Source organism: Carcharhinus amblyrhynchos, chromosome 7, assembly GCF_965287045.1.
Source record: "Carcharhinus amblyrhynchos chromosome 7, sCarAmb.v2.hapA, whole genome shotgun sequence".
NCBI classification, from domain to species: domain Eukaryota; kingdom Metazoa; phylum Chordata; class Chondrichthyes; order Carcharhiniformes; family Carcharhinidae; genus Carcharhinus; species Carcharhinus amblyrhynchos.
In genome coordinates, this window is record NC_137330.1 from 21999328 (window position 1) to 22143506 (window position 144179).

At 43.6% G+C, this 144179-nt stretch overlaps 1 protein-coding gene across 3 annotated transcripts; it reads left to right on the forward strand.

Annotated features, from left to right (window-relative positions):
- The first annotated feature begins 13710 nt into the window (after nucleotides 1-13710).
- Nucleotides 13711-115396, forward strand: elovl5 (ELOVL fatty acid elongase 5). 3 transcript variants are annotated; one of them, XM_080192027.1, is made up of 8 exons: nucleotides 13711-13793; nucleotides 63553-63627; nucleotides 84095-84282; nucleotides 91965-92042; nucleotides 99551-99722; nucleotides 101617-101741; nucleotides 108703-108837; nucleotides 111833-115396. In XM_080192027.1, the coding sequence occupies exons 2-8, from the start codon at nucleotides 63570-63572 to the stop codon at nucleotides 111956-111958; spliced, it is 882 nt and encodes a 293-aa protein (XP_080048153.1). In that variant the 5' UTR covers nucleotides 13711-13793; nucleotides 63553-63569; the 3' UTR covers nucleotides 111959-115396. The 3 variants fall into 3 exon arrangements, with proteins under 3 accessions (XP_080048153.1, XP_080048152.1, XP_080048154.1); XM_080192026.1 differs by having other exon boundaries at nucleotides 13772-13827; XM_080192028.1 differs by lacking the exon at nucleotides 13711-13793 and adding an exon at nucleotides 53605-53685.
- The last annotated feature ends 28783 nt before the right edge of the window (nucleotides 115397-144179 follow it).

A 144179-nucleotide genomic window follows, 5' to 3' on the forward strand; every position in this document is an offset into this window, starting at 1 on the left:
ATCTCATGGTTTTAAACGAGGCAATTCCTGAGGTAATGGATGCACACATTGGTTTTGATCTTCCAGCATTCCTTCGTGTCCAGAACTGTCCGTATAGATTGGAAGGGAGCAAATATAAAACCCCCCTATTCAACAAAGAAAGGGGAGGGAAAACATTTAACTTGATAAGCTAGTTAACCTGACATCAATGGTAGGGGAGCTTAGGCACTTAGACAATCACAATATGATTAGGCAGAGTCAACATAGTTTTTTGAAAGGAAAGTTATACGGTGGCACAGTGGTTAGAACTGCTGCCTCACAGCACCGGGGACCCGGGTTCAATCCCGACCTTGGGTTACTGTCTGTGTGGAGTTTGCACGTTCTTCCTGTGTCTGCGTGGGTTTCCTCAGGGTTCTGTGGTTTCCCCTCCACAGTCCAAAGATGTGTGGATTAGGTTGATTGGCTATGCTAAATTAACCCTAGTGTCAGGGGGATTAGCAGAGTAAATACATGGGGTTGCAGGGATGGAGTCCAATGAAGGTTCACTTGATTGATATACGGAATGATTGATCTGACCTCGGGGGAAAAACTGAGCAGAATGAGACACTATTCTTTGAAGTTTCGAAGAATGAGAGGTGATCTCACTGAAACTTGGGAAGTTACTGAAGACCTTGACAGGGTAGATGCTGGGAGATTGCTTTCGGTCTATAACTAGGGGCCATAGACCAGGACTGCCGGTGGGATTTTGCAGTCCTGCTGAAGTCTATAGGCTTTTGCATGGCGCACCCACCCCACCACGGGGATCCCAGCACAAGGCATCGACTTTAACGGGACCAGAAGATACTGCTGATGGGAGGGGCTGGAAAATCTCACCCATAGGCCGGAATTTTACCATCCTGCTGCCATGGGAATCAGAGTGGGTGAGATGTGGAACGTGGGAACATCTATTGACCTTGGGTGGGATTTCACAATTTTGGGATGAGCGAGGCCATAGTGTCTGGATAGGAGAAGAGTCATTTAGGACTGGGAAGTGGAGAAATGTCATTGTTTGTACCCCACTGAGCCATGAGTTCATTCAAGGCTGGGATTTTTAAGAGTTTTAGGCAGTAAGAGGACAAAAAGACCTGGGGGTAGGATGGGAAGATAGTTGGATGTGGAAGTTTGGTCATGATCTTACTGAATTGAAATGCAAGCATGCCGAGCTGTCCAGCTTATTCCTGTTCCTTTCTCACATGTTTATTATGTAAGCCCAAGTGTAACAGTTCACCATCACCTTCCCATTGGCAATTAGGGCTGTTGTTGCCCCAGGAATAATCAGACACCATGAACAAATAAAAACAACTAATACAGTTGAAAAAAGTGACATGTTGCTAAAGCTTTTCATCTTGCACTCATTTGGACAAATACAAGAATGTCAAATTTCAAAGACTCACAACAATTTATACTATAAGAGAAAAAGGGTGTTGATTGGTTGACAAGTCAACTCTGACTAATCGAGGTGTTGCCATGTAGAAAGCAATGGGGAATTATTGGCTTTACATTCTTCTGGGTAATTCAAAATTGGTGCAAAGTTTGAACATATTCCTTTTGTTGGCAGAGCGCTGTGTATGAACATATGTTGCTTCTGGCAAACATAAATGAGTCATGTCATGAGCTTGACTAATTATCTGAAATGGCTTGTTAGTGTAGCTATTAGCACACTCCAACTGTTCAGAAAGTGCTGCCCAATTATGGAATCACATCTAACAGTCAATGTTTTGCTTTGCATTTTGCAAGTGCTGACTGGTTGAGTACAATCTTTAATTTGCATTTTAATCTTCATTATGACCTGCAGGAGAAACATGCTATTATAGAATCATAAAATCCCTACAGTACTGAAGGAGGCCATTCGGCTCATCGAGTCTGTACTGACCACAATCCCACCCAGGCCCTATTACTGCAACCTCATGCATTTACCCTGCTAATCCCATGACACTAGAGTCAATTTAGCATGGCCAATCAACCTAACCCACACATTTTTGGACTGTGGGAGGAAACTGGAGCATACAGAGGAAACCCATGCAGACATGGAGAGAACATGCACACTCCACACAGACAGTGACCTGAGGCTGGTATTGAACTTGGGAGCTTGGCATTGTGGGGCAGCAGTGCTAACCACTGTGCCACCATGCTTCGATCAGCTAATCATTGGACATACAGCCTACACACTTAGCATTGCACTGGCAATGAAATTCATACAAGACTTTGATCAATTGTGTCGTAGGCAGAACTGTACTGATGGCAGTTCAGTTCATGAAAAATACCTCTTAGTGGAGATCCCACTATTCATTGCCGCTGCATTGTTGTAGCATGATGAAAAGGCTAGCTTATAATTTGCTGTTCAAATTGTTGAGATATTTTGCCTTTCCTGGTTAACTTGAGATAGACCAGGCAATTTTCAGTTCCAAAAGTGGTGGCCTTTAGCCCAGTTGAGTTTTTGTTGCACATGATGAGTAATGAGCTGATTAGGATAGCCATTATCCCATAGGATAACTTTGATGTGCACTATTTTTATATCAAATCTGTAAGGAAGTAAGCGGTGAAAAAGAAATTTAACTGTTGTCCGATATAGGCATTAAGCACTTTACAAACCAGCATGGTAGAATTTTCGCTTTGAGCACAATCAGATAGCTAGGTGCAAACTGCACCGACATTTTGCTAGTTTTGATTAAGTGTTTTTCTCTCTCGAGTTTTCATTGATTTACTTATCACCAAACACAATGGAACTGAATAGCAGGCAGGATGGAGAACAGGCCTGTGCTTTGATGCTGTCTGCTTTTCCCCATCACTCAAGGTGAATTTCTACCCTGCTGCTTGTGTCTAACAGCCTCCAGAATTAACCTCAATTGTTGTTTAATGGACTTTGTTGTAAAATCAGGCAAAGTGCCTGTATGGAACAGCGCTATCTGATTCTCCCCAGCAGCAGCTTGTATCATTTACTGGTCCAACAAAAATCAACAATGCTTGCACAGCGAAGGGATGGCAGTGTGACTTCCAGTTAAATCTGTGCTTAAAACTGCAGCATTTCAAATATTTTCTGTTGTTCAAATCTTAAGACATGAAGCTATAAATGACTGCTGGCAATAATAGCTGATACCTGCTGGACACCTTAATGAGATGTTCCTCTGTGATTTAATAAATAACTGATCAGTTTGGCTCTGAAAGCCTCCAGACCTGCACATTAATTGATCTAATCGTTTGACAACCTGAGTCCAGTGCTAAAAAATAATGGTCAGCTAAAGATTTAATGGATGGCATATATGTGACTATCATTCTGTACGAACTCCAACTTATCTGAAAATATTAGCTGCCCACAGCTTATCCAGCATGAAATCCATTTTGCCTATTGCTGCCGCTCTCCACGGATTTCCCTGCCTCCACACCCTCTAAATATACTGAACTAGAACTGTTATCCTTGTTTTGTGAATCTCTTTGTGTCCTTGGCCCACTTCGCTAGTGCAATCTCCTCCAGTATATCCCAGATGTGTCCTTCATTCCTCTGCTTCTATCCTCCAGTGCATTCCCATTTCAAGGCTGTGTGCAAGTTGCTGCTGTGTTTGTCTGTGAATCAACACTGACAAAGTAATTAATTGGTCGCGAAGTGCTTTGGGATGCTCTGAGGGTATGAGAATGCTACATAAATACAAAGCATTTTATCTTAACAAATGCAAATTCCAGAATGGTTGAGAGACATATCCCTCCTCTCTGTTCCCTTCTCTCTCTCTCTTCATCTGGATGAAAAACTCATTTGCTACGTTAAATCATAGATATTTTACATTCTTCCACCTCAATCTCCAGTAACAAGCAGCCGGGAAATGTTATCTCAAGGTAAAGCAGTCTCTGCTCAACGTTGAACAGAGAGTGATAGCCAAGCTCTGCACACATGAGGACGGCCTCAACTGGGATCTTAGATTCATGTCACACTATCTGTAGCCCCCATGACTTGCCTGAGCTTGCAAAATCTCACTAACTGTCCTGTCTGGAGATAATACACATCTCTTTAACCTGTGCTTAAAGCTCTCTCCACTCACATTGTCTGTACCTTTAAGACTTGATTACTTGTAAAAACTTGCATTTCAACCATTATTTTGTAAATTGAGTTTGTGTCTTTATATGCCCTGTTTGTGAACAGAACTCCCACTTACCTAACAAAGGGGAAAGCTAGTGGCTTTTGCTACCAAATAAACCTATTGGACTTTAACCCGGTGTTGTGAGATTTCTTACTGTGTTTACCCCAGTCCAAAGCCGGCATCTCCAGTGTTTAATTGGCCCAGAGGACAAGATGGTTCTTATTTTCAGTTGCATTCTCTTGCTTTCCTTCACAGGAGGACAAATAGAATAATATTGAACTCTATGTCCCCAGTTAAGTTGCTCCCACCTGGTGGAAACCAGGCAAGGAGGAGGGGAGGGGGGATACATTAAGGCCAATCGTTTATGTTCTGAATGTCCACCACTGCCTTTCTATCATGTCTCTGTCATAATCAGCTGTTTTGAGAAGGTAAGTGGAAAGGAAGAAGGAATCAGTGTTTCAGTGTTCTTTAAACATAGCCTTGTAGACTCCTCTGGATATTTCACCCTTTTGGACATTTTCTGGTGGCTTTCCATTCCCTCATGAACATCTTAAAGTCTTCACCCACCCCACTCCTATCACACTGATGTCCACTGCCAGGGACTGCTCCTACAGTGGGCTCCTGATGCCAAATACCCACTTTTGCCTGCCAGTCAATATGGTCAGGTGGGACCACAACACAAGCAGGGTATTAAAAGCAAAAGCGGGTTGTGCCTATTTTGGGAAGTTTCTACAATCGAAAGATGAGCCAACTTGCATCTCCTTGAACATGGCTCTAGAATGGCATAGCCAGAACTTGAAACTGCTGGATTGGCCAACCCCTCGGTCATGAACTAACTTAAGCATTCCAACGTGGGATAAAACAACTTACTAGGTATTGTGGGGAGGTGAAAAATCAATATTGAAAAATTCTGACCAAAATAATTGAAGGTGGCTCCAGAAAGGACCAGATATTGCTATTACAGGATGTAAAATGGCAGCTTCATTTGGGTTGGAATTGACCTTATAGCCTTCGACTCAAAATACTTCTCTCACCAAGAACATGTGAACTGAAAGTATTCCACTGAGGGGACACTGGGACATGCCAACTCAGTATTGTATTGACTAATGAGATTTAAAGGTTGAGAGTGCAAGGACTGAGGAGGAGACTGAGTTAGAGAGGTGAATCCAATATCAGATCAGGCCTAGGAAAAGAAATAATGAGAGGGAAATAACAATTAGATTAAGAGAAAGAGAAAAAAAGTGACAGAAAGAACATGTAAGAATTTTTTTTAAATTAGCAATTTAAAAATCTCTGTAAACAATTCACATCTTGAAGGAATGTGACTCCACAGTTGTAATAGTTAATTTTCAATTTTGGAGATTTGCAGTCACTAACACATTGCATTGTTAAAATGGTTCTTCCACTTGTAATTACTAGCCTGAAATATCTGTAGTGATTTAGTTTATATCTACAGTAACTTTTTAAAAAATCATTCATGGGGTGCGGGCATTGCTGGCTAGGCCAGCGTTTATTGTCCATCCCTAACAGCCCCTGAGAAGGTGGTAATGATCTGCCTTTATTGCAGTCCATGTGGTGTAGGTACACCCACAGTCCTGTAAGGGAGGGAGGTCTAGGATTTTGACCCAGTGACAGTGAAGTATATTTCCAAGTCAGGTGGCAAGTGTCTTGGAAGGGAACTTCCAGTTGTGGTGATCCCAGGTATTTACTGTTCTCGTCTTTCTAAGTGGCAGCTGTTCATAGGATCCCTACAGAGCAGAAGGAGCTGTTGTGGATTTGGAAGATACTGTCTAAGGAACCTTGGTGAGTTCCTGCAGTGCATTTTGTAGATGGTACACACTGCTGCCAATATGTGTTAATTGTGGAAGGATTATATGTTTGTGGATGGGTGCCATCAAGTGGGCTGCTTTGACCTGTATGGCCCAAAGCTTTTTAAGTGTTGTTGGAACTGCACTCATCCAGGCAAGTGGGAAGTATTCCATCACCTTCCTGACTTATGCCTTGTAGATGGTGGGTAAGATTTGGGGAGTCAAAAGATGAGTTAGTCACTGCAGGATTCCTGCTGTTGTAGCCACAGTATTTATATAGCTAATCCAATTCAGTTTCTGCTCAATGGTAATCCCCAGGATGTTGATATTTGGGGATTCAGTGATGGTAATGTCATTAAATGTCAAAGGGAGATAGCTACATTTTTTCTTGCTGGAGATGGTCATTGCCTGGTTTTCAAAGCACGTCAATGTCAAAAGCAGCAAGATGGGCACTTTCTGTAATTTTTCAGTTTGGGATGTTTTGCCCTCAGGCTGTGCGCCTGACATGAAATGCATATTGTAAATATCAAGAAAATTACAATTGTACTGAGGTATCTAGGAGTGGAACATAATATATGGATCCACGCTAAAATTTACTGCACTTTCTGTAATTTTCAAGGTGAAATATTTCATAAAGTACTTTTACAAATGAAGTACATTTTTGGGGAAAGGTGTTTTCTGAAAGTTAGTAGCAGAGGTCAGAGAGCGATTTTTGAATACTTGTTTTGGACCCCACTTCTTAACCTCATCTAGAGTTATTCATGGAATCATAGAACCCTACAGTGCAGATAGAGGCCCTACAGCCCATCAAGTCTGTGCCAGCCACAATCCCACCCAGGATCTACCCCCATATCCCTACAGGATTAAGGGTTATGGGGAGAGGGCGGGAAAGTGGAACTGAGCCACAACAGATCAGCCATGATCTTATTGAATGGCGGGGCAGGCTCGAAGGGCTAGATGGCCTACTCCTGCTCCTATTTCTTATGTTCTTATATTTTACCCACTAATCCCTCCAACCTATGCATCTCAGAGGCAATTTAGCATGGCCAATCAACCTAACTCACACATCTTTGCACAGTAGGAGGAAACTGGAGCACTCGGAGGAAACCCATGCAAACGTGAGGAGAATGTGCAAACTCCACAGAGACAGTAGCCCAAGCCAGGAATTGAACCCAGGACCCTAGAGCTATGAAGCAACAGTGCTAACCACTGTGCTACCCTTATTGGTGTACTGCTCTCACTGCATAAGTAACGGTGCGTGCTAATAGTCTCATTTTTATTTTGTCAGCAAAACCAGGCCCAATATGCTTATAAATTGGCTCTGATAGGGGATATCAAGGTAAGTTCCATTGCATCCTTGCTGCCATATGGTGGCAGAAGAAAAAAATCCTAAAGCATTTTTCTTACACATGTAGTGCACTCCATACCTGTTTTCACAACAGCATCAGTATGGCCCCAATAATATCTTACAGAGGCCAGTGCGATCTTTCAATTAGGGACATGATGTTTTTGTACTGGAGAGAATTTTAAATGGAGAATGGCAAATAAACACATAATTAAAAAACGCACAGGGTTTGATATAAATGATAGTTTATTTTTCTCTCTTTTTGTTCCTGCAAGTGCCTTGGGACCAAGCTGAAGAGGGGCACAGTGCAGTATTTGCAGTTGCTCTTTCCCAGCTGGTCCCTGTGTCCTAGCACTGCTCCTGCTGCTCATTCAACACTCCTCCCTCTTGGTGCCGCTTTACCGAGTCCTGATTGGAGCCAGGAGCCGCCAGATGAGTGGCGTGAGCAGGGCTGAGCTCCGGAGACGGGAGTGGGGGAGGAGAGAGGAGTTTAGCATCACACTGACAGTAAGTGTCCGCCAGAGCTCAAGTGTGCAACAAGCTTGTGCGTGAATACACATGTACACTAAAAATACAAGCATTAAACACCAGAAGCAGAATAAAAAACCCTGCACTTTGAAATCGGTCTGTACATTGACGGGGCTTATTACTCAATTATTTTACAACAAGCTCCCGCACTGCCAAAACGTGTTACAATTGCAATGGGGGAAATGGGCAGATCTGTGCATTGTGCTGCTTAAGCAGTTTGCAAGTAACATTTGTTACACTAGAAATATTAAATGATACCAGGTTTCTCTAACTATCTGATGTTAATATTCCGGGGAGGGTCCCCATTTCTCCATCTTTGCTCTTTCTCCTTCAGTTCAGCTAGACAGACACAGACAGAGGTTCAACAGGTTTAAGCAAAGGGAGAGAGTGAGAAGGAAAGCAGATAAAAGAACGAGAGAGAGAGTAAAATTCAGACAAAGGGATAGGAAGGGGGGGGGGACTGATAAAGGTAGAGAGGATAGCTAGAGGAAAGGGAGGAATGAAAAGGAGGAGGAGAGGGAGGAGAGGACAGGGCAGAGGACAAAGGGAGGGAGGGGTGAGAGGGAGGGAGGGGTGAGAGGGAGGGAGAGAGGGGGAGGAGGATGGCTGAGGGGGAGAGGGAGGACTGGAGAGAGGAAGGGCTGGAGAGAGGGAGTGGAAGAGAGATAGAGAAGAGGATGGGAGAGAGTGAGGAGGGGAGTTGGGACAGAGGGAGGAGAGGAGTGGGGAGAAAGGAGGGGAGAATCATAGAATCCCTACAGTGCAGAAGGGGGCCATTCGGCCCATCGAGTCTGCACCGACAACGATCCCACCCAGGCCCTATCCCTGCAACCTTCTAATCCCCTGATGCTGAGGGTCAATTTAGCATGGAATTTCAACCTAACCTGCACATCTTTGGAGTGTGGGAGGAAACCCACACAGACACAGGAAAAAATGTTCACACCCCACAGTGACCCAAACCTGGAATCAAACCCGGAACCCTGGCAGCAGCGTTAATAACTATACCACCACGGAGTGAGGAGGGAGGAGGGGGTTGTGGAGGGAGGGAGGAGGGGGTTGTGGAGGGAGGGAGGAGGGGGTTGTGGAGGGAGGGAGGAGGGGAGAGGGAGAAGGGGAGTGTGCGGGAGAGGCGGGTGTAGTGTGGGGGTAAGGGGAGGAGGGGAGTGGGGAGAGGCAGGAGATGAGTGTGGGGGGAGAGGGAGAGGGAGGAGGGAGGAGGGGAGTGTGGAGGGAGGGAGGAGGGGAGAGGGAGGAGGGGAGTGTGCGGGAGAGGCGGGTGTAGTGTGGGGGTAAGGGGAGGAGGGGAGTGGGGAGAGGCAGGAGGTGAGTGGGGGGAGGAGGGAGGAGGGGAGTGTGGAGGGGAGAGGGAGGATGGGAGTGTGAGGGGTGGGAGGAGGGGAGTATGGGGGGAAGCAAGAGGGGAGTGTGGGGGAAGGGAGGAGGGAGCATGGGGGGAGAGGGGGTAGGAGAGGAGCAAGGGGGGGAGAGCAGGGAGAGGGGGGAAGAGGGGATTGGAGGGAAAGAGGGGATTGGAGGGATAGAGGGGGAGGAGGGGAGTGTGGGGAGAAGAGGGAGAATGGGAGTGTGGGGGGCAGAGGGGGCAGGAAGGGAGTGTGGAGGAGGGAAGTGTGGGAGGAGAGGGCAGAGAGGGGAGTGTGTTGGGGGGAGGAGTGAAGTATGGGGGGAGGGAGGGGGAGAGTGGGGAGGGAGGGGGAGAGTGGGGAGGGAGGGAGGGGGAGAGTGGGGAGGGAGGGAGGGGGAGAGTGGGAAGGGAGGGAGGGAGGAGGGGAGTGGGGAGGGATAAGGGGAGAAGGGAATGGTGAGGAAAGCAGGGGAATGAGAAAGGAAGTGAGGGAGGGAACTGGGAGAGAGGAATAAGGGAAGGAAGGAGGAGTGAGGGAGGGAATGGAGAGAAGGGAGTGAGGGAGGGAATGAGGAGAGGGGAGTGAAGGAGTGAATAAGGAATGGAGTGAGGGAAGGAATAAGGAGAGAGGAGTGAGGGAGGGAATGGCGAGAGGGGAGGTGGGGCAATGAGAAGGGGATGGGGTTTGGAGTCTGGGAAAGGGTGTGTAGATAGTTTGAGTCATGTTGAGATCAAAAAGGAGGAGGTATTGGGGTTCTTGGGAAACATTAAGTTAGACAAGTTCCCGGGCCTGATGGGATATACCCCAGAATACTGAAAGAGGCAAGGGAGGAAATCGCTGGGGCCTTGAGAGAAATCTTTGTATCCTCACTGGCTACAGGGGAGGTCCCAGAGGATTGGAGAGTAGCCAATGTTGTTTGTTTGTTTAAGAAGGGTAGCAAGAATAATCCAGGCAATTACAGGCTGGAGAGTCTTACATCAGTGGTAGGGAAATTGTTGGAGAGGATTCTTCAAGACAGGATTTATTCCGCTTGGAAATCAGTGGACGTATTAGTGAGAGGCAACATGGTTTTGTGAAGGGGGGGTCATGTCTCATTAACTTGATTGAGTTTTTCGAGGAAGTGCCAAAGATGATTGATGAACATTGGGCAGTGGATGTTTTCTACATGGACTTTGACAAGGTCCCTCATGGCAGACTGGTGCAGAAGATGAAGTCACATGGGATCAGAGGTGAGCTGGCAAGGTGGATACAAAACTGGCTCGGTCAACGATGACACAGAGTAGCAGTGGAAGGGTTCATTTCCGCATGGAGGACTGTGACAAGTGACGGTCCTCAAGGATCAGCGCTGGGACCTTTGCTGTTTGTAATATATATAAATGATTTGGAGGAAAATGTAACTGGATTGATTACTAAGTTTGCGGATGACATAAAGGTTGGTGGATTTGCAAATAGCAATGAGGACCATCAGAGAATACATCAGGATATAGATCAGCTGGAGACTTGGGCGGAGAGATGGAATGTAGTTTAATCCAGACAAATGTGAGGCATTTTGAAAGATCTAATACAGATTGGAAATATACAGTAAATGGCAGAACTCTTAAGAGTATTGATAGGCAAAGGGATCTGGGTGTACAGGTACACAGGTCACTGAAAGTGGCAATGCAGGTGGAGAAGATAGTCAAGAAAGCATACAGCATGCTTGCCTTCATCAGCTGGGGCATTGAGTTTAAAAATTGGCAAGTCATGTTGCAGCTTTATAGAAACACTTGGAATATAGTGTTTAATTCTGGTCGCCACACTACCAGAAGGATGTGGAGCCTTTGGAGAGGGTACAGAAAAGATTTACCAGGATGTTGTCTGGTATGGAGGGCATTAGCTATGAGGAGATGTTGGAGAAAATTGGTTTGTTCTCACTGGAACAAGGGAGGTGAGGGGTGACCTGATAGAAGTCTACAAAATTATGAGAGGCATGGACAGAGTGGATAGTCAGAAGCTTTTCCCTATGGTGGAAGAGTCAATTACTAAGGGGCACAGGTTTAACGTGCGAGGGATTAGGTTTAAAGGAGATGTACGAAGCAAATGTTTTACACAGAAGGTGGTGGGTGCCTGGAACTTATCAGGGGAGGAAGTGGAAGCAGATATGATAATGACTTTTAAGGGCATCTTGACAAATACACAAATTAGTATGGGAATAGAGGGTTATGGTCTCCGGAAGGGTAGGGAGTTTTAGTTAAGTCGGGCAGCATGATTGGTACAGGCTTGGAGGGCTGAAGGGCCTGTTCTTGTGCTGTAATTTTCTTTATTCTTTGGTCTTTGTTCTACAGCCTCTCGGTCTGTGTGTCCTTTCTGCGGTGGACTGTCAGACTGAGAGAGGGAGCTGAACTCCGGTCTCTGTCTGCAGGGGGCTATCAGGCTGAGAGAGGGAGCTGAACTCCAGTCTCTGTCTGCAGTGGGCTATCAGGCTGAGAGAGGGAGCTGAACTCCAGTCTCTGTCTGTAGTGGGCTATCAGGCTGAGAGAGGGAGCTGAACTCCAGTCTCTGTCTGCAGTGGGCTATCAGGCTGAGAGAGGGAGCTGAACTCCAGTCTTTGTCTGTCTGTGCTGTGTCCATTCTGCAGTGGGCTATCAGACTGAGAGGGGGAGCTGAACTCCAGTCTTTGTCTGTCTGTGCTGTGTCCATTCTGCAGTGGGCTATCAGGCTGAGAGAGGGAGCTGAACTCCAGTCTCTGTCTGTCTATGCTGTGTCCATTCTGCAGTGGGCTATCAGACTGAGAGAGGGAGCTGAACTCCAGTCTCTGTCTGTGTCCTTTCTGCAGTGGGCTACCAGGCTGAGAGAGGGAGCTGAACTCCAGTCTCTGTCTGTCTGTGCTGTGTCCTTTCTGTAGTGGGCTACCAGGCTGAGAGAGGGAGCTGAACTCCAGTCTCTGCCTGTGTCCTTTCTGCAGTGGGCTACCAGGCTGAGAGAGGGAGCTGAACTCCAGTCTCTGCCTGTGTCCTTTCTGCAGTGGGCTATCAGGCTGAGAGAGGGAGCTGAACTCCAGTCTCTGTCTGTCTGTGCTGTGTCCTTTCTGTAGTGGGCTACCAGGCTGAGAGAGGGAGCTGAACTCCAGTCTCTGCCTGTGTCCTTTCTGCAGTGGGCTACCAGGCTGAGAGAGGGAGCTGAACTCCAGTCTCTGTCTGTCTGTGCTGTGTCCTTTCTGTAGTGGGCTACCAGGCTGAGAGAGGGAGCTGAACTCCAGTCTCTGCCTGTGTCCTTTCTGTAGTGGGCTACCAGGCTGAGAGAGGGAGCTGAACTCCAGTCTCTGTCTGTCTGTGCTGTGTCCTTTCTGTAGTGGGCTACCAGGCTGAGAGAGGGAGCTGAACTCCAGTCTCTGCCTGTGTCCATTCTGCAGTGGGCTATCAGGCTGAGAGAGGGAGCTGAACTCCAGTCTCTGCCTGTGTCCTTTCTGCAGTGGGCTACCAGGCTGAGAGAGGGAGCTGAACTCCAGTCTCTGTCTGTGTCCATTCTGCAGTGGGCTACCAGGCTGAGAGAGGGAGCTGAACTCCAGTCTCTGTCTGTCTGTGCTGTGTCTTGTCTGCAGTGGGCTATCAGACTGAGAGAGGGAGCTGAACTCCGTCTCTGTCTGTGTCCTTTCTGCAGTGGGTTATCAGACTGAGAGAGGGAGCTGAACTCCAGTCTCTGTCTGTCTATGCTGTGTCTTGTCTGCAGTGGGCTATCAGACTGAGAGAGGGAGCTGAACTCCAGTCTCTGTCTGTCTATGCTGTGTCCTTTCTGCAGTGGGCTATCAGACTGAGAGAGGGAGCTGAACTCCAGTCTCTGTCTGTGTCCTTTCTGCAGTGGGCTATCAGACTGAGAGAGGGAGCTGAACTCCAGTCTCTGTCTGTGCCCTTTCTGCCGTGGGCTATCAGGCTGAGAGAGGGAGCTGAACTCCAGTCTCTGTCTGTCTGTGCTGTGTCCTTTCTGCAGTGGGCTATCAGGCTGAGAGAGGGAGCTGAACTCCAGTCTCTGTCTGTCTATGCTGTGTCCTTTCTGCAGTGGGTTATCAGACTGAGAGAGGGAGCTGAACTCCAGTCTCTGTCTGTCTATGCTGTGTCCTTTCTGCAGTGGGCTATCAGACTGAGAGAGGGAGCTGAACTCCAGTCTCTGTCTGTGTCCTTTCTGCAGTGGGCTATCAGACTGAGAGAGGGAGCTGAACTCCAGTCTCTGTCTGTGCCCTTTCTGCAGTGGGCTATCAGACTGAGAGAGGGAGCTGAACTCCAGTCTCTGTCTGTGTCCATTCTGTAGTGGGCTATCAGGCTGAGAGAGGGAGCTGAACTCCAGTCTCTGTCTGTCTATGCTGTGTCCTTTCTGCAGTGGGCTACCAGGCTGAGAGAGGGAGCTGAACTCCAGTCTCTGTCTGTGTCCATTCTGTAGTGGGCTATCAGGCTGAGAGAGGGAGCTGAACTCCAGTCTCTGTCCTTTCTGCAGTGGGCTATCAGACTGAGAGAGGGAGCTGAACTCCAGTCTCTGTCTGTCTATGCTGTGTCCTTTCTGCAGTGGGTTACCAGGCTGAGAGAGGGAGCTGAACTCCAGTCTGTGGGAGCTGCTTCTCTCTGGGAGGAGGAGGAGCCTTTGCATTTTTTTTTCCACTTCTGCTGTCAGGATTTTTATTTTTCACGAGGTGAGTGAGGAGGCATTGCTGCAATAACGTTCTTGTGAGTTAAGCCACTTAACATTTACTTCTAATATGTGTATATATATATATATACACAAAATATTATCTGTTCTTGTTCCACAAGAAGGGGACTGAATGGGGACGATGTAAAATGCAGTTTAGCAATGACTGGCTGTGGGCTTGGAGCGTGAACCGAGTATGTGTGTAATGATTCGGGCCAGCCTGCAATCTCCGGTTGTGCACAAATGCTTCATATATGTTGCATTTCAGTCGCAGAAAGAAGTATATGTGGGTTTGGATTTGCACTTTATTTCGCGCTTAGTGTCAAGGGTGGGGAGAGCTTTCTAAAGAACCTTCTCGCTCGCACTGTGTGCACACAAAGCAGTGTTCCTGTAATATATATTCTTTCTTTGTTGCTCTGGCGGAGAAGAGCACTTTGCACCTTTTCACTCCCAGGGGGTGCTCGCCTCCCGCCCCCTTTACTCCGCTAATTTGCAGTCCTGTTTGGTGACTACTCATTGAGGTTGCGATTTCATGTTGAAGTGACACCCAAAACCTCAAATGGGCAACCTTTATTGTTGCTTACATGTGACGACAACTGCACGTACTTTAGGCTGCTGCAGAATCATTAAATTCAAGCAAGAAAATGGCATTTGACTTTTGAAAAATTGCAACTGTGCCGTGTGCCCATTTTTTAAAACATTGTACGAATGCACGGTAGTGGAAAACTTTCAACCGTTCTCAAGGACACTGCGAGAACTGGCACTCCTCCCCCAGCATCCAGACAACTGTCCCATCCAAATACATGGATCAAGATAACTCTCTGGATGTAGGTGCCAAGGCTGGCCTCCAACAGGGATAAAGTCTTGTTTTGGCGCAAGCACAAGTGTATTTTTAAAATCACGCACTGTCGGCATCAATTAAGGTGGCAAAACTGATGCAGGCCAGGGTGCGAGGTTGTTAAGAAAATTCTGGGATGGTCAGGGAACATCAGAGACAGTTAAGACCTGTGGTTGTGTTCTACAGGAGAACCCAAATGTCCATAAGTTGTAGTTTTCTGGCAATTGGTTGAAAGTGACCAGTTCTGAGCTCAGTTGCAAGTTAGGAATAGTTCCTCTTTTGGTAGTTTTCTGAATCTTTATGTACTCCCACCCAAAACAAATCTCTTTTTGTTAAAATTCCAAAGTATTTATTTCAATGTTAATTTACTTCTCCTGTTCTGGTTCAATTTTCACTCTGTTTCTTTGCATAAATATTCTGGCACAGAGTTGGATTTGGAAATATTTCTAATAAGTGTCCAAAGATGTGTAGGTTAAATGGATTAGTCATGGGAATTTGAGTTGATTTGATTTGTTATTGTCACATGCATTGAGATACAATGAAAAGTATTGTTTTTTGCAAGCTGTTACAGACAAAGCATAGAGTACATAGGGAGAAGGAAAGGACAGGACGCACAATATAGTGTTGCAGTTACATAGATAGGGAAAGGTCAGCTTAATATATGGCAAAGGTAATAATATATGGTAGTTCCATTCAAAAGTCTGCTGGCAGTAGGGAAGAGTCGACTAGTATGGTTTTGGTATCTTTGGGAAATGTGTGGGATTACGGGGAAAGGACTTGGTTAAGTTAGTGTTTCGGAGAGTATGTGCAGACTCAATGGGCTGGATTGCCTCTTCTGCGCTGTATGGATTCTATGATTCTATGAATAATTTTTAATGTAGTCAGAATCTGCATGTTTCTCCCCATTTCTTAGTGAAATAATATCTTCTGTTGGTCCTCATCAAAAAAATTATAGGTTGCTAGAAAAAGTGAAAATATTGATTTTTCAATTTGCTACTCTATTTCTAATCCAAGAAGTAATTACAAATCTAGCAAAGACTTCTGAACTTTACAGCTTGCTTTTAGTATAGGATTTTATCATGTGGCCACTGGACCTTAGCAAAGATACGTTAGCCAGGGAAGTGATACAGTGCAGATCCATTAGGCCTTATCACTTTAACAACAGTTGTGTGGAAATTTCTGGAGCCTCTCTCTTCATGAATAGGATGAGCGAGCACATAGATAACAATGAGCTGACCAAAAGGGGACAGCATGAATATATGAAGGGCAGATTGTGTTGCATAAATCTAGTTGCATCTTTTGAGGCGGTCACTGTCATGGTGAAAGTACCTGTGCATATTGTCTGTACTTTGGACTTTCAAAGGCATGTTATGTGCATCGGTAAAACATGAAGCACAAGGAATTGGAGGTAATGTTATGACAGGAGATAGTAGTTGGCTGGAAGATGGCAGACAGAGGAGGGATAAAGAGAAATGTACTCTGACTGGATGTAACAAGTGGTCTCCCTCAGTAATCCATATTGGAGCATAAATTTTTCACTATAGGTAGTGATGACTTGGATGAAGGAACAGAGAGTTGCATATCCAAGTTTGCTGAGTTAGGTACAGTACGTTATATGAACAAGGGCAGAAAGTTTTACAAAGGGACATAAAGTAAGTTAGGAGGAAAAACTATGGAAGATGAAATTCAATGTGGGGGAAATACAAATTCACCCACTTTGGATCCAGAGAAGGCAAATCAGAACACTTTTGTAATGGTAAGAGCTAATGTGGAGGAGGAAAGGGATTTGGGTACATAAATCACCACAGGAACAGGTACACAAAGTAAGCAATAAAGTTACTGAAATATTGATCTTTATCTTAAGCGGTTTGGAATACAATGGTTTGGAAGTTATGCTTCGGTTTATAGACTTTGGTTAGATTCCACCTGCAGTATTGCATTCAGTTTGGTTTCCACACCTTATGAAAGATTTATGGGCCTTAGAGTGGGTATATTGTCAATGCACCAGAATTAGACTGGGATAAGGGATTAAAATATGAAGACGGGTTCCATAAACGTGGCTTGTATTCTCTTGCATTTATGAGATCGAGGGATGATCTGATTGGCGTGCTTAACATAACCAAAGGATTCGATGCGGTGAACACAGGCAATCCAAAACAAGGGAGCACAAATTAATATTAGAATTAGTTCATAGAGGAGTGAAGTCAGGGAACATCTTTTCACACATAGCATAGTAGAAACCAGGAACTCTCACCATGAAAAAAACCTGGATTTTGGATTAATTAAAATTTTCAAGGCGGTTGTACAGGTTTATGTTAGGTAGAAATATGAAGATAATGAACAGTGATGTATAACTGAAGTTGAGGTTCAAATTAAGCATGCTCTTAATCAAATTTGGAATAGGCTCACAGGGCTGAATGACTTACCGTTGCTACCTTTCTACATCAGTACCATATAAATCAGGTTGTGAATCCTATCTTGCCAGCATAAAATTGACTTATAGTGATATGTAAAACTATGCTAACTTGATCACTGTTGACCATCGTTTAGTATGGACTTATTTGGTAACCATGGATTGGCTAGCACAACATTACAATAGGCCACAGCAGTGAGAAAGTTTGAACCAGATCATTTTTCCTATTTTGATTCACCTTATAATGTCCAGATTTTAAATGTATGTAGTGTACCACATTTCTCAGCGCACTAGTTTAAATAAAGCGCTCGATCGTTCCTTGGTACCAGTTAAAATTGCTGTTGCCTTGGTGGTTGTTTTGACTATACAGTATGTTTATTTGGCATCAGGCCTTTGAACAATACAGAACGTATCAGATCACTTATTTTACCAAATATTTAATGAATATGTAGACATGAGATCTGACGACTTTTGCACCAAATTTATTCATCATTTGCGCCTAGCGTGTAGCTGAGAAAACAAAATTCTAGTAACAATTTCACTGGTGTCTTAGCTTGTTGCCTATTACACTGTAAATTCTCCCTCATTAGGTCAATCAACAGATAGTGTGACTGCTTGCCTTAACATAAAAATAGAGCTAGCGTTAATGGATTCTTCCACTCATCCATGTCTTTTATGTTATGTAGCTATTGTAATTCTATTTCATTGACATTTGATGTTCAGTCACTTGTCTGTAGAAGCCTTTAAACATGCAACAATATAGAGGAAACCTTTGTAGTATTGGGAAGCAGTGCTTAGGAAATCATTGTGATTTGCTTCCAATTGTAAGATTAATTCTGGTTTTGTGGTGCAGCTGTCCACTTGCTAAGTAGCGTTCAATTGTGCTGAGATCAAGGTTTGCTTCATTTAATTCTTCAGGAGGGAAGGCTGCTTGTTTCTGCTTACTCTTACACTTTGTTGTGTGAAACGGTTTTGTTATTCTGGAACGTGAAATCGTCGGTGCCCGTTGGGCTGAAAGGTTAAGTTCTCTGTGGTATTTGATACAGTTTACCATGCCATCCCACTCCAGTGTCTTTGCTTCGTGACCCAGCTTAGTGGCCCTTACTTGGTTCGGTTCCCACCTATCCCAACGTGTACAGCATATCTCTTGTAATGGCTTAACCTTCCACTCAACATGGTCACCTTAAGAGGGCATCAAAGGCTACATTTACTCCCTTTTATTATTTATCTATATGTTTCACTCATTGATGTGGATTCACTATCCATGTCCAAAGATGGGTTGTTTATTGGGTTATGGGGATAGAGTGGGGGAGGGGCCTGGGTCAGACACTCTTGTCAGAGAGTTCTGTGTAGACTTGATGGGCCGAATGGTCTTCTTCTGCATTGTTGGGATTTTATGATATGTGTGCTGACCTAGCTGTACATTTCCATGGGCACTCACAATCCATACCATCAATATGCAGTCAGACTCTTTATCCAACATCAAGTGGCAGCAAATTTGTTTAACTTCATATTGTTCATACACAAGCTATTTACTTGATCCCTGTCCTTAGCTTCCAATCCCACTTCTTCCTCAGGCTGCTCGTTCAGACTGAATCTTGGTTGAGTTAAGTTTGAACGTTCATTTCTTACCTAACCTATCTGTGCCCAGCTTTATTGTAACACCCACCACAGCCCCTCCACTGGTGAAACTCTCATATGTCCATTACACGTTTTGTCTTCCCAAGTTCACTTTACCGAAACCTCAAAACTCTCTTGATCGCAATGTGTCATGAACCTAGCTCCCTATAACTCTTGACCTCTTGTCGTTCCCCATTTATCAGTGTATTGAATTCATCACCCTTGTCTTCCACACTCCCCTGTGAACTTGCTGCTCCCCTCCTCCAGACTGAGGGCCTCTATCTTGTCCATTTTCTGAGCATTTATTCCTAGCTTTATTCCATTTTTGGTGCCAACTGACATGATCCAAGATTTTGGACCTGTCTAAAAACTTTTTTGCTTTGCTGCCACTTTTAAACACCTGTTTAAAACCCGTTTTTCTGAATGTGCTTTTGGACCACCACTCATTACAGCTTAATGCCTCCTTCTCCTCTGTTCTCTTTTCCTGTTTACTGCCTTAGAAGTGTTGTACAAATTTGCGTCGCCAACAAGGAACAAACAACTATTCAATGAGGTCTATGTCCTAACTCCATTCACCGCTCTATCCTTTAATGCCTTTGGCTAACAAAAATCACTCAACCACTGATTTAAAATTAACAATTGATCTAGCACTAATTTGTGGAAAGGAGTTCTAAACTTCTCCCACAAAAGTGTTTCTATATTTTGCTCCTGAAAGGTTAGGCTCCAATTTTTAGACTAGACTCCCAGATCTGAGACTTGCCGATCAGTCTTTTTGCTAGCTATCCCATCTATCCCTCTTAACATCTTGAAAATTTTAATCAGTTACCCTGTAACCTCCTAAATTCCAGGAACTATAATTGTGTATCCTTTCCTGTAATGTAACTGTTGGCGTCCAGCTGTCATTTAGGTAAATCTGCACTGCACTCCCTCCCTACATGTTTCCTAAGGCCAGTGCTCAGAACTGCTGATAATTCTCCAGGTGTGCTCAAATCAGGGCTTTGTAATAGCTGAAATTTAACTTTTCTCCCTTTATATTCGAGTTCTTCAGATACAAAGGCCAGTATTTCATTTGTCTTTTAAATGATTTCTTGTACCTATGCATTTTTATGATCGAAGTATATGGAAACCCAAGTCATTATGGACCTTCTCGGTTCTAGCTTTCCACCATTTAGCAAGTATTCTGTTCCGTCCTTTTTAAATAACCCGAAGATACAGTTGAGATTTGGAGCTCCAAAATATCCCCTCAACAATGGGTGAAGCCCCAGATGGGTGAGGAATTGTTGCTGTCTGTAGAAGACTGTGGGCAGGATTTTCCAGCCCTTCCTGCCATTGGGACCTTCCTGTCCAGCTGAAAGTGAGCCTCTCCTCCTGTTGTAGATTCCCTGGTTATATGGTGGGAGAGCAATACAAAATGCCATAGACCTCGGCAGGATTGGGAGACCCTGCCATTAGTCAATAGCGAGCTGCCTCTCTACGTGAAACAGACCTTGGTTGACCCACCTCCGCACATTCAATGACTCCTGCATTGCAAGAAGAAAGAAGCTGAGGAGGGAAGAATAATCAGGGAAAAGAGAGAGAAAAAAAGAAGCAGAGCGAGAGACAGAGGGGCAGTATGAACCTCAGGGGTTTCATACAGAGTAAGCAGATTTCTGTTAAACTGAGTTTGCCCCTTCCCTGTTCTACATGCACAGTGTCTCAGGAATAAAGTATTCTCCCTTGTATTTTCTTCTCTTTTTTTATTGCTCATTACTGCTGTGTTACTTACAGACTAACAATAATATCCAACAATAAAAGTACTCTTTCCTTTTGGGTACACCCTGTCAGGAGTTGGAACTGAGGGGCCTGGTTTGCACTCAGACTCAGCTGCTAACCCAGCAGCGACAAAACCAGATCCCAACTGCACAGGAGAACCGCGTCAAATTGGGTCTATCCTGACAACGGTGGGCTGGTAGGGCCTGTGGCATCCCATAAGTCGGTGGCACAGAGGTGGAAAGAGGAGGGAGGGAACTGGGGTTGGGGGAGTTGGAAGGATGGAGATTGGGAATGGATATGTGATAAGTTGTGCAGACCTGCTGTTTTTGTGTTGATCCAGGAGCACTCCAGCTTTACCTGGTTCTATATTCAGGCAAGTAAAGGCAGTTCCCCATGATCCCATGAAGGATCTCTGCTTTGTTTGCTTTAGATCTAAGAATCATTGAATCCCCACAGAGCAGGACACCATTCGGCCCATCGAGCCTGCACCAACACAGCATCCCATCCAGGCTCTATCCCTGTAATCCACGTATTTACCCTGCAAATGTCCCTACCCTACACATCTTGGGACACTAAGGGACCATTGAGCAGGCCAATCCACCTAACCTGCACATCTTTGGACTGTAAGAGGAAACTGGAACACCTGAATCAGATCAGCCATGATCTTATTGAATGGCGGGGCAGGCTCGAAGGGCTAGATGGCCTACTGCTGCTCCTATTTCTTATGTTCTTATGAACACCTGGAGGAAACCCATGCAGACACGAGGAGAACGTACACACTCAACACAGACAGTCAGGCGCGTCTGGAATTGAACCTATTCCCTGTCGATGTGAGGCAGCAGTGCTAATCTCTGTGCCATCGAGTCGCCCAGTGCATAGCGTATCATCTGGTCGGCCCTGACCTACATTTGCTGATGGATCTGAAATTAACATGAGGCTCTCTACGGCAGAGGCAATGTGCCTAATACTTGTTTCAACATGTTGCCCTTGACAATTCCAGTTGGGCCTCACTGATTTGTATTGTGCTGGATTCCCACTATAGATCGAGCATGTGGTCAGTTTAGGGAGACATCAATCTATGGAACAGTGCATCTGACCTTGTTTGATATCCAGTGGCAGTAATAATAATTTGTATTATAATAATGCCATTATTATACCATCCCAAGATGCTTCACAGATGCATTATAAACAAAATAATGGCACTGAGCCACAAAACGTGATAATCAGACAGGTGACCAAAGGGTGACTGAAGAGATGCATATGACTATTCAAAGTAGGAGTGGCTGTACGCCATTCAGCCCCTTAAGACTGTTCTGCCATTTAATAAAATCATCTTTGATCTGACTGTGGCCTCAACTCCACATTCCCATTTACCCTCAATATCCTTTTATTCTCTTGTTCGTCAGTAATCTACCTATCTCTGCCTTGAAAATATTCAGTGACCCCCGCTCAGAGTTTTAAGGAGTATCTTGAAGGAGGAAAGAGAAGCAGTGAGGTTTGGGGAAGGTGGTTCCAGAGCTTAGGGTCCAGAACTGCAGCAGGCAACGGTGCAGAGGGACCTCGGGGTCCTTGAGCATGAGTCGCAAAAACCCAGCTTGCAGGTGCAGCAGGTGGTCAGGAAGGCGAATGGGATGCTGGCCTTCATAGCAAGGGGGATTGAATATAAAAGTAGGGAGGTCTTGCTGCGGCTATATAGGGCATTGGTGAGGCCGCAGCTGGAGTACTGTGTGCAGTTTTGGTCGCCGTACTTACGCAAGGATATTTTGGCCTTGGAGGGAGCGCAGAGGAGGTTTACTAGGCTGATGCTGGAGTTGAGGGGGTTGAGCTATGAGGAGACGCTGAATAAACTAGGCTTGTACTCGTTAGAGTTTAGAAGAATGAGGGGAGATCTCATTGAGACGTATAAGATGATGAATGGGATGGATAGGATAGAGGTGGAGAGGTTCTTCCCGCTCAGAAAGGACAGTAGGACTAGGGGGCACAGCCTCAAGATAAAGGGGGGGTGGTTTAGAATGGAGTTGAGGAAGAACTTCTTCACTCAAAGGGTGGTGAATCTCTGGAATTCTCTGCCCGTTGAAGTGGTGGAGGCTACCTCGCTAAACATTTTTAAGACGTAGGTTGATGGGTTTTTGATAAGAGAGGGGATTAAGGGTTATGGGGAGAGGGCGGGAAGGTGGAACTGAGCCATGACAGATCAGCCATGATCTTATTGAATGGCGGGGCAGGCTCGAGGGGCCAGATGGCCTACTCCTGCTCCTATTTCTTATGTTCTTATGAGAGCTGAAAGTATGTTGCCACTTGTGGAGCGATTAAGAACGGGAATGTTGAAGAGGCCGGAATTAGATGAATGCGGATATTTTGCAGGGGTGTGTGTGTGTGTGTGTGGGGCGGAAGGGGGATGCGGTGTGGGGAGGGGGGGGGTGGTGAAAATTAAAGAGATGGAGAGGGGTGAGACCACGGAGGAATTTTAAAACAAAAAGGAATGATTTGTTTCAGTTTGACAATAAGACAAATTATTGGACTGAACTGAATATTTTCTTGGATATGTTGCAGTCATCATGATGTCATTGGTCCATTTATGGAAAGTTCAGTCCATTAACGATCTTTTGACCCTGGCATTTGCTGTGGGGCTGAAGGCTGCTATATAAATCCAGGCAAATATGAGGTAATGAATTTTGGAAGACCTAAAACAAATAGGAAATATACAGTAAATGGCAGAACCCTTAAGAGTATTGATAGGCAGAGGGATCTGGGTGTACAGATACACAAGTCACTGAAAGTGGCAATGCAGGTGGAGAAGCTAATCAAGAAGGCATACGGCATGCTTGCTTTCATCGGCTGGGGTATTGAGTTTAAAAATTGGCAAGTCATGTCGCACTTAGAATATAGTGTTCAATTCTGATCACCACACTACCAGAAGGATGTGGAGACTTTGGAGAGGGAACAGAAAAGATTTATCAGGATGTTGCCTGGTATGGACGGTATTAACTATGAGGAGAGATGGGAGAAACTTGGTTTGTTTTGACTGGGGTGACAAGGTTGAGGGGAGACCTGATAGAAGTCTACAAGTTTATGAGAGGCATGGACAGAGTGGATAGTCAGAAGCTATTCCCCAGGGTGGAAGAGACAATTACTAGGGGGCATAGGTTTAAAGTGCGATGGACAAGATTTAAAGGAGATGTATGAGGCAGATTTTTTACACAGAGAGTAGTGGGTGCCTGGAACTTGTTGCCGGGAGAGGTAGTGGAAGCAGATACAGTAGTGACTTTTAAGGAGCGTCGTGACAAATACATGAATAGGATGGGAATGGAGGGATATGGTCCCTGGAAGGGTAGGGGGTTTTAGTTAAGTCGGAGCAGCATGGTCGGTGCAGGCTTGGAGGGCCAAATGGCCTGTTCTTGTGCTGTAATTTTCTTTGTTCTTTGTTTAAATACAAATGATGGGTGAGATTTTCTGGTAGCCTTGAGACAGTAAATTCTTGTTCAAGATCAACAGATTCTCCGGCCCGCCTGCAACAAATCCGGGCGGGACTGGAGAATGTAGGCTATTGTCACTCCTCTCTCTAGACTCCAAATTCAAATAAACACCTATAAGACTGAGCTATGAACTTTGCTCAATTTAAAACTGAGTTTCTGCCTTGTCTCAGTTTACCACTTTAAACATTAGTTTTAGATGCATTTCTGTGCAAGTTTTTTCTTCTCCTTGCAGGGTGTGATACATAATCTAGTGTCTGGTTTAAGTATGTAATGTTGTAAAACACCTAGACTGCAGGGCGTGCGTCCAAAATTCTTCAAAGAACTCTGAGTTTGTGATTAATATTTTCCAACATTTCCATAGATACGGGCGTGGAGGATAAATGCATCGAAAATATTATCCCAAAATTTTAAAACAAAAGGATGAGTCTTGAATCCATAAATCTTTGAAAATACTTGTTGAAGGGATGTGGGCAGCAGCAGTTTTTCCCAATCCCTAAATCCCCCTGTGAATGCCATAATGAGCTGCCTTCTTGAACCGCGCAGTTCATGAGGTTTAGGTATATCCTAGGTGCTGTTAAAAAGGGAGTTCTGGGATTTTGACCCAGTGACAGTGAAGGATCAGCAAAATATCTCCAAGCCAGGATGGTAAATGACTTGGAGGGGTACCTGTGAGTGTTGGTGTTCCCATGCTTCTGCTGTTTGTGTCTTGCTAGGGACACAAGCTGTGGGGTTGGAAGAAGCTATTGAAGGACCCATGGAAAGCTTTTGTTGTGTATCTTGTAGATGGCACAATTTGCTACCACTGTGTGCCTGTGGTAAAGGGAGTGAATGTTTAAGGTGGTGGTGGACGGGGTGCTAATCAAATAGGCTGCTTTGTTCTGAGCCTCTTGAGTGTTTTTGGAGTTGTACTCTCCCAGATGAGTGGAGAATGTTCCATTACACCCCCGACTTGTGCCTTGTAGATGGTGGACAGGCTTTGGGGAGTCAGGGGATGAGTTACGCTCTGCTGGATTCCTAGCCTCTGACCTGTTCTGGTCGCCACAGTATTTATATGGCAGCTATAGTATTTGTGTGGTTGGTCCAATTCAATTTCTGGTCAACAGGAACCTCTAGAGTGCTGATGGTGGGGCATTTAATGATAGTAAAACTACTAAGGAGATTATAGGTTGATTTGACAAGTGTTCAAACTTATGAAGGCATGAGGCAAAATAGAAGATGCATAGATGTAAGATTTTGGACATAAGAAAAATGTTTTGAAGTAGAGTGCTATATGATTGTAGAACGTGCTCTTGGAGTTAGGAATTAAAGCAGAGACATGTATATGAACATGTAAGTAAGGAGCAGGAGTAGGCCCATTTGGCCCCTTGAGCCTGCTCAGCCATTTGGTAAGGTCTTGGCTGATCTGATTATGGCCTCAATGCTACTTTCCTATCTGTAACCCCTAACTCACTTGTCAGTCAAAAATCTATCTAACTGAGCCTTAAAAATATCCAATGACTCTGCCTCCACTGCTCTCTGGAGAAGAAAATTCTACATTAAATGACTCTGGGAGAGAAAAACATTCTCCTCGTCTCTGTCTTAAATGGGAGACCCCTTATTTCTAAACTGCATCCTCTAGTTCTACTCCCTCCATAAAATCATCCCAGCATCCACCCTGTTGCATCTCCTCAGGGTTCTTTATGTTTTAATAAGTCGTTCTTCTAAACTCCAGTGGATACAGGCCCAACATGTCCAATCTTTCCTCATACGATAAGCCGTTCATCGCAGGCATCAGTCAAGTGAACTTTCTGTGAAAGGCATTCGAATGCAATTATATCCTTTCTTAAGTATGGAGGCCAAAATGCTACACATTACTCCAAATATGGGCTGGAGTTTTATCACCCTGCCCGCCATGGGAATCGGGTGAGAAGCGGACAATGGGAAGATCCGTTAACCTCGGGTGGGATTTTATGGTTTCGGTTCCTGCTGTGGTCTCACCAATGCCTAGTCCAATTGCAGTAAAACTTATCTACATCCATAACCACTCCCCTTGCAATATATCATCCACCATTCCATTTCCCATCCTAATCATTGTTGTATCTGCTTACTAACCTTTGTGATTTATGTACCAGGGCACCCAGATCCTTCTGTATCGACAGAGTTCTGCAATCTTACTCCAATTAAATAACATACTGATTTTCTATTCTTCCTGCCAAAGTCAACAAGTTCACATTTTCCCACATTATACTCCATCTGTCAGATTTTTGCCCACCCATTAATCTATTTATACCCCTTTGTGGACTATATGAGAGAGATAATGGCTGTGATTTTCTGGCTGTGTTGTGCCTGGCTCAGGTCATGTTGGAGTGGAATGGAGTTAGACAATCGCAGGTGAGGGGTCTAGCTGGTACTAAACCTCCGGGCAGATTTTATGGTCCCGCCTGCCATAGGAATTGGGTTTTGGGGCGAGTGATGCTGGAAAATCCCACCGCTCGTTTTGATCCTCCCAGCCACTGTGCCTGGTCTACTGGGCAGGAACCCGATTAGCATATTTAAAAATGTATGTAATCAAGTACTCTTGAGTCCAAACTCTCCCTGCTCCTGGGAAACTCTGACCCCAGCGGGAAAGAGAATCGTTGCTGGTTTCCACAATCAGAGACCAGGCGCGCTGGCCATGCTTGGGGGCAGTGGTGTTGGGAGGAGTGGTGGTTCAAAGGCATTGAGGCCCCGGGGACATGGCTGGACAGCGCCAGCCTAGCAGTACTAACTAGCAGTCTGCCAGATGGGCACTGCCAAGATGTCCGGTGGGGAGTGCAAAGGGAGTGGGGCCTGAGGGGGGCTGGAACCTTTGAGGATGGGGCTTGAGTTGGGTAGGACCTGAGGTGGGGGGGGGGCATGTTGGGAGTCATGAAGTGGGGGAGTCGGGGACCCATTGGGAGGTGCCCCATTGATGGCAATTTTTGTTGGGTAGAGGGATGGGGAAACATGCCTTCAGTAAGTGGCGGTCCCTGAAGTCTGTGGGGGGAGGTTCCCAATCTCCGTGAAGCAGGGCTTGCTGGCCTGTTTAGGGCCTGACCCTCTCAGAACCTGTGCAAAACTCACCCCCTCCCAAAAATACTAAGTGTGGAAAACTGTGACCTGATTTCACACCGGCACTGCTTTTTTCACCCACCCAAGATGATGCTTAATAATTTTTGGGAAAATTCCACCTAATGTCAGCCTTTTAAGAGTTTGTTCGCGAGGCAGTTGAAGGGGATAAAGTGTTATAGCAAAAAGGTAAACACATGGGATTTGGACTTCTGCTCACCGGGAGAGTAGACACCAATAGTTAAATCATATTTTGAGTATGATTTATTTAAGCACATGGCTCCTTCAAAACCTTTTGCACGGTCATGCCCGGAATGGCAACTTAAGGAGTTAAAGTTTAGGCTTACATTAACACTGCAATGAAGTTACTGTGAAATTCCCCTAGTTGCCACAGTCCGGCAGCCGTTCGGATCAGCGCATCTAACCGGCACGTCTTTCAGAATGTGGAAGGAAATCGGAGCAAACCCATGCAGACACAGGGAAATCATGCAAACTCCACACAGTGACCCAAGGCAGGAATCGAACCCGGGTCCCTGGCTCTGTGAGACAGCAGTGCTGACCACTGTGCTACCCTGCTGACTTGCACATGGCTTACAGGAAATTTTAGATACCATCATAGATTAATTGGACCATGAGTGCATCCGTGTTTCAAATTTTGTTTATTTCTATAATATCTCACCAGACAATGCTGCACTCCCTCTGTACCTGCGTTGAAATGTACATTAGATCATGTGCTCAAGCTCTGGAGTGATACTTTGACCTTCTACCAGTTTGCTTAGGCTGGCATTTATAGGTAAATTGATCTATCCTGTGCTCTGAAGGGAGAGTGTAATTGTGAAGGGCAGGTTGGAGAATCAGTGCTGTGGTGTTGCAGTCTTATCACTAACATGCGCACTAGCAAGTAGAATTCTGGAAACGATCAACTTGAGTTTTTGGAATTATTTCACCGTTCACTTCTGAATAATGTCGAGTAGGATATCCTGAGTGAGGTTACAATATAACATTTGGTATGAGGTTAGATGTGCATAAGGCATTCATAGCATTTAAGGAGATCTAGGTCAATGAGATGGATGGGTTAAAGAATGATAGATTTTGATGCAGTGAAATATATGCATTGCAATATGAAATGTGAAACATGGCCCTTAGAAGGATGTGCATCGGTGAAGATAGGAAATTAAAGGAATTGGGATGTTAGGTGGCTACTCATCTGAAACATTTAGTCAGTGTCAAATTGTTATTAGGGAGATTAATCATGTACCAGAATGGACTTAAAGAACACTTGTTTAAAGGTGAAACAAGTCATTTTAATCTAATGGCCCCAGCATTCATTTATTCTTCTGTAATGATGTGCATTCCATGATGCACATCACCTTCAGAGGACTCGCACATTCTAGAGAGGTCAGAAGAGATTTAGGTTCCAATGTGTGAATTCTTTTAATGAGACAAAGGATTCAGGATGACAAAATCCAAGTTTTTAAAAGGCTGAAAGGTGATTGCTTAGTTTGCAGTGAGTGTAAAACCAGAGGATGTAAGAATAACTCATCATCCCTTAAGCAGCGCTTAAAGTGTGCCTGAATGTATGAACATATGGAAAGAAAGTTGGGGGAAAGAAACTATGGTTGTGTAATTCCTGGGAGCACTTTGCTGTCTTAGCTCCTTTGGAGATGTGGTGGAAAGGCCATTTATATGAAAGGAAGATTGCCAGTTACATAATTGTATCGCTTATGAAGTCAGGATGTCCCAAAGTGCTTTATAGCCAATTATGTCCTTTTGACATGCAGCCCTGTTGTAATGTAGGAAACGTTACAGCCAATTTGCACAAGGCAAACTCCCATAAACAGCATTGAGATATGATCAAAACACTCGCTTTTAATTATATTGGTCGTGGAGCTATTGACCAGGGTCTCTACTCCTTCTGAAAAAGTACTATGGGATAATTCACAGCCACCAGACAAAGCAGATGGGGCCTCAGTTTCACATTTTAAAGGAAGATGGCACCTCCGACTGTTCAGCACTCCCTCAATACTGCTGGGTCAGTCAGATTTGGTACTCAAGTTTCTGGAGTGGGGCTTCACCTACAATCTCTTGCTTCTGTGGAGTGCTATGCCCATACTGAGCTATGGTTTACTTGCACATAAACAAGCTGAGGTTAGGATGAAGGAGTGGAAATCACTCCAGAGGTTTTCCCAACCTGGATGTCATTCCTTGTCAGTTTTAGAGTAGCCTCCCAGGTTGGTATGTCAGATCCAGTATAAAAGGAAGGATAATGCTATCATTAATGAGGAGGAAGGTTCTACTCCTTACAGGGCCAAGTGGGTAACCCAATTCAGATCCTGGCCTTGCACTTCTGTGTCTTGGCTTTTCGCTTTCTGCTTGTCTGCTGCTGGACTAGAAGTCAGAGCCCGAAAGATGAGGAAATTCAGTTGTCTTTCATTGTGCAGCAAAAGTTCAGAAACCAACAAAAAAGCAAATCATTAAAATTTCTAGAAACAAGAAGAGGACATTGGGTTTTGGCTAGCCTTTTGCTGTTCATTGCCTTTAATACCAATGACATGCCAACTTCCCTTTCCATCTACTCCCAGATCTCTGGCATCGTTGGAGCTTTGGTCATAACATTCTGGATTCAAACTCAGGACTTGAATGTATAATCTTGGCTATTAGTTCAGAAAAGGAACACTGATTGTTTGAGGTTCTCTTAAATGATCACATGATACTATTTGACTTGATGATTGATGATCTGGCTGACATTCCTCCCACAACCAAAAACAGATTAACTGGCCATTCAGTGCTTTCATATTTTTGAATGTTGATGTGTGCAACTTAACTGCCATCTTTCATTACCTAACAATAAATATTTGGGATATCGGAACAGGGGTAAGATGTTCATTCCCCTCCTTGCTTTGCCATTCTCTTTGCTAGTGCCTGCCCTGTATTGCAGCTTCACTTACCCGCCTTTATTCCATGCCCCTCAATATCCCTGCCCAATAACAATCTATTGATTGCAGTCCTGAATATTTCAGTTGATCCTCAGCCTTTTGTTTGAACAGGCTTCAGATTTGGTCCACACTTTACGTGAAAAAGTGCTTCTTGTTTTCACGCTTAAATGGCCAAACTCCCTAACTTTACAATTTTGCTCGCTTGTTTTGGATTCCTCTCCAGCTGGTAATGGTTCCTCTGTATCTAGCCTATTGAATCCAATTGTCATTTTAAAGACTCCCAATCTGAGAATGGGATTAGCACTAAATATATGTATTTTCTTCTTTCTAGTTGCGGTTGCAATTCAGTTACAATTTCTGATATTTGATTTATTTTGTTCTTTCTCTTACTCCTACATAATTGGTCTTCCTTGGTAACCGGGTATCTGAGGATCGATTGTGACGTGCTGTCTTAGTTTGAGGATTGCAACCTTGCGATTTATAACTTTCCTGGATTTTCGATGGATGCTCTGCAGGGCATGGTGCCATCGATCACTCCTATAACCCGACCTTGTGCCTCCTGAGATGCAATCTCACTCCAGTTGCCAAGTGCAAAGTTACTCCCCAATGTCTCAAAAGTTGTGCCGCCTGTAAAAGTACAGTTTGATAATGGATCGTACTTTGAATCATACTGATCTCAGGGAGTTAACCCTTTGTAAGCTAATTAGACTTCATATCAACAGCCACTGCTGTTTGTAATTTTTATAAATGATCTGGATGAGGGTATAGCTGGGTGGATTAGTAAATTTGCTGATGACACCAAAGTCGGAGGTGTGGTAGATAGTGAGGAAGGGTGTCTTAGTCTACAGGGAGACTTGGTCAAGTTGCAGAGCTGGGCCGAGAGGTGGAGGATGGAGTTTAATGCGGAAAAGTGTGAGGTAATTCACTTTGGCAGGAATAATGGATGTGTAGAGTATAGGGCTAACGGTAGGACTCTGAATAGTGTTGATGAACAGAGGGATCTAGGTGTATGTGTACATAGATCCCTGAAAGTTGGGAATCAAGTAGATAGGGTTGTTAGGAAGGCATACGGTGTCTTGGCGTTTATTGGTAGGGGGATTGAATTTAGGAGTCGCAGCGTCATGTTGCAACTGTACAAAACTCTGGTGCGGCCGCACTTGGAGTATTGTGTGCAGTTCTGGTCCCCACATTATAGGAAGGATGTGGAGGCTTTGGAGAGGGTGCAGAGGAGGTTTACCAGGATGTTGCCTGGTATGGAGGGGAGGTCCTATGAGGAGAGACTGAGGGATTTGAGGTTGTTTTCATTAGAAAGAAGGCGGCTAAGGGGGGACCTTATTGAAACATATAAGATGATCAGAGGTTTGGATAGGGTGGACAGTGATAGCCTTTTTCCTCAGATGGAGAAAGCTAGCACGAGGGGGCATAGCTTTAAATTAAGGGGTGGTAGATATAGGACGGATGTCAGGGGTAGGTTCTTTACCCAGAGGGTGGTGAGGGATTGGAATGCCCTGCCTGCTGCAGTTGTAGATGCGCCTAGTTTGGGGGCGTTTAAGAGATCTGTGGATAGGTTTATGGATGGAAAGGGTTTGGTTTAGGTTAGAGGGTCATTGTTTTTTAACTGGTCGGCGCAACATCGTGGGCCGAAGGGCCTGTTCTGCGCTGTAATGTTCTATGTTCTATGACATAATTTAATTTGGGCAAAACCCCCAACAGACCATTTAGGTAAAAGGCCCAAAATGTTACATAAGGATGCACTGTGTCAATTATACACTGCGATTTCTGTGCGACAGGACTATTACAGCATTCATATTATTAGTGAGAGCTATTTAATAGAACCAAAGATCTTGTGGTTGCAAATCGCAGTGCGTCGTGGGGTAACTGTGATAGGGCATGGGTGAGATTGTTATTGGTGCAAGCCCAGTAGGCTGAATGGCCACCTTTTGAACTGTAGGTATTCTATGATCTTAGGGGCGGGTTTTATGGCCTCACTTGACCCAAGACTGGAAGATCCCACCCGAGGCCAGTGGACATTTCCATTGTCTACCCCTCATCCGTCCTGATTCCTCTGGGGGTGGGGCGGTAGAAGAATTCCTGTATAAATGTCTGCAAAGGCAAGTGCTGAGAAAGATGATGGTAGAGAATGATGAGAGGAGGAGAATCCATTATATACACTGGGGAATCCTGTGAGTTTCTTGCAGCTTATAGAATCGTAGAATCCATATTCCGCCTATCAAGTCTGCACCCATTGAGGCTCTAGCCCTGTAACCCCACACATTTATCCTGCTAATCCCTCTAACCGACACAGCTAAGGAGCAATTTAACATGGCCAATGCACCTAACTCGCACATCTTTGGACTATGGGAGAAAACTGGAGCACCTGGAGGTAACCCATGCAGACATGGGGAGAATGTGCAAACTCCATGCAGACAGTGACCCAAACCAATAGTCGATCCTGGTCCCTGGAGCTGTGAGGCAGTAGTTCTCACCACTGTGCCACCATGCCACCCATAGATTGTTATTTAGTAGGTTTGTTTAATTTAAGATTGTTTATTCAGGTAAATGATTTATTTAGAGGAATGAAGGAGGTCATATGACCCACTCTAAATCCTGTCTTTTCAATATTTTTGATGCATTTGGCACACTTAGCCAGCTCAGGTATGAAATTCCCAAATCCGGGTTTAACGCGTTATTGAATTTTTAATTTAGTTTTTCACGGGATGTGAGTGTTGCTGACTAGGCCAACATTTATTGCCCATCCCTATTTGCCACCTTCTTGAAACTGAGATGTTTTTGGTCAGCTGATTTTGGTCCAGTGACATGAAGGAAGTGTGATATATTTCTAAGTCAGGGTGGTGTGTGGTTTGGCGGGAACTTACAGGGGATAGTATTCCCATTCGCTTGCTGCCCTTGTCCTTCTATATAGTGCGGACTTGGAAGCTGCTGTTGGAGGGAGCCTTGGTGAGTTGCTGCAGTGCGTCTTGTAGATGGTACACATTGCTGTGAGTGTGTGTCGGCAGAGGTGGGGGAAGAAGTTCAGACCGTCGACAATGGAGAAAGCAGCTGTTGTAACTTTATCAGATTGACGCTCCATGTAGATACGCCTGGTGCTGCTCTTGGTATGCCCTCCTGCACTCTCCATTGTACCAGTGCTATTAGCTAAGAGATAGCCGTGAATTTGTTCATCGGAGAAAGCTTTTACTTTGCAGAGGCATTATTTAACAAATCTGTTTTAGCTTCATCACTGCTGTTGTCGATGTGGCTCATGTGAGTCAGAAGGTTGACGGTTTATATCCCACTCCTGGACCATCCTGAGCGAGTGCTGCATTGTACCAGAGACGTGTTAGAAGGAGATCCAGTCTGCCATTCCAGGTGGATGAAAAAGATCCCATGGCATTTTCCTGGCTGATACTTATCCTCAACCAGTGTCACAATGTCATTATCACATTACTCTTTGTGGGGTCATGCTGTGTGCAATTTAGATGCATGTTTCCCACATTGCAGCAGTGATAACACCTCGGAATTGCTTAATTGGCTGTAAAGCACTTAGGGACACATAGTGGTAATGCAAGTCTTTCTTTGTTGTTTTTATGAATACAAAGTTTATAAAATTGTTTACTTACATAAAATAGAGGAATGAGGAGACAGTGTGACTGGCTGTAAATTCTGCTCAACACAGGCCTGGGTGCTTTGCTTGTTAAAGGTTTGGTGGAGGGGGAAGGCTAGGTTAACCTGCTAAGAGAGGGTACACAATGTTTACACTTGTAGGTAATGGAGAGAGCTGCTGTGCTAACTGTGGGTAGACTGTTAGCCTTGAGATCTGACTGGGAGATCTAACTGTCGGGCTTTATAATCAGCTATACTTTAAACTGTCTTCTTAACTTCAAGATCAAATGCAATTGGAAGGCCTGGAGATAACTAATTAGCATGTCTACTGGGATAGGATATGGACCATGTGAATCATATTGCTAAAGAGGTGAGCTTTGGGAAGGTAAAATTCCAGAGAAAGCCCTTATAGCACCAGGTTACAAGGTTTCTAAGATATCCCTGAACCTCAGTTCAGTCCGCAGTCATCTGAGTGACTGAGAAGGCAGGAGAGTGGCATGGTGGCATAGTGGTTAGCATTGCTGCCTCACAGCTCTAGGGACCTGGGTTCGATTCCTGGCTTGGGCCACAGTCTGTGTGCAGTTTGCACGTTCTCCCTGTGTCTGTGCTGGTTTCCTCCGGGGAATGTGGGGATTAGGTGGATTGGTCATGCTAAATTGCCCCTTTGTGTCACAGGATGTGTAGGTTAGAGGGATCAAATATGTGGGGAGAGGGCCTAGGTGGGATTGTTGTGGTGCAAACTCAGTAGGCCAAATGGCCTCCTTCTGCACCAAAGGGTTTCAGTCGACGGAGGCAGCCAGTCCTGCACCTAAAGCTGAGAAAATGCTGACCTTAGGCAGAACATGGATGGGAGCTTGTGCTCAGATTGAGGAGATCGAGTTGTGAGGAGGCTGGAAGATTCAGCTAGCTTAGGTTAGACTGAGGGAATCTCCCCTGAAGATCAGTTCTGGGATAGAAGTTATCCATCTTGGAAAAGTTAATGGAAGCAGGTCACCTAGAGTGACCACTTGCGGGACAGCGTAAAATATAAACATGATTTGGGATTATTGGTCATGTTGGTCAGGGGATCTTTCCTGTAGTTTAAAGTATAAATTGCCTACTAATGAGTGGTTGCTCTTAATGTGTTTTTTTAAAGTAAAAGGCTGCAGTTTTACCTTCTCATTGCACCGGCTGGTGGGTGGGACGACCCAGTAAATTCGCAAGAGAGACGAAAAATCGGCTCCCGTGATCTTACTGGCACTGGATATCCCGCACGTTGTGCCTCACACTCGAAAATGACACGCGGCTGAATGTATGAGTCATTTATGTATAAATGCTTATTTAAATAGAATTAGCAAACCAGGGACAGAATCGTCTGGGCTCACTTGCTTTTGTGGCCTCGCGGGAGAGAACCTTGCCTGGCGAGCGTCACCTATGGTTCCCCAATCAGTGGGGACCAGATGTGAAGGCCTCACCAGAAGTCATTAAGGCTCCCATGGGAGCCCAGGGGCAAGGGGCACCACTCTTCTGCCCTTGGTTTTTTTTTTAAGAAGTTATCGGTCTCCATGGGGACTGTAACCGTGTTGAGTGAATGTTAAAAACAGTGGCAAACTAAGTGCTGTTAAATGTGCATTTCTGCCAAGATGGCTCCGAGCATCAGTTTCCCAATAATTCCAGAGCACATCTGAAGCCTGATTCACAGTCACCTGCATTGGGCGCTGTGTTTGTCATTCATTCAAACCAGAATTGTAAAACTGCTTGCTTCCTGTTCACAAGTCACTTTGAATAAGGTAATGCAGCCAAGGCCTTATCCGTTCGTGCAGAGGTGTCATCTTGTGATACTTCACATTGCAGCTGAAGAATATTTAAGGAGCAGAGTCGAAGGGATTTCGCCCAACAAGTTGGTCCTTTTATGGCTGATTTGAATCCTCACCTGCCGTTTCCATGGTAACTGAGGATGGTTGCAACCTTCTTGCCACTTCAAGCTCCTGAAATGATGCGAGGTTTTGAAATGTGTGGCTTAGGTTTGCTTTGCAGCTTTCATTATTCTGTTGCGTCTGCTGGGGGAAAAATAGAATTCTTTCTTTCTCCCGACTCAAAGTTTTTTTTTTGTTTTTTAAAAACATTTTAGGGATGATTTTGAATTGACTCGCAACTGAGGGGAGGTAGCGCAGTGTAATGTTCCTGCCTCTGAGCCAGAAACTCTGGGTTTGAGTCCCATCCCAGGGCTTGATGGCCAAGCTTGTAGCGTGGCCAAAACAGATAGAAAATCAACCTGCAAGTTTTTTCTAATCGCGCCAGTGAAAGGCGGCAAGAGTAGCAGAAATTCCCGCGCGGCCGTTTAATTTAATAAAGTTGGAGCCGCTACCATCACTATAACCACACCTCCGGGCTGCAACATTCGTGTAAAAGTAAATGTTGCCACAGCAACTTGAACTCTGAGTGAACTGTGAGGCACTACCTCACAACTCAGATGACAACATGCCGTGTATGTTCAGGTCTGGCTCTGAGTAGGGACTGTGCTGGGACATTATCTTCTACTCCACTCCATTGCCTAGCTACTAACTCCAATCCTCCCCCCGGCAAATGCCTGAGGTTCAGCCAGTCTGTTCATTAGCTTGATGAACTTGATTTGACTTTGAGATGACCTTCCGACTACAAAACCACATCGTCACTGAGACCTCCTATTTCCACTTCTGTGACAAGGACTGACCCAGCTGTTGCCTCAGCTAATCTGCTGCTGAAACCTTCATTCATAAGAACATAAGAAATAGGAGCAGGAGTAGGCCATCCAGCCCTTCGAGCCTGCCCCGCCATTCATTAAGATCATGGCTGATCTGTCGTGGCTCAGTTCCACATTCCCGCCCTCTCCCCATAACCCTTAATCCCCTCGCTTATCAAAAACCCGTCAACCCGCGTCTTAAAAATATTTAGCGAGGCAGCCTCCACCACCTCAACGGGCAGAGAATTCCAGAGATTCACCACCCTTTGAGTGAAGAAGTTCCTCCTCAACTCCGTTCTAAACCGCCCCCCCCTTTATCTTGAGGCTGTGCCCCCTAGTCCTACTGTCCTTTCTGAGCGGGAAGAGTCTCTCCACCTCTATCCTATCCATCCCATTCATCATCTTATATGTCTCAATGAGATCTCCCCTCATTCTTCTAAACTCTAACGAGTACAAGCCTAATTTATTCAGCCTCTCCTCATAGCTCAACCCCCTCAACTCCGGCATCAGCCTAGTAAACCTCCTCTGCACTCCCTCCAAGGCTAAAATATCCTTGCGTAAGTACGGCACCCAAAACTGCACACAGTACTCCAGCTGCGGCCTCACCAATGCCCTATACAGCCGCAGCAAGACCTCCCTACTTTTATATTCAATCCCCCTCGCTATGAAGGCCAGCATCCCATTTGCCTTCCTGACCACCTGCTGCACCTGCAAGCTGGGTTTTTGCGACTCATGCACAAGGACCCCAAGGTCCCTCTGCACCGTCGCTTGCTGCAGTTTTTCGCCACGTAAGTAATAATCCTTCCTACCATTATTCCTACCAAAGTGGACCACCTCGCACTTGCCAACATTAAATTCCATTTGCCATTTCCTGGCCCATTCGCCCAGTGTATCTAGATCCTTCTGTAGACTCTCCCCACCCTCCGCACAATTTGCCGTTCCACCAATCTTGGTGTCATCAGCAAATTTCGACACCCTACACTCGGTTCCCTCCTCCAGATCATCTATATAAATGGTAAATAGCCAAGGCCCCAGCACTGACCCCTGGGGCACTCCACTAGTCACCATCTGCCAATCCGAATAGCACCCATTGATCCCCACTCTCTGCCTCCTATTTGACAACCGATCCTCTATCCACGCTAACACCCTACCCCCAACTCCATGTCCCCTGACCTTCTGCAATAACCTCTTGTGAGGTACCTTGTCAAACGCCTTCTGAAAATCCAGAAAGACCACATCCACCGGCTCTCCTCTATCCACCGCCCTAGACACATCCTCATAGAACTCCAGTAAATTTGTCAGACACGACTTCCCTTTAACGAAACCGTGCTGCGTCTGCTCTATCAAGCAATTCCTCTCAAGGTGCCTCGCTATTTCCTCCTTGATGACGGATTCTAACATTTTACCTACAACAGACGTTAAACTAACCAGCCTATAATTCCCCACCTTTTGCCTGGCACCCTTCTTAAACAACGGCGTAACATTAGCCGCTTTCCAATCTTCCGGCACTTCCCCGGAATCCAGCGACGCCTGGAAAATAACCACCAAGGCATCCACTATAACCGCCGCCATTTCTTTCAGAACCCTCGGATGCATTCCATCCGGTCCTGGGGACTTGTCCACAATCAGTCCCTCCAGTCTGTCGAGCACCGCCTCTCTAGTAACAGTAATGTCATTAAGACCCTCCAGTCCTACCACCTTTCCATCTCTAACACCCGGCAAATTATTCACGTCCTCCTCCGTGAAGACAGAAACAAAAAAGTTATTCAGGACCTCAGCCATATCCCCATCCCCTACCACTAAGTCCCCCTTCTCATCCTCTAAGGGACCAACGTTCACCCTAGCCAGCCTCTTCCTTTTTATATACTTATAAAAACTCTTGCTATCCTTTTTTATATTAAGCGCTAGCCCAGCTTCATAGTTTCCCCTGCCCTTCTTTATCAACTTCTTTGTCAATCTTTGTTGACATTTAAACCTCTCCCAATCCTCTTCTCGCCCACTACTCTTAGCTACTCTAAACGCCTCCGCTTTTAATTTAACACTTTCCTTCACCTCCTTCGATATCCACGGCTTATTACCTCTCCTCCTACTGTCCTTCCCCCCCCCCCCCCTTATAAGTTGGGTCTCCTATCTACTTCTGGTGTTGGGTGTGTCGCATGTTCATTGCTGTTGTACTCAGACCAGAAGTTAGCAGCATCTATGCCACTGCTTACCCCATCACTACTGCAATGGACGTTGCAACCTGTTTTGCCAGCTTGATTGCAGTGTGGTGGAGATAATGTGTCAGAAAATACAGTTCATGCTGTGCTCAAAATGATAATTATGCAGATGTTATCTTGTGTTGTGCACACAGTGTCTTTCAATTAAGTAACTTGCTGTGCATGTTTTTGTTGCATTGTACAAGACAGCAAACTCATTACGAGCAGTTTTTTTTATTCTGTTCACGAGCAGGGCCGTACAATCTCTCAGATACGTTCAACATGTAATTTTTTTTAACTCCTCAGAATTACTGTGTCCTCCAAAATGCATTTGGCAACATCAAAGCAGGGGACTGGTGATGCAAACTGCTTTGAGAATCGTGTTGAAGCTGAAAGTATCGTGGTGCTGAGATTAGGGTTTGGATCCCAGTTTTCCTGTAAACTGGCTGAAACGTCACATCAACCAGCCACCCCTGCCCCTGCAGAGAAATTAAGCAAAATCTGAGACCACTGATTTGGCATCACTTCTGTGTTCCTTGCCCAGTATCTTTCTGACAAAACATAATGAGGGAGAAAAGTCACTGTTATGAAAACGGGAGCAAAACGCAGCAGGCTAGGGCACTGATTACCTGAGCCAAACAGGAGGGGAAGATTGCAGGTTCCATCCTTGCCCTTACTGATGGTGAGTGATGAGACAAATTGACATTGGATTAGGGTATGGTAAATCCGCAAGAAATGCTGCTCTGGACTTCTGTTTATCCTCTCATGGGATGTGAGTGCCACTGGCGAGGCTGGCACTTGTCACGAATTGTCCTTGAGAAGGTGATGCTAAGCTAGCTGCCTGTTGAACCGCTGTGTTCCATCTGATGTAGGTACACCCATAAGTGCTGCTAGGGAGAATGTTCCTGGCAAAGCTACACAGTTGAACTCAGAAACGGACATCGTGTTTGACCGTGATGCTGTCTGCGGTAGAATTGATCTCTGATGCTCACCGTTTAGGATTACACGTGACTATTGGTGGAAAGGAAACTCTGTGTGACCTCGCAATGGCAGGGGGTCGGGACAGGGGAGGGTGGAGATGGTGGTCAGTAAGTTTATGAGAGTGAGTGAGAAAGTTGGTGCAAAATAGATGAAGGAATAAATGACCAGAAAAACATAGGTCCTAAATTCTCTGGGACTTCTAGCTCCTGTACAGATATAACTTTTGCTGGGTTGTGACGCACAGGTTATTAAAATGAAGAAAATAGCTGATGAAATGTTGACCTTTGAACCTAGAGGGTGACAGTACTGGGGGTCAGAAGTCATGATTCAACCTGGAGCACTGTGATCTGTCTGTACCTTAGGAAGGATATGTTCCCTTAGGACAGATTGCCAGATTAATAAAGGTTATGCTATAACGAGATACTAAACATAACGTATCTCCTGGAATTCGGTCGGGCTAAAGGATAATTTGATGGAAATATTCAAGATATGGAAGGAGACAGATAGGGTAGATTGGGAAAAATTATTTCTGCTTGATGGGGAAATCTAGTACTGGGGGCATCCTTGAATAATTAGAATCTGACCTTTCAGGAATGAGTACTAACACTGGTGAGACCACATCTAGAATACCGTGTACAGTTCTGGTCTCCTGACTTAAGGGTGCGTATATTTGCATTGGAGGCATGTCAGAGAAGGTTCACTGGGTTGATTCCTCGGATTAAGCCGTTATCTTTATGAGAGAAGCAGTTTGGGCCTATGCTTCTTGGAGTTTAGACAAATGAGAGGTAACCTTATTGAAACATAAGATTCAACAGGGTCTTGACAGGATGTTTCCCTGAGTGGGAAAGCGCTTAATACACATTGTAGTAGAGGTTTGGAACTAACGCTGTCCCACAAACGACAACTGATGCTAGTGCTGTTGTTAATTTTAAGACTGCGATTGAAAGATTTTTGTTAACCAAATATATTAAGCGACATGGGCAAAGGACCCTGGGGATAATTTGAAGATCAACCATGATCTTATTGAATGACAGAATGGTCTCGAGGGGCTAAATGGCCTACTCCTGCTTCTATGTTCTTATGTCTCTGGGCATGAATTGCATTCTTATTCAACTCTTTGATGTGTATTTTCTATTTAAACAAAGCGATGAAAGACAGTTCTGAGGAAACAGCGAGCTTCTTTTGTACTGGTAAATAATCAGCTTTCCAAAGGATGAAAGGGAAAAGAAAACACCTTACACCTATATTTCATTCTCAGTGCTGTAACAAAGAGGCAAACTAGCACTTAAGAGCCTTGGTTTTGTGCAAAGTGTTACCAGGGCTACGCAAGAACATAAGAAATTGGAGCAGGAGTAGGCCATTTGGCCCCTCAAGGCTGATCCACCATCATTCTGTAAAATTATGGCTGATCTGATTGTGGTCTTAACTGCACTTTCCTTCCCATTGTCTTTGATTCTCTTGTAGATCAAAAATCTGTCTGCCTCTGCCTTGAATATATTCAATGACCCAGCCTCCACTGCTCCCTGGGGCAGTGTATTACAAAGATTAACAACCCTTTGAGCAAATAGATTCCTCTTCATTGCTATCCTAAATGGTAGACCCCTTATTTTAAAACCATGCCTCTTTGTTCTAGTTTCCCCACTAGGGGAAGCATCCTGTCGAGACCCTGTTGAATCTTATGTTTCAATAAGGTTACCTCTCACTTGTCTAAACTCCAAGGAGCATAGGCCCAAACTGCTTGACCTTTCTTCATAAGACAACGCCTTCATCCGAGGAATCAACCCAGTGAACCTGGAAAGCTTTAGATTGGCTAGGAGGGAGTTAAAGAGTGAGTTAAGAAGAGCTAAAAGAGGACACGAGAAGACTTTGGCTGATAGGATTAAGGAGAATCCTAAGGCGTTCTATAGGTATGTTAAGAACAGAAGATTGGTTAGGGCAAGATTAGGGCCAGTTAGAGACAGCAGTGGGAAGTTACGTGTGGAACCGGAAGAGATTGGAGAGGCATTGAACCAATATTTCTCTTCAGTATTCACGCAGGGAGACATAAATGTAGCTGTGGAGAACACTGGGTTACAGGGTTGTAAACTGGATAGTATTGCAGTTGATAAGGAGGATGTGCTAGATATTCTTGAGGGTTTGAAAATAGATAAGTCCCCTGGGCCAGACGGGATTTACCCTAGGATTCTCTGGGAGGCAAGAGAGGCGATTGCAGAGCCTCTGGCTCTGATCTTCAGGTCGTCGTTGGTCACAGGTATAGTGCCAGAGGATTGGAGGATAGCGAATGTTGTCCCATTGTTTAAGAAGGGGAACAGAGACTTCCCCGGGAGTTATAGACCGGTGAGTCTTACTTCTGTTGTGGGCAAGGTTTTAGAAAAAATTATTAGGGATAGGATTTATAGTTATTTGGAGAGTAATGAATTGATTGGAGATAGTCAGCACGGTTTTGTGAAGGGTAGGTCGTGCCTTACTAACCTTATTGAGTTTTTTGAGAAAGTGACCAAAGAGGTGGATGGGGGTAAGGCAGTTGACGTGGTATATATGGACTTTAGTAAGGTGTTTGATAAGGTTCACCATGGAAGGCTTCTGCAGAAAATGCAGATGTATGGGATTGGGGGTGATTTAGTTAATTGGATCAAGAATTGGCTAGCAGATAGGAGACAGAGGGAGGTGGTTGATGGAAAGTATTCGTCATGGAGTTCGGTTACAAGTGGTGTGCCTCAGGGATCTGTTTTGGGGCCACTGCTGTTTGTAATTTTTATTAATGATCTGGATGAGGGTATAGTTGGGCGGATTAGTAAATTTGCTGATGACACCAAAGTCGGAGGAGTGGTAGATAGTGAAGAGGGGCATCATAGTTTACAGAGAGACTTGGACAAGTTGCAGAGCTGGGCCGAGAGGTGGCAGATGGAGTTTAATGCGGAAAAGTGTGAGGTAATTCACTTTGGCAGGAATAACAGATGTGTAGAGTATAGGGCTAACGGTAGGACTCTGAATAGTGTTGATGAACAGAGGGATCTAGGTGTATGTGTACATAGATCCCTGAAAGTTGGGAATCAAGTAGGTAAGGTAGTTAGGAAGGCATACGGTGTCTTGGCGTTTATTGGTAGGGGGATTGAATTTAGGAGCCGCAACGTCATGTTGCATCTGTACAAAACTCTGGTGCGTCCGCACTTGGAGTATTGTGTGCAGTTCTGGTCCCCACATTATAGGAAGGATGTGGACGCATTGGAGAGGGTGCAGAGGAGGTTTACCAGGATATTGCCTGGTATGGAGGGAAGGTCCTATGAGGAGAGACTGAGGGATTTGGGGTTGTTTTCGTTAGAAAGAAGGTGGCTAAGAGGGGACCTTATTGAAACATATAAGATGATTAGAGGTTTAGATAGGGTGGACAGTTTAGATAGGGTGGCCTTTTTCCTCGGATGGAGAAAGCTAGCATGAGGGGGCATAGCTTTAAATTAAGGGGTGGTAGATATAGGACGGATGTCAGAGGTAGGTTCTTTACCCAGAGGGTGGTGAGGGATTGGAATGCCCTGCCTGCTGCAGTTGTAGATGCGCCTAGTTTGGGGGCGTTTAAGAGATCCGTGGATAGGTTTATGGATGGAAAGGGATTGGTTTAGGTTAGAGGGTCATTGCCTTTTTAACTGGTCGGCGCAACATCGTGGGCCGAAGGGCCTGTTCTGCGCTGTAATGTTCTATGTTCTATGTTCTGTGTTCTCTGACATGCCTCCAATGCAAATATATGCACCCTTAAGTCAGGAGACCAGAACCGTACACAGTATTCTAGGTGTGGTCTCACCAGTGTTAGTAGGATTCAAACTAGTTGGGCCCAATCCTTTTCTTTATTGAGAGAGTCTATTGACTTAGTCTCGCAGCAGTCCTCCCGCTCAACCCAGGGCCCGAGCTGTCTCTTTCCATTCTCTTTTAATAAAAAAAGGTAAAAAAAAACTAATTGAAGAAGGTAACAGCCCATAGTGGAGCATTGTAACAAGAATCAAATTTCAGAGGAAAACTTAACAAATCAAAGTAAAGTTTCATTTCTGGGGCGCCTCTTGTTTATATATGCTCAAAGGCAATGAATACCTATCACCTGTTTCATTCTCTTAAACTTAATGCTATTGACAAGACATTAACAACCATTGTCCTCTGCAGTTGTCCTCTACTTTTTTAAACTCTGCCACATTGCATTAAAGGCTGAAAAGGACCTGACTGCTAAAAGATGAGCTTGATTGCTTTTTTTACTTATTCTGAAAAGTTTAGAAATAGCTGATGTTTGACTCACCTTTCTAGTTTCTCATTGTATGTTTCACTCAAACCCAAAACCATAATTATATTGGCTTTCTCTGAAAGCCATTTCATAATCAATCTCTTCCCTCCGTGACCTCGATTCTCCCTTTAATGGATTTTGTGCTATCCATTCTTCCTCTCTCATTTCATAAAAGACTCCAACAAGTCCAGTGTGAATAGCATTATACAAGTGCAAGATATTGTTGCTAAACTGTAAAGAAAACTTAGAATATTAGCTGAGTGTAGCTGGCTGGTGCAATGTTGCCCTATTAGCCTGATGAGAAACTTGTAATGCACAGGATCCCATGTTCTTGGGGAAGCTAAGCATGTGCTTTCTACTGGCGAAAAAGCCCGGCTTGCATCCAAGTGCAAAAAGCTGACGTTCTGCCGAAGTACGGGAGATGGACAAGCGTTTATTCATAAGGGATGCGCAACTACTGTTAAACATCGAAATACATTTTGCAGTAAAATGCCGCGAAGGACAGAAATGTGAAAATTTTCTTTTGCATTACTTAATTGCAATTTAGCTTATTGGATTTCAAAATTCACTCCAGCGCCTGCGCTACAGTGTATGTGGTCAGACATCTGAGGTTAGCTTTAGACATTAGTAACTGTTAAACAAAATCATATAATCATGTAATAGTATGGCCATTTGGAGACCATTTGGTCCATTAAATCTGGACCAAATCTGGCCATTTGGAGACCATTTGGTCCATTAAATCTGTGCTAGCCCTTTCAAAGAGTAGTCCACTGCCCTGCATTTTCCACATATGCTTGCATTCTTGTCTTAAGCGTTGGCCTATTTCCCAATATCAGACTGCTGGATGAATTGATATCCACTACCCTATCTGAATCTATATCCACCAATCTGAATCTATATGCACCACCCTATCTGAAACTATATCCATCACCCTATCCGAATCTATATCCATCACCCTATCCGAATCTATATCCACCACCCTATCTGAATGTATATCCACCACTCTATCTTAATCTATATCCATCATCCTATTTGAATCTATATCCATCATCCTATCCGAATCTATATCCATCACTCTATCTGTATCTATATCCACATCCTATTGAATCTATATCCACCACCCTATCTGTATATCCACCACCCTATCACTCAATACATTTCAACTCTAGCTACTTGAATGGAGCATGGGCTAATGGGTCCATTTCTGTGCGATCCTTCATGACTAATCCTATGTAACATTGTGTAAAAATATTTTTTCTCGTGTTACCTCTGATTTATTTTTGCTAATCACCTGTGCCCTTTGGTTATTGACCCTTCAGCCTTTTCAAATAGTTTCTCCTTTACTTACTCCTTATCTCAACTCCTCATGATTTTAAATACCTCTCTCAAATCTCGTCTTCGTCTTTTCTTGAAGGAGAACAGCCCCAACATTTCCTGTCTATCTATATAACAGCAATCCCTGATCCCTGGATCCTCTCCAGAACCTTAACATTCTATGGGACGGCATAGTGGCACAATGGTTGGCACTGCTACTTCACAGCATCAGGGACCTGGTTTCAATTCCCGGCTTGGATCACTGTCTGTGTGGAGTTTGCACATTCTCCTTGTGTCTGTGTGGGTTTCCTTTGGGTGCTCCAGTTTCCTCCCACGTTCTAAAAGACGTGCTGGTTAGGTGCATTGACCCGAACAGGTGCTGGACTGTGGTGACTAGGGACATTTCACAGTAACTTCATTGCAGAGATAATGTAAGTCTTACTTGCGACTAATAAATAAACTTTAAAAAAAAACTTTACCTGAGCTGTGATGCCCAGAATTGGACACAATGCTGCAGCAGGTTTAATTTAAGTGAGCATAACCTTTTGGCTGTAATAGCCTAAACTCTCCATAACCTACTCCTGCTCCTATTTTTTATGTTCTTCTAAACGAGGGGATTAAGGGTTATGGGGAGAGGGCGGGAAAGTGGAACTGAGCCACGACAGATCAGCCATGATCTTATTGAATGGCGGGGCAGGCTCGAAGGGCTAGATGGCCTACTCCTGCTCCTATTTCTTATGTTCTTATAACTCTGTTTATAAAGCCCAGGATTCCATTTTTTTAATCTGCTTTGTTAACCTGTCCCACTATCTTCAAAGACCTGTGTTCTAACAGCCCCAGGTCTGTGCTCTGGCACTCCTTTTTAAACTTGTTATCACTGCAGATGCTTTGTCTCTCCTTATGCTTCCTCCCAAAATCATAGAATCCAGTCTATTTGGTATAGAAGGTGAAGTTGCTTGGGATCAAAGGTGAGCTGGCAAGATGGATATAGAACTGGATCGATCATAGAAGACAGAAGGTAGCAGTGGAAAGGTGCATTTCCGAATAGAGGGCTGTGACAAGTGGTATTCCTCAGGGATCAGTGCTAGGACCTTTGCTGTTTGTAATATATATAAATGATCTGGAACAAAATGTAATTAGTTTGATTAATAAGTTTGCGGATGACACAAAGGTTGGTGGAATTGTGGAAAGCGATGAGGACCGTCAGAGGATACAGCAGGCTATAGATCGGTTGGAGACTTGGGCGGAGAGATGACAGATGGAGTCTAATCCGGACAAATTGAAGTAATGTATTTTGCAAGGTCTAATACTGATGGAAAATAAACAATAAATGGCCAAACTCTTAAGAGTATTGATAGGCAGAGGGATCTGGGTGTACAGGTACACAGGTCACTGAAAGTGGCAACACAGCTGGAGAAGCTAGTTAAGAAGGCATACAGCATGCTTGCCTTCATCGGCCGAGGCATTGAGTTTAAAAACTGGCAAGTCATGTTGCAGCTTTATAGAACATGAATTAGGCCGCACTTGGAATATAGTGTTCAATTCTGATCACCACACTACCAGAAGGAGTGGAGGCTTTGGAGAGGGTACAGAAGAGATTTACCAGGATGTTGCCTGATATGACCATAAGATCGAATCTGCCCCGCCATTCAATCATGGCTGATTTTTTTCTGATCCCCATTCTTCTGTCTTTTCCCCGTAACCCCAGATCCCCTTATTAATCAAGAACCTATCTATCTCTGTTCTAAAGACACTCAATGGCCTGGCTTCCACAGCGGCAAAGAGTTTCACATATTCACCACTCTCTGGTTGAAGAAATTCCTCCTCATCGCCCCTTCAACCTGAGGATGTGCCTTCTGGTTCTAATTTTTCCTAGTAGTGGAAACATCCTCTCCATGTCCACTCTATCCAGGTCTTGCAGTTTCCTGTAAGTTTCAATTGGAGTGGAGGGCATTAGCTATGAAGAGAGGTTGAAGAAATTTGATTTGTTCTCATTGGAACAACATAAGTTGAGGGGCAACTTGATAGAAGTCTACAAGATTATGAGGGGCATGGATAGAGTGGATAGTTAGAGCTTTTTCCCAGGGTGGAAGAGTCAATGACTAGGGCGTATAGGTTTAAGGTGCGAGGGGAAAGGTTTAAAGGAGATGTACGAGGCAAGTTTTTTACACAGAGGATAGTAGGTGCCTAGAACTTGCTGCCTGGGAAGGTAATGAAAGCAGATATGATAGTGACTCGTAAGGGGCGTCTTGACAAATGCATGACCCTTGTCAGGCCTCATTTAGAGTATTGTGCGCAGTTCTGGTCGCCTCACTATAGGAAAGATGTAGAAGCTATTGAGAGGGTACAGAGGAGATTTACAAGGATGTTGCCTGGACTGGGAGGCATGCCTTATGAAGTTAGGTTGAGGGAGCTGGGACTCTTTTCCCTGGAGAGATGAAGGTTGAGAGGCGACCTGATAGAAGCTTACAAAATGTTGAGAGGAATAGATAGGGTGGACTCTCAGAGGCTATTTCCCCGGGTTGAAATGGTTGCTACGAGAGGACACAGATTTAAGGTGCAAGGAGGGAAGTACAGAAGTGATGTTAGGGGTAAGTTTTTCACTCAGAGGGTGGTGAGTGAATGGAATCGGCTGCCGTCAGTGGTGGTGGAGGCGAACTCGCTGGGGTCTTTTAAAAGACTTCTGGATGAGTATATGGGGTTTAATGAGATTGAGGGTTATAGATAGGTCTGTAGGTTGGTAGGTGTTGATGTGATCAACATGATCAACGCGAGGTGGCGGATGGAGTTTAATGCGGAGAAGTGTGAGGTAATCCATTTCGGTAGGAATAACAGATGTGTTGAGTATAGGGCTAACGGGAGGACTTTGAATAGAGTGGAGGAGCAGAGGGATCTAGGTGTATGTGTACATAGATCCCTGAAAGTTGGGAATCAAGTAGATAAGGTTGTTAGGAAGGCATACGGTGTCTTGGCGTTTATTGGTAGGGGGATTGAATTTAGGAGTCGCAGCGTCATGTTGCAACTGTACACAACTCTGGTGCGGCCGCACTTGGAGTACTGTGTGCAGTTCTGGTCCCCACATTACAGGAAGGATGTGGAGGCTTTGGAGAGGGTGCAGAGGAGGTTTACCAGGATGTTGCCTGGTATGCAGGGGAGGTCCTATGAGGATAGACTGAGGGATTTGGGGTTGTTTTCACTGGAAAGAAGGCGGCTAAGAGGGGATCTTACAGAAACATATAAGATGATTAGAGGTTTAGATAGGGTGGATGGTGATAGCCTGTTTCCTCGGATGGAGAAATCTAGCACGAGGGGGCATGGCTTTAAATTAAGGGGGGGTAGTTATAGGACGGATGTCAGGGGTAGGTTCTTTACCCAGAGGGTGGTGAGGGACTGGAATGCCCTGCCTGCTGCAGTTGTAAATGCGCCTAGTTTGGGGGCGTTTAAGAGATTGGTGGATAGGTTTATGGACGAAAAAGGAGTGGTTTAGATTAGTGGGTCAATGTTTTTTTTTTAAAAATAAGACTGGTCGGCGCAACATTGTGGGCCGAAGGGCCTGTTCCGCGCTGTAATGTTCTATGTTCTATGTTCTATGATCGGCGCAACTCGTGGGCCGAAGGGCCTGTTTGTGCTGTAGTGTTCTATGTTCTATGAATTGGACGGGAATAGTGGGGTATGATCCCTGGAAGAGTAGCGAGTTTTGGTTTAGCCGGGCAGCATGGTTGGTGCAGGCTTGGAGGGCCGAAGGGCCTGTTCCTGTCTGTAATTGTCTTTGTTCTTTGTAATCCCTACAATACAGAAGCCTGCCATTCAGCCCATCAAGTCTGCACCGACCCTCCAAGAGAGCATCTTACCCAGGCCTTATCCTTGTAACTCCACATATTTATCCCACTAATCCCGCTAACTTACACATCTTAGGACGCAAAGGGGCAATTTAGCATAGCCAATCAACCTAACCTGCACGTCTTTGGAACGTGGGTAGAAACCTGAGCACCCGGAGAAAACCCACGCAGACACAGAGAGAATGTGCAAACTCAACACATACAGTGACCCGAGGCCGGGAATTGAATGCGGCACTGAGGCTGCAGTGCTAACCACTGTGCTACCATGCCACCCTTAAAATGTATCAGCCTATATTGATTTTCATCTGCCGTGGTATCCATCTGCTCTGCCAACCTGCTTATGCCCACTTGAAGTATTTCGAAATCACACGGAACAGTTCAACCAGGGTCTGTTTAAGAACAGCTTGACGCCGGATGCAAGTTAAAAGTTATGTGCGTGAATAACTGCATTCCGAATGTCCGTACATCCGTGGGACAAAAAGGTGTGAAGATGTTGTGGGGAAAATTGCACGCACGAGGCAGATCCATATTATAGTCATCTTTATTCAGGTCATTTTGTTTTGTCTGGAGAAAATAACCAAGTGGATAGATTAATGCTCTGTTGATATGAAAGATTGAAATTGAAGTAAAAAGTTTCATGGGGAAACCTCATTGAAAATATTCCAAATTGCATGCTGTTAGACAGTCTTGGCTACAGCACAAATTTAAGATTCACGTACCCTGCTTTATTCAAAATAAGTTTTCAAGCACAGATTCAATCGGTGACAATACTGTAATTGTATGTCTGGCTGATAAGAATCATGAAGAGAATGCTGCCTCTTTGATCTGTGTCCCCGCACAATGATCGAGTCTTAAGCTGCTGTTTATACCATCAATGCCGGTCTCAGCCTGGTATCTGCTATTGTGGATCAGGCTGAGATAAGTGATAAAGAACATGTACACCGCGATGGGTGAACAGAGATCTCTCCTGTGAATGCACTCATAACAAAGCATTATAGAATGTTATAGAGCAGAACTTTAATTGCCTGTCATGACCATTCCTCCTGTCTGAAAAGTCAGCTACTTATCACGTGTCACAAATTTTAGGTCTGCCCTCGAAATTCGCTTGGATTTAATGCAAATGCTGGCCCCTAGAAACACATCCCTGCAATGGGAGAGTCCCTTTGTTACCCGGTGTCTGGGCATCGAGATATATGATAGTGGAATCCAGAGCCACAATTGAACCCTTTGAAGTGTGTGGTGGACATGTCTTCTTTTTGTTTTTTTACTGGCTACAGTATGAAGAGGTCAGGTCTTAACAATGTGCTGATTGGTTTTTAACTTCCCAATTGAATGCAGGAAGGCTTAAGGACGGCCTAAGTTTAAGTTAACATTTATTTATTAGTGGGCTTACATTAACACTGCAGTGAAGTTACTGTGAAAACCCCTGTAGCCGCCACACTTTGGTGCCTGTTCAGGTACACTGAAGCAAAATTTAGCACACCTACCAGACTGTGGGAGGAAACTTGAGCACCGGAGGAGACCCGTGCAGACATGGGGAGAACATGCAGACTCTGCACAGACAATGACCCAAGCCGGGAATCGAACCCGGGTCCCTGGCGCCGTGAGGCAGCAGCGCTAACCACTGTGTCACAGTGCCTACCAGCTCAGAGGCTAATTGGGGCTATTCCCACCACTGCTGGTATTTTGGCAGTTGGCGACAGGGGCTATACGAAGTGTGACAAAGGCTGCCCACATTCTGGCTTTAAAACTGACTGCCCTCCCCCTCCCCCCCACCCCCCCACCCATCAATCCCACTGGGACCTCTCTGGCCCTGCAATCCTGGCTCCAATGACCATTTTAATACTTGGGCCTGCTGCTGTGGTCACCGTAGTGGGAAATTATTCTGGAGGACAGCAAGGGTCCCTACTGTGACCAGGGAACTGTCCGATTGGTATTACATTGGGTTGTTGGGTGCGAGGGGGTGCTCGGAATGCCATGGTGGGGTTTCCAGCAGCTCTCGAACTTACGGAGGGGCCCACTGAGCGACCGTTAGATTCTGCTCGGTGAGTAATTTTTAAAAATGCATTTTACAGGACATGAGCGTCGCTGGCTGGGTCAGCATTTATTGCCCGTCCCTAACCGCCCTCCATTTCAGAGGGCGTTTGAGAGTCAACCACATTGCTGTGGATGTGGAGTCACATGTAGGCCAGACAAGGTAAGGACAGTAGATTTCCTCCCTTAAAGGACATTAGTGAACTTGAATGAGGAAGGCTGAGTGCAATGATTTCCCTGATTCAGACTGGTAGGTTACCCCTCTGTGGAATGCCCACAGCAACAAGTTACATTTAATACCATAGGAATATAAAGGGGATCATGCAAAAACACTGAAAAAAAAACAGGCAGCATTTGTGGAGATAGAAATGGTTAACGTTTCAAGTTAATCACCTCTTATCAAAGCTGGAAAAAGTTAAGGCATCTAAAATGTTTTCAGCAAGTATAGGGACAGGAGAAGGTCGGGGTGAGGAGAAAGATAGGAAAAATAAATGATAAAGAGGATGGATGATAGTGAAAGTGAATGAGACGGTAAGAAGGCATGTGAAGTGACAAAAGATCTGTTGAGAGGAGGGGTACATGGTGACAGAATTGTTCCCTTCAGATCAATTACTTTTCTTCAGTACTTTGGGTCCAAAAAATCATCAAAATGAAACTTCAACCCTTCAATCCTCTGTTCAAAAATGCAGGCTGACCTGTTCTGGCATTTTCTCTCTTTTTTTGTAACTGTCAGGTTTCCAGTGTCCGCAGTATTTTGCTTTGATGCAATAGGTGTAGTTTCTGATGTGTAGACGACTGGTGCAGTTTGGACTGAATGATGTAGCAGAACGCTCGTGGTATCCTCCGCCGTTGGAAGGGCAAAGCTAGCAGAAGAGCTAGATTGCCAGAAGAAGATGGGGGGGGGGGTGCGGGGGGTGGGGGGGGGATTAGGGGAGGTGCAACTTTGAACCCCTGCAGTTTACCAGCCAGTGCTCCTAGGAAGACAGATGTAAGTGAGATTTTTGTTGTCCTTTGAGGCCTGTCTGGTTCATTCGTCGAATGCTGATTTTAGTGGGTAGACCCAACTAAAAATTTCCTGTTGAATTTTGATTCGGACACAAAACCAGAAACTGACTCAGTATTCTCACTGACTGAAATTGTACAAAATGGACAAAATAAAAATGATACAGTTTGAACCCTCTGATGTTATTTGGGCTGGTGGCATATTGGTTTTGCAGAACCTCCTACCCTGGCTCCATCATGAGTGAAAATCACCCCCAGTGTGTTCTGTCCTTTATTGTGTGGTATTCCTAAAATGACGGAGCGGGGGAGGAAGAACCTGGAGAGGTCCCTGAAGATCCATAGACTGCCTACCTCGAATTATTGTGGGACTAGATTGTCATATCTGTTACGGTGCAGAGCATGTCCAAGAAGTGGTGCTTATTGAGCCATTTTGCCGTAGATAGTTAGTGACCATCCACCGGCCATGACTTGAGAGCAACCCATCTCCTGCTGGGTTTTTGTGTGCTTGCTAATGATGGAGTCAAGGTTCAGACGGCAGGTACACTCTTCTCTCCTCTGGTTGACGTATACGTAGAGCAACAACAATAATTTTACTTTCAGGTGATTAAACCAGATAATTGCATCCAGAGTCAAAGCACCATAGAATGGTTGCAGCCCAGACAGTTCAGCCCATTGTGTCCCTTCTGGTTTTTTCAAGAACAGCTCAGCTAGTCCTACTCTGCTGCCTTTTCGCCATCATCCTCTTGCCAGTTTAGGTCTCTGTTACTCTGTAAAGAATTGTACAGATTGTTTGAGATGTAACTTCGTCATGGGAAACAAAAGTCTGAGCAGCAACTATTACCTTGTAATATGGAGCCGGCTAAACCTGGAAACAGTTCTCCTGCATAGTCTTCTATCTCTTCATAAGACTAGTTTTGTGAGTAATCGGTCGAATTGGAATCATAGAATCCCATACAGCGGAGAATTTGGCCCATCTAGCCTGCACCGACCACAATCCCACCCAGGCCCTATCCCTTAACCCCAAGTATTTATCCTGCTAGGCCCCCTGACATTAAGGGGCAATTTAGTATGGCAGTCAACCTAACCTGCACATCTTTGGAGTGTGGGAGGAAACCAGACACCTGGAGAAAACCCACACAGACACAGGGAGAACATGCAAACTCCACGCAGACGGTGACCCGAGGCCCGAATTGAACCTGGGTCCCTGGTGCTGTGTGATGGCAGTGCTAACAACTGTACCACCATGCTATCCCGGTTAGTTTGAGAAAATTAGCCTGCTGTTGAGGTTAAGGGAATAGCTTCATTTTCACTCTCATATGTTTCCATTTCAGAAACATATTGGCTAAATTTCAGGTTAACAATATTCTATGTATGTAAGTATTCAGTTAACTGACTCTTGTTATCTCCTATGGTAGTGACCTCAGCTAATGTGAAACAGCTGACACAAGCATGCATGTGTGTGTCTATATATATAAGGTCATAAGGTCTTTTATAGCTTGACCCATTTAGTACAGCATCAGAGAATTGATAGTGTTGTTTTTGGTTCACTTGGTCCATTTTTTGAAATTGGACACCTTCTTCCTCATATCTTTCCAAATAAGGCAGCTTGTGGAGGTTGTGTTGATCTCCCATGTGACTTTCTCCCACGCCTGTTGGACTTTCTTTCTCTCTGTGCAGTGGCGGATCGCCTCTCCTCTCTGGGGAGGGCATTTCTCCATTTTCTCATGCAGTTCATAATAAGCTGAAGGACCTCGACAGGCAAACACACACTTTCAGTGCTCCAGATGGCACGCTCGGCAGCTGGACTGATGCACGGGGCTTTATTTCTACTCTTGCGTGTTAATTAAAGGACTCAACAGGTGATTTCAACACTAGAACTGCAGATTTTTTTTTCTAATTAGTTGCTTAGCGACGCATTACTTGTAAACACACCCACGCCGCAAGAAAATGTGCCCTCTTGTTGAAGGCCCTAAAACCATATTTAAACCCTTTCTTTGTTCTGTCAATGACTAATTACATCACCCTGACCTTAACTGATATCGGACTTCGCTTTTTCTTATTCTGCATCCTTATTGAATGTCCCAACACATTCATTGTTGTCTTGCTTTATTCTGTTGACTTAATCTTGTCTCAGGTGGTTTGACTGTTTTAATCTTGTATTTAAATTTGTTATTGTCGGAACATTGCCTTCCAGTCTTATGATTATTTTGACTTTTGCTGAGATTTTTCTCGTGCTCCTTGTAGCTATTGTGCCTTACATAGCTATTGCTATGTAAGGCACAATTCCAAAAGCATTTTTTTAACATACCAATTTATAAATGAGATGGAAAAACACATGACCATCTCTAACCCAAAGGATCATAGAGCTGTGAAATAAATTGCCTGGGAAATGTCTTAGTGTAGATAGCATATAAAATGATTCAAACCACTTGTGTAGAACTTTGTTTAAATTGCATTCATTGAGTATAGTCCTGACCTCCATGTCATGTAAAGGACATCAAGACACTGGAGAAGGTACAGAATAAGGATTTGTAAGGATAGTATCAGAATTGTAAGACCTATCAAGACAAGCTGGGGCTCTTACCTCTAGAGAAAAGAAAGGTGAGAGTGGTGACCTATTACATAAGAACATAAGAAATAGGAGCAGGAGTAGGCCATCTAGCCCTTCGAGCCTGCCCCGCCATTCAATAAGATCATGGCTGATCTGAAGTGGATCAGTTCCACTTTCCCACTTTCTCCCCATAAGCCTTAATTCCCTGTCTATCAGAAACCTATCTACCCGTGACTTAAATATATTTAGCGAGGTAGCCTCCACCACTTCAATGGGCAGAGAATTCCAGAGATTCACCACCCTTTGAGTGAAAAAGTTCCTCCTCAACTCTGATCTAAACTGCCCCCCCCTTTATCTTGAGGCTGTGCCCTCTAGTCCTGCTGTCCTTTCTGAGCGGGAAGAATCTGTCTACCTCCACCCTATCCATCCCCTTCATTATCTTATACGTCTCTATAAGATCCCCCCTCATCCTTCTAAACTTCAACGAGTACAGACCCAGTCTATTTAGTCTGTCTTTAAAATTACGGGGGGTTTATAGTGTATATGTACAGAAAATGTTTCCAAGCTATATTGTTCATAAATCTGAGATAGGGCTGGATTTTATATACTGAGGTAGGTAGCTTGAGACTGGAAATTTCTCAACTTGCCGGACCCACCTCGGTGAAAAGTGCCTCAAATCATGAGACTCTTGTTTTGAAGGGGAATGCTGTGGGAAGCCGGGATCTTGAAAGCAGATGCTAGGAGGACAGAGAGATGGCCAAATGCTCAGGCAGGCTGGTTGGAAGGCTCACCTCAGTTCCCTAGCAAGTGGTCCCAGTTATGGGGTATAATATCTTAGGTATCGTAGTCCTCAGCACTCACACACACCCCTTCATACCCTCTATGCGTACTCATACCCACAAACTCTGTCACTCCCTTCCCTCTCCCCCAGGCCAATGCCAACTCATCCAGTATCCACAATGTGGGGACCTAAGGAGCCATATGGTGACGAAAAGAATGAACTACTAAAATTCTAATGCAGCTCTCACTATACAGGCTTAAAGTGAAGGAACCTCGCAATCATGAAAACATCAAAGCTTTTAAATCTCAAGTGTTTACTCTTGTAAATATAAGCAAACTCCTGTTCATACCCCTAAACCTTCAATAGCCTCTTTAAGCTGTCAATCAAATGTGAACTCAGACCTTTTTTTAGCTAATTATTTAGTAATTAAGTTATAGGGAATATCAGTTTATTTTGGGTGATGATACACTAGAGAACACGGTAGTCCCACCCTTGTATCGCTCAGCTCATAAGGTTGAAGCCATTCCCTAGAGTAGATTGAGCACATAGAACAGGAACTTGGTTTGGTTCCCACATACTCCATCTGTGAGTTCAGAATCATATTAGGAACATACCATTCATTCAGTGTCATATGTTCCCCTCACCATTGGAGCTCAGAGGTTGAATGGAATACAAATGTAGGTGAAAAGACCACATTTCCCTGTTGGTGCCCCAGCTACTACTGAAAGAGTTTTTATTTACCTGTAAAATATATAATCAGTAGCAATAATCAGTATTTATAATCCCAGTTGAGATTTTGAAAGGGGAGCTGCAAATGAATAAAAGCAAAACACTGCGGATGCTGGAAATCTGAAATAAAAACAGCATCTGTGGAGTGCGAAAGAGAGTTAATATTTCGTGCACAGTATGACTTTTCTTTAGGAATGAAGAAAGGGAGAATGCGATGGATTTTATGCTGTTATAAAAGGGGAGAGGGTCAGTAAAACAAAAGTGAAGGTCAGAGATAGGTTAGAGGTCGGGGCAATTAAATGAGAAAGGGGGGATTTTCCCCATTCCGTCTGCTACAGGAATCGTAGCGTGTAAGGGGCGGACCATGCAAAGGTCCATTGACCTTGGGTGAGATTTTCCGGTTATAGGGCAAGCACGGCTGGAAAACCCTGCCCAAAGAATGTGGTAATGGCAGGAGTAAAGGAACAAAGCATTGTTCCAGAGTAGGTATTAATGTCAGAATCAAAGCCCAGTGCTATCTGAAAGCAAAACATGAGAACAAGATAAAAATCTGGCACTAGGGGGAAAATTAAAATGCAGGACATAGTTCATGGTCTAAGGTTTTTGAACTCAAGAGTCCAGATGGCATAAAGTGCTCATTTGGAAGATGAGGTGCTGTTCCTCAAGCTTGTGTTGGGCTTCACTGGAACATTGCAGCAGGCTGAAGACAGAAACGTGAGCCAGAGCAAGGTGGCGAATTGAAATGGCAAGCTAACAGAAGGTCAGAGTCATGCTTGGGGATGGAATTGAGGTGTTCCACAAAGCAGCCACGTTTGGTCTTCCCAACATAGAGCAGACCACATTGTGAATCAGCGAATACAATAGACCAAGTTGAAAGAAAAAATTTGCTGCATCATACAATCCCTACAGTGCAGAAGGAGGCCACCTGGCCCATCGAGCTTGCACCAACCACAATCCCACCCAGCCCCTATCCCTGTAACCCCATGCATTCACTCTGCCAATCCCCTTGACACTAAGAGTCAATCGAACTAACCTGCACATCTTTGGACTGTGAAAGGAAACCAGAGCACCCGGAGGAAACCCATGCAGACACGGGGAGAACTTGAAAAGCACAAAGCAACCCGAGGCCAGAATTGAACCCAGGTCCCTGACGCTGTGAGGCAGCAGTGCTAACCACCCTGGAAAAAATGTTTGGGGTCTTGGACAGTGAGGAGGGAGGAGGTAAAAGGGGACAGGCGTTACTGCTTACAGTTGTAACCTACAGTTGTACCTGCAGTTGTAAGCTAGTTGGAAGAGAGTCCATTTCCCCAGGTGTGGACACCGAAAGGAAGGGTTATGTTTGTAAAGGAAGTGATCTGAGAAGGCCTTATCTGTGATTGAAATGCGTCTGTAACATGGTGTTCTATCATTTGGCAGATTGCAGCATTTCATTGTTTGGATACTAAGCAAGAAATACTTGGAAATCAACGAACAAAAGGCTTTTTTAGTCATAAGTGTTCATTTGATTGATCAAACAATCAATAAATACAGAGGTACTGGATAAAAAGGATCAAAAATGATAATCCTCAGATTGATTTCCTTTCCTGCATATTCTTTCTGATTTATTCCTTCATTTGGAAAGTGTGATGTGGAGATTGGCTGCAAATGGATCATAGAAACCCTACAGTGGAGAGGGAGGCCATTCGGCCCACTGAGCCTGCACCGACAACAGTTCCACCCAGACCCTCCCCCTATAACCCCGCCCCCCGAGAGCAGAGCACATTGTGAATCAGCAAATACAATAGACAAAGTTGAAAGAAAAACATTGCTGCATCATAGAACCCCTACAGTGCAGAAGGAGGCCACCTAGCCCATCGAGCTTGCACCAACCACAGTCCCACCCAGGCCCTATCCCCGTAACCCCATGCATTCACTCTGTCAATCCCCTTGACACTAAGGGTCAGACAAACTAACCTGCACATCTTTGGACTGTGAAAGGAAACCAGAGCACCCGGAGGAAACCCATGCAGATGTGGGGAGAACGTGAAAAACACACAGTCACCCGAGGCCAGAATTTAACCTATTAGCCCCCCCGACATGAAGGGTCAATTTAGTGTGACCAATCAAACCAACCCGCACGTCTTTGGACTGTGTGGGGGAACCGGAACACCCGGAGGAAAGCCACGCAGACATGGGGAGAACATGCAAACTCCACACAGACAGTTACCAAATCCAGAATGGAACCAAATCCCTGGCGCTGTGAGACAGCAGTGCTAACCACTGTGCATGTGTGGTGAACAGTGACTGCTGGTGAACAACATTCCTCACTTAGGAAATATAAAGGTTAATTTATAAAACAAAAAGGTTAATGCCAACATCGACACAGTAGACTGTGCAATATTATATGGATTTGCCTTCAGCAGAAATCTCTAGGTTCGTGCGTCTTGTGAATTAAACAGAATCTGAACTGTTGATTTTGTTATTGTTTCACTAGAGTCTGGCAAAGAGTTCATTTCAAATAGTGGGCCTGGGCTGTTCAATATTATCGACTATTGAACAGCAAGGGTTAATCTCTTCCCGAGACAGATTCCCTTGGTTCCGTAATGATCCAACTCAGAACTAAAGGAGTGCGAGCAGCAAGTAGGGACATTGAGTCACAAGTTGATCCTGTGGCTTGAATTCCTTTAACGTCTTGTTGATACCAAGTACTGAGCTGTTTCTACTACAGGACTGCAACCACTGCAGTCAGTTTGATATTCCTTTCCTTTATATCGGAATAGTTTAACAGTGTCCCTGCTATCTGTTGTAACAACAGGAAGGTGCATTATTTCATTCAGTCAGTGGCCCGAACTCTGGCTGTGTGGACCGTCCTTCTGTTATAGAAACCACACAACTTTCTTTCCATTGAAAATAGTGGGTGAAAATTGGACAGTTTGGCTGATTCACTCTGCCAAATTGCCCCAGAAGTTGCAAAGAACTGGCGATTAGCATAAGAAAGCGAAAGGCTAAAGCCCGCCAAATAAAGAACCTTTCTTTCGAATGCTAATATAGTTGTATTTTTCATTTTGATTTGATGTTCCCACATTCACAGTTTTTTTGACATCCGTATGTGATTTGCTTTTCATTTCAGTGGGAGAAAATTACAGTTACAGTTAGGAGGTCTTTTATTCACAAATTATTGTGGTTCTTTCTACTTTTACCATGTGATTCCATTGTGCAAGTAAACAAAGGGCTGGATTTCATGGGGGACCATATTAACAACTTCCTACACCCCCCTCCCCACCAGCACCCCCCCTTATTTTATCTTCGCCGGGGGTGTTAATTGGCTCAGGGTGAGCTCTCTACCTCTGAGATTCAGGTAATAGACACCGTGGAACTACAGCCCCGAACCAAAAGTAGAGGACGTCGCGGAAACCAGACTGAAAGTCATTCCAAGATTTTGGCCGGGTTTGGCTGCCAGACACCAGCGAAAGTGGTGGGGGTGGGGGGTGGGGGCTGCGTTTTGAGGGGCCAGGTAGTGTAGGCTTAAAGGAGAGAAGGGAGTGGGTAGGACCTGCAGAGGGTGCTTCCAAAGGGTAGAGTGGACCCTCAAGGTTGGTCTACCCTCCCACCGGACATCAAACCACACGGTAAATCCTGCCAGGCTACACAGCTGACATGGTACTCCCACTGCCACAGTTAAAATGGCAGAAGAAGTGGAATGAGGCCCAGAGTGGTTATTGATTAGCTACTCAAGAGCCTCAATAGGCCCAAATAGGCTCAATAGGCTATCTGATCCCTTTCTTGCCTTATTAAATGGGAGACAGATCAGGGGCAGGTGGGGAAGTCACAAGCTATGAAATCCAATCCCATATCTTTACGAGTGAGTATTCTGTGATTAAATACCAGGAACCCTTGACTTAGACGGTAAAGGCTGTTCTGATTGGTTTGTAAACATGTCTGACAGGCAGTATGTTAACCATCTTGGAGATTTAAAAAATGGATTTTGGTGCACTTATTCATTAGTCATTGAAAGGGTGCAATGGTTAGTAATTGTGGTAATCAAATACTGTGGTCTAGAGCTTTGCCTGTGTATTGGGTGCGCACTGTCAGGAGAATCTCTAGCTCCGTGAATCCGATTTCTAACCAATGTCGGATCTTAGGTTGAGGAGTTCTCTTGAAGTTGGGAAAAGTGATCCCAGAGTGAGTGTGGAGGACACAGAGTGTGGAGGCAGAGTGAGTGGAAGGCCTTCCTCAATGCATCAACACTTTGCTGAAGTTCAATAATAAAAAAAGAAAAGCATAAAACAGCCCTCACATCTCACACCCACTGACAAATTCACATCCATGCCAGCCTATTCCTTCTGCCCATTCCCATCATCCTGCCTACCCTCCATGTCAACCTATGCCCCTCTTCCCCCTCCCCCCATGGTCCTTTATAACCCCATGCCAACTTATACTCCATCCATCTTTTCATAACCCTAAGCTAACTCAGTGCCAGCCCAGGTCAACCCCATCCCTACCCTTTTGCCCTTACCCCTACCTTGTCAACTCCACCAGAATCCACCATAGACAGACCTCAGGACGCATACTGAGATTAAATAAAATGAAATGCCAAATGCCCATTGGACGCTTTAATTTAAAACAAACACTAATTCATTAAACCTATTCATTACTTTACATTCCTTCAGCTACATTATCACTTAAAACAACAAAAGAATCATTCAATTGCATAATCCCTTACAAAAACAATCGGAGTTCCACTTCAAAGAGCCCATAACCACTTGGAGATGTCAATCAAACTATGAAATGGCAGGCACCACCAATAGTGTGTTGTGAAATCACTCACGCCCCACCAATCATGTAATGGAAGCCCTCAGACTTATGTTTAAAGACAGAGAGAAATAGCAAGAAATCATTTTTAATACTCCAGTTTTTTTTTCAAAAAGTTAAGTAACTTTGCAGCTTGATAGCTCCCTTTGACAGTTCATCTTGACACTTTTGCCAGCTCCAATAAGGTTCACAGTTCCAATGAGGTCACACTTTTTACACACATTCATGCCTACTCCTGAAAATCCAAAACAATGCCTGTCCTCCCGCAATGAGCACCTGTCCTTTCCTAAAAGTGGTCCTGGGACTGTATTCACATGGGTACTCTAGCTATCCACACACTCACAAAGTTCAGACATGCTCCTACCAGATTTAATCTGTGCACATTGGGTTTCAGTGACCTCTTACACCAAGACCCAAGATCTAATCAGCTGCTGATTTCTATGGGCAGCTTCCTCCATGAAGTGCGCATGCGCAAATTAAGTTGTTTTTCTTGACACCCTAGCTATGACTGTAACACTATATTCTGCACCCTGTCCTTTCCTTCTCCCTTATGTACTCTATATTATATTATTAAACGGGATGCTTTGTCTGTACAGCGCACAAGAAAAACACCTTTCACCGTATACCAATACATGTGACAACAATAAATCAATCAAATCAAATCCTGTCCTAAGCTTATTGGAAAAATGGTTGGTGCTATGTTTAGGGGCAGGACTTCCAGATTCTGAACTTTACCACCACTTTCATCATGTTAGAGAGTTTCTCTGTTGTGGCGAAAATCCAGGTCTGGATCTCAAAGACGTTTCAGCAACAGCTGACTGATGCCATTGTGCCGTTGCACAGATGATAAGGCCATGTTTGCAATAAAAAGGGTACATCTATGATAGAGCAGGCCCTGGTTCCCCACACAGTGCCCAGAAAGCAAAACTTGCAGATCACTGATCAGTAACATGATACCTTCCAACCGTTAATTTTGATGAAAAATCATACGTTGAGTAACCACAAGTTCCTGGGTGCACTCCCTCAAAGAGCTGCTCCCTATTGGATGCACTGGATAATGGCGTCATCCCTAAATTGGATAGTCTCCAAAAAACATGAGTGTGGGTCATAATGTTCGATTGTCCAGCACCCGTTCAACATTGTCCAGTCAACACACCAACTTGGTACTGCCGTTAGTGAATAATTTTAATTATTGCTGTGTGTAGTCAGTGCTAATTGTGTTGTTCGTTGGCTGCACGCATCCACAGGGGGTTGAGATCCATGGCCTGCTAGTGCCGCTTAAAACTTGGTACTGATCTGTACTTCTGAAAGGGGAGGAGCATCATCGTGAATTTGACCTAGGAATCAGTGAGGATTGGCATAGCAGGGGAGGTAATGGGCTCCAAGGTTTTCAGTTCCTCTGGATGTCTTGGTGATGAAGAGAAGACGATATGTCTTGAATGTGCAGGTGACCAAAGACAGTGGGAGCAGATAGCGGAGTGGTGGTGGGGAGGAGGGGGGGGGGGGGGGGGGGAGGCCTCACACGTAAGTCTCAGAGCCCCCACAAACTCAGTCATCTGTTCAACCATGAAAGCTGCATCAACCAAACGTTTTGCACGGCTTTCACTAACACAGCTGTCTTCCTCCTGCAGAACAGGGTGGCAAACAACTGGATTCAGCTAATTAGAAACATCCCTGCCTGTACTAACTCCCACATGGAGGAGACGGTGCTGGCTGACGTTGGGGCAGTCACTGCTGAGGCCGTGGTCAGGAAGAAGGCTGAAAGCATCAAAGATGACTGTAACGTCATAACTTAATCCTCCTTCTCACATTCCTCACCCCCGTCATTGCGTAGCCCCTACTCATTTACAAGCTGCAGCTGCAGTTTTATGCTAGTTGGCATAGGCGTGTTCCCAGGTTTGCCAAAGAAAAATTTTGAAGGGAGGCAGTGTCTATGGATTTGGAATTTCAGTTGTGATCAGCCAATTTGTAAGTTTGGTGACGTTGATTGAACAATTGGCTGGAGAATCAGTAGCCGCTTATACCAGAGGGAAATGGAAAATGCTAGTGTTAGAAAGACCAACATCAAGCTCACCATTTGAGTGTAAATTTAACCCATCTTGAGAAATCTAACCTGCTCTCTTCATGCTTAGGGAGAGACAATAGCCATGTATCACTGCATAACAAATCACATAATTGTGTCTGGAGTTAGCAAAGACCTTCTGCAATGCAATGAGAGAGTAGCACTGGGTCTTCACTGCATCAGAACTGTTGCCAGGATTTCCTGTTGGGCAGAGGTGGGCAGCTGCAAGTGGCTGCCTTCACACAGCCTGGTGCGATGAATGGAGGAGCTGCTGGGATTCTGTCCACCTGCTGAATTCTCATTTGTGAATTGTACATTGGTTAAGTTTAACTATAGGCAGATGAAGGGCATTAATTGGGATTTCACTTGAGCGCATATACAGAGGTACTCACTGAAACCGCATTTGTTTGAGGTTGGAGTTACGTGCTTGTTATAAATAGATATAAGGCTGAGTAAAGATTGGCTCCAGTATCATCCTTCACCAACTAGCTTTCTGGCTTAGAACATCATCAGTCTCACCTTCAGTGAACAAACAAGTGTGAAGCAGCTGCCTTGGGCATGAGTGGGTCCTCACTGTGTTCCAGTCTACATAAAACTGAAAAGCTGGAAATGCTCAGGAGGTCTGGCAGCATCTATGGAAAGAGTTAATGTTTCAGGTTGTGACTTTTCATCATGAATATAATTTCTTGCAACTTGCATGTGCTGGGTATGGTGTAGAAAATGAGGGATTATATTGATAGTGCTGATAGTCATTGACATATCACCAAATTGTAATTTGTTGCATTCTACTTAACTATATTTCTTTTGTTTAGTACCATAGATTTTAAAAATGGAAGCTGTGGACCAGACGCTAAATTACTATTTTGTTTCATGGTTCGGACCAAGAGGTAAGCAGGCATTTTGATAAGCTGCATATATTCAGTATTTTGTCATGTAAGCATTTCAGCAGGAGTATGATGAATATTTTACCGTACACTACAAGATGTAAAACATCATTGTGTGAGCATTAATCCAGCTGGTGGCACATTTGGTGACAGTAATGTGCATCTTATTATGAGTACAGTCATTTTAATGGGTCCAGACATTTAACTGTACTAAATTTGTAACTCATAATTAGCAAACAGTAGCTAAGAAGAACTATGCTGGGCATACTAATCAGCACGATCCTAGGATATTTTAAATAAGGCCAGAAATTCCAGGCGCATTTTCTTTTTAAAACGGATAACATTTCTATATTGTAATTCACCAATTTATCTAAAATGTTTTTGCACATGCTTCTTGTTTGCAGATAACAGTGTTAGTTGTCCATGGAATTTTGGGCAGCATTGTCAATGAAGGTGACCTCTCATTAACCCCAGAATGAAGTGGCTTACAATCCATAGTGACAGTGGACAATGTTATGCCTTTTACCTCAGGGTGACCTGCAGATAGTTTTATGGTCACCTGAATGACAAACCATGAGGATGCAGCGCAGGGTTAGGGAGAGGAGATGGTGGCAGAGTGGTAAAGTCTGGACTAGTAATCCAGAGATCCATATTGTACATTATCTACTAGTTGATATAATTGCTGATGTATACGACTAAATACTCCTCTTGGGAATTATGAGATTGTGACAAGAGTAACTAATGGGGTGGCACCATTGGGTTCTTGTGCACTTGCTTTCTATATGAGGAATGTCTCGAGGAGAAACTCCAGTGGAGCTTCTTGACAATAAACTGCCATCTCCTTCTCTAGCACTATAGCATCGTGAGACAAGGAAATAGTTTTGCTTACCTTGGGTGCATGCAGAAAGTTACTACCATGACATGTTAAGCCAGTTCTGAATATTAAGCAAGACTGTGCTGTGTTTATGTATAAAACAAAAATGATTTTGGAATAAGGACACGTGCTTAATGAGGCAGGATCATCTAGACTTGAAATGTTGGCTCTATTCTCTCCCCACAGATGCTGTCACAGTTGCTGAGATTGTTCTGCTTTTGCTTGATGAGGCAAATGTGTGATATTTTACTGCCCTATGTATTGAATAATGACAGCTAAGACTGTAATGGAAAAAACTGATAGAATATTTTTTGATAAATGATGGTAAACGATGTCACCAACATCAGTAGAGATATTGGGCGGAATTTTCCCATCTTGCCCGCCGTGGGAATCATGGGAAAGAAAATTTGGCGGATCATGCAAAGGTCATTGACCTTGGGTGAGAATTTCTGGTCTTGGAGTGAGACAGCTGAAAAATCTTGCCCACTGGGGCTCAGTTCCACAAGGTTGATTATAAAAGCCACTGTTTCCTCAGCTCATATTACTTTTCTTTTTTGGCATCTCATGTCTTCCAGTTGGTTTTGCTGTTACATGCACCCTTTTTTCCCTGTGCCTGATTGTTCAGTAAGAAGTCCCACAACACCAGGTTAAGGTTCAATAGGTAGCACAGCTTTCGGAGTGTCACTCCTTCTTCAGGTGAGTCACCTGAAGAAGTGGTGACACTCTGAAAGTTTGTGCTGCCAAATAAACTTGTTGGACTTTAACCTGGCGTTGTGAGACTTCTTACTGTGTTTACCCCAGTCCATCGCCAAGATCTCCATTGTTCAAATAGCTTCAGAAATCCTCAGCTGACCTCTGAAACCACTATTTTATTCTTTGCTTTAGTAATGACTTACTGACCATTAAAATTGCCTCCATGTGGTAGGAATTTCAATTGTGGTGTCTTAAAAATTAATGTTTCAGTTTGAAGATTTGTTCGACAAGAAGTTGTGGAGCTGTTGCAGAGTGTTTACCTCTTAGTCATGTGTTTTGTATTTTATTTTCTGCTGTTTACCACCTTTGTCGAGTGGAAAAAAAACATGTGCACTGATCAGGTGCTGTCTTATGGATCTCTTATTTTCCCACTAACAGAAATAAATTTCCATCAAGAGGATCTTTAGTCTCCTTATTGTGAATAATTCAGTGAAGAATGCTCTTTAAAGCCTAAGTTGTCTAAACTCTGCCAAAATTGCCCTTTTGTCTGTCCGGATTAAATTTTCCAACTTCTCATCAAAGTCTTGTCTGCGGCTTGGCTTTTATTAATTTTGTAGGCTTTCTGTGTATATGTGCAAATCCACCAAGAGAATTAAAAGAACCGTTGAACTTTTAACATTCAGGGGTTTGCAAATTACAGGATTGTTAGAGCACAGAGGGAGGCCATTTGGCCCATCTTGTGTGCACTGGTTCCCCAAATTAACTCACTCTGTGCCATTCCCCTGCCACCTCCCTGCAACCCTGCACGTTCTTCCTTTTCATTTAACATTCTAATGTTCTTTTGCATGCTTCGATTGGACCTGCCTCTACTGCACTCACAGGCAGTGAATCCAGACCCTAATCAATTGTTATGTGAAAAAGTTTTTCTTCATGTTGCTTTTGCTTCTTTTGAATATTATTTTAAATCTGTCCCCTCTTATTCTCGTTCCTTTCATGAGAGGCAACAGTTTCTCCCTGTCCAATCTGTGCAGACCACTAAATGCTGATAAATCACAGCGAGAGTTTCCAGGATTTTTTATTTCATTCATATTTGGCATGACACCATATTTTTGTCCGTTTTGGTTTTTCAGACTCTGCTTTGATTTTTCAAGTTTTCATCTTTTCCGTAATTTTTGGCCCCTCTCCCATTGCCTTTGCCCTGCCCCCATTCTTCTTAACGCCCTAACAGAACAAAGTTACAAGTCGCCTGGTTGTAATGATTAATGCCAGTCCCTCAAGGAAACGTTTGGGGTAAGAGAGCTGGAGCTACATTCAGAGAGTAGAAACCACTTTTAAACGCCAGAATTTTCTGGCCAGTCCACACCAGTGGGACTTTCTGGTCCCATTGGCTGCACGCCACATGCCGTGGGATTCCCAGCTGTGTGAGGTGACTTTAATGGCAATTCCCATAGTGGGAGCAGAGGAACCCACCGCCAGCGAACAGTGCACCACTTCCAGCTGCTGAGAAAAAGTGAGGAGCGGCCAGAGATTCTCGTCCAAAGCCTCAGAAAGCTTTATCTAATTGGATTTAGATTTTCTGAATTCTTGGGAGAGAGTTAAAAGATGATTTCCAATTCAGCGTACATTGGATAAAAATCCATTACTGTACCCAGAGTTGCACTAAATTGGCTGCTGAATTTTGCAAAGTCATAATAACTTGGCCACAAGTGAAGGCCAAGTAATGCACCATGGTAGCTGCAGATGCATTGCATGGATTATGACACCATTGAAGTAGCTAATGCTCTCTTCAAGCATTAAATCCATAAATGACATGGATTGCCAATGTTGTTTTCATATGCCATTGATACTGCTTCCCTAGTTGACATTCCCATCCAGTTACTTATACAGTTTTTTGTTTTATTTATTCCTTCGTGGATTGTGTGCATTGCTGCGAAGACTAGCATTTGTTGCCCATCTGTAATTGCTAATGAACTGAGTGGCCTGCGAGGCCTGTACAGAGGGTGGTTAAGAGTCAGTCATGGTGCTGTGTGGGCCTGGAGTCAAATATGTAGACCAGACAGGATAAGGACCGTAGATTTCCTTTCCCAGAGGACATTAGAAGCAAGTGGGTTTTTAATGACAAGTTTCATAAATATTATTGACAGTTTCACGGCCACCATCACTAAAGCCAACTTTCAGTTCCAGGTTTTATTAATTACTTTAAATTCCACCATTGCCATGGTGGGATTTGAACCCAAGTCCCCTAAACATTAGTCTGAGTTTCTGGATTACTACTCTGGTATCTCCCCAACAAGGTGGTCTGGATAAAAACCAAATAAAGCAATACATTCTGGCCATTCAAGATGAAAGCAGTCAGCTATTCTATTAGCATCTGAAAGGAGAAAAGACAGCTTAGCTTTTCAGCTCTGTAACCAAAATGCTACTTGTCAATCCACAGATATAGTGTATTTGCTGAACTTTCCATTTTTATTTCCTTATGTTATCCAGCCATCATTTTGCTTCAGACTTCCTCCTTGTCTTTAACTTCTTGTTTCTTCCAGCACCATCATCTTACTTAGCTGGTATCTGAGCCCTCTCCATTTCAGATGGATGATCCACTTCACCATTTTACTGGCCAAGCAACAAAGATGAAAATTATCCTCTATATTTCTGACCCCCTGCTCTTACCTTCTCACCTATATTTCTGTCTCTCCCTGGTTCATGAAAAATAACACTTCTAGACTGTCGGTTGGACTGGAATGTCCTATTTTAGAATTTGGCAGTCATAGTCCTCATGTGTATCAGTCTTTCGAGTATCCATTCATTACTCCTATTTGTTGTTTGAGAACCTTAAGGATCTCTGTACATCCTCACATTTTAAGAGATTTACAGCTTTTAGTATTTCTCTTTTTTCAGTTGCCTGTGTTTTATGTCATAGAGAGTTCTTGGTCCAGTCATCCTTGCCAGCAGTGCCTCATTCATTCTGTAAGACATTCACTCACCATTCCAATCCCTGCCCCATTGCCTATTCTTGCAACATTTATTTTGGTGGATATTCTTTGGTTTCGAAGGCACTGCTTATGGAGAATAGTCTACGATCTTCCCCCTGCTCCTCCCCACCCCACCTTCCTGGTTCCCCCAAACCTCCCCTCCCTCAATTAGTCTACCACTGCCTTCCAACCTCCAGAGTCAGGGACTGGACCTTCACCATGTCGCACGTTTCCAATAGCCTGAAGCTGCGGCCTCCTCTGGAGTGCTGCTTGCCTGACTGGAAGACAATTCTAATAGTTGGGCTAATGTCAGAGACATGATCCTCCCTCAAAACAATACTGCTGAAATCTGTGGAGCCAAACCTCCGAACATCTGGGTTCCCCAAAAGAAATTCTGTCCTGCTTACACAGCCTGTCCTGGGTAAGACCTTCATCCTTGTTTTCAATTTTTTTGCCTCCTTGAAAGCCTTGGAGGTCTGCCATTGCACTGTGTTTTCCTGTAATTGCTACCTGTTTGGGCAGTACATTGGTGCATGGGTTTGGCTACCCTTAATGGAACCTTCCAAAAATCAAAGTTGCGAGAACTCGATAACAGAATGATAATCTACTTTGCCATTTTACTGGCCAAGCAGCGAAGATGAAAATTATCCTCCATATCTCTGTCCCCCGCCATCGCCTTAACTCCCTCTGCTATATTTCTGTCTCTCCCTGGATCGTGAAAAATACCACTTCTGGATTTTTTGACTGGATTTGGAGCAATTGGAAAGACTGAATGAAGGCTTGGCACATTGATCACAAGATCTAATGCAATATTGTTACTGCTTTCCTGAAGGCAGGATTCTTTTGAATGGTTGTTTAAGAAATGCACTATATGCTTGGTTTTGCCAACTTGGTACTGAAACATTGGTTTTGAAGCCAGTAGTTCTGCATGGTTTATTTGTTGGAGAGGAACAAGGCTGATTTAACACTTATGGCATTTCCTTGTCCCCTGTGTCAGCACAAAGTCAAAACTGCCTCAGCCTGAACGGCTACACAGATTCCAAGCATGAGCGAGAGGGACTCTCACTCCTCTTTTTATTGCTGTCAGGTTGAGCCTTGACCCATATAACTGAAAAAACAAAAGTTTCCAAATTTTCCAATTGCTCCATTCATAGCTTGCTCTGTTTGATGAACTATAATACAGAAGAAACGTCACAAGGCGCTTCAGTTAAATGAATGGCAAGTCAAACAAGGAAGCATTAGGATGAGTGGCCCAAAGCTTGATCAAAATGAGGATTCGTAAAAAGCTCCTGAAGGGTTCAAGAGGGTATGTAGAAATGGAGGGGATTAGGGAGGGAATTGTGGAGTCAGATTCAGACATGGCTTTCAAAAGGGAATTCTTTAGATGATCACTTGAAGGGAAAACATTTGCAGGGGAAATAGTGAGAGGGCAGGGGAGAAGGGTTGGCTAAATTGGTCTTGCAGAGAGTCAGCATAGGCTTGATGGTCTGAATGGCCTTCTAGTCTTCTGTAACTTTTCTATGATTCAGGAGCATTAGGCCTAGGCCTCCAAAAGTAGGGCCACCAATCGGGGTGGAATGGATAGAGGATGGTAAGTGAATCAGGAGTTTGAAAGGGGAGGTGTTGGGCTAGAGCATGTTACAGGGATAAGAGGAGGAGAGGCCATGACGGAATCATAGAATTTAAACACACTAATGGGAATTTTAAAGTTGGAGTGGGCACTAATATAAGTCAATGAACAAATGAAAAGGACTTCCCACAGGAGACGGTAAGGGCAGCGGAATTTTGAATGAGATGATTTTTACAGTATGGATGCCACCAATGAGACATTGGGATAGTTGAGTCTGTGGATGATAACTTCAGTAGCAGATGGGCCAAGGTAGAGGCTGCAAACAGGTGATGTTGTGAAGATGAAAGTAGGCAGGCGTTCTTTGTGATGACAAAGAGCAGAACTTTTTGGTCTGGCATGGTGGCACAATGGTTAGCACTGCTGCTTCACAGCGCCAGGAAGCTAGGTTCAATTCTGGCCTTGGGTCACTGTCTGGTTGGAGTTTGCACATTCTCCCCGTGTCTGCGTGGGTTTCCTCCAGGTGCTCCGGTTTCCTCCCAGAGTCCAAAGACATGCGGGTTATATCGATTGGCCGTGCTAAATTGACCCTAGTGTCAGGGGGATTAGCAGGGTAAATGTGTGGAGATATGGGAGTAGGGATTGGGTGGGATTGTGGTCGACCAAATGGCCTGCCATTGTACTGTAGGGATTCTGTTCTATAAAACAAAAAACAGAAGGTGCTGGAAACATTTTGCACATCAGATAGCATCTGTGGAGCGAGAAAGAGATCAAAAGTTTCAGGTTGACGATCTTTTGTCAGAACTTATTAACTAATTTAATTTTAACATTCAATATAACCCATGATTTCAGATCTTTTATTTTCACATTCTGAATTCTTGGCTTATCCAGATGTCGGGACTCACTTCATTGTAATCACAATACCCTCAGATAAACAAATAACGAATGGTGCCGGTAAATTAGAAAGAAAAACAATGGAAGTTTGTCTGGCCATACTGAGGGGAATTAACAGCACCCAGAAATGCTGAAAACCAAATCGTTTTTACTGGAAAGCGTTATAAACTTCCAGAAAGTGGATGGATTGAATCTGTCATCAAAGAAGAAATAGCGAGGCACCTTGAGAAAAATTGTTTGATAGAGCAAGCGCAGCACGGATTCGTTAAGGGGAAGTCGTGTCTGACGAATTTATTGGAGTTCTATGAGGATGTGTCTAGTGCGGTGGATGGAGGGGAACCGGTGGATGTGGTGTTTCTCGATTTTCAGAAGGCGTTTGATAAGGTGCCGCACAAAAGGTTGTTACATAAGGTTAGGGGGCATGGAGTTGGGGTGTTAGTGTGGATAGAGGATTGGCTGTCAAATAGGAGGCAGAGAGTAGGTGTCAATGGGTGCTATTCGGATTGGCAGTTGGTGACTAGTGGAGTGCCGCAGGGATCGGTTCTGGGGCCTCAGCTATTTACCATTTATATAGATGATCTGGAGGAGGGAGCTGAGTGTAGGGTGTCGAAATTTGCTGATGACACACAGATAACTGGAAAAGCAAATTGTGCAGAGGGTGTAGAAAGTCTGCAGAGGGATCTAGATAGGCTAAGCGAGTGGTCGAGGACCTGGCAGATGGAATACAATGTTGGCAAGTGTGAGGTTATCCACTTTGGCAGGAATAATAGTAGGAGGGACTACTATTTAAAGGGCGAAAAGCTGCAGCATGCTACGGTGCAGAGGGATCTGGGGGTCCTTGTGCATGAGTCGCAAAAACCCAGCCTACAGATGCAGCAGATGATCAGGAAGGCAAATGGGATGCTGGCCTTCATAGCGAGGGGGATTGAATATAAAAGCAGGGGGGTCTTGCTGCAACTGTACAGGGCACTGGTGAGGCCGCAGCTGGAGTACTGTGTGCAGTTTTGGTCGCCGCACTTGCGCAAGGATATTTTGGCCTTGGAGGGAGTGCAGAGGAGGTTCACTAGGCTGATACCGGAATTCAGGGGGTTGAGCTATGAAGAGAGGCTGAATAGACTGGGCTTGTACTCGTTGGAGTTTAGAAGGATGAAGGGGGGATCTTATTGAGACGTATAAGATGATGAAGGGGATGGATAGGGTAGAGGTGGAGAGGTTCTTCCCGCTCAGAAAGGACAGTAGGACTAGAGGGCATAGCCTCAAGATAAGGGGGGGGGGCAGTTTAGAACGGAGTTGAGGAGGAACTTCTTCACTCAAAGGGTGGTGAGTCTCTGGAATTCTCTGCCAGTTGAAGTGGTGGAGGCTACCTCGCTAAATATATTTAAGACGCGGGTAGATAGGTTTTTGGTAGGCAAGGGAATTAAGGGTTATGGGGAGAAAGCGGGAAAGTGGAACTGATCCACTTCGGATCAGCCATGATCTTATTGAATGGCGGGGCAGGCTCGAGGGGCTAGTCCTGCTCCTATTTCTTATGTTCTTATGATTTCCTCATGACACACAGACCCCTTTATCTGTAGCGTAAAGGCTGGGCAACTGGTTGTCTCCAATAAAATGACAATTTTATTTTGATTCAGTATAACAAATCAGCAGCAGTGAACCTGGTTTAAGTGTCCCCCTTACTCCAACCTGACCCTGAGCCTGGTTCTCCCGCACACAACCCAGCGTGGCAGAGGTTTAAAAAGCAAACAGAGTCATTCAGCAATTCCTTGGTTAAAAAATTTCCTCTATGACTCCTCCTGGGCAATAAAGCAAATATTAGAAAATTGCAGACTCATTGGCTGTGGTTTGGAATCATTTATCCTCCATATGCTACATTCACCCATATTCCCAGAACTTCACTGAGGATCTTCTTGACGGAGTGGAGGGAATCAGTTTCCCCTATCTCTTTCGGAAACCTGTTCCACAATTCACAAACCCTTCCTCAGTTTGAATTTGCACCCCTTCGTTATTCCTGACCTCATTGCCTCATGTCTCTTTCCTTTTTGCATGATATCCATTCCCTTGATAGTTTTTAAATAGCTCGATAATATTCTCTCAAAGTCTTTATTCAGCAGACAAGCATTCTGAGAATTTCAAGGTTTCTCTTCATAGTTTTGACCATCCATCATCCTTGTTTCCCTTCTCCATTCCTTCTTCATTATCACAAAGTTCAGTTCTAAATATAACAGTCCAGATGCAGCTGTATAGGGCATTGGTGAGGCCGCAGCTGGAGTACTGTGTGCAGTTTTGGGCGCCGCACCTGCGCAAGGATATTTTAGCCCTGGAGGGAGTGCAGAGGAGGTTTACTAGGCTGATACCGGAGTTGAGGGGATTGAGCTATGAGGAGAGGCTGAATAAACTGGGCTTGTACTCATTAGAGTTTAGAAGAATGAGGGGAGATCTCATTGAGACGTATAAGATGATGAATGGGATGGATAGGATAGAGGTGGAGAGACTCTTCCCGCTCAAAAAAGACAGTAGGACTAGGGGGCACAGCCTCAAGATAAAGGGGAGGCGGTTTAGAACGGAGTTGAGGAGGAACTTCTTCACTCAAAGGGTGGTGAATCTCTGGAATTCTCTGCCCGTTGAAGTGGTGGAGGCTGCCTCGCTAAATATTTTTAAGAAGCGGGTTGATGGGTTCTTGATGAGAGAGGGGATTAAGGGTTATGGGGAGAGGGCGGGAAAGTGGAACTGAGCCACGACAGATCAGCCATGATCTTATTGAATGGCGGGGCAGGCTCGAAGGGCTGGATGGCCTACTCCTGCTCTTATTTCTTATGTTCTTATGAGGCTGTGTTCTGAATCCTTACGTCAGCCTTAGATTTTGGTGTCAGTTTTCAATTATTTGGGTGGTGTAGATCAGGGCCCTCTCTTCCTTTTGGCTGCAGCTCTTCCACATTGGGCAGAGTTTTACAGCCTCCCGCTAGTGAATTTATAGGCACTAGGATGAGAGGGCGGTCCATTAAAATTCCCCAAGTGGTCTTCCCGTTGTCCAGTTTCACTTGAGCTTTGGGGATGCTTCTAGAAGCAATGAGACAAAATTAATAACCCCTTGAGTAAGTATAGATTAATTAAGTAAAACCAGCATGGATTTGTTAAGGGCAAATCATGTTCAAACAATTTGCTGGAATTTTTTGAAGAGGTAACAGAGAAGGTTGATGAGGCTAATGCTGTTGTTGTGATGTACATGGACTTCCAAAAGATATTTGATACAGTGCCAAAGAGACTTGAGAAAAGTTTTAACTCATTGCATAAAATAGACAGTAGCAACGTAGATACAAAATTAGCTCAGTGACAGTAGTGGTTAATGGATGTGTTTTGGACTGAAGGAAGGTTTGTAGTGGAGATCTCCAAGAGTCATTATTGAGAACCTTGCTCTTACTGATATGAATGACCTAGGCCATCATGTACATGCAAAATTTCAAACTTTGCAGATGAAACGAAACTCAGGAGCACTGAACTGTGAGGATGATAATGTAAAACTTCAAATAGATATAGATTGGTGGAATGGGTAGACAAGTGGCAGAGGAAATTTAATGCAGAAAAGTATGAAGTGATTCATTTTTGCAGAAAGAACATGGAGATACAATATAAAATAAGGAATACAATTCTAAAGAGGCTGCAGGAATAGAAGGATCAAGATGTGTATGTGTATGTCATTAAATGTGACAGGCTGAGAGAGCAGTTGATAAAGCTTACAGTATCCTAGGAGCTATTAATGGCGGCATAGAGTCCAAGAGCAAAGAGCCGATGTTGAACTTGCATAAAGCACTGGTTTGACTTCCACTGGGATAGTATGTACACTTATGTGTGCTGCACTTTAGGAAGAATGTGAAGGCATCAGAGAGAGTACAGAAAAGATTCACAACAATGGCCAAGGTTGAGGAACTTCAGTCATGTAATTCAAGAGGGAATTAGATTATTATGTTAAAGAAGAACGTGTAAGGTTATAGGGAGAAGGTGGAGAAATTGCACGAGGTGAATTGCTCATTTGGAGAGTCTGCACAGACAAAATAAGCCAAAGGGCCTTTTTTTGCACTGTGACAGCGCAGTGATCTCTACATTCCCGTTTTTTTATTCAGTAACTTGCCATGTGGAAAGTGCATTTGTTTGGGATCAAGAGAAACCAGAGTTAGAGAATTTGTCAGCAGCTTTAGAATCACACAGTCTGCATGTCCATGATACTCATACTTAAACTATGGTCTCTTGAGACTATGTATTGGAGGAGTGTTCCCCAACAGAACCACCACTTTCAGGATAAGAGACGTTTTTGTTTTGGCGGGGTGCTGTATAGCTTTTGATGCCTTGCTGTGAGACTTTATGCTCATATTGGCCTTAGGCCCACATTATTGATTCACACTCATTTAGAGTCTTACGAGATCAAGTCATGCTTTAACCAATGATGACATTACACTGATCAAAATACAAGTCAGGGTAGAAGAGAAACATTTATCTTTTCAGTGCCTATTATAGTCTACCTTGTAACTTCAAATTGCATTTCCCTGTTTGCTTCAATACGTATTCAATTGTGTTGTGTTGACCTGGCAACACTGTTCAAAAAGCAACACTTAAAGACATCTGAAAGTGTTGTTATAATAATTCAATTGTAGTCATCTCCAGTTTAGAATTAAAATGCATACAGAATATTTTTGAAGTGTTATTTTAGATGTTAGATTAATCTCAGGTGGGGTTCTCATAGGTGACGGCTCTACATTACCAACATTTCTGATAGTTATTCCACATTCTGGTGCTGTGATTATTTTTTATTACCTCTGAGCTCTCAGCACTTGTGATTTATTACCCCTGGAGTTTTTGATTCAAGTTTTAGCCTCATAATTGCACACTTCATATGATACCTGCTGCCCTGTTATCTTTTCAATGAAAATACATTTTTGTTTTAAAATGCTTATGCTTTGGGCACTGTATAGATTTTTTCGATTCATGACCTGCTGTTTTGTTCTACAGGCATGTGCCGAATAAGCTAAAAGGGTCAAAAAAAAACTGCAGAGCAAGTGTAAAGAAAGAAACATTTGTGTTTAGTTACCAGAGTGTAACAGCTGTGCAAATTCGCTGAAACCACAGATTGAAGAGTTGAATAGTTGCAGTATATGTCTCGCTGAAACAGATGACCTCGAAACTATCCACGTCTCAACCTAAACAATACTCATTGTCTTAGGGCTTTTTTTGGAATAAAGTAATGAAAAAACGTTAGGTGAAAAAGCTCCACATTTTTAGATGAAACCTTGCAAAGACAGCAGCTTAAGAGGTCAGAGAGCAGCTTTTCCTATTGTAAAGTGGATGCTGAAATGAAATATGCTAACATAATTTACAATAATCCTCTGTCACATAAACACTGGCCTCTTTATACCATTATCTCCATTTATGGAAGCATTACTTCAGAGTTGCATTTTGGTCTAATGGGCGACATGACCAGTCCCTTAACTCCCTCACTTGCAGAAATAAAAATAAAAGAGCTGTGAAACTAAAATAAAGATGGAATAAAGTTCCAACTCCTTTTAATCCGGCTAGTGTTTCTATCAATTTATGATGAAAAGGGTTAAAACTGCTAATTTACTCTATGTTACTTTAGCTGTATTTTTAATAAGTTAATCGTCTCAATCTGGTTGCCTCTTTCAGAAAGCTGGGTGAAACTCACGCTGTCTCTGCCTTCTCACATGACAGTGCCCTTGCTCAGTGCTCTGCCAGTTTGTGCTTTCCATTGGTAGGGGCTTGGTGTACTGTTCAGTCATTTGGAATGACTGTTCTGTGCAGATAAACAGCCATTCTCTGTTTGCTGCCCGCTTAGTTGTTTTATAATGTGCCTGGGAAATATTAGAGGTCTGTGACCTTCAACTGGTGCCCACCACCCCCCACACACACGCACACAAACCACACACACACACGCGCGCACAATTCCAAAATCCTCCAATGCACTGTCATGGAATGTTGCTTTAATAGCAAGAAATAATAGCTGAAGAAATTTGGACTATTCAGATTCTTTGATGAGTAGAATTGATGTAGATTAGTGACTGACTGATGTGACATGCAATAATCCTGCAGAAATAAAGGAAGGGAGCAGGTTGTCTAATATAATAGAACCCATAATGCAGCCATGTGGCCAACTTCCCCTCTCCTGTGGTTGTAAGGAAATGTGTAGGTGTTGTCTAGCTTCCTTTTATAGCTTCCAGCTAAAGGTTAGACGCATGTCAGGCTTTGACAAAGTGATTGTGAGGCTCCTGCACGAAAGGTTTTCAGTCTACATGTTCTAACACAGCCTGCATATTCTTTCACTATAGCCAAACAGAAATAAATAATTGATGTCATGGTTAAAAATAACCCTCTTTCTGTAACTGTTTCTTTGCCTGCATATAACTCTGGAATCTTTCGTGTTCCCTCTCTGTCTGCTCACTCTTCTCATCCCCTCCTTCGATTTGTTTGCCTATATATTGGTGTACATCTCCTTCATATTAATTGCCATATACCTTTCTATTTCTTCTAATCTTTTTTCTTTTCAATCTTTCTGTAAGCTCCTCCTTTCCTCTATCCCCTTGATCTCCTCCCGCTCACTCCATATGCCTCTCATACATGGACGTTTTAAGTAACATTGGGTTCTATGTTTCTATGGTGCACAGTTCATTGAACTCTGACAGTAAAATTGGGCTTCAATTCACTATTGCTTCACTCACTGATTAGCTCATCAAATTAATTTGGAAACTGTAGGAGAAAAAAGACTCAGTGATCCATCTGACCAGCATCAAAAACAAATACCTTTCAAGCACTCAAATATCTACGCAATTCTGTCTTAAATGTTTTGTGCTATCTATCTCCCTCTTGGGTTTGTTCCACACATTCTGCACCCTTTGCATGAACCTGTTCAATCTATCTTGTACTTTTTCCTAAGCTTGAACCTCGTTTGGATCTCCAAGTTCCAATGTTCGTAACAAATTCAAATATATCGGGGTTCAGTTTATCAACCCATAGCACGTGGACTGCAGTGTTTCAAGAAGACAGCTCACTACCATCTTCGCAAAGGCCAGCCAGCCAGCAATACCCGTGTCCCACAAATGAATAAAAACAATCTGTTTCCTCAGGATAACTTGAATAATGTGAGCCATGAGCCGTCTCTTCTCCAGAGTAAATAAGCCCATGATTTTCAGTGCTTTAGGTAGTTATCAGTTTGGTTGTCTGTTTTGCTTTCCCTCCATTCTGTGAAAATCTCCGCCAATAGTGCGGTAAACAGAGTTGTACACAGCATTCTAGGTGTGTCCACATCAGTGACGCGCATAGATTCATTGTTACCTCCTGGGATTTGTGCTTTATTCCTCTGGTTATATACCCGAAGGTTGCAGAATAGAGCTGAACCCATGTCCCACAATTTGCCAATCACCCAGTGCAGCTTTGATGGTACTTTTTGAAACTGCAATTTCCTCCTTTCTTGCAACTATAATTTCTTCCTTCGTCGTTTCTGTTTCCCCACTCCCACTAATCACCACTCCCCCACCCCCCAACCCCACCAAAGACATCCTAAAGAACAAGCAGCTGTTCACTATATTCTTCACCGAGCCTTTCAACATTCACACAATTCAGCCACATCAGTATTTAAATTGGATTTTAAGTACCTTTCAGAATGGATCCCTTGAGCAGATTCCATTTGCTGGTTACTGATGAAGAAAGATTCAGCTGAATCCCAGTTTAGGAAGGGTGGGTACTCAGTAGATTGATTTGATATATTTACCAGAGAGCTTGGATAGTGGCCAGCGTTTCCTGTAATTTTTTTTTTTGAGTGTGCAGGCAATTTCTTTAAGCGCACAATCCCTTTAGATTTCTTTGCATGGTCACATAGGTGGTGTAATTTACAGAGGCTGGTTTTTATGTGAGACCTGACAGGATCTTGATCGTGCAGTTTAGATGGTATAAAGAGTGACTTCCAGCAAGAAATTATAGCCATACCAGAGCCAGATACACATACTTGACCAATATTTTGGCATAAAATCCATTCTGCTTTGAATATGTAAATCCAGCATCAAGTTGTATTATAATAGGTTGCACTTTGGCACTACATTTCCCACCTTGCACCCTCAGTAATTCAGGGTCTGATTTAACTTTCATGTAGTATTAGTGCCAGTATAATCCATGTTGCCAATGTGAGCCTAAAAGAGATATCACACTATGTTTGACTCAACATCTTGCATTTTTATAATGCCTTTAACATAGTAAAATATACCAGGATCCTTCACAAGAGCGTTACCAACTAAAATCGTCACATAAGGGCAAGTGACAAGGTATGTTTTAAAGAAGCAGAGGCAGAGAGGTTTAGTGGGGAAGTTCCAGAGTTTTGCATCTGGGCCGCTGAAGCCACTACCACTGGAACAATAAAAATTGGGGATGCTCAGAAGGTCAGAATTGGAGAGATCTTAGGGGCTTGTAGGGCTGGCAGAGGTTACTGAGGTAGACAAAGGTGAGGTCATGGAAGGATTTGAAAGATAGGATGGGAATTTTAAAGCAAAGGTAATGTATGAACAGGATTTGGTGTGAAGTGGGGTACAAGCAACAGAGGATCAGATGTGTACAAAGTTTGCAAGTGAAGTTTGGAAGGCAGAGCAGGAGGGATTGGAATAGTTGAGTATCATAGAATCTACAGTGCAGAAGGAGGCCATTTGGTTCATTGAGCCTACATTGACAACAATCCCACCCAGTCCTATCCCCGTAACCCCGCATATTTACTCTCCTAATCCCACCTGACCCTAAGGGGCAATTTATCATGGCCAATCAATCTGACCTGCACATCTTTGGACTGTGGGAGGAAACCAGAGCACCCGGAGGAAACCGATGCAGACAATGGGGAAAATGTATGAACTCCACACAGACTGTGACCTGAAGCCAGAATTGAACCTGGGTCCCTGGCACTGTGAGGCAGCAGTGCTAACCACTGTGCCACCATGTAGAGGTTACAGAGACATGCAGAGTTTCAGCAGCAGATGGTCAGAACGAGGAACAGAAATAGGTGATGCCATTGATATTGCCAGCAGAAGCAGGATCCCAGTGGCTCTGTGAATATTTCTGTTCAGCTTCTTACTCAATTCCCATTTGATAGCCACGATCAAATTTGCCTCCACCACATTCTCAGGTAGTGCATTCCAAATCCTAACCACTCGCTGCGTTAAGAGAAGTTCTGTTTTAGGTCACTCGTGATTCTTTGATCACTCACTTTAAATCTGTGTTCTCAGGTTCTTGACTCGTCTGCTATTAGGAACAACCTAGACACCTTATGATTTTGAACATCTCCATATTATCTCAACCTTTTCTGAGGTGATGAATTTCATCTTCCCCAGTTTATCCATGTAACTAAAATCCTTCATTCCTAGAACCATTCTCGTAAATTTTTTCTGCACCGTCTCTTAAGCCTTCACGTCATTCCTAAAATGTGGTGCCCAGAATTGAACACAAGTCACCGGTCGGGGCTGAGTCAGGGTTTAATAGGCGTTCAACGTAAATTCCTCGCTTTTGTACTCTGTGCTTCTATTTAAAATGTTCTGGATCCTGTATGCTTTTTTAACTACTTGCTCGACCTGACCTGCCTCCTTCAATGACTTGTGCACATATACCCCTGTATCTTTCTCTCTGTATGACCCCTTTATAATTATACTCTTTATTTATATTGCCTCTCTCCTCTCTTCCGAACAAAATGTATCACTTCACACTTCTGCGCAATTTGCATCTACCATAAGCTTGCCCATCTCCCTAACCCATGTTCTCTTGAAGTCTATCACAATCCTCCTCATGGTTCATTATACTTGCAAGTTTTGTATCATCTGCACATTTTGAAATTGTGCCCAGTAAACCCAAATCTGAGCCATTAATATATATCGGGAAAAACAGTGCTCCAGGTCCCAAATCCTGGGAAACCCCACTATCTATCTTCCTCCAGTTTGAGAAAACAAACTTTTAGCGCTACTGTTTCTTGTCATTCAGCCAACTTGGCATCGATGCATTCCACAAAGTTTAAAACAAGATAGTGAAAGAAGGCTTATGATAAATGCCAGGCTCAAGCTGCAGAGGGGAACTGAAGAAGGAAATAAGAGGTGCAAAGGGAATGCATGAAAATAGACTCACTGAGTAGTATAAATGGATATCTTTTATGAACATATAAATAGTAAAAAGGATAGTCAAAGGAAGGCTGGTTAGGCACCAAAAGAGAAATCTTTTTAACTTTTCATAAGTCGCTGGTTCGGCCCTAGCTGGAGGATTATGTTCTGCTCTGAATACTATACTTTAAAAAGGATGTCAAGGAGAGTGTGCTCAGGAGATTTACCAGAATGATACCAGGGATATGAGACTTCAGTTAATGGTGAGACCAGAAAGCTGGCATTATTAGCCTCAGAGCTGAGAGTGTTAAGGGGAGATTTAGTTCACATGTTCAAAATGAAGAAGATAAGATAAAGAAGGTGCAACAGTTTCCAGTGGCGATCTGGTCAGACTTTTAACCAGAGGTCACCAATTTGACAAAAGAATCCGAGGGTGAGGTGTGGAGAATTTATTTTTAACAGAGCAAGTTGTTGTGATCTGGAGTGCACAGTCTGAAAGGACATTAGAAGCATGTTCAATAGTAACTTTCAAAAAAGAACTGAATATTTGCTTAGTTTTGAGGAAAGGCGGGGTGGGGGGGGAGCTGGTGGTGGGAGGGGGAGGTGGTGGGGGTGGAACTAAATGGATTGCTTGTTGAGAAAATTGACAGAGGCATGAATGGGTAAATGGCTTCCTTTTGTGCAAGACAATTCCATGATTCAGTGATTCTGTTTGCCACCCTTTAATCCTCTGGGACCTCCTCTATATCAAGAGAAGATTATGACAGGCCTTTTTAGTTAGCAATGAGAGATGCAAGCCATCTGGGCCAGGTCCACACCGAGCACGGGCCATCCTTCCCTATCTACTTCCACCGCGTCCATCACCATCTCTGCTTCTACCAATATTTTGTCAGCAACTTCTTCCTTAGCAAAGTAGATCTTTCAGAAGTGAAATCCCCACATGCACACTTCCAGGGGAGGTTGCAAACTGAACAAACCACCTCTGACCACTCGTGCAGCCATCTGTATTTGATTGTGTTTCTGCCGCTGATGGTATTTCATTTAGGGTTTTAGTGACCTCCCTGCCGCTTGCCATTTCAATTCACCATTTTGCTCCCACGCACCACATTTTTTTCCTGTCCTACAACCATGTCCCAGTGAAGCCCGGTGTAAACTGGAGGAGCGGCACCTTATGCTTCGCTGACACTTTACAGTCTTGTGGGATTTAACATTGAGTTCAACAACTTCACACCATGAACCATGAACCGTCTTGATATACTTTATTCTCAACCCCTTTTCCCCACGGAGTCTGTCTGTAACTTATTCAAATGTTTTGCTTTCAGAGAGTGCTGACCCTTGTCCTGCTATTGATATATTCTGCTGTCTGACCTTTATACCACTATTAACACCTGCCTTAGCCTTTAAAACTGTAGTTAACAATTCTGTTGCCTTGTGGCTATGATATCTTTGTCAAATTGCTCCTGAGCTCCCATACTGACCTTCTATTTTGCTCCACCCCTCTCTTGAACAATATAAAACCCATCACATTTCTAGTTCCCTTTAGCTCTGAAGAGAAGTCATATGGACTTGAAACGCGAATTCTGTTTCTTTTTCAATAGATGCTGCCAGACCTGCTGAGTCTGTTCTTATATCATTTAAGTATCTCTTTTTGACTCTCAGTGCTATTTCTGTTTCCTACCATACAATAGTGATTGCAGTTCAAAGTTATTTCATTGCTTGTAGATAACCTGAGGTTATAAAAGATGTTACGTAAATGCCAGACTTTAATTTATTTCCAAACTGCTTTATGGTAGATTTCTGGCCCTGTACTCTCTGAATGGATTTAACTGTTCCCTACTATTTTGTCATACACAGACCAACAAGGCACCATGACCCTGGGCTTTTCTTTTAAGTGGGACACAAATCCTAAATTCAATATTGGCCAGGATCTCTGTCCCTCTCCCTGGCAAGGTGGAGAGACTCGCTATTGGCCACTGGTGGGATGTTCTGTTCCGGTCAAAGTCAATGACCATCTGTGTTGTTCTTGGGGTGCAGGGGTGGAGTGTGGTCACTTTCGGCAGGACTGGAAGATCCCACTGGTGGAAGGGCTGGAAAATGCTGGTTGAAAATCCTGAAATGGCAAAAGGCAATTGAGGCTAAAGAGAAGGTCTCATTAAAGAGAATGAAATAGAAGTGTGTAGGATAGAAGCATCTACCATGGTATTTAGTTAGCCTACACATTCTAACTTATGGATGTGCGAAGGGGGGTTGGCTAATATCAGCATTTTCATTCACTTGATTAATAACTTTGTGACATTTCACTCCTTCCTCTTCCTCTCATCACTCATTCTGTTTTATTTGACACCTTTTCACTGCATGTTTGAAAAGTTGTGCAAGGATGGATTGTTAGTGATTTTTTTTTGGAGCCGTTATTTAAGTGTCTTAACAGACGCTAAAGACTCATACTTCCCTCCAGTTTCATTCATGATTGGTAACTGCAGAAATCTGACCATCTGTAGAGAAAGGAGAATACCTTATTCCACATCCAGTCAGGTATCTTTGCCATCTGCTTTAAACAAAGGCTCACTTTGCAACATAAACAGTTGTGTGCAAAGCAACATGATGGGCAAAAAAAAACAGAAAGCGACCTCGGGAGAAAGAGACAGATTGATCCCAGCTTGATGTTACCAGCGTGGGTAGCTTCACCCAGTATTGCCACCAGAGTATTCATGTTGGAACCTTTTGGATGATACAAGGCAGCTTATCAGAAAGTGTTGCACAGTAGCTCCTGTGCTTCCTCCTTTATTTCAGATAGCCTATCAATGTGGCATTCTGTCTCTATCTGAAAGCTTCCTGTTCAGCTGGCTGGTAGTGAACATGAACAACTTGTTGATTCACTGTGCTTAGCAGTGCACTGAACCATAACAATTTGCTTAATGCCGGGGAATTAAGGTTTATTCAGTTTGTAGCTTAGATAATGGCAAATTTTCAATCCGTTATGAGCAAAATGCAAAAAGCAATTTTAAAAATGTAATTTCATTTGCGATGATTTCACTCACAGTGTGTTCATTTTGTAATGCAATCAGCAGATGCTGTATGGGTGGGGAGAGATGGATGAGAATGAACATTTGTATTAATTTGGGTTGTACATTTTTCCACACGGTTTCACAATTCTTGAGAAAGATAATAACATGCATATTTTCTACGTATCGTAAACAAGTCAAACCGTACCTGATTTGTACTGCATTGTGTATCATCTCAAAGCTGACTGGAATTAAACTCTATTTATTATTTACTGTGTATATACTTGCAAATTGAAAGCAGTTTTGTTCTCAAAGAGCTTGTTCTCACATTCATTTCTCTCTTATTCCAGATTCCAGAGTTGAGGGTTTTTTTCTTCTAGATAAGTATCCCCCTACTTTTATACTTAGTCTCCTGTACCTCTTCGTGGTTTGGGCTGGACCAAAGTACATGCAGAACAAAGCACCTTTATCTTCTAGGGGAATACTAGTGGTCTATAACATTGGATTAACGCTCCTTTCCTTATACATGTTTTGTGAGGTGAGAAGTGTGAACATTTTGACAGTTGTAATGAACTAATTTGTTATTTTCTCCCCCCCCAATCCGCCAGAGTATTTTCATGCCTTACTCTCTCTATCTTGTAGTCTTAACAGTTCCTCCTTACTATTTGTGCTGAATAAAAACAATCTGAAGGCCAGTTGGCTTTGTGTTAACCAAGTGGCCCAGATCCGCAGTGCGATCCCTGCTTGGCGTTGAGCCTTTGCTTGATGGCGCACTGTGATGAGATGAAGCTGGGTCTCGGGAGCGTGATAAAAGAAGTAAAAGAAAATTAGGGCTCGGTCACATATTCCTCGTTATGATGCAGCACCCTAAGCTGCAAAGTGAAATGTGGGACTGTCAGATAAGTTTTAAAATCCAGCCCAATTGCTATTCTCCTGAAAAGGATTAGCCCATTGAACACTCACTGTTCAGGACCTGCTTTGAAGAATGGACATCCAAGCACGCTATCAGTGAAGTTACTGTCTTCAGGACAGATGCAGTAAGCAGGGAACATTTTTAAATTGAATTCACTTAAAGGGCCAAGCACTGGCAGATGGGATTAAGTGGGAGTTTAGGTGTTTCTAATGTGTTGGCGTGGACTCAATGGGCTGAAGGACCTCTTCTGCACAAAATGATTTTATGAATCTATGAGATGTAACCTCTTAATACTGCAATTCCCCGTACATTATACAATTGAGAAAATGAACTTTTAACATGTTCTGATTATAATTAGGCAAAATTATATAGAGAACTAGTCATATTTCCACTGAGTCATTTCCTTGTCTTGCTTCAGCTTGTAAAGTTTTTTTTTCCAAATTAATCCTTATTCCAATTCTCCGTGTAGATGCAAAGAATTCATAAGTTTGCTTCCTTCCCCAGCCTCTTTTTATATGCATTTATATCACACCCATTCAGCTAAAAGATTGTCAAATTCCTCTGACACAACATCTGAGTGCTGGTGTTTTAAGCAAAATCTGTATCTATTAGTTTTAATTCCACTCTGTTATCATTATAAATTCCACATTTAGCTACTGAAAAAATGGTTGCAACAGAATGTTTGAAGAGCAAATACGAGAAAGCACAATACATGAAAAGAATGTTTCCTCCAAGCCTGTCTTTACAGCCTATGTCCAAAAAAATCCACCCCCCCCCCCGCACATAGCTGTTTATTATTATTCCTCCCAAACATTACTCAAAACCATTTGTGTGCAGTGAATCAATTTGAAGAGGGGTCTTTATTGTACGGAGAGGTGAAGCAGCCGTTTTGTGTGCAAAAGTTCCCACCACCAACAAGACTTGAATGAGCAATTAACTGTTATTTTTGCTCGCTTAAAGAAAAGTGCTAGCCAGAACACTGACAATCGTTTTCTTTTTTTTTCTTTTTGGTGGTTCTATTGAATTTTTTAGCATTTACCAGAACAGGACGTTGTGGCCCATGATTTCATTTCTCATCTGACAATGCAGCACCCCCATAGTCCTGCACTGCAAAGTTTATCGAGATGCTGGGGTCAAATCCTGGAGGGAACTCTGTCAATTTTAACATAATATGGATTTATTCGACCTCCTCAGAGATGGCGGCTCAATTTGACAAAATAAATCAAAATTATAAATTATTCAAGATAGCGATCTAACTTCCTAGCACTTTAGTGCCACTATTCCCTCTTGAAGAGAAGGGTTCCAAAACATCTCACCACAGTTAGGAAAATTATTTATTTTAAATAATCGCATGGCCTTGAGATGAATTTCAATGCCTGATTAGTATTTAAAAAGTATCTTATCCTAGCCTTCTCCCCTGCCCTATCCCCCATAACTCCACACGTTTACCATGGCTAATCCATCTAACTTGAACATCTTGGAATACAAAGGGACAATTTAACATGGCTAATCCACCTAACCAGCACATCTTTACTTCCAGAATTTGCACTACTCTGGAGCATGAATTGCACCAATGAGATTACTGGCATTGCGTTAAAAATATTATTTTGCCATCACATATGTGCTGTCACATCAGGGATATTGTCCTTAATAATGCACCATTGATAACACATGTGCAACACATCTGTGATAACAGGTATCCACTGCAGCAGTGATAACACAAATGTAACACATCACTGATAACCTGCATGCATGGCAACAGTGATAACACATGTTTCATATCAATGATATCCCTTGTTCATCATGCCAATGACATCACATGTGCATTCCACCAGTTGTTATGCACACATTATAGCAGTGAGAACACATATCCAATGTGCTAGTGACAATGTCAAACAACCTTTTCTTCAAAATATACTTTATTCACAAAATTTGTAAATATACGAACTATTTTGAATTTAAAATTACAGAAATGGCACTAGAGTTGAACTTTTCTCCATACAGCATGTTCCACTCTGAGATGTCTCGATAGAATTTCAATACTTTTGATATTCACAATGTGCATTTCATGTCAGGCATATGGCCTGGGGGCCTCTACTCATTTTCCAGCCCCTTACTGGAACTCCCTGGAGCATTCCGTGACATTATGACCAGACCCATCCTTTGCAATACCCAGGGGCCTTCCGGCTATTGTTCTGCAGCAGCAGTGACATGAGCTAGATACTGAGAGCCAGGACTTGCTGGACCTGCATCTGGAATGTCCAGTGGCCACACAGGCAAATGAACTACTGTTTTTGCCAGGACAGCACACCTCATGTGACATCCCCTTTGCAAAACTGCTCCGGATCCATTTCTTCAGGCACGTTTTACCAAAAGCCAGAGGTCCCCAAAGAGACATGCCAGCAAAGACATATTTAAAACATTCTACACACTTACTGTGAAATCGGTAGGAGCAGGGCCCTACATTATATCCACTGGTATGTCTACTGCTTGGCCGACTCCCAGTCACTTTCTGTCTGCCCCCACTTTCACTGTCCGAATGGCCTATTCTGGTTGACTTTGGGACCAATGAGTTTCTGTGACACCGTAGCTACTGCCTTTACCTGATCAGCAATAATGGAATGAGGGGCTCCTGCCTCTTTAGGAACACACAGGGTGAGCAATCCAATTTCTAGGTGGCAAAAGAGAAACTACCCACGAGAAGATGTGCAAAATTTGCGCGCCATTAAGGAAATGCCAAAATGTTGCAAACAGGTATTTGGACATTCAGGTGACCTTGTTTTTGCTGGAGTCAGGTTAATTTACTTCGAAAAAGGTGGCAACCGTTCCACTTTGGAACATAGAGTGCGCAAACAGATTAAACAATAAGAAACAGTAAGTCTAATTATTATTTAATTCTTATTGGTGCAAAAAAAGGACTTGTTTCATTGACTTTAAACAATTGTTTAATTAATATAAATGTTTAATTAATGATTAACTTAAAACTGAGTTTGTATGTTGGGCAAGCAGTGGAGGTTTTGAAATTTTGTGACTTCATTTGTAGCCATGCCCAGTGTTCGTGAGAATCGCTGTAAACTTTGGTAAATTCTGTAAAGCGTCGGAGGTAAAGTGAGGACACGTTCCTGCAGATGTTGACTTGTTGTCACATTACCTAAAAAAAAAAGTAACAACCATGAAAAATATGATAAGGTATTGAAATAAACGCTGGACTTGTTTGTGAAACATATTTATAAATTCTCACACTTAAATCTGAAATGAAATGAAGCCTGTCCGCTGGAGGGAATTTTTAGCCCTGTTTGCTGTCAGAGTGACGCGGACTGAGAATCTGGAGGGAATCAGGAAACGAGACTCACTCCAGAGAGATTGCGTTTCCCGATTTTCCTCGCTGGTGACACCACAAAGTTCATGCCCACAAAGGGTGAGAACCTCATTTTTTAATTGTTACGCATGTATTTGAATGTAATTAGCCAGCCGTATGATCCCCTCCTCACCGGGCCTAGTCGATGTGATGTCACATTGGCAAGGTTTGCGATAGGTTTCTAAAAATGTGACTCAGTCGAGGGGATCCCTTCGGGGTGGGGGAGGGTGGGTGCGGCGGTGGGGGTGGGGGGGGAGGTTGGTGGCTAGTGGCTCAGGCAGATGCAATGGTAAATATAGCCCCCGGGGGAGAGGGACTTTCCCGGGAATTTCCCCGACACTGTCCCCTGGCACAGGTTGGCACTGCCAGATTGGCACTGTCAGGTTAGCACAGATCACCCTTTCAAAAGGGCGCTCTGATCTCTGTGTAGCTGACTTTGCTGGCTCTATTAGGCCCCACCCATTCTTTTTTTTCCACTCCAAGAGCCTGGAGTGAACACTAGGCTGTGTAACTGGGGAGCTGTGCAGTGGTTTTCAGTCTGAGCGTGACACTTTGAAAAGATCTGGTAAAATTTTTCCCTGTGATCCTGTAAGTGGTGGAGGAAATGGGTGGGACAGAAATACAACCACAAAGCGATTGAAACAATTTGGATCAGGGTCAGATTCTTTTTACAAATCCAGTACCCAGCTGTGAAGATCGCTGTGTGTTTGTGCATCATTGTGCAAGTCTCCTCACTACTTCCCCACCTTTATGGGGAAATAACCAACCACTCGCTATCGGAAATGGCAGATTGCAAGCATGCGTGAATGCTTTGCTGCTTCATAGCAGTGTGAGCCCATCCCTCTTGAAACCGTGTTTCAATCTTTCTAGCCTCAGAGCAGCATTCATCACTCTCTGCAACATCTGGAAATCAAGAGAGATCACCAAGGTCACAAAGCTAAAGATCTTTAACTCCAATGTAAAGTCTGTTCTCCTTTATGGCTCCGAAACATGGAGGACCTCCAAAACAACATTGATGATAATCCAATCCTTCACCATGCCTCAGAAAGATCCTTAGGATACACTGGCAAAATACCATCAATAATATTAGGCTATGGGAGGAGATAAATCAAGACCAACGGTGCTCCAAATCAAAAGGTGAAAGTGGAATTGGATAGGCCATAGTTCTAGGAAGCTGCAGAATAAGTTTACAAGCAAACTCTGACATAGAACTCGCAAGGGGAGAGAAAGCAAGGCAGACCAGGAAACAGGATACAGAAAAGGAGATGAGAGCTGAGGGCTTTACATGGCAATAACTGTAGAATTTGGCCCAACACTGGATTAGATGGAGAGAATTTGCCTGTTGCCTATGCTCTATCAAAGAATGAAAAGGCTAAGAAAAAGAGAAGTCTCAGTTTATGTGCTGCTCACATCACCCTCATCATAAAGTCACCAACTGCTTGCTATTTTTGTGACCATAGGATGATAGAACCATATAAAGGTTACAGCACAGAAACCTTCAGCCCATTGTATCTGTGCCAGCTGGAAAAAAGAACTAGCTGCCTATTCTAATCTTACCTCACAGCACGCAGTCTGTATCTTTTCAGATTACAACCACTCTATTGACCATTTGCTAGACCCTTCATAATCTTCTACACCTCAATCAGGTCACCCCTTTGCCCCCTCAACAACCTTAACACATCCAATCTGTCCTCAAAGCTGCAATTTTCAAGCCTTGATAACATTCTTGTAAATCTCCTCTGCAATTTGTGCTATCTGAACCTGCTGTCTGGTTCCTCTGCCCCTGCCAATCTAGTTTAAACCCTCCCTAACAGCACTAGCAAGTCTCCCTGCATGGACATTTGTTCCAGACCACGTGAGCCATCTCTGCCTTCTCTGGAGTTGTTCCATCACCTCACTTGTCTTGTCCAGGGATTGCCTTCACGAGGTTACATTCTTATTTTCCCTACTTAGCCTGTGCACCTCCAGTGATGGCTTGTCTACGCACCCAACCTGCCCTGCAATCACATCTCTGGAGGCCTAAAGATTTTATCCTTGGTCCGTTTCCTTCATCTTCTACATTCTGCCTTGTGCCAACATCATCCACTTCGACCAATGTGCTGGTGCCTCCTCCTTCACCTTTCTCAAGGGATGAGGGGACTCCAGATATCAGGAGACACAAGAGAAGATGCGATTGTTACCATTAGAGTCAAGGAGATTAAGTGGAGATTTAATTGAGCTGATCAAATGTTACAAATGGGTTTGAGAGAGTAAATTTGGAATTATGTCTTTAAAATAATTGGCAAATAGGTTGGAAGCAGATGAGGAGGCCAGCACAGGCATGATGGGAAAAATGGCCTCCTTCTGTGTTGAATGATTCAGTATCCCCAAACCCCCTCAGTGCTGTCAGATTGTCCGACCAACATCAAACCACAAATGACTCACAGCTTCTTCTAACTTGGCTTCATTGAAGCTGGAAAAAAACAGCCCCCTTTGTTAAATTCTTGCTGCTGATTCCGTCTCCCTCACAGATACTGACTCAGACCGAACCCGATGACCCGCAACCTTGTACCCTGCTTGACGCAGAACGGAGGTTGAAATCTTGAGGCTGAGCCATCTTTCTATCCAAGCTTTTGATCACACTTCCAAGTTCCACTGCTTATCCTGTTTCCCATTTACTTTCAAATGAAAAGCCCCACTAGGAAGTTTGCACGCTACAGGTTGATAACAAACAAGGGCAAGCTGTTGCACGTAAAAATCTGGAATGGAAGAACAGCTTTCTCCCAAGGATAAGTCTAAAAATATTTCTTTGCATGGGCAAGAGGAGCAAATGCCCACAAGGAAGTCTGTGTTTCAACTCGTCTTCTTGCCCTTCACGCATTACACAGTCTCAGTCTCCCTACTACTCTTTCTTTGCACCGTCCCCCCCCAACTCCTCCCCCTCTCCACCTCACCCTTCCATTCTCCCACATCCAACAATTGGGGTGGTTAGTGGATGACCTCTTACTGAGCCCAATCCTATCCATCTGATTTGGGTAGGCTGTCAGGATGCACAATAGAGAGTTAAAATATCCCAAACCTTTCCCTCCAAACCTATACCCACCCCTCCCTGCCTAGATTAACACAGTGTGACATTGCCCATTCTTTTTATAGATGTCTTTTGGAGCATGTTGCATGTCATTGGCCATCCTAAATAAATCCAATGTACAAATCTCTGGACATGTTCCTATTGTCTGCATTTGTTTTCCTTTGAGGGTGACATTATTTGACAGTGGATTTAGAGAGGAATAAGTGACCCAAGGATTGGGAAGGCAATAAGTAGGTTATGGTGTACCTGATGCAAGGGGACACCAGAGAAATGATGTTGTGTGGCATGAACTTCAAACCTTTGTTCATCATTTTCCACGTACAAATAAGATTTTCTGTCATCTTCACAGGGGAAAACCATACAGGAATTCTTCTCCATTAAGAATTTCATGGCAGCACCCCACCACCTCCCCCCCCCCCCATACCCCTCTTCCTGTCAGCCACTGATAATGCAATTCATTATGGTAATATCCTATAGTTGTCCATAGTTTTGTCGCTTTGTTTTTATAGCTCTCCACGAAAATGTCTTCCTCATACATCAAGTAATTCAGATTCACAATTCTCCCTGCTGCCTTATTTTCACCGAGGATTCACGATCTGCCGTGAATTTCGTAGTGAGATTTTAACCGTTCACCAGGAGGTGCATTGAGCTGTGCGGAGTCCATCCCAGAGAGGAGGGCCTCGATCTTTAGGCCCTGTGAAGAGACAGGCTTGCAGGAACAAATATTCATTTCTTGCTAATGTGATTCTTTTGTGTGCGTTGGAATAGAGGGCATTTTTGTATGAAAGGTTTTGGGGAGACAGAGAAAGATTTTTTTTATCTTTGTTAGTTTTGTGAGATAAGCCAACAATAACTACAAAGTAAGTCTATTTGTTTCCTCAGTTGGTCAAAGGCGTTTGGGATGGAGGATACAGTATTTTCTGTCAGGACACTCATAATGCTGGTGAAGCTGACCTCAAGGTAAGATTACAAGCGTGTGCTACACGAGTACAGATTTGTCGCTGAACTAACAACTGGGTAAAATCCTCAGGCTCATATTATGACTGTGGTCGCTCTTAGATTTTTTTTCTTTCATCTCTTGTTAACTTTCAAATGTACCGCAAACACTTGAAGAAATCTTTTGCACTTTTCAGTGCGGTAAGGCAAGTTTCCATGAAGTCTGCAAGTACATTTTCCACACTTTTTTTTGTTTCTCATGCTGACCCGTGAAAAATAACTGGATGTTATTACATTGACTTAAGTCAATATTCGTCTGATAACCAAATGCCCAGAGCCCAGCTCAGGAGCGTAGCACTTTTGAAAGGACGATAGGGACTCTATTTTGTAGTCTATGGGAGAGTGGAAAGTACTTGTGTCCATCATGTGAGGCATAAGCAGTGACTGAGTTTTATTCTGATTCTTGGCTTAGTTATGTTGACACTTTTTGCTATGTAGTTCTGCTTGGCACTGATCTGATCTCAGTTAAAAATTGCAACTTCCATCTTTGCCTACAAAAATCTAACACCTTCAAACTGAGCTCCCCGCCCTTGTGGATGAGCAGTGGATTCCTCTTGTTTGATTCAAAAACTTCATCCAGCCTAGAAAAATAATCCACCACAAAAGATACATCTGGACTGTGCCATAGTAGAAAAATGTAGTCAGTGGATTTGGTCAATTGAAATATTATTGTATGACATGATGGCTTTTTTCAGTTCAGTTGTTTGCTTGAATTTCTGCTAAAGCCTAGAAATTACTCTCATCATTAAGCTCATCGCGTGTGTTAGTATTCTGTCACAGCAGAGAAATTTCAGTCGTGCCATATTACACTGATTTCCTTTTGGCTGTCCCCACATCACTGCTTCCAAAAATTCTCCTTGCATCAAACCAGCCCTCAGTTTTCAAATAGAATTTCTGTACATGAGTATTAATTGGCTTTCTAAAATGGTGATACATAACTGCTTTTTAAAGACACTTTAAGCACTATTGCTTACTTTATTACTTGCAACACTCCCAAGATTGTGCAGTTATGCACATGGGGATATTGTTGTATCATATTATGTTTATATAACAAAGTGGATTGAGTCAGTTTCAGTTTGGTGTTACACCGATGCTTGATACTTGCAGTAGTTTGACTGCTGGCTCTCAGCCTCAGGCCTGGCACACATTATGACCCAAACTTTAATGTGGGTTATGGATTCTCTCCTTACTGCTGCTGGAGACCCTCAGCAGCACTTCAGATGCTCAGTTGAGCCGACACTTTAGGGGGCATCGTTATTTTAAAATTGCTTTGCTCCTTCTGGATGGGCTTCTCTTCCCTGTACAGCCATCCTTAATTTCTGACCCTCACTTCTTCTTGACCGCAATGCCCATGCATTGAAGAGATTGTTCTGACCCAAGTCCAGGGGTTCATCATCAGCCTCAAAGTGCTTTTGCCTGTGTGATCCAAAGTTAGAGAATACACCAAGCTCTTTTACCAACAGCAACAACTTACATTTATGATGTGCCTTTAATGTAGTAAACTGACACAATTGCTTCACGGAAGCATTTTCCATCAAAATTTGACATCATCCCCATAAGGAGATGTTAAGGGAGGTGACAGAAACCTTGGTCAAGGAGATAGATTTTAAAGAGTGTCCTCGAGGGAGAATGGTTTCAGGATGGAATCCCAGAGCTAGAGCCCCCGATTAAGCAATGCCTCAATTTTAAAATTCTCAATCCCCATCCTACCTCTCATCTTCTTTCGTCCCACAACCTTCCACGATATCTGCATTTCTCCAATTCTGCCCTTTGACCAGCTGGTCACTCCACCCACTGGTGACTGTGCCTTCAGCTGCCAAGGGCCACTCTCGAACAATGAGCACAGTGGGGCTGATCGGTGAACAGGACTTGGGGCAAGTAAGGACGCCAGCTTTTGGATGATCTTCAGTGTCAGGTGCAATGGATAGGTCGAGAAGGATGAGGAGGGATAGTTTATCAGGGTCACAGTCATATAAGTCTGTCATTTGAAACTTTATTAAGAGTGCTAATGAGGGATCCAAACATGATATTGCAAAAAAGGTGGGCTCGGATGTGGTAGGCTACAACATGTTTAAGCACTTTGAAGAGAAAAAGATTCCTTTGTCCTAAAGTTAAAATTTACTTAAAAGTTTATTTAACAAGCAATACTTACATTATGGAGTTACTGTGAAATTCCCCTAGTTGCCACATTCCGGTGCTTGTTCGGGTCAATGTACCGAACCAGCATGTCTTTCAGACTGTGGGAGGAAACTGGAACACCCGGAGGAAACCCATGCAGACACAGGAAGAATGTGCAAAGAGAGTGACCCAAGCGGGGAATCGAACCTGGGTACTTGGCACTGTGAGGCAGCAATGCTAACCACTGTGCCATCATGCCACCCCCAAGTTGGTTTCTTTTGATTTTGTTGTTGCCTGTAACTGTTAATTGCTTCAGTAGGTACCGGGCTGGGTACCCAGCACATGGCTGGGATTCTCTGATCCTGCAGCTGTAAACGGAGATCTGGCTGAGTGCCAGACTCTCCGTTTTCACTGGCAGCAGTTGCAGGGCGTACGAGCCTGGAGAATTCCGGCTTTCGTATCTTGGTAAAACCTCTTTGGATAGGGTGGGCTACTGATAAGGCGACAGGTTGCAAGTGGAAACTCATGTCTCCTTAATTGAACCCAGAGTTGTCCATTATTCAAAAGCATTGATAGGTACACAAGAATTTAAAATGGGAAAGATCCCAATTGCTTGACCAAGGAGAAGAATGAGTTCACGTATGGAAGTTTGCCTTTTATTGTGAACATATTAAGAGTCATGGGTCAGTGCCTGTACTGCAACAGCCTCTATAGTTTTGATCATTGATAAGAGATCCACCGGCAGTTTCAATGACCTGGCATCAAAGTCAGATACAGCATAGGCTCACCCAGCCCAGTCAACTCTGCAAAGCCCTCCTCACTAATGTCTGGGGTTTTGTGCCAAAATTAGGAGTCCCACTCCTTAGTCAAGCAACAACCGGGCATAATCATAATCACAAAATCATATCTTTCTGCCAATGTGCCAGATTCCTCCATTATCATTCCTGATTCTCCCAGCATCAGGATAGACCCACCAGAAGCACAGTCAGGAAGGAGTGACCATAGGAATGTTCAATATTGTCTTTGGACACCAGGAAATCTTGTATTTATATAGCACCTTTCACGATCTCAGGACAGCCCCAAATTGCACCTCAGCCAATGAAGTCCATTCAAAATGTGGGCACTGTTATAATGTAGGAAATTCTACAGTTAGTTTGCACACAGCAAACTCATGAATCATCAATAGTCACAGGTGAGGTGCCTGAAGATTGGAGGGTGCTTGAGGATTAGAGGATGGCAGATGTGTCTTGTTTAAAATCTGTACCCTTAGACCTTTTTGTTCTGTAATTCTCCCCAATGCCCTATCATTAACTGAGTAAATCCTGCCCTGGTTCAATCTACCTGGGAACTACAGGTTAGTCAGCCTCACATGTGTGGTGGGTAAGTTATTGGAAGGTATTTTGAGAGACAGGATCTACAGGTATTTAGAGATGCAAGGACTGATAAGGGACAGTCAGCATGGCTTTGTGAGTGGAAAATCATGTCTCACAAATTTGATTGAGTTTTTTGAAGGGGTAACCAAAAAGGCAGATGAGGGCAGTGCAGTTGATGTTATCTACATGGACTTAAGCAAGGCCTTTGACAAGGTACCGCCTGGTAGCTTGCTGCATAAGGTTAAGTCTCATGGGATCCAGGGTGAGGTAGCTAAATGGATACAAAATTGGCTTGGTGACAGAAGCCAGAGGGTGGTTGTAGAGGCCTGTGACCAGAGGTGTGCCTCAGGGATTGGTGCTGGGTCCACTGTTATTTGTCATTTATATTAATGATTGGGATGAGAACATAGGAGGCATGGTTAGTAAGTTTACAGATGACACCAAGATTAGTGGCGTAGTGGACCGTGAAGAAGGTTATCGAGGATTGCAATGGGATCTTGATCAATTGGGCCAGTGAGTTGAAAAATGGCAGATGGAGTTTAATTTAGATAAATGTGGGGTGATGCATTTTGGTACATTGAACCAGGGCAGGATTTACTCAGTTAATGATAGGGCGTTGGGGAGAGTTACAGAACAAAGAGATCTAGGGGTACAGGTTCATAGCTCCTTGAAAGTGGAGTCACAGTTGGCCAGAGTGGTGAAGAAGGCATTCAGCATGCTTGGTTTCATTGGTCAGAACATTGAATACAGGAGTTGAGTCGGCTTGTTGAAGTTGTACAAGACATTGGTAACGCCACACATGGAATACTGTGTACAGTTCTAGTCACCCTATTATAGAAAGGATATTATTAAACTAGAAAGAGCGCTGAAAAGATTTGCTAGAATGCTATCGGGACTTGATGCTTTGAGTTATAAGGAGAGGCTGAATAGACTGGGACTTTTTTCTTTGGAGCATACGAGGCTGAGGGGTGATCTTATAGAGGTCTACGAAATAATGAGTGGCATAGATCAGCTGGACAATCAATATCTTTTCCTAAAGGTAGGGGAGTCTAAAACTAGACGGCACAGGTTTAAGGTGAGAGGGGAGAGATACAGAAGGGTCTGGAGGGCAATTTTTTTCGCTTAGAGGGTGGTGAATGTCTGGAACAAGGTAGAAGTACAGACGGGTAAAATTTTGTCTTTTAAAGGGTGTTTAGATAGTTACATTGGTAAGATGGATATAGAGGGAAATGGGCCAAATGCGGGCAATTGGGCTTAAGGATTTAAAAAAAGGGTGGCATGGACAAGTTGGGCTGAAGGGCCTGTTTCCATGCTGTAAACCTCTATGGTTCTATGACTCTAAGCTCTTACGAGCAGAAATATAATAATGACCAGATAACCTGTTTTTGTGAGCAATGAATAATGGTCAGAACACTGACACAGAAAATAAAAACAGAAAATGCCAAAAATGTTCATCAGGACTATTCATTGTCATCACTGTGTGGTGTTCAGAATATCCCAATGAAGCAGAATTACACAATGTGAACATTGTGATATACATCCTCCAGCTTAGTGTCCAACACTCCAGCTCTGTTCTCACTACCAGTACTTTCTCATCTGATATCTGGAAGAGCATAATAAATCTGAGTTGGCTGGTATTGCTATTAGTGCTGATAAGTACACTAAAAAAGCAGCAAATATCAGGAGTGGCATTGCCTCTGTGAATTAGGCCTTTAAAGGGAATTTGATATATCCTGCTAAGTTCACTTACTATCCAAAATGACTAATCTGAATTCATGCTGTGATATGTTTTACTCATTCGTGAAATGAGACTATAGGCGACAGAGCCATCATTTGCCACCCATTTCTAATTGCCCTTGAGAAGGTCTTCAGAAACTGCTTTTTTGAACCATGGCAGTCGAGATGTAGGCACATCCATAGTGGAGTTAGGGAGGGAATCCCCAGATTTTTGATCCAGTGGCACTAGAGGAACGGAGATACCATTCCAAGAGATGTGTGTGACTTAGTGAGGAGCTTCCAAGTTGTGGAGTTCCCATGTGTCTGCCGCCCTTGTTCTTCAAGGTGGTATCTTCTGTTACAAAGAACAACACAGCATGGGTAACAGGCCCTTCGGCCCAACGAGCCCGCGCCGCCATTTTAACATTATGAGTCCCCTCTCCACCCATGACCCTTGTCTATGCTTATGGCATTCCACATTGAGGGAAGACTAATTTAGGGACAATAAAGGTTGAAGGAGCCTTGGCCAGTTGCTGCACCTTGTAGATGGGTGCTCACTGCTGACAATGGATCCTGACCTTGATGTGGTTGTACATCTGAAATGCTGTGCAACACATTGCTGTGGGTCTGGAGTCACATATAGATTGGATCGTGTAAGGAGGGCAGATTATCTTCTCTGAAAGGTATTAGTGAATCAAACCAGTAGTGTGGCAGTCCAGTAATTTCACAATTAGAGGTGGGATTTTCGGATCACACCCTAAGACCAAGCTGAGGTCAAAAGACCTTTAAATGGTCTATCAGATTGTTTGTCCCGCTAGTGATGATTCCCGTGGTGGGCAGGACTGGAAAATTTACCCCTAGCCTTTTATTCCAAATTTAGGCGAAGAAGTCCGTAGGGACTTGATAGCATGATCTACTTGTCCTCGTCAACTTCAGCTATTTCCTGTATTTGTCCTCCACTTCCATCTCACGGGCCCCCTTGTTTTGTGTTCTCAGAGCACCAGTGCACTTGTTAACTTCCTCATAATCTTTTCTCATGGGTAAGCTGTTCTGCACAATCAGTTTGTCAGGGCTGAGTTCTTTTCACTCCCATTTATGACAAGTGCATGCTAGCGTTTTTGACAGGTGCCTCTGCTGCATATTAATTACCTTTGTGGATCATTTTCAAATCTTGCAGAGATCGTCTCAGGTTCAGCAAATTTGGCACAGAGTATTTACTCTCTCAAGCTGCGTCCTATCATGCATAGTCAGCCACATTCTTCAGCGATGGGGTGTCGCCTTGTGTCACGCCTTCTACCAGCTACTCAGTAGGCACGATAGATAAACTCACGTCTCCTTCACTGCTGACATTCTGCGGCAACGCCCCAGATGTGCTCAGAACATCTGGACACTTATTCTTTGCCAAGTTTGAAAGGGTAGTTTGTGCTGTAAGCATGCTCTGTGCGGGATTATTGAAACTCTGATGTGATTAGCTTCTCCATCATGCACCTTGTACAGTATGACTGCTTATTTGTGAGCTTTATTACCCAGATTAACATAAATGATGCTAATTTGGATTTCTGTCAGAGAGATTTCTAGACTTCTGTGAATTTATAATAAGCTGTTAAACTTGTGATACAGGGCTTGGTTTTATTGTTGGGAAATCTACTTGGTTGATTTTGGTTTAACTGCCATTTAAGTAGAATGAAATGACCCATATGCTGGTGCAATGGTACAGTGGTATAAGGTCTGTGGTAAACACCCATTGTAACACAAAATTTAGTCTTTTCCATACAATGATTTAAGTGCTTTTGAGGCACATGCTGTCAAATCAAAAGCCTCCTGTGCTTTTTTTGTGCATGGCTGGCATTGCTGTTGTGGGTAGCAGAATGAGTTCCCCATCCAAAATCCGGAACTTCCAAAGTGAAAAAGTTTTGCTCTTTTTTCTTCAAAGTATGAGCCCTCTCTGTGTGATCCAGTTTTTAGTCAGAAGATTTTTGATCCCGTTTTAAATTCTTGTGCGGTCAAACTGATCCATTCTGACAAAGTGCAGATCAGAAGAGCATTTTTTATTTTGACACTTCTGTCGTGTGCAGCTCAGAATTTACCAGATGGCACAATAACATTTGTCCCATGATGTTTTACAACCTACTTCATCAAACGGTTTGCCTTTAGACAACAAATGAATTGATGCACTTGCAGACCTTGTGCGAGCTATTAGGCAGATGGTTTTTATGATGCATCCATGATAAACTACATTTGAGCATTATTCCCTCTTTTTCACAGATTATCCGTGTGCTATGGTGGTACTACTTCTCTAAAGTCATAGAGTTCATGGACACTTTTTTCTTCATTTTACGAAAGAACTACCATCAGATCACTGTTCTGCATGTCTATCACCACGCCACCATGTTCAACATCTGGTGGTTTGTTATGAACTGGGTGCCCTGTGGTCACTGTAAGAGAGATAACGGTCTTTCTTTCTCTTTTAGGAGATTTATTTTGTTTTGAAGGGCAACTAAATCTAGACCGGATGAACGTTTTATTTTGTTTCTCTGCTCAGTTGCAGTAGGTTAGAACTTTGGCGCTAAATTTGTTTGAAATTATTATGCCGCTGCACTTTGTGACTTTATCAGAAGTGCTTTCTCCAAAGTTTCCAGCAGCTCAGCGTCAGAAGCCCCAGGACTTTAATACCTTAGCCTTTATTTGTGTTCATAAACAGCGTGTCTTTGTGAAGGGAGTGTGGGTGCTTATTTTATTTGTGTGGTGGCACCATTGTAGGCAACCTAACATATCTATTAGCAGCCTCGTTCACCCCCTCCCCCCAACCACCCCCAACACACTCTGTGAACTCTACCGCGTGTGTTTCTGAACTGAACGATTGTGTCTATATTCAGTATGAAACAGCGGCAGGGTCTATCATTTATGCGCTGACAGTGTTACCTGTTCATGCGTGAATGCTGCAAGGAAACTGATAAAAAAAAACTGGTTATTTTGGGTTTAGTTGCTCTTCAAATCTGCAGTAGTTCTTTTCAAAGTGACAGTTTTACAAATTTAACAACCAAGCATCTGTGTAGTTTGAAATGGTTTATTTGAAAAATTACTGTCTGTTTAAATTTTAATTTCCTTTGAATTGAAATACAGGCTTGGTTTAAAGCATCCATTTAAATGTAAAGTATTGTTCACGATTAGCTTTGCTTAATCTGCGGATCAAATGGAGGTTGTTAAATTTTTATTGCCTCTTTAATGTGGTTGAGGCATCACTTGTTAGTCAAATAATGTTCTTCACTGTCCTTTGTACCCACGTGGTTAGGATGCTCGCTGAAATAATTTGACCCCCTCTGACCAGTTTCGGTTTAAATATATGTAGCCCTTTAAAAAAAATCTGTATTATACATAAGCAGAAACACAAAACATCCTATGCATGTGTTACTGAACATTTGCTATTCAGTCATTGTTAATTGCAAATGTGAAGTAGTTTTTCATACCTTGTCACATTTCCTGCTGTCTGTTAATTGGAAGGAGTGTGCAGACTGTACTGGCACTGCATGGTGCCTGTCAGATTCTTGACAATCAGCTGGCAAAATATTCACCCGATACATGTGATCTTTTGCGTGTCTGTCACATAGGCAATCCAGTTGATGGTAGGCACATAGATATGAATTTGAGAAATTAAAAAAAAAAACAACCTTGAAGAAGTGATTCATCTTTGTCAAGACCGGGGCTACAATCCTCCAACTTGGTTTACTCCGATACCACTGCCAGCGAGAATGGAGAATTTGGCGCTCAGGCAAATCTCCGATCACAGCAGCAGGACTGGATAATCTCAGCCATGAATGAGGTTGGAGAATTCCATCCCAGATCTTAGGGAACCGAGAAAGTTGAATCTGAAGCCTTGCCCCTAGCATTTGGACTGTTGCAGTGTTTCCTGCTACGTGCTTATAAAATTTAGATTCCAGTTTAGAAATCCAATTGTACATGTTGACTCTGTGCTTATGAAACCACCTAGGAGCAAACTCATTGGAACATTATGTAACTTCCTGATTGATGGTGACTGTTTTTATTGTGCAACTAGAGATTAATCAGGGAAACAGAACACCTTTAAAAATTTAATTATGCGACTTCCTCAATATAAACTCTATCTTTTCAGAGTTGGTAATAGTGCCTCTTATTTACAGAACTCAGGAGGATGAATATCCATTTTGGATCCCTTTTAAATGATTGTCTTACTGCACACACTGCTTTTCAAGACTAGTGTTTCTTGGCTTTTACATTTTCCAGATTTTAACGTTGATGTATTTTCTTGCATGCATTTCTATTCTGCTGGAATGACACTGCACCTTTGTTTGCAGCTTTCTTTGGGGCCACTCTTAACAGTTTCATTCATGTGTTGATGTATTCATATTATGGTCTTTCTGCTATCCCAGCCATGCGACCTTATCTTTGGTGGAAGAAATACATTACTCAAGGACAATTGGTAAGTCAAACATCATTTTACTGCAAGTTGTGAGTAAAATTTAATCCCAGTATTGCTATATTTTGTGCGTTTTTTAACGGATATCTGTCAATAGCAGAGAGAGCTGTTGTTGAAATTGTCCTTTTGTGCTGGAACACAATATGTGGGGTGGCAGAGTGGCACAGTGGTTAGCATTGCCTCACAGTGCCAGAGACCCAGGATGGTATATTCCAGCCATGCTCGCCCCGAAACTGGAAAATTCCCACCCAAGGTCAATGGACCTTTCCGTGGTCTTCTCTAATTCGTGGTGGATGGAACGGTAAAATTTGCTCCCCGGGTTTGATTCCAGCTTTGGATGACTGTATGGAGCTTGTACGTTCTCCCTGTGTCTGTGTGGGTTTCTTCCGGGTGCTCCGTTTCTCCTACAGTACAAAGGTGTGTAGGTTAGGTGGAATTGCCATGTTAAATTGCCCCTTAATGTCAGAAGATATGTAGGTTAGGTAGATTGACCATGGTAAATGTGCAGGGTTATGAGGATAAGGAGGGGGGGAGCAGTGCTCTTTCAGAGAATCGAAGGTCTTCTTTGGCACTGTAGGGATTCTTTGGCTTTATTTTAAGGAGTTATATAGTGCAAGTATTTATCTGTAGTTTTCTTCCTCCTTGCACCATAGCTGATCTCCTTGCTGCTATATACATAGAACATAGAACAGTACAGCACGATACACGTCCTTCGGCCCTCAGTGTTGTGCCAAGCTATGTCCGAACTCAAGATCAAGCTATCCCACTCCCTATCATTCTGGTATGTTCTATGTGCCTATCCAGTAACCACTTGAAAGTTCCTAAAGTGTCTGACTCTACTGTTACAGCAGGCAGTGCATTCCACACCCCAACCACTCTCTTGAGTAAAGAATCTACCTCGGACATCCCTCCTATATCTCCCACCATGAACCTTATAGTTATGCCCCCTAGTAACAGCTACATCCATCTGAGGAAATGGTCTATGAATATCCACTCTATCTATCCTCCTCATCATCTTATAGAACATAGAACACTACAGCACAAACAGGCCCTTCGGCCCACGAGTTGCGCCGATCACATCAACACCTACCAATCTATAAACCTATCTATAACCCCCAATCCCATTAAACCCCATATACTCATCTAGAAGTCTTTTAAAAGACCCCAGCGAGTTCGCCTCCACCACCACTGACGGCAGCCGATTCCATTCACTCACCACCCTCTGAGTGAAAAACTTACCCCTAACATCACTTCTGTACTTGCCTCCCCGCACCTTAAAACTGTGTCCTCTCATAGCGACCATTTCAACCCGGGGAAATAGCCTCTGAGAATCCACCCTATCTATTCCTCTCAACATTTTATAAACTTCTATCAGGTCGCCTCTCAACCTTCGTCTCTCCAGGGAAAAGAGTCCCAGCTCCCTCAACCTAACTTCATAAGGCATGCCTCCCAGTCCAGGCAACATCCTTGTAAATCTCCTCTGTACCCTTTCAATAGCTTCTACGTCTTTCCTATAGTGAGGCGACCAGAACTGTGCACAGTACTCCAAATGAGGCCTGACAAGGGTCTTATAAAGTTGCAACATTACCTCCCGATTCCTAAACTCAATCCCTCGATTAATGAAGGCCAGTACACCATACGCCTTCTTGACCACATCCTCCACCTGCGAGGCCGATTTAAGAGTCCTGTGGACCCGGACCCCAAGATCCTTCTGCTCTTCAACACTACTAAGACTCCTGCCCTTGATAGTGTACTCGTTCATCCCGTTGGTTCTGCCAAAATGGACGACTACACATTTATCCGTGTTGAAGTCCATCTGCCACTTCTCCGCCCAGTCCTGCATCCTATTTATGTCCTGCTGCAACTTTTGACATCCTTCCAGACCATCCACAACACCACCGACCTTCGTGTCATCAGCGAACTTACTTACCCATCCCTCCACTTCCTCATCTAGGTCATTTATGAAAATGACAAACAGCAAGGGTCCTAGAACAGATCCCTGGGGCACTCCACTGGTGACTGACCTCCATGCCGAAAAAGACCCATCCACAACCGCTCTCTGCCTTCTACTAAACTTCTACTATAAACTTCTACTGAGTCACCTCTCATCCTCGTCTGCTCTAAAGAGAAAAGCCCCAGCTCCCTCAACCTTTCCTCATAAAACTTACCCTCCAAACCAGCAGCATCCTGATAAATCTCTTCTGCACTCTCTTCAATGCTTCCATATCCTTCTTATAGTGAAGTGACCAGAACTGCACACAATATTCCAAATGTGGTCTCACCAAGGTCCTGTATAGTTGCAGCATTACCCAAGAGCTCTTAAACTCAAACCCCCTGTTAATAAACGCTAACACACTATAAGCCTTCTTCATGGCTCTATTCACTTGAGTGGCAACCTTCAGAGATTTTTGCATACGACACAACACGTTTTGCAATTGGTAGCTAATATCATCTTTCCAATTCCTAGGTGGTAACCAAGTGTTAATTATTTATGCACTAGCCATGTAATAAGGTGGCAGTGCCTTCAAAGTGTCATAGAATCCCCATAATGCAGAATGAGGCCATTCAGCCCATTGAGCCTGCACTGAAAACAATCCCACCCAGGCTGCATTCCTGTAACCCCATGTGTTAACCCTGCTAATCCCCCCAACACTAAGGGCAAATCAGCCTAACCTGCAAATCTTTGGACTGTGGGAGGAAACCGGAGCACCCGGAAGGAACCTACACAGAGACAGGGAAAGCGTGCAAACTCCACACAGACAGTGACCTGAGGCTGGCATTGAATTCAGGTCCCTGTGAGGCAGCAGTGTTAACCACTGTGCCACTTTGCCACTCTTATGTGTGGGAAAGAGAAACAGAAAAAGATTCTGATAGTGTGTCACCAAAATCTTGAAAAATAACATAGCGAGAGAAAACAGTCAGCCAAGCCCAGCAGGTTCATGAGTAGAAAAGACTCTATTCAGACCAAGGGCAAATTGGGACACGAGGAACTCTGATTCCCAAAACTGAGAAGTGAAGTTGGATATAATCTTTGAGGTGAGAGGAGGTTATGGGGTTTGGACTTCTCTGAAATGTTCACAGTGTAGGAGACCATGGAGGTTGAAGACGGTTGGAGAGGTAATACTTTGGCATTCATTTGTCTTGGGAGATGATGTACTGTGCCCATATGTCACCTCTGTACTGAACATTGTCTGTTGTGGCTGTAGAGGCCGACTCATGAGTAGCATTTCCTTCTGCAGTTGGGACAGATAAATAACGATGGCTCGAGGTTAACTGATCTATTTTCCTTTTGGCGGGTTCCCTTTTCTGCCCTGGTCTTTTGTCCGCTGTTTTTCCCTTGTTCTTCCTGTCTTCTTGTCTACAGGCACTCGGGTCAGCATTGGCCTTTGACCCTGGTCAACATGAACTCTCACTTTCAGACATCCTTGTACTACAGGCATGGGTAACCCATTGGTTTCTTGCTGATGGCAAGCTTGCCACTGAGCTTGTCTTTCAGTGTGTGGCTGTCATTCATTCAGCTCGCATGACCCATCCAATGGAGTCACTGCTGACTCAAGAGGGTAAACATACTGGGGATCCAGCATGCTCAATGCTCAAATGAAACATTCCCATCTTAAATATTCACTTCCTTCAGCACCAGCACACAATGGTAGCAATGTGTACCATCTTCAAGGTGGTACACATTGCTCACCAAGCTCGTTGGACAACACCTCCCAAAGCAGCAGTCTCTCCCATCTCGAAGGACAAGGGCAGCAGATGAACAGCATGCTGGTGTACTTGCATATTTGGCATTATGTTTTACCAGGAGATGCCAAGTATTTGTCTCAGGCAGCAGAGATGGAAGCTGTTCAGGCACTTCTCTTGACTTTACATAATTTGTCATGCCTCACTACTCTATAGAAGGAGGCTGGGAAAACAAGGCTTATACACATCAAGCTTTGTATTTTTTGTTAGTTTGCTGCTGCTCTACATTTGACTTATTTTGGCAGTCCTGGTGCTGATTTTGGCATTAAGCTACAGGTTGCTATGTGAAGTGTAGATGACCTCCAGAGTGAGGTTGTCAATGGTGATGGAAGACATAAGAACAATTTAAATAAATATATAAATGCGAGAAAATTAGTGAAATACATTAACCATAGTCAACAAAAGATTTTTAAAAAGACACATATACACAGGGCTGGTCATGTGCAAGAATTACATTCTGGAGCCTCGTCTCCTTATTTAAAAAGGACATAATTGCATTTGAAGCAGTTCAGAGGAGGTTCATTCAACTCATTCCTGGGATGAGGGGCTTAATCCTATGAGGGAAGATTGAACAGGTTGGGCCTGTACCCGCTGGAGATTAGAAGAATGAGAGGTGATCTTATGGAAATATGAGATCCTGAGGGGACTGGATAGAGTGGATACCTGGCAAATGCTTCCGTTGTGGGAAGGATAGAAGCAGGAGATGCAATTTAATAATAAAGTGTCTCCCTTTTAAGACATAATGAAGAGTTTTCTGTCTTAGGGTGGGTAGTCTATGGAATATTGGCAGCTTTCAGCAGAGTGAATAGCTAATAGCTGTTCTTCCACCACTTACTGCAGAATCTAGGCCATTGTTTCAAATCAGCTATTAGTTGAGATTTTTTTGTGAGATAAAAGCATTGAATTTTTCTTCATTTTCAGCTGAGTGTAGTCATTACTGGCTGAGCCAGCATTTATTCCCTTTCCTAATTGAGAAGGTGGTGGTGAGTTGTCCTTCTTGAATTGCTACAGTCCATGTGGTGTAGGAACACGGTGGAAGTTCCAGGAATATAACTCAGAGAAGGAGCAATGCTGTTAGGGAGGGAGTTCTAGGAATATAACTCAGAGAAAGAGCGATGATAAATTTCCAAGACAGGATGGTGAGTGACTCGGAGGGGAACTTGCAGCTGGTGGTGGTGTTCCTGTTCATCTGCTGCTTTTGTTCTTCGAGATGTTAGCTTTGGAAGGTGTTGTCGAAGGAGCTTGGTGAGTTGCTGCAGTGCACCTTGTAGATGGTGCACACAGCTGCCACTGTGTGCCAATGGTGGAGGGAGTGAATATTTAAGGTTGGAATGTTTAATTTGAATATTGAAGTAAATTTAGGATGGCAAGAGAAGGAATAAAATTGAGCAGTTTTACACCAATAGTCTGAATAAGTAAAACGGTGAGACAAAACTGTTCAGCATTAGGTAAGATTTGAATGTATTTGGAGGAACCGATATATGGTTCAGATTTCAAAAAGAGTGACACGCTGCAAAATGTGCAATGAATTAAGCAATGCGGATGTAATGAGTTTGGGAGTAGAAAGAGATGAAGGGGTAATTTTAAATTCTGCACTCTGGGTTTGGCTGCTTAGCGCTTACCCAATTTTCATCTGTTGCAGTCCATGTGATGTAGGAACACCCACAGTGCTGTTAGGGAGGGAGTTCCAGGAATATAACCCAGCGATAGAGAGGGAGTGATGATACATAAAATCCATGGATCAGCGAACTCCTCCACTAGACTGCTGCCAAAGCAGAGAAGTGAAAGACTACCCCAGAAGTTTCACTTGAAGGATGTGATTTTTGAGAAGGATCTACTTATTGAACTAGGCAAAGTTAGAGTTAAAATCTGTCAGTTGGGGGAAGGGGGTTGAGGAGGAAATGAGATTTACTGTGCTTCTTATGTATGAACAACCTCATAAACATGCCAGAGATGTTTCCTTTGATTTATATTTCCAGCAAAATTGCAAACATATTCCAAAAGTATGCATTCTCAGTTTGAGTAGAAACAACAATCAAAGGTCAAAGATCTTGTTCTAAAATGCTGATAATCTATCATAGCCTGTGCAATTCCCTTTTCACTTTCGCATGACCAAGTATGGGCAGTAACTGAAGTGCTAATGCATTGTTGGGTGTGTTAAGATAAGGTTCAGCAAAAGATCTCAGGGGATATTTAAACAAGAAAGACGTCACAAATCGAGGTCTGTGTTAAAGAAGGAATCTAAATTGTGGGGCTGGTAATGGGCTTAATTTAGATTCTCAAAAAAAAAAGATAAAATTACAGTCTGACATTTGGCATGTGAAAATTGTGACAGGAGTTGTCAACAGTGCTAACAAGCAACAATAGCTGACTGCAGTTACTTTGCTGGCAGTACAGCAGAAACCCTGTTTCCAGGTGTAAGTAGATTTGGGCAATTATGGCAGAGCATGTGATCAGCTCCAACAAAATTTGCCTCCACAAAAACTTCAGCTCCAGTAATCAAGCTGATCCCTCAACATTACACAGGTAGACATCCAATGTTGTCAATTCATGAAATAGGCCAAAGCTCCTGCATTAAATTAAATTAGCAAGTTACTAACAAAAAACAGAATTGCTCTGCCTGTTATTTTTATTCCTTCATGGGACACGGGCATCGTTGGCTGGCCAACATTTATTGCCCATCCCTAATTGCCTTTGAGAAGGTGGTGGTGAGCTGCTTTCTTGAATTACTGCAGTCCATGTGCTGTAGGTTGACCCATAATGCCGTTAGGGAGGTGGTGGTGTTCCCATGTATCTGCTGCCATTGTCCTTCTAGATGGAAGTGATCATGGATTTGGAAAGTGCTGCCTAAGGATCTTTGGCGAATTGCTGAAGTGCATCTTGTAGATAGTACACACACTCCTACTACTGCGCATTGGTGGTGGAGGAGTGAGTGTTTGTGGATAGGGTGCCAATCAAGCTGGCTGCTTTGTATAGGATGGTGTCAAGCTCCTTGAGCGTTGTTGGAGCTGCAGCCATCCAGGCAAGTGGGGAGTATATTTCATTACCCTCCTGACTTGTGCCTAGTAGATGGTAGACAGGCTTTGGGGAGTCAGGATGTGAGTTACTCATTGCAGTACTTGTTTAGTCGTTTAGAATAGCACTCCAAAGATAGTATTTTATTTGTCTTTGCTTATTGCTTTTAAGACACAGATTCTATTTTTCTTCCCAATATTTTCAGCTCCAGTTTGTTCTAACAATAATTCAGACCAGTTTTGGTGTTATCTGGCCATGTGGATTTCCAAGTGGCTGGCTGTATTTCCAGATCGGCTACATGATCTCTCTGATTATTCTCTTCACTAATTTCTATATTCAGGTAAGTGATAACGTTAAATGGCTGTTTAAATAATCTGCCATCCCATACCATTTATTACTTTAAATTGTATCCGGGATCTATGAGTGGAAGCACAACTTTCAAAGATTTGTAAATACATGTAATACTTCTTTAAAAATCAAAGTGGCCTATCGTTTAGTATTCGTCAGATACTGGGCTATTTTGGGGGGAAGCACCAACTGAGAAATAAGACCTCTAGTCAACTGTATTTTATTCCAACTAGTCATCTTAACTACTGCAAATAAACCACTTAACAAAATTGCCAGGTAACTGAGGATGAGGAAAAGTGTTTGACCCATTTCAGAAAGTCTGTTACAGCATCCAATGCTTCCAGGGCTTTTGCCTCCAGTATTCTTTCCATGAGTCTTTTCAATGCATCATCCCTCCTTGTGTAGAGAAGAACTCTCCGATATCAGTTGTGAAGATGCCTTTACTAGTTTGAACTATGCCCGTTTAAGCAGCTCTCATGATTGAATTTCAAGCGGTTTTGTGGGTTTATCTTTTCTATTCTGTTAACTCTTACATACTTATATAAGATTAACTCGCAGGCACTTTCTTTTGACAGTCAAAAGCCCAAGTCTATCGAGTCTTTTCTTAGGACTCCAATATTTGACGCTAGGGACCAGGCACATGGCTCTTTTCCATTCTGCCACCAACCATTGCAGGAAACCCTAATATCAATATCTTGTAACTTGGTGGTCAAGTATGGCCTGATGAGAGTACTGTGTGGCTTGAGCAGAGCTATCTCTGACTTCTAGTCCACTGTTCAGGGAATGTAAATTCTGTTGACTTTGCTGATTGCCGCTGTTCATTGCTTGAACACTTTGAGCGTCAGGTCTACCAAACATTTAATGTTAGCTTTAACATGAGGTACTTCTGTTGATCATTTCCTTCCTATGAAATATACTTCAATTATTGCATTAAACTTCATCTGTCTTTGTTCTCCCCCTAATTTTTTTGTGTAATATATTCTTTAATTTATGATCTGCATCCATCAGTTCCAGTGTTCCTCGTATCACCTGTAAAGTTGACCAGTTTATATTGAGCTTCTGAATTTAAACAGTTGTTGTCAATTAAAACAGTGTCCCAAGACTGAGCTCAGGGGGTATCCCCCTCCCCCCGCCTCCTGCCCCAGCATAATAACTTTAAAAACAAGTACTTGTTTTCTACCCTTAAGCTTACCCATGACAAAAATGTCCCCTGGGTCTTCACAGCCTTTAGTTTATCTGAAAACCTTTCATCCAGAACTTTGTCCGAGGCCTTTTGGAAGTCATCATGTCATAGCTTCTCAGGCCACTTGGCGTGGCACTTCATCAAAGGAAGTCAGAGTGATTGGGCCTCTCATTCAGAGTCACTCCCTTCAGAAACGATCTGAATGAACTTCCCCACCGTTCATGTTGGCCCCAAACAGCAGAAAATGGCATCAGGACATATTGCAGAATGGCTTCAAAGGTTTTTTTAAAATCATTTCAAAAATTGCAGTATTGTAGGTACAGGATAAATACATTTCTACCGTATAGGCCCATGGATAAGACCAATGATCGAATTATAAATACAGTTTTAGATTATTAAAAGCACACTGCTCGTGAACTTCTCTGGGGATTTTCCCAGTCTCTCACTGTAACTCGGCGTAGCCTTGTCAGGCCAGTTCCTAGAGCATTTTTAGCAGTTTAAAGAGTGTGATAGAAGGAGAGCAGAAAATCATTTGAACAATCTCTCAGCCACAGTGACATACAATGTATATATAACCTGGCAAAGAATTACTGGTATGAAAACAATTGATATGGTGCCTCACCAAATCCCAGGTCATCTTGGAGCGTGTTACATCCACATTGTGAGGAAAAGTTTCAGATTTACTAGGGCCGGGATTTTCCAGTCCGGCCGCAGCGAGTCCCTCCGCGGCAGGTATGGCGAGCCATTCAAATCTCTGTTGACCTCATCGGGACTGAAAGATCCCACTGGCAAGAGGGACCGGAAAATCTCACCTCACGTCTCCTCTAGGTCAGAAAAGAAAATGCCCTTCAATCTGCTTTGAGTTTGGCATTTTGAAGTTGGCATCTGTAATGTGAGGCCTTGAGGGAGATAGTTGCTTTCCAAGCATTTATATTGTTGGCTACCTGTAGTTGGGGCAACCTGACTGTGAATTTGACTTGCCTATAAAGTGCAAACAGGATTGATTGCTCTGGTATAGTATTCATGCTCCCACTAAATCATGGTTAGTCACTTGCTATCCAAGCTGGAGAAAGTCAAGTCCCAATTTTAACTTGCTGATGGAAATCTGGCAGGAGGGACTGGGAGGGTAATTAAAATAAGTCACTTAGCCTCACTGATCGCTTTCCTTTCCCCGCGTGTCCACCTTCTTCTTTCAAACAGGCCTGTGCAGAGTGGGTTGGGGGGTGGGTTTCAGTAATGACTTGCTTCAGTGTGGGGCAAACCTGTCAGGAGCCGAACCCTGACCTAGAAGGGGTGCAAAGGGTCAATGTTTTTAGATTTTTATTTTGGGTTTCCTTGTAGGGTCAGGAGGGACCGTCCCCTTGCGCCTAAAGCCTTCTGCTGCCACCATCTGACTGATAAGAGATTGTCCCTCCAGTGATCTCCTGCTGCCAGATGCCCAGTGCACCACCTGGTCGAGTTGTCACTCTGGGCAGGTGTTGGGGTGGGGGAGGGGCTTGAAAATTGCCTTCTGCCATTAAATATGGTTCCCAGGAAAATTTGAAGCTTGCCTCACTATAGAAGGCCCATTTTACAAAACTATATTCAACTACATAAAATGCAAGAAAGTGGGGGAAAGGCTTTAAGTGTTCTTTATATATTATGGGATTGCATACAAATACACCTTTATCTGAATTCTTAAGAAGAATTGCTTGTGTACAAGGTACTCATTCATTAGAATTGCCTATAAGTGGGCTGACTGTGCTATGCTTTGCAAAAGAGAGCCCATTCATTTCTTTTTTCTTTTATGCTTGAACAATTTCAGACCTACAAGAAAAAGAGTGCTTTCAAAAGGAAAGACTGTCTAAATGGTTCTACAATAGCTGTGAATGGACACACAAATGGCCTTTCTACACAGATGGACCATTATTCAGAAAAGAAAACTCACTAAGATGGATCCCAGGGCTAGAACCGTGTTTTGTCAGCATATTAAGATTTTTGTGATGTTCTAAGGCAATTTCAAAAGTTACCAACGTGTTAACTATATCCAATCCTGCATTATATAGCCATATAGGGTAGGAATTTGGAACTGAATATTGTTGTGATCAATAGAGAAAATGAATTTAGAGAAATTTCCTGTGCGAAAGAGTACCTAAGTGGTAGAAAGGTACTGAATATCATATCAGCCCTATATAGTTTTAAAAATGTTAGATTATTTCCTGAACTAGAGCAATGGACCCCAGTGTGAATCAGGTAAAATGTGGTTGATTTTAGTTTACAACACTGTTGTTGCCTTACTGCTTATTTGTGTGTTAGGTACTGTCTTGTATTCACTTTAATCTTAAACCATATTTATATGTTTCAACTAAAAGATAATTTGGCACAGGGTGTTTACCCATATGCCTTAGTTCCATCTAAAGTTGCATTGCTGCATAATTATTACGTTTAAAATGTTTCAAGAATCCTGTACTCTTTCTTAATTACAACTCCTCAGCTTGCTGGTTTTAATGAAGCAGGATGGTATGTTGATGCCACAGTGGAGAAACAGATGACTGAGTGCTTCATGGATGTATTTCAGGCAGCCGATTTCCCTTTAGAGCAAACGGCTCACCAACAATAGAAACCTGCTTAGTTTATCCATCCTTGTCCTTGTACTGAGTGTGCCCAGTTTGACTGAATGGTCAACCAACTCACACAGCTCTTCAGTTTCCACTCTTGCCACTGAGCCAAGTTCCAGATTAGAAGCTCTTCATCACGTGTACCTCTTATGCTCGCCCAAAACGTCAATCCTCTCAGGAATTTTCATGACTGTCGTTTGTTCAAGGATCGTTGCCTGTTCAAGGATCGCTCTGTTACTGCAGAATTTAAGCTGCAGTTTATTAGATGACTGGACACTCTACATGTGAGGAAGAGTTGAAAGCCCTATGCAAGACTTAGACAGAAACAGAAAAGGTTGAATTTGCAGAGTAGTCCGATGAACATCCGAGAGAGAAAGGTGCTGATTGACCTGCTTTGTAGCTTCAACATTTTCTGTTTTGATTTCAGGTTGCCAGCATTCATGGCTCTTTTTAAAAAAAAGAGTTAAACTGACACATACTGCCACAGGTTTACTTCCCTATTTTGAAGTGCTTGCTGTGTGGCATTAGGGTAAGGGTTAGGGCACGTAGTCCTATCCCTATGTGTGGCACGTAGCCTCTTTGTGGCACACCGTGCAAAACTAAAGAATATGAGGTAACTTAACTCTATTGTTACAATTATTTACCAATGTGAGTTAGGTGAATTAAATGCTGTAATTCTACCTGAGTTGATACAGCCAGGTCATATGGTGTACGCATAGTGATGGTTGAGTTAATTCCAAAATGCACATCATTGCTGTACATCTGCCGCTGCTTATGTGGCTTATTGTTCTGTATGTGCAGCGATCCCGCTGTTAGTTTATAACAAAAACGATCCCCCCCTGAAGTGTGACCTGAGTGGAACACGAGTTGAATCATTTGCTGAAGTGTCCTTTTTGTGAGTGAGCGAACGAGAATCGGTAGCTAGCTAGGAAGTTTTCCGTTCGAGATAATGTCTTTGTGTTGACTCGATTCCGGTGAAACGCATTAAATTTTTAATCGGGAAATTATTGCCATGGGTGGGTAGCAAAGAGAAGAGCTGATGTCCACATTTACCAGAGTGGGTGGACTGGGAAATCTGCTCCCAAGAGTCACAGCCCTTACCTGTAGGACTCACTGGTAAGCTGGCTCTTCAGGTTAAATTATTTTAAAATTGCAGCGAAAATCGTGAATTATCAACACAAGCTGATGTTTCTGCGAGGTACCCAGTGAGTTTAAAGTGTAACAGTTATGCAGCAGTGTCTCTTTAAATAACTTGTGCAGTTACACATATGCCTTAAAAATAAATTGCAGGGTCCAAAGCTTTGCTGCAAGCTTACTCAATGTGTTGGTGAACTCTGTGCAAAGAAAGAAAAAGTTCATGTAGTTTCTAATTTGCAATGTGATGATCCTTATTCTCTCCTACATATTCGAAGTAAATATTTGTTAACAACTAGTGAATCTCAAATGCTTCAAAATGACATGAAAAAATACATTGATACATTTTTAAGCAAACAACATTACTCTATTACTAATGAGACAATGTCAGACCTAATGAAAAGTTATCCCTAACTATGATCTTTTCCCTCTAAAATCCCTGATCCCTTTAAGTGAATATAATTATTTTTGGTGGTGTTATAAACAGTGTGCGATTCTTTCACCACAGTGACCCTACCTGTGAATAACACAGTGTAATCACTGCACTTTAGTCAATTCATACAGAGAATATAGTTGAATGGCAGAGAACACAACCCAGGTTCCTTTCTCATTCACCTGGAACAGGGTTTGCATATACCTCACCTAAGGAATGCCAGTATGTAAACATCTGTTGAGACAAAAGATGTCCAAAATGTACCACAACAACTTTAGTTTTAAAAGCAAGACCCAACGCACATTAGTGAAACTGCAATCTGTTTTTCACAAAAACAGTTGAGGTTGTAGCAAATTATAACCCATATTCCGCCTGAATTTTCCTATTTGGACAAAAACTACTGAAACTGAACATGGAAAGCCCAGCGTTTGGACCTTCTCTTTCTAATCAGTTCACTTTGTGGGGAAAAAAATCCTGAAAAGTACTAATTTGATCAGGTGACGATGCATTTTAGTAGCCTTAGAACAGGAGAATAGCCAATGTACATCTTCTGATTCCATTTCTAAAATTCATAATGGGAGCAAAAACGTTTGAATATTGAGTTATTAATGGTGGAATTGCAAAACAGTCAGGGTCTCCAACTCCATTTAGGTTTGTGATTGATTTAACCGCTGCGAAGCCAGGAATAGAATCCTGACTCTGCTTACACAGTGAAATACTGAATAAGAAAGCATGTACATACCATGGACTATCAAAGAGCAGTATCTTTAGATGAGCCAGAACATGCAACCATAGTGGAGACTTGCTCGATTTGCTGAAGCACTGTTTTCCTTTTCAGTTTTAGTGGAAAGTAAATGTCAAGGGTTCTTCAAAACCTTACACTGGGTTTCCCTTGCATATCTCAAAAGAAAAGCCAACGCTTAGTTTGTGGGGTTTTAATCAAAGGCTACAAACACTACAAACTCTAAGCTTAGCTTGTTCTGGTTGTCTTAATTAAGTATGACGTTCTGTATCTTTTTTATCATACAGGCACTGAATCGATCGGGTTAATGCTGCTCTCAAATGTCACATTACATTTTTTTAGATTAAACTTTAATTATGAGTGTGCTGGTTTAACCTGTGTCTGAGTAACTTGTACATTCGTCAGTTGTAACATCTGCAGATGCACTCAATTCAAAGAATTAAAATCTTTACTAAACTTAAATCGTTGTGCCAGCCTATTTATAATCCAGTGAAGCGCATAACACATGCACACAGGTAGTTTACTGTTACTTATGTGTTAACACATACTGAAGATAGTATTTATTTCCTGGCTTGTCAGTGTGCTCCGTCTGCTACCAATCCTGCCTTCAGCGTCAGTGCTGTACAATAAATTAGATTGCTTCCAGAGATACGGAGGACCAACTCAAGAGGGAAGAGGTTAGAGGCTCCAGCTGCTGTTTTCTCTGGCCAAAATGAGGATTTCAGCTGCTATTTGGGAAGATCTGGCAACTGGATAAAATTAGCAAATCACAAAAGATAATTGTTGATGTATAGGTTTCTATTAAAATAGCTACTACTGGTATATATAAAAATTGAATGAAGGATATTACCGTACTCAGGATTAGTGGTCATGGACAGTCAATATTTAAACTGGATAATCTCTGAACATTGCCATGGGGATTTGAGATACATGATGAACACATGCCTGTTCAATGTAGTATAGGCAACATGCCAAACCCATGCTGTTTATTGTTTACAATGCGTTCAGTCTCCAGCAGAAATAACGCCACTGTTGATTGGCTCTTGCATCAACTGGGTGTATCACAAACCCAGTTGATGTTATAATTGGATGGGAAGATCCCAGAATGGAACCCTGGCTCAAAAGACCATGGCCGGAATTCTCCAGCTGTCCATGCCGGCTGGAATCTCTGGTCCTGCTGGCAGCGCATGCTTGGCCGTGGGTTTCCTGCCAGCATGGGGTAATGTCAGTGGGAATTCCCACAAACAGCAGCGACAGCCGAGAATCCAGCCGCTAGCAAACAATGCGTCAAACAAATGGGTGGCCCAGCAGCACAGTGGTTAGCGCTGCTGCTGCACAGCTCCAGGCACCTGGGTTCGATTCCTGGATTGGGTCACTGTCTGTGTGGAGTTTGCACATTCTCCTCGTGTCTGCATGGGTTTCCTCCGGGTGCTCTGCTTTCCTCCCACAGTCCAAAGGTGTGCAAGTTCGGTTGATTGGCCGTGTAAAAAAATTGTCCTTAGTGCCCTGGGATGTGTAGGCTAGAGGGATTAGTGGGAAAATATGTGGGGTGGGGCCTGGGTGAGATTGTGGTCGGTTCAGACTCGATTGGCCGAATGACCTCTTTCTGTGCTGTAGGAGACTTTTTCTTCATAAAATGTAGAGGAACAGAGCCACAGGGGCGCTAATTAATTTTAACAAGGAAAAAAAAATTTGTATGACATGAAAAAGTAGTGCCTCATTTTTTTCCACAGTTTTCAAAAGTTTAAGATCACCATGGTTGTTTCAATACAGTTGTCATCGCATTACTGTCTCTAAAAGCCAAATCATTACCTAGAATGAAATCTATTCCTTCAATTGGTAATTTAGGAATATTTCACATGATAACAATTCATAGAAATCATAGAAACCCTATCACTGCTTAGTTACCCTGTTAGTCTCTTTAATTTATCACATCCTGGAACACTAAGGGTTAATTTAGCATGTCCAATCAACCTAACCCACACATCTTTTGACTGTGGGAGGAAGCCGGAGCACCCGGAGGAAACCCACACAGATAGCGATCCAAGCTGGGAATCAAACCTAGGTCCCTGGAGCTGTAAGGCAACAGTGCTAACCACTGTGCCAGCATGCCACCCCAATTCCATTCACAAAATTACTTCTTAGGTTAACTTTACACAAAGAAGAAAGTCTGTCCTTTCCTTTAATACCTCTTATTCATGATTTTTCCTTTATAAAACTTCCTGGAAGACAAATTATATCATCGGCCACCGTCAATGTTTGATCTGCTCCTGTGACTGCCACACAGAAAGTAAATATAATCTGTGAAACATGAGAGAGTGAGCTCTATGGTTTTCAGCTACTGCACCCGAGGCACTGGTGGAGTAGGTGAAAAGGAGGAGAAATAGAAACATAGAAAATAGGAGCTGGAGTAGGTTGTTCAATCTGTACCACCGTTCATTATAAACATTACTGATGGTCCAACTCAGTAAACTGTTCCTGCTTTCCCTCATATCCTTTGATCCCTTTAGCCACAAGTGCTGTACCTAACTTCGGCTTGAAAACATACAATGTTTTGGCCTCAGTTGATTTCAGTGGTCAAGAATTCCACGGGTTCACCAATCTCTGGATCAAGAAATCCCTCTTCATCTCAGTCCTAAATGGTTTATGTGTATTCCTAGGCTGTGACCACTGGCTCTGGACTCCCCTGGCCAACAAGAACACCCTTCCTGCATTGACCTTTTATAAGTATAGTCTTTTGTAAGTTTAGGTTATAGGTTTCTCTGAGATTCCCCTGCACTCTCTAAACTCCAGTGGCTATAATCCCAACTGACTCAATCTCTCCTCATGTCCTATAGGGACAAGTAAGCCTACTCAGAAAGCAATGTCATAGTGGTCAATGCCAAGGATCTGCATATAGTGCCTCATGAAGTTCGATTGATTTTATACAAATGGTCAGCCAGTGATACGGAACCTACCAATAGCCTGTCCCTCCTGCATTACACAGCACTGATATAGTTCTCTGTCATATGGAAGACAAAGTAGCACACAATTGGAGGCAGCAAGAACTATCTAGAGGGGATAGGTGCACCTCAAGGATTGGTGTCCACAAAGTGTTCCAAATCCCATTGTTCAAGCCATGGGTAGTGGCAGGGTAGATATTATCAAAGGTGACAGCATCCTCATTCTTAATTCTTCTCACATTCCACATCCCCAACATCTCACACACTGTTTTACAAGCTGCAGATGCAATAAGCGTACATTGCTTCCTCTCAACACTCTCCCTGCACTGATGCCCAATCTATATGTCTCTCTCCTCTCAGATACCCAAGCAGTGTTATCTGGCTGCCAAATTCTCTGACCTACCTGCGGCAGAATTGTGGCATGAACAGCAGGTAAGATCACACCATAGATGTTCTCAATTTCTTACTGGTGCCAGCATTGCCTGAGTTGGTTGAACTCTTGCCCCAAAGCTAGGGATTCAAGTCCCATTCCAGAACTTCAACACAAAATCAAAGGTGACTCTTCAGTGCAATACAAAGGGAATACTGTTCTGTTGGAGATGCAATCTTTTGGATTAGATGTTAAACTGAAACCCTGTCTGCCCTCTCATGTAGATATAAAAGATCTCATGGAATCAGTTCAAAGAAGAGCAGGTAAATCATCCACGATAGCCTGGCCAATATTAATTCCTCCATCAAGATTTCAATAAGAGATGAACACACTGATCTTTGTGGGAACTTGCTTTGTGCAAATTGGCTACCATAGTTCCTACAGTGATTAGACTTGGCTGTAAAGTGCTTTAGGACATTCTGCAGTCACAAAAGGTGCTACATAAATGCAAGTATTTCAGCTCAGCAACTGGCATTTAGAGGAGATGCTGGAGGTGGGATCTGTATTTAGTGAGAACCCAGGCTGAGAGCACCAGTGCTGAGGTTGCATAAAGGCCTTTGATGGTGCATCCTTTAGAATAACGTTGATGCATATGTGCAATAAAATGCTTTCTGCGTTGGGAAACCTGTCCAGAAAGCCTTTAGTTAATGTCAAGGAGCATGGAGGCACCCAGCACCAAGATGACACAGAGCTTGAAGCTCTTCCATCCCAGTGTGCAACTCTGGCCAACTCCATTAGCACATGTGGACCCAAACATGACACAACTTCTGATGGCCGATGTCATTGCAGCAGAAGCAGGTGCCCTTCCATGTTTGAATGCTGCAATGGACGTAGCAGAGTTCTGTCACGCTGTGTCAGCTCGCTGATCTGCAGGCGCAGAGTGATGCCAGGATGGCTGTGGACATCAGTCCTTGGGGAGCCTTCGGGGTCTCAGATTCGCTCAGCAAATAGGGCTCCAGGTGATCACTGGGATTGCTGAGCTGCAGGTCTGGGGGAAGGGCAGTGGCTCCATGGAACAAGATCCTGTTGTCCTCTTAGGGTGGACAACTAAGAGTAGTGTCTCCTCACTACTGCCATCCTGCCGGGGTCCTTGCTGCTGTCTGTCAGCCAACCTGCTCAGGAATGTTCACTTTGTGGTGGTTTAGATTTCTGCATTAGGGTCAGGCAGATGCTGTGATGGTCAACGACACAGAGACTGTTGGTTAATGGGAACTTGGGGATACAGATATCATACTCAACATTTGTTCAAGGCCAGCCCAAGGAAAAAGGGGCTGCTGCCCCTCCTCTTCGTCCTCCTCCACTGGTGCCTACATTGTGGAAGGTGCTGTTTCCCCCCGCATGGCAAGGTCGTGCAGCATGCAACAGGTTACTTCAAATCTTGAGACCCACATATTGAGCACAACAGGGCTACTCCAGGCAGCAGAAGCATCATTGTAGCACACCAATAGCCTGTTCGATCACCTTTTATGTAGCAGCATTGCTTCCATTGTATCCAATCTGCACATGTGCAATGGGATCATCAGCCAGGTCATTAGAGAATAGCCCTGATTGTTAAGGAGCGATCTTTTTGTTTGCAATGGTCATTCAGATGTAGCTGGAACAATGCCTGCCACAGAGTGAATGCATCATGATTGTTGCTGGGATACTGGGCTGAAGTGGATTCCTTCTTTTTCCAGTACATGGCAAACTTGACATATGACATCTCGAAAGCAATGTGTGTCCAGTCAATGGCACCCTGCGCCATGGGGCAGCTGGCAATCCCAGAAAAGCCACACGTCAGCTCTATTTTCTTCTCTCAGGTAAGAGAGAAGGAAACATAGTCACGTCTCTTCTAACACTGAATCTCAGCAGCCTCCCATCCCTACATAGCTCTGGATATTAAACTGGGAAATGTTGCAAATATCTCCAACTCCAGCCTGGAAGAATCCAAGTGCATACAAACTATTGGCCATGGTCACCTTCAGAACCACTGGCAACATGAGTCTTGGCTTGCTTCGAACTTGTAGCTGTAGCTACAGCATGTGGTAGATACCAGTGAGGACATCCTTACTGAAGCGCAGACATTGCATAGAACTTACTGGGGTTCAGAAAGAGGAATTGCTACAGAATACCCTGCGTGAAAATAACCTCCTACTGATAGCCTTTCTCACCAGCCTCCTCCTCCAACTTCCAGCAGCCTGTCTTGTTCTGCGTGACCTCACTTCTTCCTCCAAGCCATACCCCATCCCAAGAGGAAGGCTGACTATCACAGCTTTGTCTGGGATCAAATGAATTATGCAAATGTTCTGAAGTCAGCAAAATTTTAAGCATTGAAACACCACTCCCTGTAAACGTATGCAACTTGAAACAAATGCAGAAAGTGCCAAAGGTCTGTTGAATTGAAGCAGCAGCCAAAAAAAATCAATCAGGAACTAACCTTTGAGAGGATGACGATTCCTTTAAATAGAGCTGCTGTTGAACACTGGCTTGGCAACGCGAGTTTAAGGGAAGCCATTAACTGGAGCTTCAGACTCCAAAATGGCAGTGCTATCATCCAATCAGTGCCATGACCTGTCTACTCAATCATTGCAGGCACTAACATCCTCAAAAAATGGCCTCTGGTGATTTTGTCTTCCTGAAAATGGTCCTCAAGAGTGAGATCACTACAAGGTGAAAATGCACCACCCACCATATTGGTATTGGCAAACATAGGCGCCCAGGATCCTTGTCTTTTCTTTCAAGATGATTCATTATCCCTCTCTTTTGCCCGTGGGGGTATGTGGACTCAAGAGACAGAAGTGTGTCTGATGAATAATTGCTACTCAACATATTAAGAACATTAACATTAAGAACATGAACACATTAAGAACCCATCACATGTTGGTGCCATGACTCCAGTCCCACCATTATTCACACCCAAAGACCTCACTGGGAGCTGTAAATGATGTTGCCTGGACTGCTTATTTTGGCCTTGTACAAAACTAAGTAAACATCCTGAAATGCAGTGCCTTTATAAGGGTAATTATGCCACTTAAACATGTTCCTCTCTGCATGCGGTTAAGTACATTCGGCTGATGCACATTGTTCAATACTTGTCTTTCCAATGTGTGCATGTTGATAAGTCTTTCTGTTGTTTTATTGTTGTTTCAACATTCTCCATGTATGAATCACTCTAATTATTTATAATGGCCTTATCTCTTTTTGACATTTATTAAGGTACAGCGATCCATTATTCCAGTAGACTCCCTTCCTGTTCTCTAGACACACTGACACTAGTCCACTTATTAAAATTGCTTTGCATTCATCCTTCTTTACCTTAGTGTTGGTCCCTATGTATTCCAGCGACTGATTTAATTCCATTAACACTGACTACTACTGCAATCCTGTCTAGAAATGATACTGGCTATTCTACTCAGTGTAGCCACTTTAGAGGCTTAAGGCCTGTTTGGGAATTCCTGTCAAAATTGGTTTGATCGGGCAGTCCTTTTTCAGGGAAACCTTCAGGTCGCTACCAAAAAGTGTGCTGTTTAAAAGTGTGCTTTTTAAAACTGCTTTTCTGAATGTTGAGATTCACTATGCTCCCTTACACTGATGCTGGGGGGCCATTGCAGCCCTCCAACCATCTTCCCCTGCCTTTTTTCTTCTTTAAGTGAGAAACGCAGTCCCCAAGAGTTCCCAATTAGTTTTTTGGGTGAGGTATCTAAAAATGCCCAGCGTGTGTCAGCTAAATAGGTCTACCAGTTCAGGTGCAGAGTTCCTGTCAGAAGGCCTTCACAAATTGGCTGCTGCGTGAGAAGTTGAGGAAGCAAACAGAATGGCCCATGTGTACCTAACCTGTGACAGCAGTACTTTCTGAGAAAACATTTATTGGTGGCGTACATTTTCAGGGCCTAGCAAGCTATCAAACAACCTTACCCTGGGAGCCCTTCAGTACATCAATCTTCTTATAGACTTGAATCATAAAACTCTACAGCGCAGAAAGAGGCCCTTCAGCCCATTGAGTCTGCACCGAACACAATCCCACCCAGGCCCTACCCCCTTATCATACCCACTAACCCCTCTAACCTCCGCATCCCTGGACACTAAGGGACAATTTCTTAGCATGACCAATCAACCTAACCCGCACATATTTGGACTGTGGGAGGAAACTGGAGTACCCCCACGCAGACATGAGGAGAATGTGCAAACTCCACATAGAGAGTGACCTGAGCTGGGAATCAAACCCAGGACCCTGGAGCTGTGAAGCAGCAGTGCTAACCACTGTGCTAATGTGCCGTCTAGGGTTTGAATCCTAGTCCTCTGGATCTGCTGCTTCTTGCAGAGTTCTCCTGTGGAGGGTACTCTTCTGCATTGTCTTCCTGGGCGATCAAACATTGCATCATCAAATCAATGTGCAAATGATAAACCTGCACTTTGCAGGAATTTAGCCAACCCACTTCATACTATCACAGGCTACAACACAGCAGTTTAAATGGTCACTCAGTTCACTTGGCAAGCCTCAGCTCTTTGTGCAAGGCACACACTCTGTTGGCCAGCATGCTGTACGGGTAGGAGCTCATGTAATCAACTATCAGAGCCAAATATGTCTAATTCTGTCTTCTTCACAAGTGTACGTTTTTAAAGGCCTCTTGAAACACTAAGACAAATTGGGCTAGTTTTTGCCAAAGTTGCAGAACTTTGAAGTTGGTGTTGATATTACTTCTGTACAGTCAGGTCCCAGAATGGACCTTGTCTTGATAGACATTAACTTTTATTTTTGTTTAGAGACATTCTTGAACAGGGTTACAGGACTGCCAATTAACTATTAACAAAAGAATAAAACATTAAACATGAAAAGATTAACTATTATACACTACTCCTTCACTACCTTTGCAAATGTATACAGATTTATAAGGATGGCACAAGTTACACAACATTTTAATTTCCAATGTACTCACTGAGTACCGAGTCCATGTAAACCAGTAAGTGGAATGTGGTCAGACACACCACACTCTGAAACCAAGTGCCACCCAATACAACTCCCACAGAGTGTTTCAAAATTCCACCCTGGAAGAAGTGTATCTTAGAATATTTCCCTAAACAATGCTCTCTTGCGGATGCATTCCCCAAGAATTCAGTACCAGGATTTCAATCTTGCTTTTCAATATTCTTCTGTCCTGGAGCACCACATGCACTCAAGGTTCCATGCAATCTCTCAGGTACTCAGCCATGCCAATGCAACATCATTGCTTAATAGGCTATATTAAGGTGTCTACAAACTTCTTAATATTTATCATGGATGTCTGGCTTAAATCTGGCAGCTATCTATTTAATTCAGAGCACTTTCTCTGCTTCTTACTTTAACTTCACGCAACTGGATATTGTTCAACATCATTTTTTTTTCCTTTTGTCTTCCTGAGATATACTTTTTGTCTCAACTTCCTGGTTTCTGGGCCTTGTTTTGTTTGTTTGGGAAAACTGTTTCCTGCAGCTCCCTTGTCCTGTCTAGCTTCTCCTGTGTCCAGCTTAAAGCTAAATTCAAAAACATCAAAACTAGGGTCACCATGGTTGCTAAGCGACAGTCTAGTTTTCCTTTAAATCCTGTTTACTTTCACACCATAAACTCCCATTACCACACATGCATCTAAACTGTTGTTATGAACTCTTTCAAATACAGAAATAGAAAAATTAAACTTACTTAGAGCTATGCCTTACTTCCAATACCCGTATGATAATCCCCAGGACTTGCACGGGGAATCCTGGATGGGAGGTCATCCCATTAGGACTCATAGAATATGAGCTCTCTGATGATTGGTAATTACTTTACCTCATAACTCATAAACTAAACAATTTATAAAGCGGACCCCTGATTGTTGTATTGTTCTGTTTGGGACCTGTTTGTGTTCACTACAGGCTTGTAAGGTGCTTTATTTTGTGCAATAAAGTAGCATTCCTTTACAGCTGACTCCTGGAGTTATTATATTTATTTAAAATTCTTTCTGTTTCCTGACAGTGTCAGACATAAAACATAAAAGCCACTGCCCCCCTGAGAACCTGTGCATCTGACTCATTGTGGAATGTTTTTTCTGATGGTGATTTTGAAACAGGCCCCACAGCAGACATGTAAACAGTGTATTTATGTAAGTCCCATGTGAAACCACATCTTTGTGTGACTTTGCACCACATTTCATATTTCCCTTCTAGCATGAACACCAAATAAATCAGACAGGGTGTTAAACTGGTGGTAAAAGTGACAGTTTACCCCTAAATATGCTTGTGCTGTTTTATTTTGGTCAATGAGGCATCACTGGTTAAGCTAGCATTTATTGCCCATCCCTAATTGCTCTTGAGGTCACTTCAGAGGGCATTTAAGAGTCAACCACATTGCAGACCAGGTGAGGACGGCAGATTTCCTTCTCTAAAGCCCATTAATAGAATCATAGGATCCTACAGTACAGAAGGAAGCCATTCAACCCATTGAGTCTGTACCGACCATAATCACATTCAAGCCCTATTCCTGTAATCCCACACATTTACCCTGCTAATCCCCCTGACTGTATGGTCAATTTAGCAAGGCCAATCAACCTGACCTGCATATCTTTGGACTGTGGGAAGAAACCAGAGCACTGGAGGAAACTCACACAGAAATGGGAGAACGTACAAACTCCACACAGGCAGCGATCTGAGGCCAGAATTGAACCTGGGTCCCTGGCACTGTGAGGCAGCAGTGCTAACCACTGTGCCTCTATGCTGCCCATTCGTGAACCAGATGTGTTTTTGTTCTCACAATTGATAACAGTTTATTGTCCAATTCCAGATTCTTATTGAAATCAAATTTCACTACCTGCTGGTGGGTTTTGAACATAAGCATTGCTCCGGCTCTCTGGATTCTCTGCCCAGCAACAATGCCAATACCACTGCGCCACCATCTCCCCGTGCTTTTAAAGTTATGTCTCATGCCTTCCAGAGTTGAATGAGCAAACGTGGCTGAAGCTTGCTGTTAAATGGGAGAGGAGCTTTTGTGGTGGTCTCAGCTATGATTCTCTGAGTCTGTGCTCATCAGCTGATGCTGCAATGGCTGCCAACACGGGTCCATTTTCTGACAGTTCACTAACACTTTGAGGGTTTGGCAGGAGTATGAAAAGATGCAGACAACCTGAGGAGCAACCACCTTGTTAGATCCTTCATCTCTCACGGGTTGGAGGTTGAAAGGTTGAAATCTCCCCGAGCTAATTGTTTGTGCAATGACTGTTGTTCCGTAGGCAAATAAAGCAGCTATTCTGTAGCAACAAAATGCTTCAAGCAGCAAAGAATCGAAAGACGAGTTCATTAGCATTTATGCAGTTAAAATCTCGTGAAAAGACAAGAAAAACTTACAAAAGGTTTAGAGAGTTAGGTAATGTTGGAGATCTAGAAGAGTGTATGGCTAATAGGAAGGATCTTAAGAAGGAAATTAGGAGAGCCAGGAGGGGTCATGAGAAGGCCTTGGCAGGCAGGATTAAGGAAAACCCCAAGGCATTCTACAAGTGTGTGAACAGCAAGAGGATAAGACGTGAAAGAATGGGACCTATCAAGTGTGACAGTGGGAAAGTTTATACGGAACCGGAAGAAATAGCAGAGGTACTTAATGAATACTTTACTTCAGTATTCACTATGGAAAAGGATCTTGGTGGTTAGTGCAGACTTGCAGTGGACTGAAAAGCATGTAGATATTAAGAAAGAGGATGTGTTGGAGCTTTTGAAAAACATCAAGTTAGATAAGTTGCCAGGACTGGATGGGATGTACCCCAGGCTACTGTGGGAGGCAAGGGAGGAGATGGCTGAGCCTCTGGTGATGATCTTTGCGTCATCAATGGAGACGGGAGAGGTTCTAGAGGATTGCAGATTTGTTCCTTTATTCAAGAAAGGGAGTAGAGATAGCCCTAAAAATTATAGACCAGTAAGTCTAACCTCAGTAGTTGGTAAGTTTATGGAGAAGATCCTGAGAGGCAGGATTTATGAACATTTGGAGAGGTATAACCTGATTAAAAACAGTCAGCATGGCTTTGTCAAAGGCAGATCATGCCTTAGTAGACTGATTGAATTTTTTGAAGATGTGACTAAACACATTGATGAAGGAAGAGCAGTGGATGTAGTATATATGGACTTCAGCAAGCTATTTGATAAGGTGCCCCATGCAAGGCTTATTGCGAAAGTGAGGGGGCATGGGATCCAAGGGCACATTGCTTTGTTGATCCAGAACTGGCTTGCCAACAGAAGGCAAAGAGTGGCTATAGATGGGTCATATTCTGCATGGAGGTTGGTCACCAGTGGAGTGCCCCAGGGATCTGTTCTGGGACCCTTACTCTTTGTGATTTTTATAAATGACCTGGATGAGTAAAAGGAGGGATGGGTTGGTAAGTTTGCTGATGACACAAAGGTTGGAAGTGTTGCGGATAGTGTGGAGGGATGTCAGAAGTTGCAGAGAGACATTGATAGGATGCAAGGCTGGGCGGAGAAGTGGCAGATGGAGTTCAACACAGATAAGTGTGAAGTGGCTCATTTTGGCAGGTCAAATAGGATGGCAGAATATAATATTAATTGGCAGTGTGGAAGATCAGAAGGATCTTGAGGTCCAAGTTCATTGGATGCTCAAAGCAGCTGCGCAGGTTGAAGCTGTGGTTAAGAAGGCGTATGGCGTACTAGCCTTCATCAATCGAGGAATTGAGTTTAGAAGTTGAGAGATAATGTTGCAGCTGTATAAGACTCTGGTCAGACCCCACTTGGATTACTCTGCTCAGTTCTGGTCGACTTAGTACAGGAGGGACGTGGAAGCTATTGGAAGGGTGCAGAGGAGATTTACAAGGATGTTGCTTGGATTGGGGAGCATGCCTTATGAGGATAGGTTGAGGGAGCTTGGCCTTTTCTCCTTGGAGAGACGAAGGATGACAGGTGACCTGATAGAGGCGTATAAGATGTTGGGAGTTATTGATCGAGTGGATAGTCAGGGGCTTTTTCCCAGGCTAAAATGGTTGCTACAAGAGGACACAGATTTAAGGTGCTGGGGAGTAGGTACAGAGAAGATGTCAGGGGTAAGTTTTTCACTCAGAGGGTGGTGGGTGAATGGAATGGGCTGCCGGCAAAGGTGGTGGAGGCAGATTCGATAGAGTCTTTTAAGAGACTTTTAGATAAGTACGTGGAACTTAGTAAGATAGATGGTTATAGGTTAGCCTAGTAATGTCTAAGGTAGGGACTTGTCGGCAGAACTCTGTGGGCCGAAGGGCCTGTATTGTTCTGTAGTTTTTCTATGTTTCTATGAAAAGTTAATAAATGTGCAAGGTTGGTGGTTTTGATTTTTCTACATCCACAGCCTCAGTGGCACAAAACCATAGTGCTTCACGCAGTATTTGATTTTCTCCATCTGTAATTATCCCTGTAAACCTTAATTAGCTTCTTAACCAGCCATTCATTTTACTCGTTATTAAAACATTGTAATTGACACAATATTAACTGCTTTAGTTGGCAGAGTCCTGTGTACATTCACTGTTTGTGGCTGAAAATAGCTTTGGTTGATTTAGTATTAATTTTGTGTTTATTGTCTTTAGATTTGCGCTCACAGTATTAAGGAACATTATCTCAACAGCCTAGAAAGTTACAGCCCCTTCTGAGAGGCTAAGAACGGTTTTAATCTTAGCCTTCACAGTGAAGTCCTGCGCACCTTGTATGACTTTGCACAGTACCATCCACTTAAAGTTTAAATGAGGTTGCCAAACATTGCACCGTCAGCTGATCAGCACAGACTCAGAGAGTCACAGCTGAGACCATCACTAAAGCTTCTCTCCCATTTAACAGCAAGCTTCACCACGTTTGCTCATTCAACTCTGGAAGGCATGAGGCATAACTTTAATAGCAAGGGGAGGTGGTGGTATAGCGGTTTTGGCATTATTAGTGTCACAAGGAGGCTTACATTAACACTCCAGTTCAACGAGGTAGCCTCCACCGCTCCAATGGGCAGAGAATTCCAGAGATTCACCACCCTCTGAGAGAAGAAGTTCCTCCTCAACTCTGTTCTAAACTGCTGCCCCCCCCACTTATTTTGAGGCTGTGCCCTCTAGTTCTGGTTTCCTGAAAAGAATCTCTCTACCTCAACCCTATCTAGCCCCTTCACTATCTTGTAAGTCTCTATAAGATCCCTCCTCAGCCTTCTAATCTCCAACGAGTACAGGCCCAATCTACTCAATCTCTCTTCATAAGCTAACTCCCTCATCTCCAGTATCAGCCTGGTGAACCTTCTCTGTACTCCCTCCAAGGCCAATATATCCTTTCGCAAATAAGGGGACCAAAACTGCACACAGTGCTCCAGTTGTGGCCTCACCAGAGCCCTGTAAGCAAACCTCTCTGCTTCTATACTCTATCTCCCTCGCGATAAAGGCCAACATTCCATTCGCCTTCTTGATCACCTGCTGCACCTGCAGACTGGGTTTTTGGGATTTGTGCACAAGGACCCCCAGGTCCTTGCATGCTGCAACTTTTCACTATTTAAATAATATTCCATCCCACTATTATTTCACTCAGCTCCACTTACCCGCCTGCTCACCATAACCCTTAATTCCTTTACTGTTCAAAAATTTATCTATCGTTGCCTTAAGAACATTCAATGAGATAGCCTCAACTGCTTCACTGGGCAGGGAATTCCACAGATTCACAACCCTTTGTGTGAAGAAGTTCCTCCTCAACTCAGTCCTAAATCTGCTTCCCCTTATTTTGAGGCTATGCCCCCTAGTTCTAGTTTCACCCACCAGCAGAAACAACTTCCCTGCTTCTATCGTATCTATTCCCTTCATAATCTTATATGTTTCGATAAGATCTCCCCTCATTTTTCTGAATTTCACTGAGTACAGCCCCAGTCTATTCAATCTCTTCCTCATAAGCCAACCCTCTCAAACCCAGAATCAACCTAGTGAATCTCCTCTGCATCCCCTCCAGTGCCAGTACATCCTTTCTCAAGTAAGGAGATCAAAACTGTATACAGTACTCCATGTGTGGCCTCACCAACGCCTTATACAGCTGCAACATAATCTCGCTGTCTTTAAACTCCATTCCTCTAGCAATGAAGGACAAAATTCCATTTGCCTTCTTAATTACCTGCTGCATCTGCAAACCAACATCTTGAGATTCCTGCACAAGGACACCCAGGTCCCTCTGCATAGCAGCATCCTGCAATTTTTTACCATTTAAGTAATAGTCCATTTTGCTGTTATTCCTACCAAAATGAATGACCTCACATTTACCAACATTGTACTCCATGTGCCAGACCCTCGCCCGCTCACTTAGATTATCTATATCCCTTTGTAGACTTTCAGCGTCCTCTGCACACTTTGTTCTTCCACCCATCTTAGTGTCATCTGCAAATTTTGACACACTACATTTGGTTCCCGAATCCAAATCATCAACGTAAATCGTAAACAATTGCAGTCTCAACACTGATCCCTCAGGCACACTACTAGTCACTGATCACCAACCAGAAAAACACCCATTTACCCCCACTCTAAGCTTTCTGTTAATTAACCAATCTATCCATGCTAAGACATAACCCTGTGCACCTAAGACATAACATTGTGCACCTTTACTTTATGTAGCAGTCTTTGGTGCGGCACTTTGTCAAATGCCTTCTGGGAACCCAGATGCACCATATCCACAGGTTTCCTATTATCCACTGCACAAAGAATTCCATCCAATTAGTCGAACATGACCTGCCCTTCATGAACCCATGCTGCTTATTACCGATGGGACAACTTATATCCAGCTGTCTCACTATTTCTCCCTTGATGATAGATTCAAGAATTCTTCCTACAACAGAAGTTAAGCTAACCAGCCTGTAGTCACCTGCTTTTTGTCTATCTCCTTTTTTAAACAGTGGCATCACATTTGCTGTTTTCTAATCTGTGGGAGCACCCCAGAGTCTAGTGAATTATGGTAAATTACCATGAGCGCATTTGCTATTTCTCCTGCCATCTCTTTTAGTACCCTGGGATGCATTCCATCAGGACCAGGAGACTTGTCTACCTTTAGCCCTGTTAACTTGCCCAACATTACTGCTTTCATGATAATGATAGTTTCTAGGTCCTCGCCTGCCATGGCCTTCCCGTCATCAATTTTTAGCATGTTATTTGTGTCTTCCACTGTGAAGACTGACACAAAATACCTGTTAAACGCCTCAGCCATTTCCTCATTTCCAGTTATTACATCCCCCTTCTTGTCCTCTAAAGGACCAATGTTTACTTTTGCCACTCTTTCCCATTTTATATATTTGTAGAAACTTTTGCTATCTGTTTTTATATTCTGAGCTAGTTTACTCTCATAATCCATTTTACCTTTCCTTATAGCTTTTCTTGTGGCTTTCTGCTGATCTTTAAAGATTTCCCAATCCTCTAGATTCCCACTAATCTTTGCCACTTTGTATGCATTTTCTTTCAACTTGATACTCCCCTTTATTTCCTTAGATATCCATGGACTGATTATCTCTTTTTCTACAGTCCTTCCTTATCACTGGTGTATACTTTTGCTGAGCACTGTGAAAGATCACTTTGAACATCCTCCACTGTGCCTCAATTGCCCCGCCATAAAGTTTTTGCTCAAAGTCTACCTTAGCCAACTCCTCCCTCATCCCTTTATAGTCTCCTTTGTTTAAGCACAAGACACAGGTATTGGATTTTACTTTCTCACACTCCATCTGTATTTTAAATTCAACCAGACTGAGATATCTTCTTCCAAGAGGATTCCTAACTGTAAGATCATTAATTACTCCCGTCTCATTACACAGGACGAAATCTAGGATAGCTCGCTCCCTTGTCAGTTCCATTACATACTGTTCAAGGAAGCTATCGCGGATACATTCTATGAACTCCTCCTCAAGGCTGCCTTGACCGACCTGGTTGACCAATGGATATGTAGCTTAAAATCCCCCATGATAATTGCTGTACCATTTTTACATGCGCCAGTTATTTCTTTGTTTATTTCTCGCCCCACCATGGTGTCATTATTTGGTGGCCTATAGACTATGCCTATCAGTGACTTTTTCTCCTTATTATTCCTAATTTCCACCCAAATGGATTCAACCTTTTTTTCCATAGAACCTATATCATCTCTCACTACCGCCCTTATATCATCCTTAAATATCAGAGCTAGACCACCTCCCTTACCTTCCTGTCGGTCCCTCCGAACAGTGTGATACTCCTGGATATTCAACTCCCAATCATGACCATCCTGCAAGCATGTCTCTGTTAAGCCTGTCCCTTGCCTGGGGTCACTCTCTTCAGTGATAAAGTGGGAAGTTGTCCATGATGTTAACGTCAGGTTTCGGTGTCCCTGCTTCAAGAAGATTCTCGCTTAGCAAGAGGTGGGAGTGAGAACTGGTTGGTAGCATTCCAGGTGCACTTGTGGTCCATTTCTCCAGATTCCACACTGCAGCACAGTGTAATGCATGGCCTGTGGAGCTTGTGCATTGCTCAGGGCACTGCGATGGCATATTACTGTATTAAAACAATATGTAATATTAATCTGATTGGAGAAGTGAGTCAGGCAGAGTGTAAAACTTGCTGCCAATTCATAATCACGCTTCTTGCACTCTTGTCCAAGATCGAATTTCACTTGTGTTTAGGAGCATTTAGTTCGCCAGTGTGACATTTTCATTTCATGTGCTTTCTATGGGAAATTACCCAATTGGAATTGAGGTTTAATGCTGAAACCTCAACTGACAGAAAGTGAAGTGATGTTACTTAATACCTTGAAAAACCATAGAATTCATAGAATCCTTACAGTATAGAAGGAAGTCATTTACACCATCGAGTTGGTACCGACCACAATCCCATCCAGGCCCTGTTCCCATAACCCACATTCCCACATTTACCCTGCGAATCCCCTCATCCTGTAAGGAGACCTTTTGTCACTGGATAAAAGCAAAGTACTGCGGATGCTGGAATCTGAAACCAAAAAATAAAATGCTGGAAGATCTCAGCAGGTCTGGCAGCAGCTGTAAGGAGAGAAAAGAGCTGACGTTTCGAGTCCAGATGACACTTTGCCAAAGCTAAAGGGCATAGAAAGTGGGAGATATTTATACTGCAGGGCGAGGGAATGAAAGATGAGTCATAGCCACAGAATCCAGGGGAAAAGACTGCTAATGGCTGTCCACAGACAGAATAAAGGGCGTGAATGGCCAAACGGCAGAGAAGACGTAAGGAGTGACAGATGAAGATGTGGGGGGGGAGAAAAGGTAAGGGAAGGGGGATAAGGTAGGGGAAAAGAGTGGGGAGGTGGGGTGGAATGATGAAAGACAATGAAGAAATAAAAGGTAGAGAACACTAAAAAATTAAATAATATCGAATGAGGGCTGAGGTGGGGTAGAACAAATCATCTGAAGTTGTAGAATTTGATGTTGAGACTGGAAGGCTGTAAAGTGCCGAGCCGGAAGATGAGATGCTGTTCTTTCAGTTCGAGTTGAGCTTCACTGGAACATTGTAGCAGGCCAAGGACAGACGTGGGCATGGGAGCAGGATTGTGTGTTAAAATGGCAAGCAACTGGAGGGTCAGGGTCTTGACTGCGCACAGACTGAAGATACTCAGCAAAGTGATCACTCAGACTATGCCTGGTCTCTCTGATATGGAGGAGACCACATTGGGAGTAGCGAACACAATACACCAAAGTGAAAGAAGTGCAAGTGAAATGCTGCTTAACCTGGAATGAATGTTTTGGGCCTTGGATGGTAAACATGGAAGAGGTAATGGGATAGGTGTTATACCTTCTGCGATTGCATGGGAAAGTGCCATGAGTGACTGGAGAGGTGGAGTGTATAGTGGAGGAGTGGACTTGGTATCCCAGAGGGAAAGGTCTCTGTGGAATGCTGACAAGGAAGAAAGGGAAGATATATTTGGTGGTTGCATCACGCTAGATTTGGCGAAAATGGTGGAGGATCAAGCTTTGCATGTGGAGGCTGGTGGGGTGAAATGTGAGAATAACGGATACTCTATCCTTGTTCTGGGAGGGAGGGACGGGGGTGAGGGTCGTGACATGGAGAGATGGACTCCAGGCTGTTGAGGGCCCTGTCAACAACTGTAGATGGGAATCCACGGTTGAGGAGAAAGGAACATATATTAGGAGCATATATTTGGAAAGTGGCATCATCGGAACAAATGTGATGGAGGCGAAGAAGCTGAGGGAAAGGGATGGAGTCCTTACAGGATGTAGGATGTGAAGAGCTGTTGTCTAGATAGCTGTGGGAGTCAGTGGGCTTGTAATGGATATTGGTAGATAGTCTATTGCTGGAAATGGAGACAGAAAGGTCAAGGAAGGGAAGGGAAGGGCCTGAGATGGACCCGGTGAAGGTGATGGAGGGGTGGAAACTGTGGGTGAAGTTGATGAATTCTTTGAGGTCTGGACGACAGCATGAAGCAGCACCAAAATAGTCATTGATGTACTGGTAAAGGAGCTGTGGGAGGGGACTTGGCTAGGCCTGGAACAAGGAATGTTCCACATTCCCCATAAAAAGATAAGTGTAGCTAGGACTCATGTGGGTACTCATTGCTATTCCTTTGATTTGGAGAAAGTGAGATGAGTTAAAGGAGAAGTTGTTGAGAAATAGAACAAGTTCAGTCAGGCAGAGGAGAGGGGTGGTGGATGGGAATTGTTTAGGCCTCTTTTCAAGAAAGAAGCGAAGAGCTCGCAGGCCGTCCTGGTGTGGGATGGAGGTGTAGAGAGATTGCACATCCATGGTAAATAGGAGGCAGTTAGGGCCTGCAAACTGGAAGCTGTCAATATGACGTAGGGCATCAAAGGAATCCCAGATATAGGTGGGGAGGGAATGGACCAGGGGAGTAAAGATGGAATCAAGGTAAGAGTCTTCATTCACCCACCCCCCCCCACTCTTCCCCCCTACTTTACCCCCCTTCCCTTACCTTTTCTCCCCCTTTGCTTCCCCTTTTCTAAATTTTATCTCGGTCCCATCCATTCCACCCTTCCCTCCCCCAGCTTCTTCATCTATCATAGCTTTCAGCTTCCCTGCCGTTTGGCCATTCACACTCTTTATTCTCTCCGAGGACAGCCATTAGCTGTCTTTTCTCCTGGTTTCTGTGGCTATGACTCATCTTTCATTCCCTCACCCTGCAGTATAAATATCACCCAGTTTCTATGCCTTTTAGCTTTGACAGAGGGTCATTTGGACTTGAAACGTCAGCTCTTTTCTCTCCTTACAGAAGCTGCCAGACTTGCTGAATTTTTCCAGCATTTCCTCTTTTGGACTTTTTGTCACTGTTCCGGCATTCAAATCTTGACTAAAACACTCCAACTATAGAGCACTTCAAACCTTCGGCCCTTGATGTTGCATCGACCAGTGGAACAAATCTAATGACTATCTAATCTAAACTATTCTAATATTATCCATATGTCTATCCAATGATATCGATTCCAATTCTCATCTACTAGGCATTCAAACTTAATTTTTGTCAACTTCTTCAATAAACTAAAGTGGTAGCTCATCCTCTTCAATATTTATAGTGCAGAAACAGGCTATTTGGCTATCTTGGTGTTTGTGTGTGCCAAAATGCCTTTTTACCTTAGTTTGTTAAACCTTATCTGCAAATTCTTCTGATGAACAATCCAACAAATACAGTCAGTGCTGTTGATAGCAGCATAATCAGAAAAGGCAGAACCTTGAAAAATGGAGCAATGCTTCAACGTATTAAATTTACACCTCTCTCTCCTTTCCCACGAGACCACAAAAGGGCTAATTTCAGTTCCCCAAAATGGTTGGGTTTTGGTCAGGTGGGTAATTAAGATAACAAAAATGTTGACTTTCAGCTTCCAAGGTACATCCTGTACTTCCACTTTGCATCATATAATTTCTAGCACCACTTTTGTAACAATTACCATGGCCCTTTTTAGTATTTTAGTTTATTGTATTGCCTAAATACACAGAGCTTGCATATCTTGTTAGATAATACAATCTGTTAATTCTAGCAAACAGAAAGAAAAGATACATTATCAACATCTGAAAAGAGGAATCTCATTTAGTATTTGGGTTTGTCCTGTGAAGTTTGTTATGGTACTTGCTAAATAATTATTTCACTGATTTCTGATAGTAGCTGATTGAAATGGGGCGTAGGCCCAGAGTGGACAGAGTTCATAAATCCACAGCTGGCAAGATTTTCACCAAACACACAGTGGGCAGGACTCTCACTTGGAGACTCAGAGACTCAGAGGGGACCTTATTGAAACATATAAGATGATTAGAGGTTTAGATAGGGTGGACAGTGATAGCCTTTTTCCTCGGATGGAGAAAGCTAGCACGAGGGGGCATAGCTTTAAATTAAGGGGTGGTAGTTATAGGACGGATGTCAGGGGTAGGTTCTTTACCCAGAGGGTGGCGAGGGATTGGAATGCCCTGCCTGCTGCGGTTGTAAATGCACCTAGTTTGGGGGCGTTTAAGAGATCCGTGGATAGGTTTATGGACGGAAAGGGCTTGGTTTAGGTTAGAGGGTCATTACTTTTTAACTGGTCGGCGCAACATCGTGGGCCGAAGGGCCTGTTCTGCGCTGTAATGTTCTATGTTCTATGTTCTATATACACAGTGGGCAGGATTCTCACTGGGATACACAGGTGGGCAGGATTCTCACTGGGATACACAGGTGGACAGGATTCCCATTGGGATACACAATGGTTAGGGTTAGCCTTTGACCATTTCTATCTCAGGAGGATTCTCACTGGGACACACAGTGGGCAGGATTCTCACTGGGATACACAGTGGGCAGGATTCTCACTGGGATACACAGTGGGCAGGATTCTCATCCAGATCCACAGTGGGCAGGAACTTCACCCATTTACACAGAGGTAAGGAATCTTACCAAGATCCACAGTGGGAAGGAATCCCATCTGGATAAACTGTGGGCCAGATTCTTACTGGGATACACTGTGGGTAGGATTTTCACTGGGATACACTTTGGGCAGGATTCTCCATGGGATCCACAGTGGGACAGGAAACTATCTGGAATCTCAGTGGGCAGGAATCTCACACAGATACACAGTAAGCAGATGTCCCACCTGGATGCACAGCGGGAAGGAATCTCATTGAGTTTTCACATAGCTCATACTGAGTTACATGTTTTTAAGATGGCAATTAGTTTCCCCACCACAAAGCAGAACTGAATATTTTGAGGTTAAGTTAGAAGTTGAACTGAACTCCTGAACTGTGAAGTGGTTAGTATTAAAAAGAGTCACTGTTATTTTAGCGACCACCAACAAACAAATGGAAGCTTTTTGAGTTGCAGTGCCGTTCTCACCCTCCTATGCAGCATGTATTTGCCTTTTCAGTGTTTTGGCCAGGAAGGATCTTCGATCTGGTGAAGTTGCAGTTCCAGCCATATTTGTCACTACTTGCCCCTGCAGGCTTGTTTAAATCTTATAAGCATGCCCTTTGCTTTACCGTACAAGAATGTCTCGAGCTTGAAACCCACAAAGTCTGTTCAGTGAATCTGTGAGCTTGACAACCTTGGCTTTATCTTCACTGATAGTGCTTGTGAAACATTGTTTTCATGTGGTTTAAAACAGATTGTCTCACTCTGGTGATCCGTTTGTAGTGGCCGCCAGCCAGTTTCCAGTATCATACTTCTTACTTTAATTTTTCTTCAGCTTTAGAATTGGGATGGTTTGTTCAAAATAACCTGTCTGCAAAGCTTAGTTCTGATTTAAAATTCGTCTTGGCCCTTTACTGTTCATTATCTCATGTAATTAGATTTCAAGATAAATGCTGGAAGAGTGGGATTTCACCTTCAGTAGAGTCTTAATCATGTGAAGGGTCAATAGGAAACATTTATAAAGTGGAGGTCAGTTGGCTGTTCTCAGACTTACATAGAGTCAGTCTTGTTTCTTTTTGCCCTTTATTCTTTCATAGGATGTGGGTGTCACGAGCAAGATCAGCATATGTCGCAAATATGAACCGAATGGCTTGCTGGGTCATTTCAGACACTTAAGAGTTAACCACATTGCTGTGAGTCTGGAGTCATATGTAGGCCAGACCAGGTAAGGATGGCAGATTTCCTTCCTTCTTTAAAGAGACATAACTGAACCAGATAATGGATACAACAATAGATGTTAGTTTTATGACACCATTACCAGGTTTCAATTCCAGATTTGTTAAATGAATTGGAATTCCAGCTGCCATGGCAGGACTTGAACTCATGTCTGGAATACTAATTCAGTGATATTGCTTCGCCACCGTCCTCTTACACATTTCATTTCACTGATTTCTGATAGTAGCTGACTGAAATGGTGCATAGGCCCAGAGTGGACAGAGTTCATAAAACCACAGCACATGCACACGCCTGGAGAAACATACACATACACACCCAAGCACACGCATGCACAAACACATATTGTTACAATTCCTTTGGGAAAACCATAAACCAAACTTACCAAATATGAACCTCAAAGAAGAAATTACCAACTAGATTTCACTTTTTGTAACTTTTACTCTAACACAAATCGGAACCAACCCAAACTTTATTTGAAATTATATTTCAAATAAAAAGGTAAATTTTACTTCAAATAGTTGACACAACAAATATAAGTGTTAGACAAACAGAAGCACCTCTAACACTCCCCCCAGATATGTCACAGCACATGCAGTTGCTAAGTTCTCTAACTTCACATCTGGTATATAGGGACTCTCACTTTCCCACTTAATTGATTCAGTTCCCCATTCATACCATCCAAGGTTCCTAAGCCAGTCATCACCCAAAAGACACAATCCTACACAACTTCCTTAGCTTGGTTCATGACAGACTTGATAGAGTTTCTCCAGAAATTCTTTTAGTTAAACACTTTAAAATCCTGTTAAACAGTCTGGTCATCTCTGGCAAAAGTGTAGCTGCAGCACTTTAAGTGTTCAGTTGACAATCCCTGCTGTAATCCTGTCTTTGATTTTTTTGTCCTGTTCAATGATATTAAGCACATATAGCTCTTTGCAAAAGTGCCTTCTCAGTTCTCCCTTCTACTGCAACTCTCCTTTGTCTGCGGCTCTCCTTTGCATTCAACCTGTATGTTTATTTCCTTCCTGTTGCCTGTGCTTCTGGATCAAGGATTGGCAGGTCACGTGGACGAGTATTTATATATAATTATTATTATAAGATGACAATTAATCCCTTTACAATTGATGCAAACTCTTGAAGGTCCTTTTTAAATATTCTTAAAACTAATCAGAAATTCCACACACATTTTAAATGTATTTTCTTACTGCACTGTTTCTGGGTCAAAAATTGGCACAGTACATACGTATGGGCAAATACATCTAAACCTGGGTAAACATGCACAATCATGTGTACATGCAAACACACATAACCCTAACAAACACAGACTAATGGACAAAGGTTGCCAACTTTGGATGGATACATCCTTGGAGGCTCAGGCTAGAATTTTCAGGCTCCAATGTGACGGGATCATCCGCAGGGAATTCAGCAGCCTAGCCAAAAGTCCATTGACTTTTGGCATGACCCAGATTCTCCCAGCAGTGGGTGGCAGCTGGAAAATCTCAATCTTCACCTCAGGAACTCCCACCTCCCAATGTTCCTGCAGAGTCAAAAGAGTTTTAATTCCCCATTTCCAACAACCAATGGAAAATTTCAAAAACGAAACACATAATTTTCCTTTGATGGCCCCATAGACTTTTCTGCTGGGTATGGCCTAGGAGCTTACACTTCAATTCCTGGGGACTTACAGAGGAGTCCTTGAGAATTGGCAACCCTAATGCATACTCATACATGTGTATGCCCGCAGATATTCACACACACACCTTGTGCACGGCGGGTTGAAGCCCACTCAGGTGGGAACAAACCAGCAACAAACTGGGAAGTGGGTGGCTGAGTGGTTCCTGAATCCCCTGCTTTTGAGGTTCCCACACAACCAGTCGTGCTCCATCACTGGATATTTGCGACACCTTTGGCTTCTGAGATTTCCCAGAAAAATAAAGTGCATTGCTGAATCTAATTCCAAAGCACAGTTAACAAAAAAAAAGAAAATTCCTAAAGTCCAATGTAATAAGGAGGCTTTTAATTGTACTGAAGCAATCACCTTGGTTAGAGACCAATTCATTCTGGGCCGTTTTCCAATTGCATGCTGCTTTCTCAGTTATCAGTGCTTCTGAGGCTGTGCCAGCATTTTGGAATTTTTCACTCGTTTGCAACTTAGTATATGCGCAATCATTTGGTATCGAAATGTGACAGTTTTGAAACATGTGCAACTTGTTCTGTGTATGATCTGGACTGGTACTTTGTATATTTTGTGATGCTGCAGAGATCTCTCTGAATGTGTGCTGTAACTTTATATCCATAGTCAAGTACAAGATGTGCTCTAACTGTTCCGTCTAACCCGGAGGTGTTTGTCTGATTATGAGTGATATTCATCAGAATGATACAGCAGTGAACAGGGTTTAAATCGTGAGCAGAGGCTTAGACCCCTATGTTGTGGATTAACTGAGGCATTTATGATAGAGGGAAACTATTTCCTCTCATGTGGGGGGTCAGAAGAAGAAAGTATCATCTTAAAATTAGAGTTAAGATTTTCCATGGTGATGTTTGGAAGCATTTCTTCGTAAGGGGGGAGATCTGGAACTGTGTCCCTCAAAAAGGTGTTAAGGCTTATGTGATGCTTTGGACTGGAAATAACTCACACAGAAGTTCCACTTGAATCATTTTATATTGCAGAACATTTTATTCACCCAGTCCTGCTGCAGAGAGGGCAGGCTGATCAGTTAATATGCTCTCAGCCTCTCTTACCTATAAAAACAAACTGTGATTACCTCTCAATACCACAAGTCTTTTTTTTACTTATTGCAAGATCTGAGCATATTATCCCCCTCTGCTTCCCACTCTGTCAGGGAAGTATATGTCATTGGAGTTGGTTCAATAATGGCTGCGTGCAGTTGAGCATGTATTCTGGTTATGAATGCCAACATGACGTTCGTGTCCATTAATTTGTCATCTGCAGCTGTCAGTTAGTGGAGGGCCATCTCTGGTCCTCTATTGTTTATTGCCTACTTCCTCTTCAATAGGAAAGAAAACAGGCCTATAATTGATAGTAATAGCCTGTGTTCACTCAGTACAATCATCACCATCGTCGTTCATTCTTCAGTTTTGAAGATCATCTTCGTTTGTCATCCAGGCATTGGGCTGCGTGGGTGCGAAGGTGGGTGATGAGTCCTACCTTAGAATGAAAAGTTCTCGTGCAGTGAGGATAGGACAATGAGTTGGGGGCACTACTTTCATGGTTTTAAATGCTTGTCTTATTTTGGGCTGACATTATCCATTGCTCCTTATATGCTGATGTGCCTTTGGCAACTGCATTCCCCCAAGCTGAGCGATCTTAGTCAAGCGTCTTCTATGACGCAGTGTCAATTCTAAAGTCGAGGCAGGCTTTCAGGGATTCTTGATACTTTTCTCCCAGTTGCCACAGGAGTGTGCTCTGTTCTGAAATTAGTGCAGAGAAATTTACTTAGGGGAGTCAACTGTCTGGTTACATTCCAATCCATCGGAGCAGTTTTTGTCCTAACATTGTGAAGGTTCTGACCAGGCCGACTATCCCGAGGATTTCTGGGTCTGGGACTTTGTCCAGCCACTTGATATTGAGGAGCTTGTGGAGGCAGCAAAGGTGGAAGCAATTGGTTTTCTTTACACGCTGCAGGTTGATAGTCCAGGTCTCACAGAGGAGTGGCGAAGATAACTGCTTGGTAGACCTTGATCTCGTCCCTCTACATTCCCATAGTGAATAGCGAAGTCTTCCAATGGACAGATTGGCCTTGGCAATTCTTGCATCGGTCTCATCAAAAATATGAACAGAGTGTGAGAGAGTGCCCAGGTAGGTGAACTTGTCCACAGGGGTCAGCTTCCGGTTATTTACTCTCACTGTCAGCTCTTGATAGAGCTTTCCTGGGCCAGGTTGGAGCATGACTTATCTCTTCCTTGTGCTGTCCATGGACAGTGTGCATATCCCATGCACCAAAAGAGATATTTGTTAATATTGCTGCCACTAAAGTGATGCTCGCTAACCTCATTAAGCTGGCCAGGTTTTAGCAAAGCGGGCAATGTTTGGGGCACTTTTCCTAGCTCCTTCCACAGACTGTGGAGGTGAGCAGTGTGGTCCTGAAATGGCTCAGTCACTCAGGTAGCTACCTCCAGTTGTCTGGTCTCTGTCCTGGTCACCCACTGTGTCTTGTTCTACCTCCAGCTGTCTGGTCTCTGTCCTGGTCACCCACTGTGTCTTGTTCTACCTCCAGCTGTCTGGTCTCTGTCCTGGTCACCCACTGTGTCTTGTTCTACCTCCAGCCATCTGGACTCTATCCTGCCACTGGATACAGGTGGATATGGGAGCAGAGAGTGAGGCTGACAGTGCGCAATTCTCCCTCACTTAAATCTAATTCATGTGCAAGTCAGCTTCTTACGTTTATCATCCAAACCACAAACCCTGTGGCAATGGGTGAGTCTGTAGTCTGTAGGCAATGGGTGAGTGACAAAGGAGCAGATATGTGTTCACCTGACAGACACTCACTCAATGCAATACGCAACAGAAAGCTCAATGAGGATAGAATTCATTTTTATATTTTATTGAAGGACATCACGATATGCTTTTTGAAACTTGATTTTGAGGATATTTAAGCAACTTAAAAGATAGTTCTGTGTGTATATTGTGTCCATGCGCACAGTGAATTAGCACAGCGTGATTGGGGCGCCTCTAATGAAGAGAACAAGTTTGATTAGAAATACAGCTTACACATTTGGTTGGAAGTGAATGAAAAGCAGATGAGGATAAATGTTTTCCTCATCATGATGGAGCCAGGTGAGGGGATATCTAAACAATGTTGCCCCAGTGACCCCAATCCTACGAGTTATTCTGAAATGAATGAATTTCTGGACTCACGTTATGACACGACTGCAGGTTGGGATTGCAGCGAGAGTTGCATTTCATAAAAGGAGGCAGTTGCCAAGTGGGGCTGTCGGAGGTTACATTTTCGAATTAAAGAAACCCTCTCGTCTCTGCGGGCATGGCGTGAATTCAGAAACTAATATTACAGACATGTTTGTAGGAGGCTTACCATACAATGGAATCCAGGTGAAGCTTTTCAGCAAAGATAACAGTAAAATTAAGCCTGCAGTGAGGTCGCAGCCATGGAGCTAACAGAAACAGATAGTTGCAGATTGTAACAGTTATTTTCCTGAGTCAGTGAGGGAGCTCCATTGGTGTTAACGAGATACAGGCCACGACAGTCAATTTCACTGCCTCAGATGCTAACGTTGCCATGGTAGCCACTAGCCATTTAAATGTTCCCATCCCAGTCAGAGTGCTATCCTTGTGGAAAATTTGGTCATATTAGATGGCTTGCTGGACTGTAGGAAACAGTAATACTCCAGGTCATGGTAAACCTCCGGCTCACAGCCATAGACCAGGTCAAGATTCGAGGGTAGATCTCAAATTAGTTCAGATGCCTAGAAATCCTTGAATATGTGATAGATGTGGAAACAAGAAGTTGGTGTTATCGAGCAGGAAGACCAAGAACAAGAAAAGCAGCATTTTGAAGATAAAAAATCATTATTGGAAGGATGTGATTGCACTGGAGGGGATGTGAAGGATGCTGCCTGGGATGGAACACTTCAGTTATGAAGAGAGGTTGGAAAGGTTTGGGTTGTTTTTGTTGGAGAAGAGAAGGCTGAAGGAGCAACTTGATGGTGGTGTATAAGATTATGAGAGACATGGACAGAATGGATAAGGAGCAGCTGTTCCCCTTAGTTGAAGGGTCAGTCACAAGGGGACATAGGTTCAAGGTGAGGGGCAGGAGGTTTAGGGGGGATGTGAGGAAAAACTTTTTTACCCAGAGGATGGTGACAGCCTGGAATGAGCCGCCTGAGAAGGGGTGGAGGTGGGTGGTCTCACATCCTTTAGAAAGCATCTGGATGAGCAATTGGCACATCATAACATTCAGGATTATGGGCTAAGTCATGGCAGATGGGATGAGGTAGGAATGCAGGCGTTTCTAATGTGTCGGTGTGGACTTAATGGGCCAAAGGGCCTCTTCTGTGCTGTATGGTTCTTTAATTCTGTGACTGAAAGTATAATTCAAGCATCCACAGGAGAAAAAGTCAGAGATTCACTATTTACGTTTACCATTGATACAGTTGCAGTTAGGATCTCCTACAGTGCAGAAGGAGGCCATTCAGCCCATCAAGTCTATACCAATGACAATCCCACCCAGGCCCTATTCCCACAATCCATTTACCCTAGCTAGTCCTCCTGACACTAAGGGCCCTCGTTTACCGTTTTGATTCTAAGTGATGGGTGGACTTGAAACTAGGAGTGTTTCAGATCCAACTTTTAGATCTGTTCTCAGGTTTCCCCATATGCACTCCGCCAGAAAAAACTCTGAATAGTGCTGCAGAAGCCCGTGGGTGGGATTAACATGCCCGAAATCTTATAGCTCCAATTGGTGAGTCCAACTGCGCATGTGCAAAAGAAAATGAGAGAATGCGGCTCCCTGCTCATGGGCTGGATAATGCCTCCACCTGGCCCCCACAGACATTGCCCCACCCCCACAACATCTGTTATCCCTTACCCCCTCCACCACACAGACCGATCGCAAGCCCTTCCCCTCCCCCCCTCCCCCCCCGCCCCACTGATCTCAAGCAGAGTGGCAGTGGACACCCCTTCCCCCTCATTGATCACAGACAGGAAAATGGCAGCAGACCCCCCTCCCCCCCAACCCCCACCAATCCCGAGCAAAGAGTCGTCGGACCCACCTTCACCACCCCCATCACCAATCTCAAGCAGAGAGCCATCTAACCCACCTTCCGTCTCCCCACCATCGATCTCAAGAGAGAGCCATTGGACGCTCGGGCACATACTGCC

Excerpts from the sequence above, each read along its gene's own strand:
- elovl5 (XM_080192027.1), top strand. The coding sequence starts at position 63,570 with ATGGAAGCTGTGGACCAGACGCTAAATTACTATTTTGTTTCATGGTTC. Across the intron at positions 63,628-84,094 it reads TTCATGGTTCGGACCAAGAG|ATTCCAGAGTTGAGGGTTTT; the intron begins GTAAGCAGGCAT and ends CTCTTATTCCAG. Across the intron at positions 92,043-99,550 it reads CTGGTGAAGCTGACCTCAAG|ATTATCCGTGTGCTATGGTG; the intron begins GTAAGATTACAA and ends TCTTTTTCACAG.